General features: G+C 52.8%; 2 protein-coding genes across 5 annotated transcripts; one reads left to right on the forward strand and one right to left on the reverse strand.

The window, feature by feature from the left end:
• Positions 1-4,054: 4,054 nt before the first annotated feature.
• Positions 4,055-73,616, reverse strand: TBC1D16 (TBC1 domain family member 16). 3 transcript variants are annotated; one of them, XM_019735622.3, is made up of 12 exons: positions 73,497-73,616; positions 61,066-61,305; positions 59,149-59,743; positions 18,842-19,003; positions 17,702-17,849; positions 16,597-16,761; positions 15,994-16,142; positions 15,370-15,504; positions 14,516-14,702; positions 12,764-12,943; positions 10,154-10,300; positions 4,055-9,270 (listed from the first exon to the last, which is right to left on the reverse strand). In XM_019735622.3, exons 2-12 carry the CDS (start codon positions 61,241-61,243, stop codon positions 9,022-9,024), a joined length of 2,295 nt encoding a protein of 764 aa, XP_019591181.2. In that variant the 5' UTR covers positions 61,244-61,305; positions 73,497-73,616; the 3' UTR covers positions 4,055-9,021. The 3 variants fall into 3 exon arrangements, with proteins under 3 accessions (XP_019591181.2, XP_019591179.2, XP_019591180.2); XM_019735620.3 differs by having other exon boundaries at positions 16,597-16,764; XM_019735621.3 differs by having other exon boundaries at positions 16,597-16,764; positions 61,066-61,301; positions 73,497-73,607.
• Positions 73,617-73,723: 107 nt separating this feature from the next.
• Positions 73,724-110,951, forward strand: CCDC40 (coiled-coil domain 40 molecular ruler complex subunit). Of its 2 annotated transcripts, XM_019735625.3 has the most exons (21): positions 73,724-73,914; positions 74,293-74,440; positions 75,797-75,860; positions 76,273-76,935; positions 78,900-79,038; positions 79,987-80,150; positions 81,007-81,090; positions 81,167-81,386; positions 87,006-87,163; positions 87,351-87,473; positions 91,871-91,992; positions 94,946-95,189; positions 95,273-95,455; positions 98,776-99,021; positions 99,965-100,178; positions 101,252-101,421; positions 101,535-101,626; positions 102,337-102,457; positions 106,448-106,636; positions 108,768-108,926; positions 109,858-110,951. In XM_019735625.3, exons 2-21 carry the CDS (start codon positions 74,412-74,414, stop codon positions 110,104-110,106), a joined length of 3,633 nt encoding a protein of 1,210 aa, XP_019591184.3. In that variant the 5' UTR covers positions 73,724-73,914; positions 74,293-74,411; the 3' UTR covers positions 110,107-110,951. The 2 variants fall into 2 exon arrangements, with proteins under 2 accessions (XP_019591184.3, XP_074176812.2); XM_074320711.2 differs by having other exon boundaries at positions 73,724-74,440.
• The last annotated feature ends 369 nt before the right edge of the window (positions 110,952-111,320 follow it).

Genomic DNA, 111,320 nt, shown 5'->3' on the forward strand with positions numbered 1-111,320 from the left:
CAGGCAGAATGTAGAAGAGCTGGGTTTTTTGTCTCATCCCCCCAGGAAGCCAGCCCCTCCCTTACGCCCTGTGTGCCTGACACCTCTCACCCCACCTCGCCGCTCTGTTTCAGGCTGGTGCTTCTGAGCCCTAAACATTCACTTCTCTTTATCTGCCAGGCTCAGGTAGTCATGCGGCCGAGCTGAGCAGTGAGACCAAGAACTGGCGGAAACTCCCGTCTAAATTAACCATTCCACAGAACCTGGGGATTTATCAGAAAACCAAGAGGATGCCCGGGTTTTGGAGAAAGAGGGGGCATTCCTAGAAGTGGAACCAAGCCTGCTATTTGTGTAGGTGGTGGGATTCCCCCCATTCCCACCCCAGGGCACTTGCCCAGAGGTCTCAGGGTCACAGGCACTTTTTCACTAGTTTTCCAACTGGGGCAGGAGGTGGGTGGAATAGAGGGTGGGGCTAGACACCTGGAAGTGGCCCTGGAGACCGTCATGGCAGGGGGAGCCCAGCTGCCACCCGCCCACCCACAATCTATGCTCCTGGTTGGTTTCTGTCTCAGCTAGTTGTTTTACACTTGCATTTCCTTTTACAGAAGGACACCGAGACCCCATATCAGAAAGCAGGCTTCCAGTTGAGCTAATATGAAAAGCTGGAACTCCGCATCTCGTTTCCATCTAGGCCTGTGCTTTGGACAGAGTGAGGAGCCCCGAGGGACAGGCTGTCTCCACGAAGGGCAAGTTCCACACCGAGAGTCTCCACAGAGTTCTAGAAGGCAGAGTGGCTGGGATGCGAGGTCAGCGACTGGAGAGTGACTCTCCTGATGCCAGCCCCTTGGCAGTGCCTTTGCCCAGTTCTCCCCACCCGAAAATGGAGCACAGCTAGTTGGCACGCTCTTCGTTAATTCATAAACTCTTGAAAACATTTATTATTCTTCAGTCTTTATTTTGAACAGGGCCCATCCTTTCCCCTTTGGAGGTCTTTTCAGTCATCGTGGGTGTCCCTCTCGGAATCTCCTACCGGTCCTCCGCTAGCTGGTGACCACTCCTCTAGCTGGTCTCACTCACCATTAACTTGTAGCCACTAGGACCCTTGGGGTCTTTTTCTATCTTGCTTATTTGTGATCAAGAATCAATGCACTTGATCAGTAAACCTTATGTCTGGTCCTTGGTGAAGCCTCCCAGTTTGCTGACCTGCACGTGTCTCTCGTTGGTTGATGGGGTTTTGAACGTGCTTCTGCCCCCCCTGAGGGGCTGCTCCACCCAGCCTGTGGCGCTGGATCCCTCTTGCACCCTAATTTCAGTATCCAAACATCGATTTAGAAAATCAAATCATTCTAATGACTCAAAATATAACGTGCCCTCTTTTGTTCAAATTGTTGGTGGAAGAGCGGGTGGTATTTGACCTGTCAGGGCAGATGTATTGTCATATACGGACCTGGAATGCCATATTTGCAAACCACTTTGTCCAAATTACACGGTACACGCCCCAGGAGCCCGGGGATCTGGTTACTCTCCTGAGACGTAGCGAGGAGGGTGTGTGTGTGTGTGTGGGGGGGAGTGGATTAAGGAGGAGAGATGACTTGCCGAGTGTCCCAATGCCCAAACCTGAGTGTGGGCCGGGACGCCACTGGCAGGTGTCCTCTGGTCTGCAGAGGGTGTGGAAGCGGCTGGGCAGGTGTGGACCCTCCCCTCCTCAGGGCCTTGTGGAGGTGGAGGGTGTGAAGACATGGGAGGCCCTCCCTAACCCTTCACCCGTGAGGTCACCTGTGTGGCTGGTGACTGGTGATGAGGGAGCCTGTCCTGCCTGTAGTTCTCTTCCAAGCCTTTCCCAGGCCTGGCAAAGCCTGGTGCTCTTCTCTGTCCAGGAAGCTTATGCAACTGGTGGGCAGGGCCTGCAGCCAGCCTGCTGTGGGCTCTGTTCTGAAAACCAGTGCTCCTCCAAGAGAGGGAGGGGGACAACTGACCAGGGAGAGAGGCCTTCCCGTGAGCGTGTGTGTATGTACGGGGGCGCTGACCTGTGGGTCTCCCCTCACCAGGACAGGATGGTGTAGAGATGCAGGTGTGCCAGGAGCCAGTGTCTCAGTCAGAGAGAAGATCCAGACCTCACGGGCCCCCTTGGGTTTGGACAGAGGGCGTCTCAATGGCAAGGATGGGCCAGAGCAGAATCCCCCTGCACAGTTTGGACCCCTCCCACCCCTGCTCATTGCATGTCCTTAGGTGGGTGGGTGGGGAAGGGGAGACCCCAGTAATGACTGAGACTGAACTGGGCTGATGGGTTCATACTGGGATTCAACTGGATTGAAAATAAATAGGAGGAGGTTTGCGGCTCACTGAGGGCCTGGAGTATGAGTCATACCTGAGGAGAAGTGTGGGTGCCGAAGGCCACTTAGCCACAGCATTCAAGGTTTGTCTCCTGCGCCCCAGAGCCATGGAGGTGAGTGGCCTCTCCTGGGGGCCAACAGGGTGGCTTTACTCATTGGAGGGTTTGCGGGGTGCATGTACACCCACCCCAGAAACCCCAATGACCCGACGTGCTCCAACCTCAGTCCCCTGCCGCGGGCCCACGATACAACGGCACCAGGTCTCCCTGTTGAGGCTCACTACATGCTTGTTGCATGAATGCGTGAACGAATGACGTGGAATCGGGCTGCGCACAAGACGCTCACTCTTAGAAGTGAGTAAGGTGCCAAGAACTTCCTGGGTGGAGTCTGTCTGTGAGTGGCACATGCGGCTGTCTACACTGCAGCAGACAAGCTGTGCCCAGGCCCTTGGGACCCAGCACAGCAGCTGCTGGGCCTCTCCGGGCCCTGCCTGGAGTCTGGCTTTTGGGCAGCCGGCCGGCCTCAGGCCATGGCTGCCCAGTTGTTATTTATGGGGGAAGCAGAGCTGAGCGAAGACAAACACCCCGATGGGCATCCTGCTTGGGCCACACCCAGGGAACCAGCTGCTCAACAGGCTAGAAAGGCCCTTCCGGGCGGGGCCGGGCCCATCTGGGGCCTCGTCCCCCTGCAGGACTGACTTTTGGGGGCTTCCACTGTCACACTGCCTGAAGTGGCCTGCTGTGGAGGGTACTGAGGACTGACGGAGGGGCTGAGTGCCCGTCTCTGCCTACACTCGGCTGGGGCTGGCGTCCAGGCATGCTGGAGAAGCAGTACCTCCCACCCCAAAAGGACAAAGGTTTCTCTTAGCTGATGTGTCACTTGGGCTGGGTGCCAGCCCTGCTATGCAGACAGGGGCGATGAGGCTCTCAGGCATCTCAGCCAAGGTCTGATAGGTGGTGGGTGAGATGGACCCAGCAGACATGAGCCCCCTCCTTCAGTGTAGACGTCCAGGAGAGCAGCACACAGGCCCGCCCCTTGCAGGCAGAGGGAGAGGCAGGCACTGGGAGCCAGCCCCCTCCCCACGGTGCTCCAGGAGCACGAGGATTGACCCAGGCTCCTGCCCCGTAATCCATGTCCCGTAATCCCGGGCAAACATCCTTGCAGCCGGCTCCAGGGCTCGGATGGCAGTGAGCAGAGAGGAGCTGAGGCCTGAATTCTCACTCTAACTTCCACCCCGACATGGCCAGATTCACCTTGTCTGCCTCCGTTAAAATGTACACAAATGCACAACTCTGGCTTTTCCTGAATGGAAGCCCTGGCATCTAAGTCTCAGTAAAACACTGTGTGTTCTGGGTGTGGTGGTCTCTCGGGGGCCCCCAACTGCTGGGGTTCACAGGCTCTGTCCCAGCAGCTGGGGGCCCCCGTCAAACTCTGTCTCGGTGGCATGGATCCACCCTCCCCTCCCCACTGCAGGTCAAGCGTCTGCTCCCTCCAGCGCCCATCGGCACCATGGGCCAGAGGGCAAGGCTTCCCAGGAGGGGCCTGCCTGCCACTGGCCAGCCCTGCTGGCTCCCTGGTCCCCAAGGACCCCAGCCACCCAACAGTTCCACTGTGCTCCTTCCCCTCCCCCGTCACGGAACCGCCCAGAAGCATGGGCAAGCCTTCCCTACACCAGGGCCTGCCACACGTTGACCTAACAAACCCTCCCAGACCTCCTCCGATAGGCGCTGTCGAGCACACACTGTTGTCAGTATGATTTTATTTCCTTTGCAGTGGAATCCACAAGAGACAAAAGCCCTGCTGGGGCCATGGCCAGCAGGGCTCATGGTGACCAGTCCGGGCCTGGGCCTGACCAGCGGGTGATCACATTTACAAAACAAAAGCAAATAGAGAACGAATCGCTTGCTATGAACATCAGCACTCTTTTGGTCATGGTGGAAATTTCATGAAACTTTCCCTTAAACAACAACAAAAACCTGTCCCCTTTAAGCGCAAAATGCTGGAGAGAAGATGGCCCTGTGATTTGAGCTCCCTTTGAACTTGAAATGTTACCTTCTTACTTAGAAATTCAGCTGGGCCAGGTGCCTGCAGACTGCACCCCTGCTCCCTGGAGGCCCAGGGACCCAGGCGCCTCCCTCTCCTGGTCTCTCAAGCAGTGACCCAGGAAACCAGCCCCAGCTGAGGAGGTTATCATGGCTGAGGGGTGAGCCCTCAGGTACACCACACACACAATCTCTCTGCTGAAGAGCCTTACAGCCCACGTACACCCAGACATGTCTCACAGGGTTGCAAGGTTATGGTTCATGGTTGATTTTTCTTTGTGCAGGAGTGTGTGGCATGGGATGAACTTTACAGAAGAGGCACAGAGTTCCCCGCCATGGCCGGTGGATGTATGGAAGAGAGCAGGTTCGCTGACTCCCAAACCAGGGAGAGCTTTCAAGTCCCAAGCAGGACAGAAGTCAAGGTCGCAATAGGCCAAGGTCAGTGGTCTGTTCCCTGAGTGGCAGTGAGGTCCCTGGGACCTGGTAAACCTCCTGGTGACCGCTTTCACATGGACAGTCCCCTCAGCTGTCCTGTGAAGGGGGCTGGGTGGGAGTCACCATTCTCATTTGCAGGTGAGGAAACTGAGGCTCAGGGAGGGAGAAGGCCAGGTACCCCGGAAGGGTCAGAGGCAGGACAGGAACCAGGCTCCTGATCCCTAGGTGTCTTCCGGAAACGCAGCACCGCTCGCTCCTGTCGGGGGAGCACTGTTCTTCAGCTTCACAACTTTGGGGGACAAGAGCTGCTTGGTTTGGGGACAGGCTCTTATGAGCCCAGGACAGAATACGTTCACTCCAGCAAGGGACGGCCTTGCTGTCTGGATAAGAAACGCGGGGCTCACGGGGGAGTGCCCAGCCTCGGGCTGGACTTGTGGGCTCCCTCCCTTCCCTGGGCTGCGGCAGAGCTCAGACCAGTCCTGGCCCACCTCTGGCTCAGGCCGCACACCTGCACGTGTGGGTTCTCCTGGGGGAGCTTCTCCTTCCTGGGTCAGGGGGTTCTGCAAAGGCCTCTGCTGGGCAGACAACCCGGAAGAGGCTTCTTTCCCTTGGCCTGGGGAACCCAGGTGGCCCTGACACTCCAGCCTCCCTGCAAGGCACAGCCTCGAGCAGGCTCCTTCCCATCACCCTGGGGGCTGCCTCCCTTCAACTTATTTCTACCAAACAACCGACAAGAGAGCCGAGGGACCTCACAGAAACCGAGGGGAGAAGTACAGAGGCCCCCTGCCCCCCAACCCCCGCTGTGGTACACAGTCTTCGCCCCATTTCCTAGGTCCACCTGTCAAAGGTTGGAGCTGGGTGACCTCTGCCAGGCACTGCCACTTAGCCCAGGGGAAGCCCACATTTCAGGACGGCATCTTTGTCCTGTCCAGCTGCCTGCCCCCCAACAGCGCTTCAGGCAGGGCTCTTCCGGAAAACTCAAACACTTGGTCCTGGCTTCAAAAACCTCTATCCTGAGACTTGGCCAGTTGGGACGACACGGTTGCCTGCTGACGGCCAGACCGAGGCTGCCAGTGGACCGGCCTCTTCTGGACTGACGGCCGTCCTCCTGCAGAGGTGGCTGGGTCCCGCCATACCCTCCCCCCTCCCACTGGCTCAGGGAGTCAAATTCCCATGACTTGTGAGTTCCAAATCCTCCTGGCTGGGCCTTGAATTAGAACCTTCTGGAATAGCACACTGTTCTCCTCTGCACCTGGGGTGAGGACTTCAGACTCCCTGTTCCCAACACAACCACCTGGTGTGTCCCCCACCCTCCCAGACCCAGCTTCCTCCTGTTGTCATCGCCCCTTCCCTGGGAGCCAACCCTCCCCGGCCAGCGAGTCCCCGCCATGCCACATCCTCCGTGCCAGCACGTGCACAGCAAAGGTGCCCCCTCTTCCCAGAGGCCCAACAACGTTGTGTAATGTCGGTCCACACATGAGCGGCGGGGAAACTTTTAAGTATGCGTGCACACGCACACCAGCCAATAACGTTAAGTGTCATTTTAAAAAATGGGTTAAATAAGCAGCATTGCGGAGGACGGCGGGCGGGCTGATTACCCCGCATGTGCAGGTTCTGGTGGAGGGAAGGCTAGAAGTGTAATGACTGAATTATCACCCTAATGTCTTTTGCTGACTGGGAATAATCCTGGGGCAACAGCTGCCTCGGGGTTTTTGGCTGGTTTCCTCTAATTGCATCCAGATTACGGGAGGGGCCTTCTCCATCTCTTGGAGCTAGAGCTGCGAGCAGCTGTCCTGGGAGCCCACAGGGGTGTGAGGCGGGAGCACTGAGGGCAGGGACTTGGGGGGCGGTGGGAGCCAGGAGAGTCAGAAGAAATGCTTTGCACCAGGACCCTCCAAATGAGAGGCTCCTTGGACAGCCCCCCAGTAGCCCAAAAGCAGAAGGCTTCGCTGAACAATGCACGACACTCTCCTGCTGGAGTGAGGGGAGGGGCACTTTCTCCCCCTTAGGCGTCCCCTGCCTCTCCAGGGGACGTTGTGCAGCTGGATAAGATGTGTTCCCAAATACTCTCACTAGGACGAGGACCTCCTGGTAGTGAGACTGGACCCACCGCCCAGCTCTCCACTCCCCCCATAACTCCCAGCCCTGAGTCCCCCTGGAAAGGCGTTTGTCCATTTCCGCTTCAGTACCTGTGCCTTGGCTCGCCTGCGGGAGGGATGCAAGAGACGCAGAGCAGAGTCCCATCTGACCTCCACACAGGTGAACAGCCTGCTGGGACGTGGCAGCTAGTTGGCCCCAGACAGGAGCAAGCTCAACCCAGGCGGGAAGAACTGCCCAGTCTAAACCACTGACCTTCAGGCTCCTGCACGAGACAAGTGCATGTAGTTTGAGGCCACCAAGTTTTGGGGTTGTTATGCAGCATTACTGTGGCAATGGGTGACTGATACCCCTGTGCATGGGGGTGTGGTTTCTAGAGGGTCCACGTGATACCCGGTTAACTTCAGCAGGTTCCACAATGGACCAGGAGCCAACACAGAAAGGCAGTGCTCTTTTCCCAGAAGCAAAGTAGATGAAAGGTCTATCCCCATCCAGCCGGGACACCTGCTGCTGGACTGCAACAGTCAGCACTCCAAGACCTGGGCACTGATGGGGCTCCAGGATGGTCTCCCCAAAAGGCTCTTGGACAGAGGGACCGGGAACTTGGAAGTGCGGGTCTCAGCTTGCCGGCTGAAGACCTGGGCTGATGGAGCCAAGAGAAGCTGAGAAGGGGCCGGCTGCTGCTGACTCCCTTTCCTGTTGATAAATATCTTTTTAGCTGTTTAAGGTAGATGGCGCCATCCTGTAGCCTTCAGCCTCTGTCCAGTGAGAAAAGCTGAGTAGGAAGAAGGTCTCAGTCGGGGCTGTGTCTCCATGACTCTCAGCCCTTCAAGGATTTTTCTCCCCAGGATGCGCTGGGGGATTCAAACCTCCTAGCTCCTACCAGTCCAGGCAGTGGCATTCTGTGCAAATAGCTGGCTGGGAGCTCCCCACACCATCTGCCCATCTCTAAATCCCAGATGCAACTGGTATAAGATCTTTTGGAGGCAGGAGAGGGTGTTGGGAAGACCTGGTTCCCACTCACAACAGCCATGAATGTTGGCTACTTCACTGTGGTCACCTTTGCGTCCAACCACCTAGACACTGAGTTAGAGAGGCCCCAGATCACAGCAGACTGCGGGGCCCCATGGGAAAGTGGGAGGAGGCTTTCTAGCTACTTTCAGGGGCTTTGTCTTGGTTGGTCAGTTAATACACTATCGCTTCCCTCGGATAGTGTAGATTCTCTTCAGAGGGTTTTGTGGCCACATGTATGCACACACACACACACACACACACACACACACACACACACACACACACCTCGACCCATCCAGCCCCCAACTGGTTGCTGTATTTGGTGGGGTTGACCTTAAACAACGCCAAAAAAACCTCAGGTAGAAATTCCCCGACTAAGGAAGAGGGGTCCGGCTCATGGCTCAGGTTCAGGGGCAGGCAGTCTCCTTCACATACCAGGAGCATAAAGTGTTTAAATGGACAGCATGAAAGTCCCCAGCATCTCAAACCCCACGCTGCTCTTACACCTTTCTATCCTAAAATCAGCGGGGTATTTTTTCCTTGTTTTTAGCAGATGTCTTCATATTAGTGTTGCAGCTGAGGCTAAAGAAGCTGTGGGAAGTCTGTTTGGCTCGCTCAGAGAGTAAGGCCTGATGAAGGGGAGTGTCCAGCTTGCAATGATGTCTCTGGGTCTGGATGGAACCCCCTTCTCTTCTGTATCCCCTGGTGCTGGTGGGTGAGCTAGACTTCTTTTTCCTGACCCTGCTTTCCCCATTGCCTGGGAATACCCTGAGATTGCTAAGGAAGCTGGAGGTATTCCTGGGTCCTATTGACATGCATCACAGGAAGGCAGCACAGAAGCCAACCCACCTGTGTCTCCAGGTGGAGGGGCTATGTATCCTGGTCCCACTGTTTTGGGAGCTGACTTTTCTCTGGGCCGCTGTCAGGACTTACTTCTCTCACTTCCAGACTCTGCTTTTGTTGTTAATATGGAACAGTTCCCTTCATTTCGCCCAAAGGCATTTTCCTTATGACTCTACCATCCCCTGTCCCCTCCGTGCCCATCCCCACCCCCTCCCACATGCCTGGGACCTCTGGTAAGGTCCCCTCAACCCTCGTCCAACACAGGGAGCCCACCCAACCTATCTGCGGAAACCAAAGCCTTCCCGAGGCATCTTTGGGCCCTTCTTGCATTCTCTGGGGGGCTTGGGCGAGCGCGTTTCCACCGTGCCCCCATAGGGACAGCTCTCTGAGCCCGGGTGGTGGCCTGTACACTCCACAGCGGGTATGTAACCGCTATCCCACATGCCCGTCCCACACAGCTTGCACAGGTCATGAAGGCTGCAGGGGATCCGGGGCAAGAGGCGGAACTGGTACAGCAAACTCCTTGCCTGCAGAGAGAGGACAGGCAGTGAGGAGGGGCAGGGGACAGCGGGTGGCCACAGAGCACCTGTGGGCTGACCATGTGCCAGGCTCAGGGCAGGGGCTCTGCCTGCAGAATCCCATTCAATGCCAGCATGGCAGGACCCCTGGTGCAATTGCAGTGACAGGACCCATGGGAACGGTTCTTGGAATGGTTGTCACATGTGGCTCGAGACAAAAGGCTCCTCAAACAGCCCACATGTGCAGGGCAAACAGGGCAGCCAAGAGCGGAGCGGGGCCCCCGCTGTTTCCCATGACCCCTTGCTCAGCCCCACTACGATGCCCTAGTGTTCTGCTCTGCCCCACCGCTCACCATGCAGCCCTGCAGGATGTTTCCACACTCCTGTGTGGGACCGGGTCCGCTTCAAGCCCTCCTCCTTCCCACCTGGCCGCTGACCCCGGGACCCCTCTGCATTGCCCCCAGAAGACCACTAGAGAGCTTTAAGAAGCAGGGGTCTGGGAAGTGGGGGAGCAGCAAAGCTCACGGTTCCCCTTTATTCCATCAACCTTGGATGAGAAGCAGCCACCCTCCCCGCAAAACCTCCTGGGTTTTCCTCGTTCTGGGCTGTGAGTGAGGTGCCCGAAGATGGGGAACCTATCAATCCGGTGGTCATTTGTTCACTCCGCGCAGTGAGGGGGGCTCTCATGTCAGGGCCTGACAGTGATGGGCCCTGAGGAGCAGGGCAGCCAAGCCCTAGCGGTGGCCAGAGGCGCTAACCACTGGACCTTGGGGCAGAGCTCCCTGAGCTCTGCATGTGGGGGCGGGGCCTGAGTGGAGGTGGGGTTCTGTAAGTGAAGGGGTGGGGCCTGCGTGAGGGGCGGGGCTCTGCAAGTGTGGGGGCGGGCGCTCACCTTCCTGAGAACCAGCTCCCCATTCATGTGCATGGCCAAGTTCCCAAAGTGCAGGAGCATCTGGTCGGTGGCCAGCTGCTGCTCAATGACGTCGTCCCCGTAGATGGCCACAATGGCCACACAGATGAAAAGGTGGAAGTAATCCGTCTGGGGGTGTGGAGAGTGGGGTTCAGACAAGGCCTCTCACCCAGCCCCAGGCCCTGCCTCCGGTGGAGGCTGAGTGCAGAGCTGCGGGTGGGGCTGGGCAAGCCACGCTATCTCTTTCATCCTGTTTCTACCTGCAAATGAGCCAATGTCAGGGCCTGTGATAGTCGGTGCCACAGGCTGCCATGACGCCCAAGGGGTGATGCTGGCTCTAGCCTCCCTCAGGCTGCTCCTGCTCTTTGGGGAGCCCTTTGGTACTCTCTGACATGGGGGCAAAGGACACACTTTCCCTGGAGGCTGGCCCGTGCTCATTCTGAAGCCTCCTTGGTAACAGTCCTGAGACAGTGAGTGCAAAAGGCTGGGTCAGAACACACCCCAGTGGCTCGAGGAACACACCAGCGAGAAAACCTGGCAGCCACCCACCAGTCAGCACCCTCCTGCCTCCAGGCTGAACGTCCTAACTCCTGCCCCAGAGAGGACTCAGATTTATCGCTAAGAAAGTGGGGAGGAGATGCTAAGAGAGCGAGCGCGGCAGCCTCCCAACGGTCCCCACGGAGCAGCAACGCCCGGCCTGCAGCAGGAAGCCGGCACTTGGTCTTGACCTTGGAGCATCCTGCTCCCTGTTCTGTCCGGATGCACTGAGGGCACATGGCCTTTGATTCACATGCACTTCCGGGAGCAGAGGAAGGACACGGAGCACCAGGAAGCCCAGGTTTAGTCTCCCGACGTCGACCACCCAGCCAGGCGGAACTGCGTTTCTAAACAGGGCCGGGCGGGGCCCACAACACAGGCGGAGGTTATGGCAGCAACGCCCCACATGCCCTGGAGAGAACACCCCCCAGACTGCGGGCCCCGCACTGCAGCCCTTCCTCCGAACTAATCCGGAATGGTCTTGTTTGGGTTCTGCAGCTATCTGAACTCTGGCTGGGGGGGAAGGCAGCAGAAGGGTCCCAGGAAGGTGGGTGCACTCAGAGGAGCATAGGGAAGAAAAGGGCGCACAGCCTATATCGGGCTGGACAGGGGTACAGGACTAATTTCAGTTCCCGGGCATCGCCCAGGGCCGTCCAGCCACTGTGGGCAAACTGGAAGTAAATGGATAGACTACAGCCTTTCTGACTCAGGGGTCACTTTCAAAGTCAAAGGCAACACCTGGTAGCGATCCTTTCTGCAGAGCTCACTCCTGCTGAATTAGCGTACCCCCACCACCATTATCCTACCCCCCAAAACTCCCCTGCTAATACTTTGATCAAGGGGAGGGGCCAAATGTGGCTAAATATAGTCCGAAGTCTGAAAATGATGCAAACTTGATTTGTGGACTTGGAGAAAAATGGAAGCCAAGAGATGGTCAAACTGGCCTCCACCCCGGGATTCTCACCAGATCACAGTGATGAAATCACCGTGAGAAATGGCCGCATCTGCTGGGTGATGCTCAGGGTTCATGGATAACATTAGCCTAAACATGATGTAATGAGGGTGGCATTTTGCTGCTGGAAAAACATGCAATGGGGCCTTGCAAAGCAGACACGGTTGAAAAACAATGTGAGCCAGAGTTTTGGACCATCCGTGCCAGTACTTGTTCTGATTAGTGCAGACTTTTCACTCTGAACGTACAGTGTCGAGCTGGCTAATCCAGGCAGGCAAGGAAGCCAAACCTGAGGCGGGAAGAGCGTGGGAGGCGCTGAGGATGGAGGTGGCACCGGCACTACCTATCTTCAGACTCACTTCTATCAGATGTCACCCAGCTGTGACATTAGAAAGGTGGGAGAATGCTGATGCAAATTTCTGCAGGCTCCTGTCTACCCGTGAGGTTTGTATCATCCAAGTAGCCACAGTGAGAATGGGTCTTGCAGAAAGGGTCATGGCCACCTCCTGGATGCATCGACCCTATTTTTTGAAAGGCTGATGGATTCAAAGAGACTTGTCTCTTCTTTGACATTGCCAGCTTGTCACTAATTTGGGTGTTGAAGCCATGTGACAGAGCCAGTACTGCACTCTCAGGAGACGCTGATAATGGTGGATGGCAACTGGCAGCCGACATCACTGGGAAGGAACGCAGGCTGGTCCTGGGCTCTCCGGCCCCTTCCCTGAGCTGTCCCGAGGGGAGAAGGTGGGTGGGCACCGGCGTGCTGGGCTGCAATGGGCCTGCCTGGCCTCGGAAATGTCTTTCATGCTGATTGGTTGTGACAAGAGCGAGCTCAGCCCCAGAACGTGGTAATGAGCGCAGTCAGTGGGCAATTTGCATCGATTTCACCTCCTCAGGAGGCGCGTTGCAGGTCTGACGCCAGCCAGCCACGCGGGACTGCAGGCAGTCGCAATGTGAGGGGCTGATGTGGGGCTTGTGGGGCTCGGGGATTTTGGAGGAGGGGGACCCCAGAGGGAGAGCATGGTTACTTTGGCACCCTGCCGTCCTCGAAGGTGACTCTCTCGGGGAACGTGGTCCTCCCCTCGGCGCCCGCCCTGGCTCACCTGGTAGTGGGCCCAGCAGGCCTCCCAGATGCGCAGGGCCTCGGCTTCAGGGAACTCGCGCTTGAAGCACAGGAGCAGCCAGCGGTGGCAGAAAAGCATCTGCAGGCCATCCTCGCCCAGTGAAACCAGGTGCTGGTAGAAGCGCTGGTGTGTCAGCCGCAGAAGCTCACGTAGGTACAGCTGCGGTAAGGCACAGAGAGTCAGCCCCCAGCCCCAGGCCGCTCTGCCCACCTGGCCCCGGACGCCCGCTCACCCTGGGGCCGGTCCCTCTGTGCCCGTGTCAGCACCTGCGTACTTTACTCTGCCCCTGACTCACACCTCTTTGCCACATTCCAGACTGTTCCAGAGGCGTGGTGTGGCCCAGTGCAGTGGAGCATAGGACCCTGCTGTGGACGGAGAGGCTAATGGCGGCTCCCTGCTGGGAAGGCTCCATCGGCCTTGGTGGCTGCGTGGGGGCAGTTGCTGATGCCCCCTATTTCCTGAGAACTCTGGGTTCAACCACCCTCCTCCACTGAGATCACAGAGATCCATCATTTTCTGGAGCTGCTCCAAGTAGAGAGGGGGCAGTTCTGAAACCCAGGACACTCAATTCTTGCACGTAAGGTCACTACCCAGTGACGTGGGACAAGCTCGAGGCTATTTCTGGCTGCTGACTTCACCAGCGCCACTGGAAAATCAATCTCCAGCAGCTAATGAGTCACGGGGCTGTGTGGGGCTGGGGCACGTCAGGGGCACGTGGCGTCAGACCCCGTAATTGCCTCCCCAGGTACCGTGGAAACCTGACGTCACACGGCTGTGGAGAGTGGGCTTGGCTGGGATCACACGCTCTCAAGATCACAGCCCGGTGATCTTGGGGTGGGGGCTCGATGAGTCACAGGCCCCTTCCCACACAAGTGGCCCTTTGTTCCTGCAAGAACGGGGCTCATGGGCCCCTCGTAGGAACTGTTTCTGGGGATTCTTCCCCACCTACCAGTTTCTCCACCCTGTGGCCACAGCAGGGTCAAGTCCACACATGTGGCCGCTCCCCTGTCTCACAGATGCCCCCCAACCCCCCAGGTGTCCCCTACCTTCCAATCCATACCTCCCGGCTCCCTTTCCTCAAATCCTCTGCTGTGTTCTGCTCTCCCATCCACAGAACTCAATGGTCCCCTAACGGTTACTCTAAAGGACGTGCTGCTTGCCCCCACCCCCCAACATTCGGTGCTGCCTGGTCTGTGTAGGTTAGGGAAGGCCATAAAGGGAGGGGTGCTGGCAGGGCACTGCAGAAAAGGCCTGCTGTCCTTGGGGGGGGGGGGGTGACAACTGCCCAGTGAGCCTCAGGGTGGCTTCAGGAGCCCCTCCCAGCCCCTCCCCACTAAGGAGCCCTGGCTGTGTGAAACCCCTGCAGGGAGCAGCCCGGATGCACCTGAGGACCCGTTTTACAAAGCTCAGGGCCAGGTGTGGTAGGGCCCTCTTTCCTTAACCCTCCAGGGAGCCCGGGCTGGGATGCCACGTGCAGGAGCTGAAAGGCCCCCAGGGAGGGCCCCCGTCCTGCACAGCCCAGAGTGTGGGGTGGGCATGGTGGCACGCGTCCTAGGACCTGGGAGAAGCATGTGGCCCTCTTGGGAGAGCTGGCCCTTCCCCAGAGGCCCAGGGATAAGCCCCTATACCTCGCTGGCTTTCCTGCTGCCTCATGACCCACAGCAGCCACATCACGCGTGGCCACCGGCACCTCTCTCACAGCTGTCCACCACACACGTCCCCGAGCCTCACCAGCTGCTTCTCCATGTCTTCGTCGCGAGGAGAGCTAACAAAGATGGTGTTGTGCATCAGACCCACAAAGCACCAGAAGGTGTCTGATTCGTCTAGGACCTCGGCCAGGATGGGGGCAACCAGGTCCGACATGCCCTGTGAGTAGCCGATGGCCGGGTTGTACACAGCGTAGTTCAGCAGGATTCTCCTGGTGACACAGCACAGAGAGCAGGGCGGCCAGTGAGGGTGCCCACGACATAGCCTACCTCTGCTGTCTTCTTGGTGGCATGTCGCCTGGGCCAGCAGAACCCCAGGCTGGAAACCAAGGGCTGCCTGGACCCTCCGTCCTCTGCCTCAGTCTGAGGAAGGAGGGCAGCTCTGGGACTGTCTCTTAAGCCGTGGAAAGGTAATGGCCTGCAATTAGCCACTCACCAGGCCTAGGCCTGAGTGCAGGGGGAAGGAGGAATGTGGGTCTGATTTTCTTAATGGTCGACTGCCTGTGACAAAGGGTGGGCTGGCAGGCACATTTTTATGGGCTGCTAATTTTGTGCAATTATTTGCCAGGCGGCAGCAGAATGTCAAAGATGCCAGCCCTGGCTCTGTGGCTCTGTGTGCCTTCATCACCCGGAGGACCACCCATTGGGAGACACTGGGGAGGCTCAGCTACCATTCAAGTGAACCAAGCAAGGACAGGCTTGGTGGATGCCCAGGGGACAGGGCCTTCCCTGGCTGATCGAAGTTGGCTCAAATAACTAATGGTCCTCTGCTTCTGGGGTGGCTATATGAACCCAGAAGAAAGACCCCCGGCCCCGCAGGCGCTGCTGCTGCTCATCCACTTCCCAGAGGGCATGTGGCCCCAGGGACATGGCGGGTACCTCATGCTCTCCACGTTCGGGTTGCCTTCGCCTCGGAAGAACTGGTTGCTCCTGTCTGTCCGAACCACGTCCTTGTCCACGGTGAACTGCACTGCACGCCAGAATGCCCTGTGCTCCTCAGGGCTCATGGACAGCCTGACACAGAGCAGGGCGCCCGCTGGCACACGCACACGCACGCGCTCCGTCCCTCCCGACCTCTGACCCTGGATGGGAACTGGGGGTGCTGCTGCCCCTGGCAGACCCTCCAGCTCCCCACTGACTTGGGGGTAGGTGTATCCAAGGGGTTCCACAATGTGAACTTGGCCTCATGGGAGGAGACCTGAGTGCCGCCCCCAGGCCGGCCAGGCCCAGACGGACCTCAGCTGTTGGGCTCCCGGTGGGACCCTGGAGACCCGGCCGCCACCCCAGCGCCCACTTAAGTCTGTAGAAAAAGAATTCTAAAACCTTGACATGTGAGCTAAAGAGCACCTGGGGTAATGACTGCACTTATCCAGCCCTATCACTCACAGTCTGCAGAGACCCATTCTCCAAAGAGACAATGAGTCACGGACCGTATTATCAATGCTGAATTGCACCTCAAATTGCCTTTTCGAATGACATTTCCCTCCTGGTCCGGACAGCTACCTTTTCTGCTGGATCTCGGCGTATTCCTTACGCTTCTGCACCCGTAGTGCCTCCCTCTCCTCCGACGTGGACTCGTGGCTGTAATAACGCAGCAGGAAAGGCCAGACCTCCCCCCGGATTGACACATCAATGCCGCCGAAGAAAATGGCCTGGAGGAAGCGGCAGAAGTTGGGGAGGGGCCAACACAGGGCTGCTCAAAGCACCCCCAGATCCCCGGAGATTGGTGTTTTGGTAGCTTGGCTGCCCCTTCTGACAACTGATGCCTCGATTGAGTGGCTGCAATTTGCACATGTTTGGGAGGGGAAAGTGCTGGCCCCCCATTCCCATACAGGACACAGCCGGGCTCATTTCAATGTCAATACCCCCCCGGGGTGGCGCTCAGATGGACGTGTCTTTCTCACGTCACGGCCTAATCCCCGGTTTGGGAAGTGCAGCGTTCCACTGCGAGCTCTTCTATACAGACTGCGTGGGACCCCCAAACCCGAGGCAGCGGCTTTGATTGCTCGGTGGGCCGTGCTCACACAGTTCCTTGCACGAGGGGACCGACACCCCCGGGGGTGGCCCGACCTGGCCTGGCTCCGGCCCCCGGGCACCGGGCCTCACCTTGCGTAGTTTATACTCCTCTTCCACCTGGCCCAGCTCGTTGAGGTGCCCGAGCCAGGCGGAGACGTCCAGCCTCCGGTGCACGCTCTCCTCCGGGTGTGTCTCCGAGGAGGGCAGTTTGGGCCGTCGGATGGAGAACTGCATACATGTCTTTTCGTCAGTGACCTGCTGGACCGGAGGGAGGCGGGAAGATGAGCGTCCAGCACGTCTTTTGACGCGAGCGAGGCTCTTCAGGGATGTGAACGCCCTTCCTTCTCTCTTCTGAAAGGAGGGGGCGCCTCTCCCCTGCCCATAAACCCCTAAATGGCAACTGTAATTAGGCACAATTAAAACAAAAATACCTTCGTCTTCACGGCAGTTCCCCCACTGCGGGGCTCCCTGGCCCACTCCCACCGACCGACCGGTGGCCCCCTCCCCGCCCCCCCCCCCCCCCCCGCCCCCAACCCCCCCTCCGACCCCGGCCACAAAACAGAATTAATGCCTCGTTCGGCCCTACTTCCCTCTGCCTCTGCCGGGAGGGCCTGCAGTAAATTACATGTGATTGGCCACATACAAAGGGATTGCTGTTCTGGGAGCGGGGAGCCAGCCTGTCAGGTTGTCTCCACGGGCAGTCACGAATCCAGGGCAAAACTGCAGCTGACATTTAATTCAAAAATCAAAGGTTGTTCCATGTGGGGGGAGAAAAGCCATGCTACCGTAATAAGGGAAGCCAGCAGGAGGCTCGGCGGGAAGGAAGGGAATTTTAAAGTCGGCCCCATTTCTAATAAGCACATACAGTATCTTAAACCAATAATTAAAGAGCTCTCATTACATTTGTATGTAGATTGAGCAAAATATGGCAGGAAGCCTTGTCAAAACATGATTTTTTCAAGTGCAGAGCACTGACTTTACAAGAAGTCCTGGGCACATGTTTCAAGCCCAAAGTTGCTGCCCTATCAGCCACTAGCGACCACGGTCACACCCCACGAGGCCTGGGCCCAGGGGGAGACAGACGTGCCCAGAAGTCCTGGACCCCCATGGAGGAGGGGGGAGGGGCTCAGCACCAGGTGTCTCCAGGGTGGGACCTCCCCGCACCCTGGGCAGCGCCCACCATCCTCTGGGCTACCTGGTCTTTGAGGTGCGTCTCGGCACAGTATTTCCACTGCTGAAACACATCTGCCAGCTTGTCCAGGCCGCCATGATGGAAGTGGAAAACCTTGTACTGGCTCTCCCGGCTGGCCACGACCAGCTGGCCGCTGGTACAGGCCTCATCGCTGGGCCGCGATTGGAGGGGGAGAGAAAAGGGAGGCGTGCGTAAACACGGGGTTTTATTTCCAAGTATAATCAGAGGCCACTCAGATCGACCTCAGAGGCAGGAAACAGGAAGCCCCTGTGGAGTTTGGCTGCTGGTGGGAGGGGGACCGAATTATGCCCCAACAGAAGCCATCACCCTTTTTGCTGAAGAAGGCAAAACAGCTTTTTCCTGGGGAGGCTGAGAAGCAGGACTGTCCACACTCTGCGCTCCTGGGGCGACCTGCCACAGTGGCCTTCTGTCCCCAGCCCTGCCTGCCAGGCCTTACAGCTTCTTCTCCGAGGGACAGTGGGGCGTGCATGCCGTTAGTGGAATCAGAATTTGAACCTGGGGAGGCGGCCCTCAGAGAACCTCCTCCATCAGGTGTGGGTGGCACTCTGGGAAAATCCTCCAGTGAGGTCGTTGACCATCCATGAGGCCATCAGCCCGACCGTGGCTGCCCTTCCATAAAAGGCTGGAATGTGGCTCTGGGTCTGGGAACCCCCTCTGGTGACACGCCTGCTGCTTCGAAGCACAGGTCTTTGGTTGGTGTCATCTTGAGGCTGGGCCACCCCGCCTTTCAGGAGAAGAGATTTGATGTGGCTACTGGGAAGGCGGCTCGCCCATCACGAAAGAAAGGGGGCCGCCCTCTAGAAAGCCGGCCCAGCCCCACAGCCGCCAGTGGGTGACGGGGAGAGTCCCCAGCTACCCCTCTCTGGAGCCCAGTTTGGCTTGTCCCTGGACCACAGCCAGAGTCCCACGCAACGGCTGGCCACCCCCGCCCTGAAGACGGGTGAAAGCGTTTGGGAGCTACCCCGACCGGCTTCCTGTGGGGCAGCCGTCGTGGGGTCCGTCGTGGGGTCCCACGTGGGGCTGACAACATTTACGACGTTAGGAAGCTGGCTTTAGCGCCACCCACCGGGGAGCCCTGCACACAGGCCAACTTCCAGGAAGCCGCTGAGAGCTGGCTCTCACCTGAAGAAAAGACGCAGGGAGCGCATGTGTCCAAGGTCCACGCGGAATACGCCGCAGGTCTGCTCCAAGGCACGCGCCCTCTGCGGCTCGTCCCAGCGCGGGGTCTGCAGGAGGCCATCGCTGTCCGGGAACCGTAGGTGGGAGTCTGCGCTGGAGGGGGAGCTGGGGAAGCAGGTCATGTGATGGTCACACAGCTCTGTCCCCGCAGCCCCGGGGCAAGGACAGGGAGGGGGTGGAGGAAACCACTTAAACATGCACACCAGGCTTAGTCACCCATTCACAGACACGGCCAAACGCGCCTGCGTGTAGCAGGCTCTCCAGACATCCATGGATGAATGAATGAATCACTACAAGTCACCCCCAATGGCATTTTCTTGTGGATGGGAAAGCATTTTCGCGAACAAATGCCGTTCTAGTTCATGACAGATGAGGTCATATTGACAAGTCCTCACTCGATGTGTGACCTTGGGCAGGTTACCAAGCCTTTCTGAGCCTCAGTTTCCTCATTTGCAAAGTGAGGATAATAACAGGGCTTTGTGTAGAAGAAAGGGCCATGGAGAGCTCAGTGCTGGGTCCCCAGGTCCTCAGGGCTGTTTCCTGACCATTTTAGACAGCGTGGGGTTTGTTTGGGCTCCTGAAAAAATATCGGTTCAGTCTGTGGTTCAGTAATGAAACATTTGAATGATTAATACTATTAATAGTAATAGTGAACATTTATTAATCAGTCAGTATGGGCCTGGCCCTAGGCTAACCAGTTCTCGTGTTCTTATCACATGTAATCCTATGAAACGAGGAGCGTTAGTGCCCCCTGGAGCATTAGTACAGAAGAGGAACTGAGGCCCAGCAAGGCTGAGTCACTTGCGGGAGGTCACACAGCCCGCAGCTGGTAGAGCGGGGACGTGAACCCAAACTTTGGGGCCTGTGTCCTCACCATCATATTTTACTGCCTCTAAGTTTGAAGTTTAACAATACAACTCCATGTATTCTGCTTTAAAAAAAAAAGAATGAATTTGTTTAGAATCCGCGTAGCAAAATGTTTTACTACATGGAGTCAACCACACCACCGGTTAACTGCTGTCCCTTGAGATTTGATAGTAACATGTAGCAAATGCCTGCGAAAGGATAATCAGAGTAAATGCAACCATAGTGCTCGACAGATATGACTGCAATCACTTTATCCTGTTTCGCCCAGAACGTAAGTGTCAGAGGTGATTAATCCCCAGGCACCTCTTCCTCATGTGGGCACCAGGTCTCTAAATGAAGCTACTTTGGATGGTTCCAGCACAGTCCCGCGTGACTCAGAGCTTCCTCAAAGGCACAGTGCCTTCGGAGGACCTTTGCTCCTCCTGGAATAGCACTGAGCCCGGTTTGGCGCTGCCGGGCTTTTTTTCCCTTCCCGTCTAATGAAGTGGGCTAAGCTGTCTTCCCATTTCGATGGGGCACTTGGGCTCTCGGAGGAAACAGACTCAGGTACAAATTGATAGCCAGATGGGAAGGTGCACAGATAAGCTGAATTACTGTGGCCACACAGCAAACTCGGACCAAAAAAGGCTGACGGATTCGCCTGTCTTCCCAAGTGGACTCTAACTGGGCTGCACTATGAAATCATTGTTTGCAAAAGAAGGCAAGTCACAGGTCTGAACACAGCCCCCCACCACGCCACTTTATGCAGAGTCTCATAAGCTGCTTATTGAGCAGTCCGCGACACTGCAGTGGCTAGAGGAGCGTGTGCCCAGCGTGTCCCCTGCCCATCCCAGGCTCGCCTCCAAACCGGCCCGAGAGGGGCCACCCCCAAAAAGGGTGACATTATTTCTAGCCCCGCTCCCCAATCCTCCCCACCGCCTTTCTGCACACACCCAGTAGCACCCTCCAAAACCAGCATGCCCTTCCCAACACATTGTGGGGCAGATCAAGATTTCCAGAAACCGGATCCAGGATGGAGACTCTCTGACAGAGAGGTGGGCCAAGTATCTCTGTTCCAGCTGTGACCAGGAGGGCTGGTCTCTGGAGGGGGAGGAGTCCCAGAGAGAGGGCCCACACATTCTTCCTGCAGCAGCATGCCCCTGAGCAGAAGTCTGCTTTAGCCCTTTTCTATCTCCTTAGGGGAAAATTATTTGTATTAATTAATTGATTGATGAATTAATTCAAGACACTATGCTTGGGACCTACCACTGGGGTTCTATCAACTTATTGTTCAGCTGACTCAAAAGGCTCAGAACAAAGAAAAATAAGAGCAGACATTTAAAAATGTTCAAATCTGGCCCCAATGTCTCGTTGACCTTGAGAACCACAACTCAATAATTCTGGAGGTTTCTTCTTCCCCCTTCAAGCTTTTTCTGAAAGCAGAAACTGCCTGTATGTGTCAGTTATCTATTGCTCTGTAACAAATGGGTTCAAATGTAACCACCTTTTATTTGCTCACACGGTTCTCCTGGTTGGGCTAGGCTGAGTCACGCTGTTCTGCAGGGCCCTCTGGGGCTTGTTTAGGCTACTATAGCCATCTGGGGCTGGATGCGGGTGGAAGGGCTGAGATGGCCTCTATCCATGGGGTTTGGGAGCTCTGGTGCTGTCGGCTGGGTCTCTGTCCTGTGGTCTCTTGTTATCGATACCTGGGCTACGTTATAAAGCAGCAGGAAGGAGCATGCGGAAAGTCCCAGGCTTCTTGAGGCCAGGCCCTGGAACTCACGGAATTCACTTACACCACATCCTAACAGCCAAAGCAACTCACAAGGCCTGCCCAGATTCAGGGGGTGGAGAAACACTCTCCACTCTTGAAAGGACGAATTGCAAAGAATTTGAGGCCATTTTCGATCCCCGACTGCGCCTGGCACAGCATCGGTTACCAGGTGGAGAAAGAAGTCACTTGCTATGTTTTGCTGTGGCAATGCTGGCTTTTTCATTTCTGTTTTTACATTTTGGTGCTCCTCCGCAGAGGACAAAGACTAAGAAATACTATATTTCTTAAGTTTAGCATCTTCTATTTTTATCTATGAAACATTTTTAACTTACAGCATATTGGGAGCTATTACCTAAATAATTAACCATCCTTGAATGCACCACACATAATAATTTTATGGACAAACCAGATGATATGCAACACATGTGAATATTCTTGAAACCAAATTGCTCTGCATGTGTAAAAAGATAAAAAGTTAAAACGACGTATTTCAATTTTCCTGAGATTTTATTTCCTGACAGTTTTGTTGTTGTTGTTGTTTTTTTTCTAACTGTAACTTCAAGATTCCCAGACACTTAACATTTTCACCCCAGGCGTGAGTATTAAATGCCTCCATGTTCTGTACCAGGCCTATTCTAGGAGCTGGGGGTACAAAAGCTACCAAGACATGTGGCATCTGGTCTTGAAGAGGAAACACATGTCACCCTAGATGACCATACTGTCCTGTGCTATGACAGGCCCTAAATGACGGAGAACTGAGGCTCCTACCAACTTTTCTCCAGTTCCAACCAGTGGAACCCCAGCTGTGGGTGCCAAGCATACTGTCTTGCACTAATTCATCAATCAGTTAATGCAAATAATTTTCCCCTAAGGAGTTGGGAAAGGGCTAAAGCAGACTTCTGCCTGGGGGCAAGCTGCTTCAAGAAGTGTATGGTGGGCCCTCTCTCTGGGGCTCGTCCCCCTCCAGGGACCAGCCCTCCTGGCCATACCCGGAACAGGGATCTCCGGCCTATGACTGTCAGAGACTCGCCATCCTAGACCTGGTTTCTGGAAACCTTGGCCTGCCCTGTGGGGTGAACAGGGCGCAGTGTGTTGGGAAGGGCATGCAGGTTTTGGAGGCTGGTGCTGGGTGCGTGCGGAGAGGAACTAGGGAGGATTGGAGAGAGGGGCTGGAAATATGCCACACTTTGGTGTCCCCTTGTAATAGCCAGAACTAGGAAGCAACCACAAGGCCCTCCAGTAGGTGACGGACAAACAAACTCTGGTCCGTCCAGACAAGGGACTGTTGTTACTCAGCTGTAAAAAGAAACGAGCCATCAAGCCATGAAAAGACAAGGAGGAACCTTAGCTGCACGTTACTAAGTGAAAGAAGCCCAGCTGAGAAGGGTACATACTATATCATTTCAACTACGTGACATTCTGGAAAAGGCAAAACTATGGAGACAGGAAAAAGATCAGTGGTTGCCGGGGATGGAGGTGACAAACAGGCAGAGCACAGAGGGTTTTTAGGGCAGTGAAACTACTCAGTGTGATACCATAATGATGGATACATGTCATTATATATTTGTCACAACCCGTAAGAGTAACACCAAGAGTGACCCTAATGTAAACTGTGGACTCAGATACTGATGTATCAATGCGAGTTCATTAACTGTAACAAATGCACCATCTGGTGGGGGTATTGATGGTCGGGGAGGCTGGGGGTAGATGGGGAATCTCTGTTCCTTCGGCTCAATTTTGCTGTGAACCTAACACTGCTCTAAAAAATAAAATCTATTAAAAAAAGAGAAAAGCCAAAGAATGAATACATATATATATATATGTATATATACATATATATATAGGATTAGTATCTTTAACATGAAAAAAGTATGTAAATCAAAAAGAAAAAAATGAATGCCCAACAGAAAAATGGCAAAAGAGTAAGAAAAACAAATCATTAGAGACTAAACACAAATAACCAATAAAATTTTCATGTCCAGAGAAATGAAATAAATGCAAGTGGAAACAAGATACCATGGTGGGAGAGGTCTATGAAATTGGCAGTCATTAAAAAACAAATTTTAAACCTAGTGTCGCTAAGGGTTTGGGGAGACACATGCTTGCACGGCCGAGGGGACTTAAACTGCTCGCATTTCCCTGTACAGAGATTTGGAAATAGGATGTAAAAGGCTTAAAAATGTTTATACATCTTGACCCTTTCATTTCTAAATTTTGTTCCTGAGAAAATAACCAGAGATGCCCATGAAAAGTACATACATGAATCGACGTAGAAAAAGCATCTGACAAAACTCTAACACTCATTCATGATAAAAACTGTCAGCCAAAAAACAAAACAAAACAAAACAAACAAACAACAAAAAAAAAACTGTCAGCCAATGAGGACTAGGAGGGAATCTCCTCGAATTGATAAAGGACACCTACAAACATTCTGCACTTAACATCATAGTCAACAGTAAGCGGCTGAGTAGTTTCCCCTTTAAATCAGGATAAGGTAAGAACGCCTGCTTTCACCACCTCCACTCAGTGCTGTACTGGAGGCCCCAGCCTCTCCATAAAGCAGGAAAAGGAAATAAAATGCATAAAGTTCGGAAAAGAAGAAGTAAAACTGTTCCCTCCATGCAGATGATTGTTTACATGAAAAATCCTGTGGAATTTACAAAGCAACTATTAGAACTAATAAGTGAATTTAGCAAGATTGCAGGATAAAATGTTAATGTGGAAAAATTAATTGTAATCTCAAAGACTAGCAATAGATAATTGAAAATGTAATAAATAAAAAATTCCATTTATAGTAGCAAAAAACCCCTACATAAAATACTGAGAAATAAGTCTAACAAATGACATTCAAGGCTTTGACGCTGAAAAACACAAAACCTTGCTGAGAGAAACAAGGAAACCTGAATAAATGGAGAAATATACTATGTCCATGGATTGAAACAATTGTGACTGTTAAGATGGTAATCTTACCAAATGTATCTATACATTCAACACAATCCCAATCAAAATTCCAGCAGGTTATTTTTGTGTGTAAAAATTGACAAGCTGACTCTAAAATTCATTTGGAAATATAAAAGACCTAGAATAAACAAAGTGATTAAAAGGAGGAAGAAAAGAAGCAGGAGGAAGAGGAGGAGGAGAAGGTTAGAGGACTTATCTGATTTTGAGACTTATAAACATACAATAATCAAGGCAGTTTGGTGTTGGCGAAAAGGTAGGTTTTTAAATCAATGGAACAGTAGAGGGAGTCCAGAAACAGACAAATACGATCAGTTGATTTTGACAAAGTTGCAATGGAGAAAGGATAGGTTTCCACAAATGGTGTTATGTCAACTGGATATCTGTATGAAAAAAAATTCACATCAACCCTTTCCTCATGTCATAAACAAATTAACACAGACCTAGATATAATGCCTAGAACTGTAAAACTTCTAGAAGAATCCATAAGAGAAAAACTTTATGACCTTAGGATAGGCCCATGTTTCTTAGAACACGAAAAGCACAAACCATAAAAGAAATAATAAAGTAGAAAATTAAAATCAATTTTCTTCAAAATACACCATTAAGGAAAACAAAGATACAAGCCATAGCCTGGGAGAAAATATTCACAACACTTCTATCCAATAAAAGACTTTTATCCAGGACACGTCAGAGGAACTCCTAGAACTCGATAGTATTGTTAAACAAAGAGTTCTTAGCTATGACACCAAAAGCAAAATCCATAAAAGAAAAAAACTGATAAATTGGATTTCATTAAAATGAAAAACTTCTGCTGTTTGAAAGACACTGTTAAGAAAATAAAAAGACAAGCCACAGACTGGGAAATTTTTGCAAAACACATATCTGATAAAGGATTTTCATCCAGAATATATTTAAAAAAAACCCTCAAAACTCAGTAGTAAGAAAACAAACAAGACAGTTTAAAAACTGGCAAAAGATCTGAAAAGACACTTCACCAAATGAGGAGGCGAATAGACATATGACATCATTTATCATGAGAAAAGTGTAAATAGAAATCACAATGTACTATAAACAAACACAATGTGAGGTCTGACAATTAAGTTCGCGAACTTGTTGCAACACTGTTGCTAACCTTTTTTGATAGCAGAGGGATTATTCATTATGAATTTGTACCAACCAGACAAACAGTTAACCAAGTTTACTATTTGGAAATGCTAAAAAGGCTAATTTAGACGACCTGAACTTTTCACCAACTATTCACGGCTCCTGCATCACGACAATGCACCAGCTCACACGGCACTGTCTGTGAGGGAGTTTTTAGCCAGTAAACAAATAGCTGTATTGGAACACCCTCCCTACTCACCTGATTGGCCCCCAGTGACTTCTTTCTTTACCCAAAGATAAAGGAAATATTGAAAGGAAGACATTTTGATGACATTCAGGACATCAAGGGTAATACGACGACAGCTCTGATGGCCATTCCAGAAAAAGAGTTCCAAAATTGCTTTGAAGGGTGGACTAGGCGCTAGTGTCAGTACATAGCTTCCCAAGGGGAGTCCTTCAAAGGTGACAGTAGTGATATTCAGCAATGAGGTGTGTAGCACTGTTTCTAGGATGAGTTCGCGAACTTAACTGTCCGACATAACAGTGACTGCATGTACTACACATCTACCGTACAAGAGTGACTGAAATGCAAACAAATGAAAACAGACAGTACAGAGTGTTGCGGGGGGGAGGTGGAGCAACTGGAATCTCATACATTGCTGGTGGGGACCTAAAATGAAAGAACTACTTTTGAGAAACAGTTTGGCAGCGTCTAATAAAGTCAGACATCCCGCTCCTAGGTATTTACCTAAGAGAAAGGAAAAGTGTCCACAAAAGTCTGTGTGTATGAATGTTTGTGGCAGTTGTGTTCATAGCTGCAAAAACAAGACTCAACAGGCATCTTTCAAGTGGTGAATGGATAAACAAACAGGTCCATCCATATACTGGAAAAGACAGCAATACAAAGAAACAAACCACGGACACACAACAGCGTGGATGAATCTCAAATGTCTTCTGTTGGGTGAAGGAAGCCAGACTCTAAAGGCTACATGAAAGGGTACTGCGCATTATTAGCAATCAGGGAAATGCAAATTAAAACCACAGCGAGCTACTCCCACACACCTGTTGGAATAGCTAAAACTGAAAAGATGGGCCGTACCAAGTGCTGATGAGGACAGAGAGGAACTAGACCTCTCTCACACGGCTGGTGGGACGTAAAATGGTAAAACCGCTTTGCAAAACGGTGTGGCAGTTTCTTAAAAGTTAAACACACGCCTACCAGAGGACCCAGCCATTCCACTCCCAGATATTTATTTATCAAGAGAAATAAAAGCATATGTCACATGTAAGGCTTCTCCATGAATGTTTGTGGCAGCTTTATTTGTTAAGAGTTAGGAACTGGAAGCAACCCAAGACTCATCGGCAGGTGAATGGGTAAACAAACTGTGGTATATGCACCCAGTGCAACATGACACAGCAATAAAAATGAACACTAGACACACACAACAGCGTGGACACACTGCAAAAAAAAAAGAGTTCACGCTGTGGGATCCTGTTTACAGAAAATTCTAGGAAATGCAAACAATTCCATAGTGACAGAAAGCAGGTAAGTTATTTTGGGAGCAGGGGCTGGAGGGAGGGATGGATTACAAAGGGACACAAGGACACTTTTGGGGGTGATGGATACGTTCATTGTCTGATTGTGATGATGGTGTCTCCAGTGTATATATGTTGAAACTCAGTGAACTATACCCATGAAATATATGTAGTTTATTGTACCTCAGGATACTTCAATGAAGTTATGGCAAATACCAATATTCAACTCACTATCATGACCAAGTTTCTAACAACAGGGGGATAATTTGGCATATGGTGACACATTCGTGAAACAATGCCATTAGGTTATTATAAAGCATTGTAGGAAAGTATTCAGGGACCGAAGGAAACGCTCATACTATTACACTGAATGAAAATAGTAGGATGCAAAATTTTATGAAATATAATGTCAATATGGTTTTATATATAACATATATTTATAGGTATTGTATATCTACATAAATATATTGTATAAGTAGAAAAGTATGCCAAAATTACAGAAATGATCGTCTTTAGATGGCATGATTACAGTTTATTTTCATCTTGTTCTTTATTTTACAAATTTTCTAAAAGGAATAACATATCATTTTGATCATCAGAAATAATAAACTAACCTTCCAAACCCCTATCTTCTTTTTTTTTTTCAAAGTCTGTATTCGTTTTTATGTTGCAAAACCAATAAGGATAATTTCAAAAAGGAAAAAAAAAGAAAAGGAAAATGTGAGGTAAAAATAACCAATAGTTATCATGGTTACCACCTCCCGGAAGCTTGCTTTGTGCCAGGGGCTCTGTTAATTGCTTTGAAACTTTCTGATACCAGCACTATGAGGGAGATATTACTAATTCCATTGTATAGCTCAGGAGACTGAGGCCAGGGACATCGTCCCCGTTTCACAGATGGTAAATGGCAGACAGGGGTGGACAGCCAGCCGTGACTGATCCACAGCTCAGCTCCTGGCTCTTATGGTGGATGACTTCCAGAGACAACAGCAACAAGTTAAAAGAACCAAAAGGAAGATACAAAGGAAAACAAAACAAATTTGGTTTAAAAGCATCTCTTAAAAGATGCCCCTGGAAAGTGTCTATCCATCCTACCTTTTGCCCCACGCTCCAGGCTCACACAGCGTTAGCAGTCAGGTTTTGTCCACCAGCCCCAGTCCTCAGCCTGGCATGGACACTCTCTGCAAACTGGCCTCATCTTTGCACGTTCCTCCTTGTATCAGTTTCCCATCGCTGCTATAACAAATTACCACACTGCAAGGCTTAAAACAATAGAACTTGATTCTCTCACAGCTCTGGCAACCAGAAGTCTGAAATCAAGGTGTCCGAAAGTCTAGGGGAGGGTCCTACCTGCCGCTTCTTAGCTTCTGGGGGTTGCTGGCAGCCCTTGGTTTTCCTCAGCTTGTAGCTGTGTCACTCTAATCTCTGCCTCTGTCTTCACATGGCCTGCTTCCCTGTGTGTGTGTGGGTGTCTGTGTCTGTTTTCTCTTCTTATAAGGATACTAGTCAGTGGATTAGGTCCCACCCTAATCCAGAATGACCCCATCTTAACGAATAACATCTGCAAAGACCTGGTTTCCAAGCAGGACGTGTCCCATTCTGAGGATGCAGGTGGACGTGAATTCCACCCAGGACATCCTTTTACATGTCCCTACCATCAACTCAGCAAACTGGACAACTCACTTCCTCTCCATCCTCTCGCCGAGCTTTTGCTTACTTGGGTCCCGCCCTCTGGCTGCCTGCCTATTCGTTTGATTCTCCAAGGCCCCGCTTAAATACCACTTTCTCCATGCTGCTTTCGCTTGATCCTTAGGGAAGCTGCTAAGCAGAGTGTCTGACATGTAACAGCAGCCAATGTGTGCTGATTTTCCTCTATTTCTTAGAAATTCCTTAGATATGTATCATTCTCTCGTGTGTGTCTTGCCTTTGACTTTGTATAAAGTCTCTTGCTGATGCCCAAACCTAAGACAGAACAATAACATAAAATTCTAGGCCTTTATGAAAACCCCTTAGAAATATAGACACAAGATGCTCAACAAAATCCTAGCAAACCAAATCCAAGAACACATAAAAAGGATTACGCACCATGACCGAGTGGGCTTTATGCCAGGAATGCAAGGGTGGTTCAACATATCAAGACCAATCAACGTAACACAGCAGATTAATAGAAGAAAGGACAGAAGCCACACAGTCATCTCGGTAGGTGCACAAAAAGCATTTGACAACAATCCAACACCTTTGCATGATGAAAACACTTACCGAACTAAAACTAGAAAGGAACTTCCTCAAACTGACAAAAGGCATCTATGAAAAGCCCACAACTCCCATCACACTCAGTGGGGAAAGACTGAAGTCTTTCTCCCAAAGATCGAGAACAGGACAGGGATGTCCCCTCTCCCCACTGCAAGTCAACGTCATCTAGAGGTTCTATGCAGGGCAATTAGGCAAGAAAAGAAATGAAAGGCACCCCGATTGGAAAGGAAGAAGTAAAACCATCTTTATCCACGGATGACATGCTCTTGTGTATAGAATATCCTTAGAAATGCATACCCACACACTAGAAACCTATTAGAACTAATATGTGAATATTAGTTCTTTCAGAATATAACATCAATATACAAAAATTAATTGCATTTCTATACACTAGCAATGAACAACCCAAAAACGAAATTAAGAAAACAATTCCATTTATAATACACACACACACACACACACAGTATAAGACATGTACACTAAAACCTGAAATCATTGCTGAAACAAAGAAGACCTAAAACAGAAAGTCATCCCATGTTCATGGTTTGGAAGACTTAATATTGTTAAGATGGCAACACCACTCCCCAAATTGATCCATAGATTCAACACAATCCTATCAAAATCCTAGCAGCCTTTTTTGCAGCTATTGACAAGCTGATCCTAAAACACATATGGAAATGCAAGGGGCCCAGAACAGCCAAAACAGCCTTGAAAAAGAAGAACAAAGTTGGATTTCCAAACTCATTACAAGCTACACTATTCAAGACTGTGTGCTACTACCTACCCTAAGGATAGACATGGACCGATGGGATAGAACTGAGAGTCCAGAAAGACACTTATGGTCAATGAGTTTGCACAACCATGTGAGTGTACTTAACGCCACTGAACTGTACACTTAAACATGGTTAAGGTGGCAGATTCTATACTACGTGTATTTTATAACAGCAAAAATAATAATGACGATAACGATAATACGCACTGGATTACCGCTTTAGAATTTCTCAGTTTTCTCCCCCCCAAAGTATGTTTTCTCATCGTGCCTATTTCTCCCAGGTACGATACCATGTTGGGTCGGCTGTAGGGCTGGCCAGCCCAGGGACCCACGCGACAGCCACCGACAGGTGGGACTGTGGGAACTCTGCTGACGTGTGTTGCCCATGGGGGCTGCTTTGGTTACCCTGGGGAGGATGAAGAGTTTGTGGAATCGCTTTGGAAGCATCCAGAGAGAAGCGAGAAGGCTGGCCCCCTTGCGTTCAAAGTCACTGTGTGGCTGTGTCCCTGTCCAGTTCCTTATCCGGCCCTGGTCCTCCATCACTGACCAGGTTTGGGGTGTGCGAGGGGGGTGTCTGCTGACTTCTGTGTGTGTCGGGGGCACAGCCCTGAAGCCACGGCCTTATGTTTGAGGAGCCCGTGGAAGAAGCCGGCTTTTCCACCACTTTTTCATGAATTCTGTCCCCACGGCAGCGGGCACTGACAGGAGTAAGTGACCTGCTGCAGGCAAGGCCCACAAAGACCCAGAAAACCCACCAGCCTGTGCAGTCCACCCTCCCCGCAGCAGGGCTTTCAGGGAAAGCACGTTTTTGTTTTCTATTGTTTTTGTCTTTCCACTTGGTAAGGTCAGTGTCACGACAGCCCAGGCCAGCCTGACGGGTTTGCGCCACCAAACTCCACCCAGATGGAGACTCTTGGGCAACTGGCATTTCTGCTGTGGCCGCTGCCCAAGTGCACACACAGCCCTCGCTGGCTGCAGGCTTTCTCGGACGCTCGCCTCCTACAGCGCCTCCGTAAGAGGCTGCCCTGGGCCAGCCGGATGCTCTTCAAGCCCTTGTGAAGATTCCTCCATCGTCAGACAAAAAGATGGCTGCAAAGAATGAAACCTGGGGCAACTGGAATGCTCTCGGAGCCCCAACCCCAGATGTCAAAGGATCCATGACAAAGGAGGGGCCACTGAGAGAGCACTGCCACACAGGCCCACCCTGTGCCAGCCCTGGCCACAGCTTCAGGCCCCAACAACCCCCACCTGTGCTGGTGGCCCATGAATGAGTCCCTCGGGCCCTTGGCAGAAATGCAATTTCTGCCAATGCTTGTATCAGCCACTTTAGGATGAACCACGGCGAGGCGGGTGGGGAGCTGTTTTGAGGCCACTTTCGAATGGATGGGGTCTCTGCAGAGACCCGGCAGAGCCTCTGGGTTTCAGGGAGACAGCAGCCTCAGTGGGTGGGGGCTCTCTCAGTCTCAGGACCAACACCCTGCACCCTCAGAGTTCTGCCCATGTCCCAGCAAGGCAGCCAGCCAGGGCACAGGGGACACCACGCAGTGACAGAAGGGCCAATTGGCTAGTACTCGCCGCCACCGCGCAGGAGGGACGTTTCTGAGTTCTGTCCTGTCCCTGTGATGCTAACTAGGACACGCACAGGTGAGCCTTTGATCCCGACCTCACTAACTGCACCTGGCCTGACAAAGGCGAGAAGATGGGATAAAATACGAACCGACACGTACAGAGCAGTCGAGTCCTAAAGGTTCATGCAGGGTCCTTACCACACTGTTAGCACGCCCAGTTTCCAGATGTGAAAACTGAGCCCCAGAGAGGCCCAGGCCTGGCTCGAGGCCACGCTGTGCCACGGCCATGACACTAAGCCGTCCCTGTGCAGCAGGAAGCGCGTCTCCCTATCCTCCATCACATTCCACGCACGAGGCATTTTCTCATACAGGGCTTTCAAACGCGCGGACTGACAAGTAGCCAACTCTTCTATGGGAAGAAGAGTTCGAAAAAGAAAAGGACATGGGTCACAGCAGTGGACAGGCCACAGCAGGACACGTGTGTGTGTTTAAATATCCGAAACACGAATGACCGCGTCAGGCGTGTGCTGGGTATGCCCACATCCCTCCAACCAAAGACCAGCCCGACAGGAGACCCTTCCTCTCTGCTGGTGGGGAGCCAGGAAGAGCTGCTACCCATCCTGGCCGGGCCTCATCTCCAGCCCGTGTGGCCTCTGCCCAGTTACCCACCTCTGCTGGGCCTCAGTCTTCATCTGTAAAGTGGGGTGGGGGGAGGGGAGGTGTGCGGGGAGGAGGCTGCAGGACTGACCTGCTCTTCAGGGGCAGCTTGCCACCCTGGCAACTGTCCTTGGCTATTGGACACTCAGTCCAGAGCAGGACGTCCTCAGTCTTCCAACATGCCCCGGCCCTTGGCCTTTGCATGTGTGTCACCTTCCCTGCCGCCCTCTGTTAGTGAGATGTTGGGGTAACATAGGACTTCAGGGAGAGAATGTCCCGTCCCACGTTTCCTGCACCCTGACCTGGGGGCCTCACTGGGGCTACGTGAAGCAGGAGACGAAGGGGTTAGTGTGGAGCCACAGCCCTCCACCTCTGGGTCTGACTGCACTGACAGGAAGCCCACCTTCCCTGACCCCTCCCCCCCCAGCATCCATGCTACCCCCTGACACGTCACGCCTCCCAGGAGGGATGGTGTCTGCGCCGTCTTTGTACCCTTGGCCTGTACGGGATGGAGATTGATGACAACAGGAAGTCACTCTCTGTACCTAAATCTCTCCGTCTGTGAAATGGAGGTGACAGTGACTGGACCCTGGTCCCTGAGACCCCATTAGGCCCTCAGATTGCGGCAGTTTCTAGAATGCATGCTAAGCCGACCGTTCCAAACAAAACCAAAGGCAGGCCACCGCGATTAACCTCAGGCTCGCACACAGACAGCTCTGGATCAATCCACCTGCCGGCCGGACTCTGCTGCTTCCAGCTACCACGGAGGCAGTGGTGCTGGGCGGGTGGGCCGAGTCAGCTGGTAGAGCAGTCAGTCGATACCGCTTCCCGAACGGCCGGACAGAGTGCTAAACCTGGGTGATGGTGGCTGCTTCTGCCGCCAGGGTGGGGCTTCATCAGCTTTCCGAGACCTCGAATGGCAGTGATCAGAGCAGAGGCCTGGCAGATTCCGCTGTCCCAGCCCCCCAAGCGCTGGGTGGCCGAGCTGGGGAGTGTTATCAGTCCACACTTGAGACCACCCCAGCTTTCCCGTCAGCTGCGGGTGGGGACAGGCCGAGCAGGGCATAAATCACAGTGCTTGGCTGCGGGAGCCCCGCGCTGCTCGAGGCTGGAGGACAGCGCCTCACCCGGCGGATCGGCTCTGCTGTGCCCCTGACACCACGTGAGCATGCACAGGGCTAATTATGAAAGGTGTAAATCACGGGGAGGAAGGGAGCAGGCCCGTTATTCAGGTTTATTATCCACGCAATTTAGGAAAAGATAACCAGGCCAGGCCTTGCTTCTCACCCCCCACCTCTTACCCCCCCCACCCCCGGGAGTGGTGCTGGGCTGGCTAGAAGGCACCACCCACGGGAAGAGAGGATGCATCGTCCTCTGGGTGCTGTTTTTATTTTAAATTTTTCTGAGTTAAAGAGAACGACATCGTCAGATTTCTAAGTAACATTAACAACAATTTTACTTAAACAACCCAGCTGCTTTCACAAGTCTCCGAGCTTCCATGCGGCAGACGCGTTTATAACTGTTCTGCAGGTAAGCTCAGGCTGCACACGGTTTTCTCTACTGAACGTGATTATACGGTACCATCCATTACGGCTGGAGACTCTGATGGCAGGAATCATTTGTTTTTCTTTTTCCCTGAAGGCATTTGCAAATATGCTTGGAGGCTAAGGGACGCTGGGTACATCTAATAAATAATGCAAAATAATTAATAGCCCCAGCAGCCTGGAGACCACGCCTAGCTGCTACCGAACCAGGCTTTTGAGAACCAACTGCTCTATTCCCCGCCGATTTCATCCTGGAAATCCCTGACTGCAAAGACAGCCGCACAGAGATCTTTCTGAACTCAAAAAAGAACGAAAGGCAGAGTTTCACATGTTTCCCCCCAGACTTGACAGGAATTTCATATGGGTAAACAATAGGATACGTCTAAACCGAAGTGCTCTCCTTAGCCACACGTGCCTACCCCACTCAGGGTCCAACTTGGGAGGCTTCGTAGGATCCACTGAAAACAAGGAGCGACCCAAGTCCCAGCAAGCTCGGGTCCCTGGCAGAGGCAAAGCCCCCAAGTCAGCGGCCATACACTCGAGGCGCTGCACCCCCCCTCCCAATGCTCAGCTGAGGTGAAGAACTTGGGTGTCCCCAGGGTCAGGCCTAGTCTGGGTCACCAGCCAGTCACGTGACCCTTTCTAAGTAAAGTGAGGACCCCAACCCAAACCAACAACATGATGCTTCAGGAAGACGGGGGCAGGCGGGAATGGCAGGGGAGGGAGCGCTTGGGCATGAAAATGTTCCTGGGTCGGTTCTGGGGACCAAACAGCCCCATCACCTAGGTACTGTTTGGGGAGAGAAAGAGGTTCGGCTCTCTCACAGGTCCCGTTATTTACTGCACCATGTGGGCCTTGCCTGGTTTTTCTGCCAAAACACCTGGAGTGGACCATCAGCCCTGTTGGGCCCCGAATCACACAGGGTTACCGGGAATAGGAAGGGACCCTGTTCTCCTCCACATGTCTGTTCAGGACTTTTCACACCCATGGAAAAGCCAGCCCCAGACTACAGGACCCGTAGAGGCAACTCAGGAACTAAGAAACAAGGTAACTAAGTTACTAGGCGCAGACTTGGTGGGGGGTTGTCCTTGCGGGGCCCTGGCTGCGGGTGGTGGGCTCCTGGGCCACAGCCTGGACCTACGTCGACGTGTGGTTCCCCAGGGGACCTGTGGGACCATTACAGTCAAATACAGGAAACCTTCAGGTGTGCCTGACCCACTGTGGGCACCCACTCCTCCTCAGACGCTCTGGCTCCTGGCGTGGGTGCCCCCATGCAGGCGTGTGGTTGTCAAGACCCGTGCCATCCCTGGCACGTCCCACGGCTCTGCAGAAACAGAATGATCACCACCCAGGCTGGTGGTTTCCCAACGTTTCAGGTGATGTTCCCCGAGGCAATTTAAAAATGGAATGAATACTAATAATAATTTGACTAAATTTAGGTGTTCCCCTTAGGCATCTGATTAAATTTCATGAACTCTTTTTCAGTCTTGCAGCCCAAACCTGCCTTCTCTCTCAGTTTCACGGCAAGGACTTCTTGACCATCACACGGGTCCGTGAACTCCGCCGGACAGGCTGGGACTTCCCAGAGTGACAAGAAAATGGACAGAGGCTGACGGGGTGGCAGGGGAGTGTGCAGCACTGCAGCGTGGGTCAGGCCACTGAATGTGGTCACAGAAGCACCTTGAGGTCACGTGGCCAATCGATGCCTTTTCCTACCAAGGACACCAAGGCACAGGGAGTGAGGGGACCACCTGGGAAACACGGCGGTGGAGGAAGGGCGGGGCTGGAGGCCAGGACCTCTGGATTCTGAGATCTGGGCTTCACGCCACTTCATGCAGCTCCTCCACTCGCAGCCAGTGTGTCCCTGTGAACCATCCTGGGAGCCCCTGTAGCAGGGATGGCCAGTGCTAACCAGCTCTTCCCAACATACCATCCAGGATGCTCGGAATGACGTCCCCAGACTGAACTGGTGTTCATCCAGGCGTCCCCTTCAGTCCCCACAGGGTGAGTGAGTGACGAGGGAGTGGTGAGTGCCACGGGACCCCCTCCCAGAGCTGACCTGGAGCTGCTGGTGTGGAGGGGAGGGGTCGGCGACTGGGGCCTGGCTGCTCTCTGCCACTCCCAACCAAACACTGCAAATAATAACGATAATGAATAGTCACCTGCTTTCTTTGGTAGGGCGCTGGCTGTTCATCTGCACTCATTTAAATTCCCTCCACATGGTGACACCAAAACCTGGATTTTTTTACATACCGCTGCATCCCGTGAGCTTGGGTTCTTCCCCCCTTCCTACAAGGCCCCTCCACGCCACTCGTGTCTCTTTGTCCCCTGGGCCTGGTTCCAGATTGACGAACAGCATCCTTTGGCAGAGTCACTGCCTCGCGTGGCTCAGGGCACTTGCGGCAAACCAGGACTGGGATGCTGGCCCACAGAATGTTCTCAGAGCAAGATGGCTATTCACCAACCCGGGGGAAGGGCTTAGAAACGCTGTGCTTCGGGCTGCTTCTCAGGGTGGCCCGGCCATCCTCTGTCAGCCCGACTCAGCGCATTGCTCCAAAGCTCACTGACAGCCCAGACTACCAAGCAACTGTCCGTCCTCTCAGCCGGTTGAAGAGATGGAGACGCCCATGCGTCATGGGTGGCAGGTCCCAAGGAGATGATGCATCTCCACGGACATGACTCCAGCAGAGTGGAACTGGAGGGGCCTGTGGGGGACCCTTGGGGGGGGGCTAACACCTTTCTGTCTTTGACAGCCTCTTCTAAAAAAAGTCACAAAGACTCCAGGAGGAATATGGGCCAATGACAACACACTTCACAGAAGAGACAAAGTGAATAAACACACAGAAATACACAAAATCTTCAGTCACAAAGAAATGCAAATAAACATGGTTTTCAGCCCGTGTCTCTGCAGTGGTTTATTTCTGAGCAGGTGGAAGTCAATGTTGGGAGAACTACCGGTAGCAGACACCCCTCCTGCCCCGGAAACGTGACCAGTCAAGTCCCTCCCCCACTCCCTCCGCTGGTCTTCCATCGGACAAAGCCAGACACCGGGAAATCTGTCAATTTACCAAACTGTACGGGCTCGTGTTCTTTCAGCAGCGTCAGCCCAGACTCAGTCCAGCTCCTTCCCAGTAACTGCAGACCAGTGGGCCACACAGCCTTCTGGGGGTGGCCTACGTGTGCACGCGCACTCATGGTAAAGCAAAAACAGGACTGCGCTGCCGATGCCACTCGACAGCTGGGTTTTCCCGTGACCATATTCAGGGCCCCGTCCTGTCTGGATGCCAGGTCAGCCACACCCCTTTGGAAAGGCTGTGTCAGGTTCCAGGTATTTATTTAAACATTCTCTATAGACACAGACTTGGGAGAGTTCCTGTGTAAATTTTTCTAGAAAACAAGTAACATCACATTGCACTTCAGTGTGTGTACACGGGTATGCATTAAACCTCTGTGTACACACAGTCAGGCATCGAACCTTGGCTTGCATATATGTACATGTGGAGCCTCTGTGTGTCTGTGTGTACCTTTCTGCACATATGTGAATTTATCCACGACCAAGGCTCAAACCTTTAAAGCAGGAATGGGCACCATGTCCCCCAAATTAAAGTGTTTCTGGGAACCCGTGGAGGAATAACCGCATTGCGCATGGAACCAAGCACAGACGTGTTTCTCACAGGACGCGTGCAAAATCGGAAACAGCTAAATGTCCTCAAGATGAGTGAACATGGTTAAGGGAAATGTCCGCTATCTACCCAATAGGATATCATGGGGGCCTTAAAAATGAGGGCCACAAAATTAGACAATAGCATGCGAAGAATTTGTGATTGGACATGACACGAGAATAGTGGGCGGAACTCATGCAAGCCTGCTGGCGGGGAGTGTAAGCTGGCCCACCGCCCGTGCAAGACAGCAGACGCCCCTCAGGGAGCTGAGCTCACTCACACCCAGGTGGCCCCCACAGGACAGTCCCCGTGCCACTGCTCACAGAGAACGACCTCTGGCACAAGCCAGAAGGTGAGGACAAGAACACAGGCGGACTGGGAGTGCGGCACAGGGTCAAAAGAAGGGAACCACAGCGTCGTCGACACACAGCTGCGCCACAGAAGACTGCAAAGCACGATGACGTTTCTATAATGCTCACAATCACACAAAACTAACTGATGTATTGTTGGGAAATGTACACATGTGTGGACAACCTGCTTTAAAAGAGTGAGGAAATGATGCACGCAGCATTCCAGAAAGTGATTCCTTCCGGCGACCGGATTACAGGGGGCGAGACTAGGGAGAGCCTGTGGGGGCCCAGGCCCCGGGGCGGTGCCGTGGGCAATGGGGTTCTTGTTATTATCACGCTGCGTGGCTTATACGTGTTACCTATACTGAGGATGCCCCCAAAATGCACACACGTGACTTGTAGCCATCTTTTGTTATTGGTATATATTATTACGAATTTAAAACACTTTTTTCCTTTCTTAAAATATGTATACCCTCTGTATTTTTACATGTATCAAATATTTAACAAAATTTAAAAAAAATTTTAAAAAACCCCAGAAACCACTTTTCACAAATAGCATGTCTACAACTCTGTAAAATCACGTAGGCATCAGAAACAAAAGAATAAATATAAAAAAACATAGGGCCGGAGGAAATACACCAAAATGTGAACAATGTCTGTGTTGGATATAGAACCTAGGTAGGATGTCACCCCCTTCTCTTTTGTCTTTTCCCTATTCTCCAAAATTTCTTTAGTAAGCAGGTGTGACTTCTATAATTAAAAAACACCCCGTCTTCAGATCATTAAAAACATCAAAGGAGAAACAAACCAAAAAAACAAGACAAAGCGAAAACCCACCTTCTATCAACAAAAAATTATCCTGAGCAAACCAGTTTCAATAGAGAAATAAAACGAATAGGTGAGAAGGCCACACCAAAGCTAGTACTCAGATGGGAACAGAAAACAGAGGCAGTTTAATGCCTGCCTCCCTCCTCCCTCCCTCCCTCCCAGGCTGCTCTGGGCCCTCTGGCTTCCGCCTACCCACCAGCCATTCTCTGGCTTCAGATATCAGCACCCACGCTGGACCTCTCGTTCCCATGGACCAAGGTAGGGGTTCTACTACGGCTAGCGACACTTTCCAGGGCTGCCGTAACAAATTACTAGAAACTGGGGGCCTTAAAACAACAGAAATTTATTCTGTCATAGTTCTGGAGGCCACAGGCTGCGCTCCCTCGAAGGTCTAGAGGAGACTCCTCCCTGACTCCTCCCGCGGCTGGGGGCTGCTGGGACCCTTGCTGGTCCTTGGCTTATAGAAGCATCACTCTGATTTCTGCCTCTGTCTTCATGTGGCCCTCTCCCTGTGTCATGTGTCCTCTCTGTCTCTTATGAGGACTCTCGCTGATTCAGGAATCACCCGACACCGGTATGACCTCATCTGGACTCTTAATTACATCCACAAACACCCTCCCCAATAAAGTCCCCTCTGAAGTTCTGGGGGGACATGAGTTTGGGGGGGGCACTATTCAACCCAGTGTAGACACTTATCTAACTAATTTTTGTGATGGGAAGCTGGGCAGTGTGTGCGAGCAGCACAGCCACTCCAAGGCCAGGAGGATAGTGCTCAGGGGGCATCTCCCTGTCAGTCCTGGAGTGGTTGGCTCTCACTCTCAGCGGGGACAGCTCCTGGGGACCTGATCTCATGGCCATGCTGGGATCCTTCCCTTTACCCGGCTAGGGAACACCCGTCTCATGCCTTGAGACCCTGGCGCTGAGTCAGACACGAGGGGTGAAACACCAGCCGGCCAGGGTGGCCCTCGTCCTGTGGCCGCCATTTTTCATTGATCTCCATTTGCTTTCAGACATGCATTTCCCATCATAAACTGTGCTAAATGCTATTTAGTAGCTAATTAACTTTCTGTGCGAAGACCTCTCTAATTGCACACTCTCCTGCTCTGCCTGGGCCCTTGGGGACACGGAGCTGTCCGAGGGCATTTGTTCTGCTCCCTCGTACTCATAGGCACAACTTCCAGCCCAACAACAAACTGCCAATCAAGACTGCAGAGGTCAAGGGGGAGCAAATTACGAGCCCTGCGCCATTGCCAAACTTCCTTGGTGAGGCTTAATTTAAATAGAAAGCAAAAAGGTTATGGAAAATAATTTTTCCCAGTGAAACTCTGCCAGGCGTCAGAAGGAGCACCGTCCTCTGCCCTCTGGAACATCTGGTTTCTTCTTTGAAATGTTCTGACTGGAATTTGTTTATATTTTGACTGCGCTGGCATCTGCCATCCATCAAACAGAGATAATGAGAAAATAAAAGCGTTTGATTTGCACTTTCGTGAATCAGTGCACGGGAGGCGGGAGGGGGTGAAGGTGTGTGTTTGGTCCACATGCACCCACTGCGGCCAAAGCCCTCACTTGATGTGCGCACTCGTCTTGGACCTTCGCACTGGGCACGAGCTCCATGCTGCAAGTCTACGTTCCCTTCCCACATGCAAGATCGTTGGTCATTCTCCAAGACAAAAGGCCATCACCAGCTGATGCTTTTGCTCGACACAAATGCTAAGCACTTCAAATCAGAGCTTAAGAGCTGAGCTCTTCATCCTGTATGGTCAGCACCACATGGCCATGGCAGTTTCACAGCCCCGGGTTGTTTTTGGAGAATCACTGCCTGTAGGGCGTCCGCTTGAAATCTCCTTCACCAGAAAAGACAAAAGAGACAGGACAAAGGCTGCGTCCTGCCAAAGGTGATTTTGACCTTGGAAAGCAGGGGCCCAGGGCAGCAACTCTGGGCTTTGAAGGATGGACAGTGAGGGGTGTGTCGGCTGGGGTGCCCACGACGCCCAATTCCTTGCCTCTTACTAGAGAGGAGTCACCATGGTGAGTGAATGGGTTTAATCTTGGAAACCAATGTCCCTGCTGGGTCTTGCACTCACCAGGAAAGGCTTGACAAACCAGACCCTGTAGGAGGCCATGGCTGAGACCAGTATCCGGGGTCTTCAGTGGGAGGTGTCACCCCTGTTAGGTCAATGGAAGGTTTGGTTGAGTTGAGAAGAAGCCTGCAGCCAGAGTGGTGTCTCAAGCCCTTCGCCGGGCCGGCTGGGCCGGCTGGAGCAGAGGTGGGGGCTGGGGGCTGTCAGGCATGGCCTGGGCTGCATTAGTCATGACCGATGGGTGGAGCTGGACTTGAGGCCAGCTGTCCCCTCTAACCCTACGGTCCCTGCTGCTGTGTTTCCTTGGCTCCCTTCCTGTAGCGGCCTTGGAGCAAAGCCATCTGGGATATATTTTGTTTCCACAGAATGCCCCCCGAACAGGAGGTGGGGCGCAGGTACCTCTACCTTGGCCAACAGAGGGTCAGGACCAGTATCAGCGGTGGGGCTGAGGCCAGCGTCATTGCCCAAGGCAGACTGGGGGGCTCCAGCCAGGAGCAGGCAGGCGCGAGCATCTTTGCAAAGGCCCAACCCTGCCCAACGGACGGAAGTGTCGCAGAACCGCTCCATCTAGGGGTAGGGGTGGGGGACAGCACTTCTTTGCGGACAGTTATTTTAAAAACAGAATAAACAGGTGCAGGAATGTGCCTCGTGACTAGGAACCATCACTCTTTCGCAGAGTGAGGCTGGGGTGGAGGTAGGGGGGCCCCTCCCCCAGGATGCACCATGGCTCCCAGTGATTGAGAACCCCAGGCGTTTCTTGCGGGGCGGGGAGCAGCGGGGTAAGGACGACAGGCAAGAGCAAGGAGGTTTCAGTTCAGGGCGTTTAGGGGCTCCTTCAACAGCAGCTGGTTGCAAGCGGGCAGGACCTTACTTTCTGGAGCTTTAATCGGGGCAAACACAAGTGTGCGTCCAGGGACACGTCGGGGACACATGGGTTCAGGGTCTCTGAGGGTCTCGGACGGTACGTCGTGTGTGGTCCCAAGGGGAATATCGTAAACTTGGAAAAACTACTTAGTCCAGTAATTCTGAAAATGATTTAAAACAAACCAGACAAAAACACAATGGAAAAGCTAAACTTGCAGTGGAGAGTGAGAGGCTGCTGGACATTCACTTGCGACGCAGACAAAATGCTTTTCAGTTCTTCTCCCTGAAACTGTGTGTGTATGTGCACATGTGTACACGTGAGTGTGCGTGTGTGTGCATGTGTACTGTGTTTATGTGTGTGTTGTGATGTGTGTACATATGTGTATGTGTGTGTGTGTGTGTGTTTTAAGCCAGGATCCTCCGTTCCCATCCAGGCCCAGGCCAACCTTCGGTTATGAAAGGACATGGGCATTCCCTGGGGTTCCAGCTTGGATTAGGCGAGGGGGGAAAGGTCTCATGTATGCCCAGAAATCACTGTCGTTATTTACTCTGAATGTTTTCCCAACGCCTACCAGGGAGATGCCGGCCTGGCCACCAGCCAGGGGCCTCTGCAAGTGGGCATCTGCCCAGTCTTTTATGTCCTTTCCAAAGTCACAAAACAAAAACATCACCTCGAGGAGTCACCCTGGCTGCAGAGACAGTTGTGGCCAGTTTGTCTACACTGGGCATAGTTCTTCCATGTTGGCAGGAGAGAGTGGCGCGTGTGCTGAGTCCGAAACCCACAAGTCAGCTCCATCGGGCAGGCTCCCCCGGGCGGCAGTGGGCACAGACAGATGGGTCTCCCAGCCACAGAGCTGCCCAGGAGGCTGGGAGTCAGACCAGACAGCCCACCTGCACCCCTTGACCAGCGGAGCTTCTCCTGGTGAATTTCAATTCCCACGTCCCAAAGCATTCTGTCAGCACACACAAACCAATTCCAACACAAAGAGGAAAACACCCCAAATCATTAACTTCAGGGGTGTAGGGAGGTGGTATATGTGGGATGTTGGATATTCGTCCTTTAATTAGTAATCAGCCCCAAGCAAAATTCAGTGGCCCCTGCTAATTAAAGCCATGCAAAATCAAAGCCTAATTCTGACAAGTCTGGAGAAATCTGTCCTGACCTGTCCTTGGCATGGCCGTGTCTCCCGGGCTCTGGCCAGGCTGGACAGTGTCACCCACATTCCAATCCATACCCCAGGCCTTTTCTGGGGACCTAGTGCCCTCAGTCCTGCTAAGGAAAAACCCTTTGATCAATAAGAGAAAAAAAAGTTTCTCCAGGGGGTGTCTCTTAAATTGGAAAAAAAAATAGCGGAGGGGGTAAGTGGGGACATTTTCCCAGTGTCCATTGTACAAACTCCAACTCTGGGTCAGTGCACAGTGTGAATGGCCAGGGAGCAGCAACCCAGGAACCCCACTCACAGACGGGATTCCGGGTAGCCCCATGGGCACCTCAAATGTGAGAACCACAGAGACCCTCACCAGCAGCACCACTTTGCCCAATGAAAAACCGCTTCAAGCCCGGGAATGAAATTTGCCCATTTAATAACTGGAGTGGCGTCCTCACAGCCGAGTCTCCCAGGGCCTGCTCCTGGGTTCTCACTGCTTATTGGGGTCAAAGGCCTACAGCATCCTTAACTGGTTACCTCCAGGCTTATGGAGCAGGTGGGGCTGAACTCTGCCGGCGGCCGGCCTGGAGCAGGTCACCTTTCTGCTCCGAGCATTGTCTGTGTGACAGAGAGGTCCCAAAATAAACACAGCACTGGGTTATTACAAGGCTGAAAAGACCTAGATTTCTGCCTGCCATGGAGAAAGCCCTCACAAGCACTAGCTGTCTTTGCCTCTGCCCCATACTCACATGGTTAAGGGCTTTTGCGGAGCTCAGAATTGTTCTAAAGGCTTCTCTCTGCGTGGGTGGGGCCGCTTGCATCACGGTAGCCAGGCAAGTCTCCACAGGCACCCTGGCCCTGTCACAGCAGAGGTGACAGGTGCTGAGTCATTAGAGCTGGGGGGAAGGGCTCCAGCTGGGCCATCCCGTGAACATGACCCCAGACAGCGGCCCCAGGGACAGCCTGAGGCCCTCACTGGATCTGCAGGTTCTGGTGGCTCTTTGCCTGAGCCCCGCCCCTTTTCTCCCACCCATCCTCCCCCTGCCAAACTCAAAGGTCAGGTGTGTTTTAGCTTTTTCTGGGCCCCTGGACTGTGCATCTGGGAGCCTGTGAAAAGGCAGGCATGCCCTCCAGGGCAGTGGGGCTTTGGCCTGGGGACGACCACCCCGGTATGGACCCCCACTCCCTTGCTGCTTTGTGCAGAGGCAAGGGCCCCTGGCCACGGCCCTGCAGTGTGGCTGAGTGGTGATGTCCAGCACGCTGACAGGAGGCGGGAACTGGGAAGCAGGCCACTTTTCCCAGCCCAGGTCCTACGAGCTGGGTGCCCTTTGCTTGCCATGCCACATGCCAGGAAGACTCTAGAAACTTCATTAAAATAGAAAAACCAGTGCTAAGGCTACAAGAAGACCCTGGCCATAGCCAATCTCATCACAGTTCATTGAAAAGGATTCCTGGGGGTGGGGAGGGGTCCCTGGTGCACCTAGCCAGCCCCTCCCTAATGCCCCCTCCTGGATCCCAGTATTGGCGGCAAACGGCTGTTAAGCTGCCCTGGCCCATCCCCACCCTCCTGTGGGAGCCGGGGCCTTGGGGGTCATGCTCTGGAACCAGGCCAGGCCCGTGGGTGCCCTGCCTTCAGCAACAGGCCCACCAGCCACACCCAGCACGGCGCACCCACGTTTCCTAGTTCCCAGAAGACAATGGGAGAATCTATTTTTCTAAGTTGTGGAAAATGCCAGGAGAATGATGTCTCTAGATCTAATCCTGACAAGGCTCTGAGAGCTCCCTCTGGGTTCTCTCACCTGTCAGCGTCTCTGGGAAGCATGAGTTTTCAGGGCCTCACTCTAGAGTTCACTTTCAGCTGCTTTGGATTCGAATGTGAGAGCAGGCGTCAGTACTACAAGGAGGCATGTGTGACAACCAGTCTCGGGCGCCCGGCCAGCGGGAGGAGACTGGGTGGTGGGAGCCCAGGCCACGGTCAGCCCCCCGCCGTGGTGCCACAGCTGCCGTGCAAGCCTTTCCTTCCAGCTTGGGCAGAGGTGAGAGGCTTAGGGCTGTCACAGCCAGCAGCCTGGATGGCATCAGCACCTGACTGTTGGAGCGGGGACAAGGTACACAGGCTTACTGGACCTAATCCGAAAAAGCAGGTTCTCAAAAGCTGGAAGGACATCCACCCAAGGCGGTTTCTCACAGCCCCACTTACCCTGGTGACCTCAATTTCTTTCCCCCCCCCCTCTCTTTTTTCTATTGTGGTAAAATATACATAACATGAAATTTGCCATTTTAACCACGTTTAAGTGTTTTAATTCAGTGGCATGAGGCACATTCACACTGTCACGCAGCCGTCACCACCATCCTTCAGAACCCTCCATCTTCCCAAACGGAAACTGTCCCCATTAAACACTCACTCCCCCTCCCGTCCCCCAGCCCCTGGCAACCTCCCTTCTACTTCCTGTCTCTATGAATCTGACTATTCCAGGTGCTTCACATAAGTGGAATCACACAGTATGTGTCTTTTTGTGACTGGCTTATTTCACTAAGCATAATGTCCTCATGTTGCAGCAGGTGTCAGAATTTCCATCCTTTTTAAGGCTGAGTAATATTCCATCCATCCATCCATCCATCCACCCACCCACCCATCCACCCACTCGGGTTGCTGCCACCTCTTGGCTATTGTGAATACTGCTGCCTGGAATGCGGGTGCACACACATCTGTTTGAATCCCTGCTCTCAATTCTTTGAGGTACCTTCTCTTTACTTCAAACACTTCTGTAGTGACCAGGTATTACCTACCTATATAATAACAAGAACAATTTTGTTTTAAAGTCGGGGTCCAGCAAAGTACACTCCGGACAAGGCTACCCCTGAGACTCAGCTGGGCTGTGCTAGGAGTCAGCGCATCCACACAGGGGGCGCGAGAAGGACAGGAAGCGGGCTGTGTCTGTGTGTCTGGCCGACCACCCCTCCATTCCTGGGTCTAACATCAGCTAGGTGCACTGGGGCCAGAGGCCAAGCCTGTCTAGGACCCGTCTGATCTCTGGGGAGGCTGTGGTTGGCACAAGCTGGGGGGAGGGGCAGTCATTCTGGCAACTCTCCCCCCACCAGACACCTGGATCGGAGACCGAAAGTCACACACCAGGGAGCCTGCCTGGGATAAAAGCGTGTGTCACCCTCCCCAACAGCGCATACCCAGCCAGCCTTTATAACTGGCCGTGCTTTAGGCCCTGGCCAGTTCACGTCCTGGCTCAGAAAAGAAACCCAGCTTGGGAGGAGACAGGAGAGGTGAGGGAGGACAGGTGGGCAACCAGGGGCAGGCGGAACCTCCTTCTCGGGGTTCCTTTGGCCCTTCGCAGCCGGGGTGGGGGGAGGCACAGTGGGCGGCGCTGTGGGCAGTGGACACCCCTGGCTGAGCTGGGGGAAGCCTGCCATCTGCTGGGCACGGGGAGATCCCTCCTTGGGAAAGTGCCACCTCCAGGAAAATGGAGATCAAAGGGGTGTAGATTGCAGGGGAAGTGGCAGGGTTGTGACGCCCACAGACCTGACTCTGGGGCCGCAGGAAATGGGCCATCACCCCGCAGAGAGTGCCCGGTGGACCTCGGCGCCCTTCGTCCACGCCCAGGCGGCTGAGGGCCACACCTGCCCGGGAAGCAGGCGCCTCCGCACATCTGCCTGGTGGACCCAACAAAGACTCCTCTCTGCATGCCCCACTGCACTGCGGGGCACACAATGCGCCCTTTCACCCCAGGTAGGGCTGGTGGAGCGGGAGACCTCCCCAGGGTGCCCCGCCAGCATCTGGCCCTACCCTTCACTGCCTGCGGTTTGGAAGCTCAAGGAACTGTCACTTTCAACTACCGTCAGGGAAACTTCTGAGACGTGAGACCCACATTTGTCATGTTGGTCTTACCCTGAAGGTGACAGCCTTGGAGCCTGTCTGTCCATGCTCTTCCAAAAGGGGGGACCGTGACCCCACTGGGATCGTGGCTGTTGGAGCTTCAAACACGCAGGTACAGTGGGAGCGTGCAGTGAGCCTGCTGTCACTCGACACCTTGCCCGGCAGCCGGCCAGGCCCGGAGAGAGACTGTAGCTACCAAAAATAATCCTCCCTGTGTTTAAATATTTACCGAAGCAGACAGATCCCGATGCCCCACCATCCACAGGGCCCCTGTGACCGCCAGCCCTGGGGCTCCTGCGAGAGGCCACATCTACCCTCGCCCTCCATGGGGTCCCCGGTCCCCTTCCCCTCCCCATCCCAAGGTGTGCAGGTCTCCTCCTCCCAGGACCCACAACAGCCACTCTCGCTCCTTCCAGAACATTTCCTCTCCAACTTCTTACTCCCTCATTACCCCGGCTTTGGCAGGCACCTCCCTCCTACAGCCCTTTCTGGCCCCACAGGCCCCCCTTCTCTAGAGGGTTTGCACCCCACTTTGGAAAACATCAAACAAAATGTAACAGAGGTGAGGTTTGCCCATCGAAGCCCTCGGCCCGTCTCAATGTCCCCTCTCCTGGCGACTCAAGGATGAGAAGGGGAGGAGGCGCGGCCTGGGCATGGCTCTCAGGACCTCACGGGTGCTTGGGGCCATGCCTCGTGACGGTCTCGTGGGCATACACAGTCAGTGTCTCATCACGCAGAGGAGGAAGTGGGGCGATGAAGGTCGTGACTGGTCAGGGTACATGGCTGGGCAGAGCTGGGAGGCGACCAGGGTTTTGGCTTCAAGGTCACCATACTTGGGGACATCTGTGCCACCACCTGCAGCTAAGGAAGGTCAGGGGCTTTCTCTAGGCCACTTGCTGACATAAGGTCCTCGGTCCTTGGCTTGTAAACAGTTGGCGGTTAGGGGCGACTGGTGTGGCTGGGGTCTTCAGCGGCCTTAGATCCCCAGGGAAACCGTATTTCCAGGTGCCCCAAACAGATTCCCTAAAGCAAGGAGGCAGTTCTGAATGCAGGTGGAGGGGCTCCCAAGAGCCCCTGGTCCCCTGTACATCACAGGTGTTTAGGGAACATGGGTTGAACTGAATGAAAAAACTAAGTGAAAACGCCCGTTGTGTTTACTCTGCTGGGAATGAATATCCAGACAAACAGAAGCAGATACTGAACGGTTAGATCAAAAGATAAAAGTCACTTGCCAGCCACCCCCAACTTTAGGACGGATTTCATCAGGTATTGGGTTACATTGCAACAGCCAGGCATCGGCCCCCAGACGCAGAGTGCTCGTCTCACCTGGGAGGTGCTGCCACGTCACTGCCTCTGTGACCTCACGCTCAGATCTCTTGGAAGGTCACGTGGACCTGAGGCCCTGCAGAGCGTCTGCCAGGGCTGCCTGATGCAAAGGTGGGGTGGGGGTGGGGTGGGGTGCCTCTGGCTTCCTGCTCCCCAGGACTCTGTGCCATCAGAGCAGCACAGCCCCCTGGAGAACACACCCGTAGCCCCAGTGCAACAGTCATCGAGGGTTGCATCAAGGGCCCCCAGAGGGGCCGTCGTGGTTTGTGAGCTGAGTGGGAAAGGCCACAACAGTTTCATCTCCCAGTGTTCCGACATCCCCTACAGCCAGGTACCAATGCCCAGGGAACACCACCCCTGAGCTGCCTACTTTCCCACGCAGGTGGGTTGGTGCACTGATTTCCTCCCTGTCACGACAGAGCTAATAGAAAGAAGCAGCTTTAAAGAGCTGCCAAGTCTTTGGAGGGCAGTCAACAATAGTATGATGTCAAGGAGACCCACCAGGCATCTCTTTAGAATCTGCTTCCTTGTCACACTTGGCCAGTGACTTCAGGAGTCCCCGCTCAGAGCCAGGCAGGGATCAGGGCAACAGAACACTCTCCTGACCTCCTCCTAGAAGCCCCCAACCAATCAAAGACAAAGGAAGAGGGGAGACCAGGAGAAAGGGCTGATGGGAGGAAAAAAAGAAAAAAGGAAACAGACACCAACCTGCACAGACCTGAGCTAGTCTCGAGCCATACGTGGCATCAAACACTTGACAGAAGAGGAGTTCTAGGGATGAAGTACACACTGGATCCCGAGATTTTGTTCACAGACAGAATGGAAGATCTCTCCCATCAACAACTTTTTATATCAATCGCATGTTGAAATGGCATTTTAGGTATATAGGTAATTATTACAATTAAATTCACATGTCTCTTCTTTTCCTTTTAAAAATGTGCCTATTAGCCCCACACAAATATGCCCAGCAACTGAGTTTTGGCCAAGTGCAAAAGCAATTCAATGCAGGGACAGCCTGCCCAACAACGGGTGTGGGGCAAAGGGACACCCCGAGACACGAAGAAAAACCTTGACCTCAGCCTCACTCCTTATGCCAACAGGAACTCCAAATGGATTATGGACGTAAATGTAACACTGGAAAACTTTGAGGAAAATCACAGAGGAGATCATCTCTGGGATCCAGGACCAGGTGAGGAGTTCTTAGACGTAACACCAAACGCAAGAGGAAAAACGGATAAACGACATCACCAAAATTAAACCCTTTTGCTTTGTGAAAGATCCTGTTAGGAGGAAGAAAAGATAACTACAGACTGGGAGAAATACTTGTAAATCATTTATCTGACAAAAGATGAGTATCTAGAATATATAAAGAACCCTCAAAAAATGTGACAGTTCAAAAGAAAAGCCCAGTTCGAATATGGGCAAAAAGCCGCGAAGAGACATTTCACCAAAGAGGAAGTACGGATGGCAAATCCATGAAAAGATGCTCTACATCACTAGGGAAATTAGGAAAATGCCAATTAAAACCACAAGGAGGTGGCACCACACACATACCGGGATGGCCAAAAGAACCCAAAAACGAAACAGTGACCACACCAAATGCTGGTGAAGATTCAGAGAAAGCGGATCACTTGTATGTCGCTGGTGGCAACGTAAGATGGCACAGCTACTCTGGAAAACAGTTTGGCAATTTCTTTCAAAACTAAACATGCAATTCATACACATGTACCAGCGATTGCACTCCTGGGAATTTATCCCAGAGACATGAAAACTATGTTCAGACAAATACCTGTACAAGAAAGTTCACAGCAGCTTTATTCAGAAATGTCCCAAACTGGAAGCAACCTATTAACGTGCTCGCATGGGAAGACAGTTAAATACACTGGTCCATGCTAGGGTTTCCAGGCGGGAGTTCCTGCCCGTTCTCAGGAATTTCTTTCGCTTTCCCGTTCCTGAATCCTGAGAAAAGTTGGTTGGGAAATTGGGAAAATCGGTTCCTTGAACCCAGTAATACCCGCAATGGGAAATAAACATAGTACTCACAGTGCATCTCTTAGACATTTTACCTATTTATCGCCAGGGTTTCTGGGCGGGAATTCCTGCCTGTTCTCGGGAATTCTTTTCGCTTTTCCATTCGCGAATCCCAAGAAAAGTTGGTCAGTAAATCGGGAAAATCGGCTCCTTGAACCCAGGTGGTTGGTAGTATCGGCCGTCACTTTGTGGAAAGGATTCATCGTGGAGAACAGAAAAGTTTATATCTCGGGATTCAGGAAAAGGAAAGTGAAAAAAGTTCCTGAGAACGGGCAGAATTCCCGCCTGGAAACCCTAGTCCACACACACCAGAAGACCACGCGGCAACGAGCGGGCATACACTGCTGGAATGCACAACCACTTGGATGGGGAATGAGGCTGAACAAAAAGGCCAGTCTCAAAGGTTACCTACCGAGTGATTCCATTTGTATAAAATTCTTGCAGAGATGGAGAATACGAGGTCAGACAATTAAGTCCATAAACTCATCCTAGAAAAAGTGCTCCATGCCTCATTGCTGACTATCACTACGGTCACCTTTGAAGTACTCCCCTTGGGAAGCTATGCACTGACTCCAGCGCCTAGTCCACTCTTCAAAGCAATTTTGGAACTCTTTTTCTGGAACGGCCATCAGAGCTGTCGTCGTATTACCCCTGATGTCCTGAATGTCATCAAAATCTCTCCTTTTCAATATTTCCTTTATCTTCAGGTAAAGAAAGAAGTCATTGGGGGCCATGGATTGTTGGAGAAAAGTTCAGGCCGTCTAACTTTTTCGTGCAGCCTTTTCAGCACTTCCAAATAGTAAACTTGGTTAACTGTTTGTCCAGTTGGTACAAATTCATAATGAATAATCCCTCTGATATCAAAAAAAAGTTAGCAACATTGTTGCAACAACTTTGCGAACTTAATTGTCAGATCTCATAGAGTAGTGGGTGCCAGGGGCTAAGTCGGGGCAAAGAGTTAGAAATGACTGGAATGGGTAGCGGTAGCAAATGAGAGCCGTGTGGCAATGGAACAGTCTGTATATTGATTTTGGTGGTGGTAACACAAAGCTACACATGTGACACAACTGCACGGGATTCCATATACACGTACAGTTGTCCCTTGGCATCCACGAGGGGTTGGTTCCAGGACCCCCGCGGATACCAACATCTTTGGACGCTCAAGTCCATCATAGAAAATGGTAGTATTTGCATATGACCTACACATATTCTTCTGTATACTTTAAATCAGCTCTAGGTTACTATTAATGCCTAATACAACGTAAGTGCTATGCAAACAGTTGTTGTACTGTATTGTTTGCGCAACAATGACAGGAAAAAGTCTGTACATGTTCCCTGCAGACGCAGCCATCGGTGGCCTAACTACATACCACCCATCAGCAACAATGTAACCTTTTTCCCCCCATAAAATACTTCTGATCCACGCTTGGTTAAATCTACAGATTCAGAACCTGCGAATACGGAGGTGCCATTGTACACACAGACGGAAGCTTGTAAAACCAGCGAGACCTGTGGGCGGCACCCACCTGGACTTCCTGGGTTGGGATGTATCCTGGTTTTATGCAGACTGTTGCCAATGGGGAGGCTGGCTGAAGGCTCATGGGACCTCCTTGTACATCTTTTGCAGTGTGTGACTATAGTTATTTAGAAATAAAGTTTTTAAAGACGTGACTGCTAGAAAATTTGAAAACCTGTATGTGGCCCACGTTACATTTCTATGGGATGGTGCCGGCTTAGAACAGGAGTCAGCACAATCCAGGCGACTTCTGTCTTTGTACAGCTCATGAGCTAAGAATATATATTTTTAAGGCTTCATTTTTTAGAGGAGGTTTAGGTTTACAGAAAAATTGAGCAGAAGGTACAGAGAGTTCCTGGATAACCCCCTCCATACACACATGGTTTCTCCTAAACATCTTGTATTAGCATACTGCGTTTGTTATAATTGATGAACTAATATGAATACATTATTATCAATAACTGAAGTCCATAGTTTCCATTAGGGCTCACTCTATGTTGTGCATTCTATGGGTTTGGACAAATGTGAAATGACATGGAGCCACCATGACAGTCTCATATAGAGTATTGTCACTTAATCCTCACAACAGTCCCATTGCACAGATGAGGAAACTGAGGCACAGAGAGGTTAAACACTTTGCTAAGATCATGCCCTAGGGATCACGGTGGGGCTCAGGTTCCCATGTGGGCATCTGACCACAGAGCTTGTCAGGTTCCTAGCCCTGTTGGATCCATGGGGTCTGTCCCCTCCCTCCCCAGACAGCATGAGTGGGAGCCAACAGCACCAGAGTCGTACATCAAGGACTGGGCACTGTCGAGACACAGCCTGAGTTCTCTGGCAGCCCCTCCAAGCTCTTGGAGCCAGTGGCTGCCACCTGCTGATGAGCTCTAAGGGCTGAAGGCAGGAGCGGAGGGCTGACCTTGGCCCTGGGCGTTGCCTGGCTTCCTGGCTGGGCAGTGAGGCTTCCAGGCTGATGCCTGGAGGCTGCAGACCAGTCTGCAGGGCTCAGACCTGCCACTGCCCTTCCTGGAGCAGCTGCCTTTAGACCCCTGGACCACCCCTCAGGCACGGGGGTGGGGTAGTGGATAGCAGCTGGTGACAGCCACCTTGACTGGGGGGACGTGGAGGGGAGGGAGAGATTCCGGCACGGAGCCTGCTGAGTGCTATAGAAACATACGGCAAAATGAGTCTTAACGAAGCTCAGAGCAGATTGCAGGGTGTTGGAGATGGGGTGTTTTAAAGAAATAAATGTCAGCTCCCGGTTACGGAAGCACAAACAAACCCAAACAACAGACCTTTGGAAGCTGCCAGCTTCCTGGCTGCCAGGCTGCTGCGGGGGGCCCAGGAGGGGCTGGTCCTCCACTGAGCTGAGCTGTCTTCCTGAAATTTGGAGGGGAGGGGGATGCACTCCTAGCTCGGGCCATACGACCCCTCGCCAATTTCTGATACTCCACGTCCTGTCTCTCCAGGACTCACTCACGCCTCAGTGTCCTGTTCCCGACTGGTCACACAGACTGTTACCCTCCTTTCCTGGGTGGCAGCTGCTGCCCCTGGACACCCCCCCCCCCCCATACCCGGTCCCCCGTCCCACTGCTGCATATTTCAGGTCTCCCGTTCTGGGAGAATTTCTCCACACTCCCCAGTCCTGCTGCCCTGATGCCTCAGATGGTTGGACAGAAAAGGACAGCAAGACTATTAAGAATTTGGTGGTATCACACCACCGTTGCCCTCAACAGGCTTTCGGTGACCCTACTGACCCTCCAGGGTCCCTTGTGACAGCTGCCTGGCAACGACACTTCGGGGCGCTCGGACCTGGCGCACTGAGCTAGCTCACTAGTCTGGATCCTTCTCAGAGCTGGGATTGTCCCCAGCGCACCTCATGCCTGTCCCCCTGCGGGGGAGGAGCAGGGCTGGCACACCAGCGAGGACGATCAGGTATTAACCACTCTGCCTTTCAGGCTGATGCCCTGGTGTCACTGAGCCTTTTCCTCCTCCAGGCAACAGGCACTTCAGATTCCATTTATTTCAGCCTCGTGTGCCCTGCGGGTAGGGCCCCTGGGCAGTGACTCTCCCTCCCCACTGGCTTCTGCGGTGGCTTCACAGTAACCTGAGCCCTCCTGCCACCCTGTGAAACCAGCCACCCTGGGGGTGGGGGTGGGCGGGAGGCACCTGTTCCCTTGTTCTCCTGCTTTCCCTTTTTTGAGGGCCTGCTCTGTGCCAGGAAGCTCCTCACAGGACTGTCCCATCTGGGCCTGTGCTGTCCACAGGAAGCCCCTCCCACAGGGGACTATTGAAATTTACATTCGTTCAAAATGAATAACATAAAAAATCCAGTTGCTCAGTTGCAGTAGCGACATTTCTGAGGTTCAATGGCCACATGTGGCTGGTGGCGACTGCACTGGACGGCGTCCATCACCACAGAAAGTTCTACTGGGCGGCACTGGTCCAGACGGACTGGTAAGTCTCATGAACAAGCAGCAGCGCAGGGCAGCGCATTTTAAAAGCCACCCGAGCAAGACACAGAGGGGGCCGCGGGAACAAGCAGGGGTCATGGAGAAGAACCCTGAAGGTCGGCTGGGGCTTCAGCAGTACAAGGAGAGCATTCCAGCTGGAGGAGCAGCTCTGGGAAATGCAGGGGACATGGGACAAGGGTGAGAGGAAAGGTTCCAGAGGCAGGTGGGCATCTGAGCAGGACCCCGATGGCAGGTGGGCCGTGTGCCCCTGGGGCTGCGCCGGGCTCTCTTGGACCCGTGTGTGAGCTGGCTGGACCACAGCGCCAATGAAGCCAGGGAGAGACCCTGCGTGGCACGCCCACCCAGTCGGCTCTGTAACCCCGCACGCCACCCTCCACTTGGAACGCAGAGCAGCAAAGACAAGAGGCTCCTATGAGAGGAAATGAAGCACACGTTTACCCTGGGGCCGAGGGGCACCAAGACAAGCTCTGGGGACTCAGGGTGGCAGGTCATTAGCATCGGTTTCCTTGGAAGGCCCTCCCGTAGCCGAAGGGGGCTTTTTCATTAACAAGAATGTCAGACAGCAGGCAAGGCTAAGCTGGTGGGCTCTGTGCAGGGGATTAGCTGGCTGGCTATTTAAAAACTTGTTTTCATCGTAAGATTACTATAACTACAGTATAACATTTTTGAAAATTGAGAAAAGAAAAGAAACTTACTCCTCATCACACCACCCTAACATATGGGCAAATCTTCCTCCCCACCTATGCTGTGAATTAGAGGCCACGTGTGCTATTTTCATTCGTATTAATCAGTATTATGGAAAATGAAAAATTCAGTGTCCCAGTCACCACATTTCAGGTGTCCCTGAGCTGTATGAAGCCGGTGCTGCCACCAGGGAAGGTGCAGACCTAGCAGACCTCCCCCTGGGTGGGCAGTGCCCGTGTGGCCTGCCCGCTGCCTTCACGCCACTGGCCTCTGCATAGATTTCAATCAAACCGTGCACAGTCTGCCACCTGCTCTGGTTTTGACACACTATCAATTTCCTGTCGCTGACAGCCTTGATACACACTGCGCGTTCTTCCCCCTGGCATACGGGAGTCACAGGCCCTTTGGGAAGTGGCATGGTGCCCCCTCCGCAGGAAAATGCACTCCCCTGAGCACACATACAAAAGGTGGCCTAGGGTTTCCGGGGGCTCCCGGGTCCCAGTGAAAACCTTGGTCTTGTAGATGAACCATAACTGATTTACCTCCCCTACTCTTGGCTATTTAGGTCTTTTCCTTTTTTCCCTCCTTTATAAAGAACACCACGACGAACATCTTTGTGCAAATGTTTGATTTCTGTAATTAGGTGATTTCTTAGGACGAGTTCCAGAAGAGACACGTTGATTTAGGGGTAGGAGCTACGTGTCAGTTCCCATGGCCAGTGCACTTCCCATGGGCAGGGCCGACTGATGCCACACGAGGGTCCCCACGGCAGGGGGTGGGGGTCCCCTTATATTACACCCTCATGGCCCTTGAGACTCTACTGGGTGCCTTTCAGGACAACAACAAATGACAGGTTGGGCACTGCTCTTGCCCGGCCATGCTCACCTTCACCCCAATCCAAAGCCTTGATTTCTAACCATGGAAGGGGCTAGACCAGGAGGCTCAGAAGCAAACCCTGGTTGAGAACTCAGACCTCAGTGGGAGGAGTGTCCGTGAGGGTGAGTCGGCGGCAGCAGCTCCCCTTGTCCACCCATCCCCAACAGGCCTTGAACAATCATTTAGAGATTTCTGTCCGTCAAAGAACTGGGGGCTGGGCAGGGTATGTCAGGTGGCCTTACCACCTAGGGACCAGGCCCTGCCCAACTATACCCCACATGAACGGACACTGCCATTTCTGACCACTCAGCCCATCTGGAGACCACCTGCCACATAACAAAATGTTTGGGGGCTCTCAGGTGGGGGGCTGCTCTGCCTCCTAGCCTATCTCTAGGCACACTCAACCTCCATGTGTAGTTCTTAGGTTCTGCCACTAGAGGGATCCCGTGAGCCAGCCTGTCTCCTCCCCTCCTGGGAACCCAATTCCCAGTTCAATTAGGAGCCTTTGCTTTCAGGGTAGCTAAGGGCGCATGCACATCCTCAAAGCCAAGCCCCCTGAGGGGTGTCTACCCAGCCGGCTGCCTGAACTCCAGGACTTTGGCCCAGATGCCCTCTCTGCTTGAGGAGCAAGGACCACGCCCCTCTCCCTTGGGGGGGGGGGCCCTCACAGCAGGGGTTCTCCACCCCATCTGCACGCTAGAACCTCCGCGGAACTCAAACACTGTCCATGCCCGGGCCCCACTCCCAGCGATACTGGTTCCCTTGGTCTGGGTGTGGCCAGGGCATTTTCATAAACGGCGGGGTTGGGAGTTCCTGTTCTATGGCGCCCAGGACGACAAGCGGCCTTTTAGTCCGGGATTTCCAGTCCCATCACCGTGCGGGCGCTGTGGGGGGTGGGAGGGAGCAGAGGAGCTCCATCTTGGCTTCTAGCATCTCCAATGTGGTGAGGGACACAAGAACCCCACAGTCGGCAAGAAGAAGCAAGTAAACGTGGGCTGTGGTGACTACCCAGTGCCTAAATCCGGTTAACAGCAAAATCACCCATGGAAAAAAATGCAAATTCTAGGTCCTGCCTCAGGCTCTTTCCGAATCCATTATCTGCATTTTCTTTAAGCTCCCAGCAATCTGCCATGCAGGCTGGGTCTGGATCTGGTGTGCCAGGATCCAGTGTGCCGAAATGCCCAGAAGAGCAGCCACGTGGAGTGGCTGGGGCCCCACAGCGAGGGAGGGATCACCCAGGAGTCAGAGCACCCAGGTCTGTGAAGCAGCTCTGAATAGACAGATGACCCCTAAACTAAATTGGGTGGGTCAGGGATCTGGAAGGTTAAGATATGCTCCCCAAAGCAGTACCACAGGAAGTCGGATAACAGGGCACCAACTCCCACCCCCCACCTGAGAGACGCCACCCAGCGTTAGCTCAGGGGTCTGCATGTAGTGCAGAGTGGGCTCTCAAGTTCAACTGACCGTAGAATCACCTGGACTAGAAGCCAGCTGTGAAAAGGAAGACTGACACATGCTACGACATGGATGGGCCTGAGGACAATACGCTGAGTGACAGAAGCTGACACAGGGCCACATACGTGTGATCCCCATTTATAATGAAGTGTCCAGGACAGGCAAATCCACTGAGACAGATAGCAGACAGGTGGTTGTCAGGGGCTGGGGAGGGGGAGTGGGGAGCGGCTGCAAATGAATATGGGTTTCCTTTTGGGGAGATGGAAACATTTTGGAACTAGATAGAGGTGATGGTTGCACAACACTGTGAATGCACCAAATTCCACTGAATTAGACCATTTAAAATGGTTACTGTGTCAGCAAATTTTTGTTATGTGTATTTCACCACAATTAAAACAAAACAAACAAAATGATTTCCCTCCTCCAGGGTCCCCTGTCTGTCTGAGGCCATTAGAAGCTCTAGCAAGTGTTCTCAGCCTTCATTGGGGGGCGTGTAGCAGCATCTCTGGCCTCTATCCCCTGGATGCCAGTAGTTCCCCCACCCTCAGTTGTGACAAAATTATCTGCTGACATTGCCACACATGCCCTGGGGGCAGAATTGGCTGGGTGCGCACCACTGCTCTAGAATTGTTGGAATTTCCTGGCCATCAGGATTGTGTAAAAGGTCCCCTGGAGGATGGGGGATTTTACTGGGCTGCCAGAGTGGAGAACCACCAAGGAACAGAGAGAAAGAGGAGGGGCCAGGAGTGAACTTTCTGGGTAACCCCATAAAACGAATATCACTGTCCAATCTTACAAACAAGGAAACAGAGGCTCCTAGAAGGTCAGGGGCTTGCCCAGGCTCACACCAACCAGGTCCCCCAACCCCCAAATCCAAACTCCTTATGCGATCAGCCTGCTAACTAAAGCTGAGCAGGCCAGGCCGATTCTGGTTCTACCACTAAGACCTCAGCCACAAGCACTATGCCAGGCCTGCCACCTCTCTAGGGAAGAGTGAAGACAAGAGCTCGGACACCCTTCCCTCCACCTGGGCCCTGGGGGTGCTGGACAGCTGTCCCTCTAGCTGTACTCTGGGGGTGCAGGACACACACAGGTATCACTGAGCTGGCAATGTGGCACCACCAGGGGGAGCTCTAAGCCCCACCCGCAGGACCCCAGCAGGGGCTTGAATTTCATTCCCAGCCTGGTTCTGGTTCCCTGGCTGGAAACGCCACACAGCTCAGCGAGCCTCATTGGGCACCTGGAGTCCTAGGTCACAGCTGACTGCCCCCTTTATGTGCGCTCTCTGGTACTCGAAACAGATGCTATCATTTCACCCTCGAGCTTTAATAGACCACGTCTTATTAAGGGGACATATCAGAAAGAATCCATCTCAAATTCCTTCCTGCTGAGGCCAGCACAGCGCCCCTTGTCCCTATACCCTGTCCCCTTGCTTCCGGGCTTACATGGGTCCTGAGTGACTTTATATGTTCCAGGCCGAGTGTAGAACTAGCTGGGTTCAAATCCGGCTCAGCTAGTTACTAGCTGGGTAACTTCTGGCAAGTTCCTTAACCTCTCTGAGCCTTAATCGCCCCTTCTATACACAGCGAGTGATATTAGGACCTCCCTCACAGGGTTTGGGGTGGCTGTGAGCATAAAAATAACCCATGGCTCACACCTGGTGCCCACGCAGTGCTCGAACCATCCATGCTTGGCACGTGCCAGGCTCACTAACATCAATGTTTACGTCATTGTCACTGCTGTTTGCCTAGAAATCTAATGAGAGTGAGGACCACAGCCAGAGCATAGGGAGGAGTGCAGAGGCCAGAGGTGGCCCATCCTCCACTGGCTCTGGCTGCTCTGTCCACGAGCCTTGTGCTCGACCACCTCTGTGAGGCCCTGGGGACCCCAAGGATGCTGTGTGGTGGCCATGCCAACCATCCCCCATCAGGCCCACTGCAGGCACGATCCTCTCGGGTCGTCCTCGGCACTCAGCGAGCAGAGCTGGGGACACACGCGGCTGCTCCCCAACATGCCCGGCAGACAGCCCGGGATCTGAATCAGGGACTCACCCACTCTCGCTCTCCAGGAACACGGAGCCGCTGTCCACCAGGGCGGCACTGACGGGCGACAGGCAGAAAGGTGAGGAGAAGGCGTCCGAGTCTGAGTCAAAGGAGCTGTCCCTGCTCACGCCACCGGCCGACAGCGCCAGGGAGCCCTCCTCCTCACCAGCCTCGGGACGTGGCTCCCGCCCCTCCTCCGTCCCATCCTGCGAACTGACGGTGGACAAGATCCCAGAGTCGCTGTGGGCTGGCTGTGAGGCTGGGAGGGGGCCGTCCAGCCCCAGGCCCTGAGGCAGTTTCTCCCTGTCCTCGGGCGAGGGGCTGACATGCACAGCGTCCTGGAGGCTCTGGGCCACCACCAGGATGTCCTCATCTCTGGGGATCAGGGTGGGCCTTGGCTCCGTGGGGGAGGGCTGGAGGGGGCCCCCCGAGCTCTGGGCTCGCCGGCCCCGCGGGCGGGGTGCCTTGCGCACGGGGGAGCTCTCGGGGGTGATGTAACGCAGTGCCTCCTCGTCCTGCCTCTGGATCCGAGAGTTGGGGACCCACGCGAGGATGAGCGTGGCCCCCAGCAGCTCGTCCTTCTCCATGTACAAGCACAGGTACCCTGTGAGGGGCAGAGCACGGCGCTTAGGGAGGGCCTCACGTGCAGAGCCGTGGGCCGGCTTTACACCCGGGTGAGTAAAGTCGTGGGGCTCTGCAGGCTAGCGGGGCTTCGCACACAGCCTGGCCCTAAGCAAAACACACCCACGGACACAGTCAAGCTTGGGATGAATGAAAGCTTGGGCATTCGCTAAGCCACACACTTAGCAGATCCAGGGGGTCCCGGGCCCCCCAGCTATGGCCTGTCATGGGCTTTTCCTAGCACGGGAGCCCTCTTCTCTTTCACAGCCCCACTCTGTCTGTCCACTGTCTGGTGGCCCCAGAGTTTTCCTGTCTGCGGTCAGCCTCTCCGTCTGGGCAAGCCCAGGAGCTGGGCTCACAACACTGGTGCAGGAATGCAGGCTGCAGACTTTATACTATTTCACGAGAAGAACAGATCCCAAACGAGTGGCTGGTGTTGGGCCTTTTCCAGTTGGCCTCAGCCTCGTAGCATTTCTTCTCTAATGCAGCTTTTTAGAAGAAACGGTCACCTTTCAATGTCACACACTGAACTGCTGAAAAGGACAAAGGGTGGTTTCTCCAAGGCGGAGGAGTGGGTGGGCTCTCTGGGCTCCTGAAGGCTCAGTTTGGGGGATGGTGACATTTCCTTCTAAAGCACCTGTCATTCCAGATGTCCTGATTCCTGGGTCTATCGCACAAGGTCCCCAGGCCTACTGGTCTCTGTCCTGAAAAGCCCCCTTGGGCAGCAGCTGGACACCTGACATCCCTCAGGGCTCTGGTCCCACTCCAAATCTCTTAGCACAGCTCCTATTTCCAAAAGAGGGGGAAACTCAGGGGCTATCAGCCAGTTGTGCCTAAGGGTGACAGGTAACAGCTGGTGAGGTCACATGGCTTTGGGACCAGGAAGAGAGCAGAGATCTCTGGCCCCTCTCTCCCTTGCTTTCCATCACAACAGGACTGCACCACAGAGCTCTCCACAGGCCACCACGGCTCTTTTTGTTTTATACCCAGAACACGTAACACCCTTAGACCCTGGCCCAGAACACTTCGCCCCCCAGATCCACAGAATTGGCCGCTTGGTCAGGTGTGCACTGGGTCCAAGAGAGGGCAAATGGGGAAGTGACGCAGAAGCCTCCCATAGCTGGGGCTTTGTAATTAGAGAGACCAGTGAGGTCACCTCAGGCTCGGGACCCCAGTCTTTCCTCTCCCAGGCCTGGAACCCCAGTTCCCCCTCAGGCCCCTGACCCCAGTCCTGCCCCCTCCAGGTCCCTGACCCAGGTCCGCCCCTCTCCAGGCCTGACCCCAGGCCCCCACCTCCAGGCTCACCTGGGTGGTGCTCCCCCAGCCCTTGCAGCCCCTCTGGAGGGTGCACGCAGACATTGTTCTTGGAGTAGATGATCTCTCCATCCAGGACAGAGGGGGGCCCACTGCCCCCACCCGGGTTGAGGGTCAGGAGGTCTGAGGCTTTGGAGGAGGCCCGGCGAAGGAGGCGGCCCAGAGACATCGTGGGGGGAGTGTTCCCATCCTCTGCGCACTGTGGCCCAGGCGGGGCTCGTCCACACCTGCCTGGGGGAGGAGCAGAAAGGACATGCCTGAGGCCCAAGGTCATGGACTTGGCCGGGTGGCCGTGTCTTGCCTTCCACCCATGTGCTCGAAACGGATGCTGGTTACGACCAAACAGGTCCTGTGAGCACAAGGCCACACATCGGGCAAGCTGGGTTCTTAGCTGAGGTGACATTTGGGCCCAATCTCACTGGTAGGGGACCGTCCTGTGCACTGCAGAATATTATCCAGCATCCCAGGTTTCCACCCACTAGATGCCACTAGCATCACCTCCCCCTCAGGATGCATGACATCCAAGTTATAAAACTTAAATAAAAAGAAAATCACACACATCAAAAATACACTACATTGTTTCCAATTAATCATCTGCAAAAGCTCTATCCCTATTCTAACGATGATTCCAGTATCTGGAATATTTTTAAAATTCAAGAATTCTTCAAGAATTACAAGGTCAGTTAACGAGCTAGAAAACAACACGAACCCCTTTCCTAGACCAGCATGGCCCTGAAGACACGCAAGGCCACCTACGCAATTTCCAATATCCGACTAGCCACGTTTTTAAAAAGTAAAAAGAAGTGAGGGGAATGAATTATATTTTTACTTAGCCCATTTGCTCCCAAAGAGTGCCATTTCAGCACGTAATCAGTATGACAAAAAAATCATTGATGAGTGGGCTGTTTTACATTCTTTAAGTCTCCCAAATCTGGTGTATATTTGGCACTTAAGCACATACCAGTTCCGAGCAGCCAGTCCCAGGTGCTCAGTGGTCCGCCATGGCTGGTGGCCTGGGGTGAGTGGGGCGGGGCCAGGTAGCGGGGGCCCCACCTCTTCTGGAGTCTCAGATGGTATTACTCTCTTTAACTGCCATGACCGCCAGGCTGGGCTGCAAACAACTCAGCTGATTCCCCAAACCAAAGCATCTTTATGTGAAGACAGTTTGCCACCATTGAGGATAATCCAAAGAACGTGCTGGAAGGTTTGAAGGGGCCTCCAAAATACAAGTTTTCGCAATATGGCATTTCCCCAGGTGTCATCGGCTGGGAAGCTCCGTGCAACTCTGTAAGTTACATCCCAGAAAAGAAGTGCAGTTTTGCAAATGAGGAAACAGGCTCAGGGCACCCGGCATCACTGATTGAGCAGAAGAGCCTGGAACAGGAGACCTTTGTCCTCCTTGCAGAGTCCTGGCCCCACCCCCACCCAGATGGTTCGGGGGAGACAGAACCTTTGGGTAAGTCAGGGCATGTCTGTTAAACATTAACCAAGTGCAGACTCTCTTCAGACAATTCTCATCTATTTTCTACATGTATTTGTTCATTTGTGGGCCTATTTCATCCAATTTAAACCTGGTTCCCAACTTCTGGTCTCTGTCAAACTAAAAGTGGACAATCCTTGACCTAGTTTTTAAAGCTTTTTTAAAAAAAAAATTACGAAATGTGTTCCGAAGTGTTACAAAAGACCATGTCCCTGAAATCACACAGTCCGAAAATATTTTAGCATTTTCCACTATCTTCTGTGCTTTTCTTTAAAAACAAAAAACAAACAAAAAAACAAAACAAGAAAACCCAGTCACTGGGGTTGTATCATACCTGCGTTCAGTCATCTCACAGATACATTTTCCCACGTGGTAAGAGTTGAAGTGTCTTTCTTCGCCCCCCCCCCCCCCCCCCCCCCCGCTTTATATCATCCTTCCCAACCCAAAGGTCCGGTCGTCGTTAGCTTCTATTTTCTTCCACTTATGATTTCAATTTCCAATGTACTACTTGCGATATTTCAAAAATCCTAATTCAAAGCGTACATTTACCTGAAAAGGCCGTTCCTGTTAACTAAAGTATCAGCCAGCTCACTGAATGACTGTTTTATGTTATTTTTATTGTGTACCCAGTTCTTTGGTATAGAAACGGAGACATCAATTATAGCTTAATAAAGCCAGAGGCTTGTTATAAAAAACTTTAGGGAAATTTAAAAAGAGGGGGGCAGGGGGCCCTTAGTTGTGACCCAGAGACCTATATGGCCTGGACCAAACTCTGGGCTGCACCCTTTCAGCTTCTCCCACATTGCACACGTGACGGACACACATGTTGACCCAAGGTCTCACACTATCGACATGCTCTGATGAGAACAACTCTTGTTACAGGCGTGTCTCAGTGAGAACTAGGAGGTGAGGTCGTTTTAACCTCTTCCCCAGGCAACCCCCTCACGCCCCTCCCCGCACCGACACACACACCGAAAGCACCACCGATAAGTCTGATGCTCACAGACCACCTTTGGTTACATCTGGGCAGGAGCCTCCAGGTATGCTCTGCTCACTGATGGATGACAAGGTGACCGTCCCCAGCCAGCCGCTGCCCTCCTTAGGACCCAGCAGTTCGAGGGGACCCACCAGCCACAGCCTCCTCATCAGGACCAAAGCTGAGAGCAACCTTCCTGCCCGCGGCCCTGACCCTGCAGACATTTCCCCCTTGAATCTCCCTTCCTGCCTTATTTTGCTGCTGTTTAAACAGATATCTCATTGCTATTTACAACGCAAGGCCCACCGTCCAGAGGGCTCACACCCTGGGTCCTAGCAGGGCTTCCTCACCTCTGTCCAGGCCAGAGTGACAACTGCCTCTCGCCCGCTTTACGCCGGGGGCCACTGCCACCAAGTTCCCAGCTCAGACTGTGGGATCCTCTCGGCCCCGCTCCCCTTGGTGGTCACTCGGGTTACACTGTGAGCACCCCTCCCACCGCCCCCACAATCACAGCTTCGTGTCCTGTGACTGCCGCCCACCACGGTGGAGACGGCTGGGGGACACAGGGGTCGGCACAAAGCTGGGTTCATCACCCAGTGTGAATGTCCTCTCCACTCCTACAGCCCCAGTGGCACCATCCTAACGAGGAAGGTCTATCCTCCAGCTGGTCAATATTAACCTGAGTTTACTCCCCACCCTGTCAGAAGAGAGGGAAGGAAGAGAGTTTTAAAGGGCACAGCTGTGGCCAGGCCACCTGGTGAGTATGGAGCCCTCACTCCCACAGCTCAGGGCAATGCCCCAAGGAGGGTGGGGTGTGGGGTGGGGTGGCTATGAGAGGCTGGTCAGAGGCCTGTGACATCCCACACCCAGTTAGCCGGAGGCAGGAACTCAGAAGCCAAATCCCCGGACTTGTGACCAGCAGGTCTGGGAGGAGGTCGCCCAGGTGACTATCCACAGGTAAGATGAGGAACCATTCACCCACTGCTCCCCCCACCCCACCCCAGAGGAAGGCAGGTTGGGGCAGGGGCTCTGACTGGAGGCACACCACCCCTCTGCCTGTCAGGCTGGGCTGTTATCAGTGCAAACTCATGACACACCAGTGGCTGCCCAGGTGCGCCCACATTCCCCCCGCTTTGTCACCAGTCGGATGTTAAACAGGATTGAAGGGCAGCTATTGGGTGGATGCAGGACAACAGAAAGCCTATCCCCGCCCAGCAGCCCAGGGCTCATCAGTCACCGGGTTAACAGACGCGGCTCGGGCACACCTGTCACCCAGAGCAGCGGCAAGCGTGTGGTCAGGTGTGTCCCGGGACGTGGACTTGAAGGAATGGCCTGGAAACGCTGGCAGAGATGCCTGGGGGACACCCCGGCCTCTGGTTCCTGGGCTTCAGCGCCCCGCTGGTCTGGTGCTGGCTGTCTAATCAAGGGCTGGTGCAGGCAGCTCTCTGCACCCCCTCCTGTCCCTTGGATGTCCCTATGAACCAGGGACTGGCAGTAGGTGAACTGTGTCACGCGGTTCCTTCCTTACACATAAGGAGCATAGTGTCCAGCTCTCCTCAAGGTCCCAAATCCATCCAACCAGAACCCTGTCTTGGGCAGTGGCGGTCCCCTCGGTGCCACCATTTAAGTCACCCTCCTGGATTTCTAAGGCCCAGGCCTTTCTGGCCCCTGACCACCAGCTTCCGGAATCGTTGCCAGCATGTTGGCCGCTGCCTGCTGGAGGGGAAGTTGTGGCTGGAGCAGAGCACAGGCCTGGGCCTCTGACTGGCCTCAGCTTTGGGAGGAGAGGAAGGAGGCCCAGAGGCTGGGGGAGGGGAGTGGGGAGACGGGGAGGGCCTGCTCCCGGCACCCGCACTGCCCTTTCCAACTGCAGGGTGCCTTTCCCAGCCCCTCCACTGGCACGCCGCTTCGACAGTTTGCTGAGAGGAGAAGGGTCCTGGCCTCCATCCCCTGACCTGCCATCTGGCTGGCCTGCAGCCTCTGCACACAGGCCCCCTTCCCTGGACCCTGAGGTGGAGAACGCACACAGCCGGCTAAGTCACCCCTGGGAACCTCTGTGGGATCACCAGACGGTCAGCAGGGTGGGGGCGGGCAGACACAGGGGGTGTCCTGGGGCCAGGGGGCACTTCGTAGCCTTCAGTAGAGTCATGGGGTCCACACGGGGCACTGGACTCCCCCACGGCTGGTCTGCACCTCCACATGCAGAAGGGGGAGCTGGAAGGTTCCTGGGAGCCCAGTGTCTGGGCCCAGGGCTCTGCAGGGGAGCGTGCCAGGCCACCCTCCAGGGTGGGTGTCAAGGTGGGGTGCACGCGGGTCCAGGAGAAGGGCGATGTCATGACACCGGGCGGATGCTTCTGGGGGCCACGGAACACAGATGGGAGCCTGTGGGGGGAAGCAGCGCTAATAACCGAGGGCTGCCAGGAGCTGCGAGGGAGGGGCCGTGCACAGGGAAACTCGAGCCCAAGTGAGGAGCAGGCGTGGGTGACAGGTGACGAGGATGAAAGGCTTCTGGGGTGGACAGGGATGGACGGGGGGGGGGGGGGAGGCGGCACAAGGAAGGGGACGCACGCAGGCACGTCACGGTCAGACCGGTTAACGTGTCGTGCATCCTTCACCACAAGAAGTACCAATTACAATGGCAGTGGAACCTGGAGGGGGTGGGTGGACACTGTACTTTCTGCTATTTTTTTGGTAAACCGAAAACTGCTCTAAAAAAATAAAATCTATTAAAGAAAAAAGAGTGTTGAGACCAGGAAGCTTGCACCCAAAGAGGCCAGGCCAAGGGAGGAATTGTGAGGATGGATGGGAGGAAGCAAGCAGGGGGCGGCAGGCTGGGCGAGGGCGACAGGGCTACAAGAGGGCTTGGGCTCCCCGCCGAGGGCCGGCTGCCAGGGGCTACGCCGGGGCCTGGCAAAGACTGCAACCCGATGGGAGCTCTCCCTAGTGTGCTGGAATCCACACGATGCACGACCATGAGTGGTTCTTGCTCACCATGTGCAGAGCAGTTGACGACTTTAAGAGCCTGGAGTTGGCGAGAGCAAAGACAACCACCCTTTGGGTAGACCGGAAAGCTGTCCTCCAGGTACAGAACTTGGGGGCACCCTGGCCCCTTCTCACGGGTCTGGGGTCTTTCTGTGGGCAAGGCCACTCATTCTACTTATAACACAAATAGAGTTGGGGGCAGGGCACATCTTGCACAATCTTTAAATGTCACCGACAGAGATCCTAAGACACACAAGACCTGCTAACACTCAAAAAGGAGCTGAGGGAAGCCTGTAGCCAGGAAGCGCTGTCTCACTTTTTCCATCTCCAGTAAGGACTTAATTGAAATCAAAATAACAGCCTGAGATGCTCAAAGCACTTTGTACCAATATAACAAATCCTCTCCCAAAGCCTGAGAGACGAAGGTGGAGAGAGAAGCAGCTCACAGTAGATCCCTGACAACGATAAAAAAAAACAACCACCTCATTCTCCTCGAATGCATTCACTTAATATTTTTATTTTAAAATGGTTATGTCTGTGTTGACTTTAGATTATAAGCTCTGGAACCCAAGATATCTCTGAAAGTTTCCTTTACGATGTGCCTACCAGAAGGCCATCTTCAATCAAGTTCCAAGCGCCTTGTTTTTGTTGATGGAAAGGGTAACAACGCCCACCTGGCAGCTGGCATGAGGAACACAGATGGAGCGAGGCCAGGCTCTAGCGTGTGCATCAGCTGTGTGCACAAAAACAAACAAATGAACAAACACACAGGTATGGTTTAAAAAGGTGTCATGTAAAGCTGCCGCTGCTGGTTTGTAACCGTCTGACAACAGTGGGGTTGCAAGTTGAATTTTGTGCTGCTCTGAGGCGACTGTGACAACTCAGTATGGCCAGGTTTTTGCAAAATAGGCTATTGTGTCATTTGAAAGGAAGGAGCAACTTGGCCTCCTCTCAGAAAAAACACACAGGCTCATAAAACAAAAAAGTCTGCAGAAACTCCCCAATTAGGGAGTCATTCTTTCCCATTAACCTGCCACTCTAGGAATTAGAACAGCTTTGAGAGCATGGATTCTTGGCCTTTGCGGGTAAGTTAAGCTGGTTGTGGAGGTAGCTGGAGTCTGCTTCCAAGACAGGGGTTTTGAGGTAGTTGGAGTATGGGGAACTGCCTGGAGAGGAAAGATGTCAGGAACCGCAGAAGCCCCGAGGGGCAAAGGGAGGGCAGGGAGGCTGGGAAGGGGCAGCAGATTCCTCGCTTCACAGCCCTGCTCAGAACAGGCCCTGCTGTTGGGTGGAAGCCAGTGGACAGCGGTGGGCCTGCTGTTAGCCACACATGTCCCCTCCACCCTCTCGCCGCCCCATGGCCACTGCCACTTGGCCCAGAGTCGTCTTTTGTAACTCAGCATGGCAGCGGTGGCTGCGGGCTCTCCTCTAGCTAATACCTACAGGGCTAAAGTTCAGACATCTATCACCCAAAATCTGTTCCCCAAGGTTTGGTGATTTGTACCCGAGGAAAGAGAGTCCTAGATAGAGAGAGACAAAGTCACTAAAACGCCAGAAATGAACAAAACACGGAGTATGAAAAGGCACCCTAAAGAAAAGACTGTCTCACTGCCTTCAGAAAGCACTGCCGTTCCATGTACAATGGTTTCCTATGGCCGCTGTAACAAATGGCCAAGAACTTTGCGACTTGAAACAACACAAACGTATCATCTCCCAATTCTGGAGGTCAAAAGTCGGACCAGGTCTCCTAGCTAAAGTCAAGATGGCGTCAGGCTGGTTCCTTCTGGGGGCTCCAAGGGAAAAACTGCTTTCCTGCCCTTTCCGGTTTCTAGAATCACCCGAATTCCTCCTCCTTCAAAGCTGGCAATGGCGCTTGAGTCTTTGTCTCATCGTGTCACTCTGATGCCGACTCTCTGCCCCCCTCCCAGAACCCTGTGAGGACACGGGCCCCTGGAGAATCCAGGACACCCTCCATCACTAGGCGGCTGATTAACAACCTGAGTTCCATCTGCAGCTTTAATCCCCCTTTGCCATGTAACTGAACAGTCACAGGTTCCCAGGGTTAGGACGTGGACAACTTTGGGGACCCTTTTTCTACTGACCACACCAAGGACACTGTAAAGAGCTGACTTTGAACTCGGGGAGGCTTTCTGTCCAGTCACCCGCTGACCAACAACTGCACGGAGCTACTGCCCTCTCCGCGATGCGATAGGGACCCAGGCCCAGAACCAGGAGAGCAGGAGGGGGCCCCTGACCCGTGGGAGCAGCTGGACGGGACAGGAAAGCTGTACACTCACAGCCCTGGGCCTGTCCTTGGGCAGCTTCCACGGCCCAAAGCCTTGGTTTCCTGTCCTGGAATAAAGGGATCGTCAATTCCCAAACAGGAAAACAAGTAGGAACAGAGGTGCAAATGTCTCTTCCGGAACCTTCCTAAGAAGACCAAAGAAACGGCAGCCTGGAGTCACTGGAGAGAGAAAACAGCACCCGACTTCTCCCGTTCACTGTTTTGAGCCTTGAGCCTGCCTTGGGGCCACCCTGGGTCAGCTGCTGGGACACAGTGGTCAGTAGGACACACATGGTCCTGGCACCCCCATGGAGCCAGCAGTTCCCACACACCTGAGGGACGCAGCCCATACTGACCGTGACAGCTGCTTGCTGCAGCGAGGGCAGGCATGGAGGGAGTGGGGGAGCCACTGGACACTTAGGGGGATATGACATGGGACAAAGCCCACAGGTGGTTATCCCCCTGGCCTTGTCACTGCTCAGGAGCAAAGTGCCCTGAGCCCCAGGCCTGTGGCCGGCAAAACCCAGTTCATCTTCTTTGCTCTCAAAGCCCAACCAACAAAGAGCAGGGATAAGACGATGCCATATTAAACACGAGCCAGATACACACAAACAGGATCTTTTTCCTCCCACAAAACACCTGCTGCGAACACACGTTGGTAAGGCCCCAGCTCCCCTTCCCTTCCCAGAACCAGGCAAACCAGGCACAGGCACCAGAGCCTTTTGGGAACTCCCAGCTTTCACGTTCAAAGGGTGGTGTAAACCCTGCGGGTAGCCCCGACCAGGAATCCCATTCCCTGGGGCGCATGGTTGGGGAGGCTGAGTCTCCTTCACACCTGTGAGCTCAGATGACCCCCCTCATGTATATTTAACTTCAAGTTATGGGATTATTGCAGCAGACAAATATATTTGCTGCATACATATATCACATTCAGGATTCACACGGGAAAGACGGGGCTGCTGTGGGCAGGGCCTCCATGTAGAAGTGAGGAAAAGACAACTTGCATTTAAAGTGAAGGAACAAAGTTTAGGGCATAAACTCTAATGCTACAGACTTGGACCAACTTCCCTAAAGAAAGGACCTTTGAGAGGGTGTAACTGGACAAGACAGTTAAAGAAATGAGGGCAAGGGGAGATCTGGTGGCCTGACTTAGCTGTCACTTCGACTAAAATACTATTTTCCCCCAAAGAGCCAAGGAAGTAGGTTCTGTGAGATGAAACCAACTTTAAAGATGAGCCAGGACCAGGGACAAAAGAAGGACTAATCTCAAAAGGCAAGGAAACATGCAAATCCAGCCAGGAAACTAACAACCGACCCCAAAGTGGGCTAGGCGCAGCTGACTTCTATATTGCACCTGTAAACTTGAATACAGAGAGAGGTTTTCACTGGAGTGGCAAAGGAGTAGCCACGCTAGCAAACAAAAATCTCATGGGGAGGGGGGACTGCACTGACAACACCCCTGAAAAGCAGCACAACTGACCTTGCCTAAGGAAAGCATTTTAGTTACAGAAATGGAAAAGCCAAAGTGTGTCAAATGACATCTGTATGACCTTTGTCTTGGTTCCAGGACACCTGGATTCCAGATCACCTGACTGTAATGACCAGTTTATCAGACCATTGAATTCAGGGTCACGCATATGGAAAATCAGCACATACACCAAAGTGTGAAAGCTAACATGGACTGGGCTCCGGGCGCACCCATGGTATTCGGGTGATTTCCCTAGTGGCCAACAGAAAGCATGGAACAGACATGCTGCATCTCTGCGTCTGCAGTTAGGTAGGTCCAAGCCGATCGCTCACATCAACTTGAAACACCTGGACAGACTTGCCCCCAGAGACGGGCAGCCGCTCAAGTGGGATAACACGTTTGGGTTCTTGCTGGTCTTTTTCTTGTCCTGTCCACACGACCGAACACCAAACATCTGTGGGCAGATACTAAACTCAGTCTTCCAGTGTCCAGGCTTCTCTCCTCCTTTGAGGATGGTGACAAAAGTTCAGAAGATAGAAGACATGCTTCCGATCAGATATTAGATGAGACAGCTCATCAAAGTAGATTTATCAGAGGACGCACAGGTGGCCAACAGCATAAAAAACACCACCACTGAAGTGAATGGGGAAAGATTTCCTACGCAATTTCCCAGAATTTTGAGGGGGTGGGGAAGAGTGCAGACTTGTGCTTTCTTTTCTTTGCACGGGGCTCATCAATGTCCATCAGCAGAATACATATACAGTAAGTCCTCACAAAACATCCTAGGTAGGACCTGTGACTTTAAGCGACGATCTAGCAGAAACTCATTTTACTAAAGGCTAATTGATGGAAACAAGAGTTACCTCGTCATCTCATCAATGTTACAACGAAACCACACTGAATGAAACATTATTACTCGAGGACCTGTAACTTGATGGAAGACCTGCTGTACAATAGAAGAATGTACAATGTACACCAATAAAATCACTTCGCTGCTACAATTGCTTCACCCTCAAGCCCTTCTTCCCGAGTGTGAAACTAAGTAGCAGGCCTTATAAGAGAGGATTCAGGCCTTTGAAAAAACTGAGGCCCCTCAGCTAGGTGAGGGGAGACAAGATAAAATCTTTATTCAAGATTTGTGTTGCCAGGCAACCTGGTTGCCCTGTCCCTGGGATAGCTGGCAGGGACCCAGCCCTCCCCTCCGCCCCTCCTAAAGTTATAAAGATAAGGCATGTAAATAGACCTAACTGGCGAATTACACTCCTGCTCAGGATCAGCTTTCCGCCTGATGGACTCCACACACAAAGTATAAAAAACCAGAACAAAACAATGTTTTTACCCACCTAGTTACATGTGAAATATCCAAATGATGGTCCTTAATAATAACAAGAATAAATAGTAACAAGCCCTTAGCAGGTACGAGATCCCTTAGATAATCATTGCAATAGGCCTTTGAAGTAAGTGGTATTTTCTCCATTTTACTAAGGCAGAGAAGCTGAAACAATTGGAGGAAGGTTCTGCAAACCCCAAGGCTGTCTTCTCAAGTGCCTTTATACTGAGGCCCGGGAAGCCCTTTACAGACTAAAGTGAACCGATATTAGCCACTAGTGGTGACATGGGGTTAGTCTCCACTCCACTGCAGTAAGTCCTCACAAAACCCTTGAATCACTTGGCAGAGTGAACGACGTGTCTTGTCTGCACAAAGGGGGGCAGGGAGAGTGTGGAGGTGAGTACTGGGGGCCAGTTACAAGAGGGGAGGTAGTAGGGCACAGCTTTTTTTTTGGAGCTGGAGCATCCTGGGCCCCAAGCTCCTAGTTCTGTCACTCCTAGCTACATGAACTTGGGGAAGTTACTTCTGTAAGCCTCAGTGTCCCCATCTGTGAAATGGGGATAATCTCAGTCCTGATTTTATGGGTTTATTTTGTGGGTTAAGTGAATTTATGCATGATAATCAGAAGCTATTTATAGAACAACCATCACTGCTGGAGGATTTAAAAATTCCACTGGTAAGAACTTTGTTTAGCTGTATTCTGAGACTGGCTGGGCTCACCATAAATATCCACAAGCCAATAAGTGCTGCAGAAAACACAGTAACTGTGTGCTCAACATAAACAATGTGCCTGTTAATGAACTTCATAGTTACTGCATTTCTCACCTTAATAATCCCTTTGCAAAAGCTTCTTCACTGGTTCTTAAAAGTGTTTACTACTCACTAATCAATTACACGTTAAGGTTTCTAATGAAGAATTTCTAAAACGAACACACAGATTTTTAAAAGTTCTCCACTCAATCTATGACGGACTTGGAATGGAATTCTGGAATCTGGGGCCTTGGGTGCAGCCCTTCCATCCATCACATGGCCTTTTCTGAGAGCCATTCCCCTTTTCTTTCCACATAAAAAAATCTCTGCCTTTGGGTGGTAGAGACTATTCACCGGACCAGTCACAGGGGCTGGCCAACCAGCCCAGCTTCTCTGGTCAACTGGAGGAGGCAGTAAAACAAACTTCTCCCCAGGAAAGAGAGTGGATCCTGTCCTTTTCTGTTTCTGAAGGAGACTGTGGCCAACATATGACACCAACTTCCCAGCGTGGGAATAACAGGATTTCAAGAGTCAAGGGCTTCTGGCAGGGTTCCGTAGGTTATATTTAGCAATCTTCAATTGCCTAGTTTTCTGTCTCCTATTCTTTTTCTTTCAAAGTAAAGAACAAGGGGGCAGAGCCTGGGCCTAAAGGAAGTGAGTTTCCTGACACGCGGCTCTCCACCAGACCACCGGCCCGAAGGCCCGGGAATGCTAAGAGCGCGCAAGCCGTGGGATGCACAGCGCACTTTGGGGGTCAGTGTCAGCACACAGCAACCCCCCACAACTTCTCATTCGCGTGCTCCGACTATCCAGCCAAACAAAGACCACAAGTTCTCCGGTAGACGGCTCCAGACGGGGGGGATCGAGTATGCCGGAATTAGGCCCACTCCCGGTCCGGGGCACCCCATTGTCGCAGAGGGGTTCCCCAGCATGCCCCACGCTTGATCCCGGTGCCTGCGCGCCGCTCGGCCCCTACTCAGGCCCCGCACCTCTCCGAGCTGCAGCGACACCCTGGCCCCTCCCGGGCCCTGCGGCTGCAGGCCTACACACCCTGTACACCCAGCCCGTCTCCCCGCCGACCGAGCACTGTCCGGTCCCCCTCGGGCCCCTCGACCCCGCCCCCGCGGCCCCCGGCAGAGCCCCAATACCCACCCGGGTCCCACAGCGGGGGCCGGATTCCCGCCGGCCCCGGGAGCCGCCGCCGCCGTCACTACTGCCGCTGCCAGTGAGGCGCGGCGGGGCGGGGACGCGAGGCGAGGCCCGGCCTCCTACCCGCCCCCCTGCCCAACCGGGTCCAACCCCGCCCAACCCGGCCCCCGGCCCGCCCCCGGCACGCCCCGGCCCCGCGTTCCGCACTGGCCCAGTCGCCCAAAGGCGACTTCTGGCCTCTGGGGCCCGGCCCCCGGCCGCCCCAGTTCCGGGCCTCGCCGCCCGCTGGGGTTCCCGGCCCACGACTCTTCCCACAACGTGAGCCCCGCGCCCCCCAGAGTGAAGGCGGGCCCCTGGGCCGTTCCACGTGCGCGCTCGCCCTCACCATCCCGCCCTCTGCATTTGTTTTTCCTATTTTGAGGTAGGAAGGGAACGACACCCGGCAGAAGGCCACTGGGCATCCCTCCTCCGCCGAGGTTTCTTCTCAGGAACCCCGTGGAGGGGGTGCCGGGTCCCCCAGGTCTGGAGATGGATGGGCGAGCACCAGGCTGGGGTCCCCGGCCTCCGAAAGTGCAGCCGACTCTGAGGCCCCTGGTGACCTCACCTCCGCCTGCGTCCCCCGGGGCAGTTAGCAGTCCCGGGTGCCCGGGGGCCCCGTAAGGTCCCCTGGGTCATCGCAGTTGTCCGGCCGGACGTATGTTGACAAGGTTGTCGCTTTCCAGAAACTGAGCCAGTGGGGTAGAGCTCAGACTGAGAGATAAAGTATTCTCATTTATGCTTTAATATATTTACATATTAGTCTGTGTTTCTAACGCACATAAATGGCACAATGGCCGCCTGCCCAGGCTGTCCGCTCCCCCCCACCCCGCGCGTGGTCTTCGCCCGCCGGATGTTGACTGCGTCGCTTAGCAACGGGAGATGGCGGATCCGGCTGACGAGGCCGGCGGGTAAGCGGGGTCGAGGGACCACTGGTCTCAGTGCAGTCCCCACGCCTCCCCCTTTCCACAGCCGCCGAGGCGCCCCTTCCCCTCCTGCCCCTTTCCTTCCGCTCCTGCCCCTTCCATCCCCACGCTCTGGGCCCTTCCCGCCCCCCCGGCCACCCCACCACCCTGCGCGCCTCTTCTCCCTTCTCGCCGCCCGTCCCTTTGTCCTCTCCCACACCCTCCCTCTTTCCGCTCGCTCCAGGCGCTCCACTCGCTAAAACCCCGGACCCAGCCGCCCCGCAGTAACCATGGCAACCACTATGCTTGGCAGCCTCTGCTGCGGAGCCGCAGCACAAATGTCTCTGCTGGGCCAGGGTCCTCCGTGCTGTGGTGCTGCCCCGGCGTTGGCGGGGAAGGGGAGACCAGGCCAGCCCCACCTCCCTCTTGGAAAAGGGGATCCTTCCCCCTCACCAGGCTTGGGGGTCCCTGAGGTCACAGACGGTCGTCTGCTAAAATCCTGCCACCAGGCCCCTGCTCTCTTATGCTTCGTTTAAAAGCACAGAAATGATTTTAAAGAATTTGCCCTTTACCTTAGACATGTCTGTATTGTTTTTCTTTCTTTTTTTAGAAAGTAGGTCTTCGTGTACTGACATGGAAAGAAGTCCAGGTTACATTAAGTGAAAAGACTGAATGCCAAATAGTGTGTAGAGTGCGATCTCTACTTTAGGTGTGTGTGTGTGTGTGTGTGTGTGTGTGTGTGTGTGTAAATGCATAGAAAAACCTTTGCGAGAATATACCCTTAAATCTCGTACTATTACCATGGGTAATCTTGAGAAGGAGAGGAAAAGTCACAGGGGTTTTTTTATTGTCTGTCACACATTTCTGTTTTAGTTTGACGTTTTGTAAGAAATAATAATAATGAGCTTGTCATTTTAATTAGAGAAAAACCAAAATAATTTTAAGAATGTAAATCAGGACATTCTTATACTATCCAACCAAGAGTTTACAGAGTATTTGTCCTTTCTGTGCAATTTCCTCTTACTTTCTATTTCTTTTCCCCAGTTTTGTCATAGACACAAGTATATTTAAGGTGACTTTTCTGGCATCTATTTGTGCTGTTCCTTTAATGTTTCGATAATTGTATTTTTCATTCATTCATTCCTGGAGCAACTCTTTTGTGGTACTCCCTAATGTGTGACTGGCGTGTTTAGTTCTGGGGTTAGTGACAAATATGACAAAGTCACGGCCAATAGCCTAGAGGAGAGGCAGTATTAACAAGTAAATAAGCAGATGTATACTCATAGACATCCAGGAGGTAATAAATGCCAGGGGAAAAGATGCTATTGTGTGAAACTATCAACACTGTTTCTCTGCAACCAGGTCTCACCTGGAAGGAGACTGGACTTCTGAAGGAGAGGAGGGCCAGAATAAGGAAAGCGACCAGGTAAAGTTCCCTGTGGGATGAAGTGTTCTGGCCTTGTGTTTACTAGGAATTAAAGCAAGTTAGGACTTTCTTAAGAAAAGTGTCCCTTGCACGAGAGCAGTCCCAGTTCAGTTGCCAAGAACCGCAGTGTTCTTCCACCCAAAGTGTTGGTGGCCAATTGGGACTGTCACACACATCCTTCTCTCAGATTGCCCCACGTTGTTCAGGATTCATTTCCTGAAATGAAGGATGCGAAATAATTACAAAAAACAGAGAGAGTGCAGTTAAGCTGAAGCACGAAACATAATCTCTGAGCAATGCTTCAAAGGGTGTGGATGCAGTTTTCCCGTCAGTGTAGTTACGCTGTGGAGAATAAAATCTCATAATCTTTTATATAGTGTTTCCTGATTTTTTTTCTGCCATTGGGCAACAGGTGTCAACAACAGAGAAGAGCAGTGACCAGCAAAATGGAGAAGCTGTGGATGCTCCAGAGCATTCTGAAGGGGAGGTCGCAACCGGTGGGGAAGTTGGAAACGAGGGGGAAGTTGGGAATGATGAAGAAATTGGAAATGACCAGGAAGCCGGAAATGATGGGGAAGTTGGAAATGAGGAAGCAGGACACGAGGAGGAAGCCGGAAGTGATGGGGAAGTTGGAAATGGTGAGGAAGTTGGAAATGAGGAAGCAGGACACGAGGAGGAAGCCGGAAGTGATGTGGAAGTTGGAAATGATGAGGAAGTTGGAAATGAGGAAGCAGGAAATGAGGAGGAAGCCAGAAATGATGGGGAAGCTGGGAACGAGGAGGAAGTGGAAACGGAAGAGCAATTGGACTTTGAAGGGCAGTTGGAATCTGATATGGAAATCGTGTCCTCTGAAGGGAAAGTCAGTTCTACAGATGTGCCTTACTCAAACATCAGTCCTAGGGAGGTGCCTGGAGGGGAAGATGGCCCCCCATACCCGTATGAAGGAGCCAGTCTTGAGGACACAGAGTCCCTCCGTCCATCAGAACCCAGAGGTGTAGAGGCCATCCCCACAGAGCCATCCCGGCAGCTATTAGGCTCCTCCAAGCAAATGGGCCAGGACGCTTCCAGACGCAGGGTAAGCAAATCGGGGGGTAGCCCGAGGTCTGCTAATGCAAGTGTTTTACTACCCAGGTGGTTTGTCACCCTATGCGAGGAACTCAGAATATACTGTAAATACCAGTTGCAATTCCTGTTAGAAATAACTTAGCAAATTGAGGTCCTAGAATGCCAAGAGTTTCTGGAGCCTCCTTCAGTGTCTGCAAGCCCACGGCTGGGAATACTCTATGTATGGGCATCCAGGTTTCTGGTCTCCAGAGCAGCGCCATCCATGAGGATGGACATGCTCTTTATCTGCACTGTCCAATATGACTGCTGTTCTTCACGCAGCTACAGAGCACTGGAAATGTGGCCAGGGGGACAGAGGCACTGCTGTGATGACCCCCCACCAGGACAGCCTCTGGAACTCGCCCTCCTCACCCTGTTCTGACCCCTCCCCCACATGAGGCTAGCCTCACCTGTTGGCTTGAGGTGTGAATTGTTCTGGAAGGGAAGGAGGGGCAGTGTGGGGTGGGAAGAGAACATACTGCATTTCTCTGTCATCGACTTGGGGAGGGATGCTGATGCGTGTATTGTCTCAGCGAACCCTGACAATAACCCTGTGAGGTGAGGACTAGTATCCCCACTGTACAGATAAGGAAGCAGGTGGAGGGACTTCCGTGCCAGGGTCACGCGCTGTCATGGCAGACGGTCGCTCCTGCAAGGAAGTCACGTTTCGAACCACAAAGCGATGACATCTCCCTGCCCCATGAAACCGAAAAGAGTTCATCACTTTGGGAAACAAATATCGAAAATATGAGCCCTCGCTAAGCTTGATGATTACAAATGACACATACATGACTGAGACCACTTTTAAAAAGTTAACAACAAAATGAACAGCGTCTTCACCTTCTAAGATAACCAGGAGATTTGAAGGGTTGGTCACCTGTGCAGCTGTGACCTACAGAAATTGGGTTTACAATTTCCATCCTTGGGTCTGGTTTCTAGAAAATTCACTGGGAAACAGCTTCAGCTTCCAAATTTGGTCAACCAGAAGGGCAGAGACAAACCCTAAGACAGCACCCTATTTCCTTCCCCCTGGCTGGTGCCCAGTCTTCAGAAGAAGTAGGAATTGTCGAGTGGGAGCCGCTGTGTCCAGCAGTCTGTATGGATGCCTCACCTGCTTTCTGGACACCCCAGAGGTGGGCATTTGACTCTGGGTACCCACTGATGTTATTAAGCTCTGGCTGCCTTGGATAGCATTTCTAGAGTAGATGTCATCTGAGGAAGTGCAGTTAGAAAGAGCATTAGCTGGGGGTTGAGATAGCCCGACTTTGAACCTGCCCTTGGCTAGCTGTTCGAACTTCATGCAAGGTCTTTGGCTTCTGGGAGGCCACTTCCCCTACAGCGAAGAGAAGTGACTAATGTCTCCCTCCCAGGGTTGTTGTGCAGGGCCACTTGTTATCACTAATATTCACCAGTTCATCACCAGCAATAATTATTGTCACCAATAATAAGTGCAAGAGTCTCTTTTTAAAACTGAAATGGATCCAAGTGTTTTTATGGAGGGAAAAGATGTTCTGATCCAAGTGTCCCTGACATGGAATGGTTTGAAAGAAGAGAAGAAACAGCCCTCGTGGGAGACCACTGCCCGGGGCTGAGCCTTTCCCGTCTGCTTTTGTAAAGAGGATGCTCCAAGCCATAACCATCCTCTCAGAGATCAGCATTTGCAGGAAAGAAAGCCACGCCCAACACACGCCTGCACCCCGTTCCTCAGCGTTTACACTTCGCTGTAGATCCAGACAGGCAGAGGCCATTCCTGGATTCCTTGTCCGGGTGGGGGGTAGACAATCTCCATCTTGACCATTTGCGAAAGCCAAATGATATCCAAACGATTGTCTATTCCTTTAACAATCATGTTGCATTTTGAGCGCCGTAATGAATCAAATCTAACTTCTCTGGTCTGATGATGCCCTCACTGATTCAGGCTTGGTCCCTCTCTAGGAAACATCCCCTGAAGCGCTCCAGCAGGAGACCTCTCCTCTGAGAGCACACCACCGCCTCGGACTGAGTCAAGGGGACAGCAGGACGTCCTTTGTTGAGCTGCTCCCGAGCATGGAGGAGCCCTTCGCACAGGAACAAGGTACCATGGCGCCCAGCCACGGGATAAGCCACTTCACAGCCCCTTCCTGCCAAGGATGCCCCACCTGTCACCTCATTTCCTGCTTGGCTAAGAGCTGAAGGGTAAAAATATTAACAGTTATGGATAACATTTATGGAGCATTGACTCTGTCTTATCTCACTTAATCCCTACACCAACCCGCGCGGCAGAAACTGTTCTCCACTGTACAAAGACCCTAAGAGTCATCACGTAACGTATCCGAGTAAGTGGCAGACCCAGGCCCTGACTGAGATCCGATGACACCCCAGCCCACAGCCCTGACCGCCATTTCTCACGGGGTCCTGGCCTCGGAGAGGAGCTCAGTGACAGCACCCCTGAAGGTGTGCCTATTTGCTGAGTTTCAAAGGCTTTCCCACCATGGCCTCATCTTTTTACTCTGCCTCTGTGTCCCGGTGTCGTGTGCATGGGAAAGCAGATCAGGGTACTTCTTATTGCACAAGACACAAGTGCCTGATGCCATCAGCATTCTTAGCGGCATGAAGACAGCACACGAATAAACGTGTTCAACACAGAGCAGGACCTCTCCAGCTTAGACAGACAGAAAAGCTGCAACTAGACTCTCACTGATATTTCATTTCCTTCCAATCTTACCAGCTGTTTCCCATTTAAACAAAGAAATCAATCTAGCCTATCAGGAAGAAGCCACCTTTCTAGTCGCTATTTACGTATTAAAAAAAGTATCTACAAAATATATTTCCTTTTTGTCTGCCTTTAAAATGTGACCTTTTCATGGAACATGTGGAATCGATGACTAGGAGAGTCAGACAGAAGACACTGTAACTAGCACTTCTGAACCCCAACACATTTGGGAGCTGTCTTTTCCTCTTTCCCATCATGTGGTATGAGGTTGGAAGTCGGCTTTGCCTGACGACTCTGTTAACTCCTCAATGATGTTTGCTGCCCCCCCAGAGGAGTCCGCCGCCCATCCCAGGGAAGGCTCCCTGTCCTCATTCCTGGACAGGATCCAACAGCTCAGCACACCCGAGGAAGGGGTCACAGAGAGAGCGGAGTCTGAGGGGAGTGACGAGGAGGAAGAAGACGGGTCCCAGCTGGTGGTCTTAGACCCAGGCCATGTAAGGAAATATTCCCCCACCCGGCTTTTGCCCCACACAGATGAAGAATGACTCAGAGACATTCTTTCACCTGCCATTTAGGCCCTTCTCTGCCCTCCGCCTCCACGGCCCATTCCCCACCCCCAAATGCCAGTGCTCACATCCCGCTGGTCACTGACAGTTATTCTGCTTGGGTTTGGCCTGCCGCTCTGTAAAGCAAAGTCTCTTTTGAGGCTCATGTGCCCAAAGTCAGTGTTTCCCAGCCAGGCCGTTCTCTGTGGTGGGGGCGTCGTAGGCGCTATAGGATGGCCAGCAGCAGCCTTGGCCTCCACCACTAGGTGCCAGAGCACCTCTCCCTCCCATAGTGTGACAGCCAGATGTCACCAGACGTTGCTGGGTGTTGGGTGGGGGCAAAACTACCCCTGCTAAGAGCCTCTGCCTCAGTCAACCAACCAGCTCATGAGTTCCTTTGTCCCAGCCCTCTGGCACGCGGGCAAGGCAAGCCTTAATGGACTGAACCCACTTGGAAAGCCCTGTGCTCCCCGTCCTTTGGGAAGATTGGGGTGGCGCTGGGAAAGGGGCCGGGTGATCGTTCGGTGGTGACACCCACTCTGGCTCCTGGAGTAAAACTGGGACCAGCGCCCCAGCTTGCCCTGTCATTTTGCCAAAGTATGCTGTCAGGTCTTCAATGCCTAGGACCAGATCTCTAGTGCCTGTAGTTTGTGGCTTCCAGAGTAAGAATCCCGGGCGGAAGAGGGGAGCACCCAGCGTGGAAGTCATTTCTGTCTGTCCCACCCCCAACGCCCAGGGCTGTGGTGACTTAGGCTAAGTGCGGGATGGGACAGCAGACTAACCGCTGTGCTTTGCGTTGTTTCAGCCCCTGATGCTAAGGTTCCAGGCCGCCCTGAAGAACTATCTCAACAGACAGATAGACAAGCTGAAACTGGAGCTTCGGGAGCTGGTGCGTACGGGACCTTCCAGCCTTCCGGCCGGCGTGTACCCTCATGCCCCTGACCCAGCTTCTCTGTCTGCTGCAGGAGGTGTCCACCAAGCAAATCCGAGTCCAGCGGCAGGAGCTGGGGGTGGATCTCTATGGGGTCCAACAGCAGCTGGTGCGCCTGCAGATGCAGCTCGAGAAGAACCAGGACTGCCACTCGATCACCGCGTGCGCGCGGCGGCAGAAGGAGCAGGAGCTGCAGGGCGCGCGCTGGCTCTACACCAGGACCAGCGAGGCCGCCGACGAGGAGCGCAAAAAACGTAAGCGTCTCAGTGTCCCGCCGGTCCCCGCGTGCGACGGCACGAGCGCAGCGCAATGGGAAAAGCAAGGTGTGTGCGTCCCGTAGCGGTTCCCAGTCTTTACAGTGAGGGAAGGCGTGAATGTCCAAAAAGGCCCCTCCTTAGGGAAGCTACGAACACCGAAGGGCCCACAGTCGGGGTACACGGAGTCAAAAACGGAAGAGGCTGGTGGGTGGCAGAGGTTCCGGGGTGGACCTGTCCCAAGGGGCTCGCAGAACGGGAATGAGCAGGGTGTAAACATGTGGCAACATTTAGGTGACGCCAGGCCGAGGTGAAAGGGCTCGAACAAGCCGGGGACCCATAGCTGGGAGTCGGTGGCTGATTTAGGAGGAACCCACGGCATTTGGACCAGATGAGACAGTAAGGCTGTGACTCGTACATGCACTGTCACTACTAACGTGGGGGGTAGGGGACATAGGTCACAGTGGACAGTGGCTTCCTTAAGCCTCTGTGGATTATTTTAGTCTTGGTGCTTTTTTTATGTTTCCAACTCTATCAACTCTGTATTACTATTAGAATGGGGGAAATAACCTAAAAGAATACAGAGAAAAACTGAATGCCACATATGTCACAGCTGTGGCCGGAAAAAATAGTTCAGACCCTGAGAACTGCAGGAGAGGTTTCTGGATTGAAAGAACCGGGGCAAATGCTCACTTATCAAGCACCCCTTCCTGGTTGCCACCAAATCACCAGAAAGTACCAAAAAGAGAACACAACATTCATGCTGATTGTAACATGCTGCGTCCTCCAGATGAACTAGAATTTAGATTAACTGAAAGAGAGCACAGGACCTCCCCCGCCCCAGCCCCCACCCCTCCACACACAAGCAATGCGTGGCCACCGTGCCCCTCAGCCGAGGCTCAGAGTGAGGATGGGCTTCTGGAAAGTTCTTCGTGGAGGTTGGCAGAGGGCAGGAACAGAAGCTGTTGGACCAAGCAAGAATTCCACCCAGCAGCACCCTTTCTCACTTCCCAGCACTAACGCATTCGGGTGAGGGTCCCCGCCCCGCCCATTTATTGGGGGCTACCACTACACTGTCCCTTTGGTGCATGCAACATGGGGCTTTGCCACTAGAGAATGTCCATAGTTGCCCGCCTCACCTGCGAGGGAGGTGAAGCCCACCAGTCATTGAACCTTCACATCAACCTGTGGGTCATCAGCGGCAGTCCCCAGACACGAGAGAGGATAGGGCTGGTCAGACGCAGCAGACCCCTCCACAAACAGACCGCACTTGGAAAACAGAACAGCAGTGTGCCAGTTGGTATTCTGCATGGGATCTTAGAGGACAGCTCACCAGTCAAATGAGGGCAAAGTGCTGGGGAAAAGGATACTTGGGATTTAAAAATAATCATCGGTGAAAAAGGCACTACATATTCAAATCACAATCGCTGAAAACTGAACTTGTAAATTAAAAGAACAGTTTGAGGAATTCTCCCCAGAATTCAGAGCAATCACCCCAAGTGATGAACCTTTTCAGAAAGAGCTAAAAGACATGGTTGGCAGGTCTCGGAAGATCAATATCCGTAAGATAGAAATTCCAGGGGATTAGAGGTATTAACCAATGACATCAGAGGAAAACATTTGCATGAGTTCAACAAAGGCAGCTTCAGATGTAAAGATCATGGCGGGGCCACACAGGTGGGAGAAAAAAACAAACATGTCTAGACATAGCTGGTGACATTTTTAAATTCCAAAGGTAAAGGGGGGGAAATGCCATGGGCTTATAGGCAGGAGAAAACCAGACACTTCCTATGTTATTCCACCCTCCAGGGGTGGAAAATTTGGGAAATGTTTCCCAGGCTTCTTTCACCGAGCTTAATGTAATCTTTACTGCAAAAGCTGGCAACGTACAAAAACAAAAAACTATAAAGCTGTCCAACTTACGAGGTACAAACATCCTAAATAAAATATTAGCAAATATTAAATATTTGTTCAGCAACAAAAGATTAAGCTTGGCAACATAGTACAAGAAAAATACCCCTTAGTCACGAAGGGCTTCTTCCTTCTGGGATAATTTGAAATTAGGAAACCTACTAATTCAATGCATTATATCCATCATTTGAAGGAGAGAGAAAAAATATTTTCTGGATGGATGCCACATGGTGTTTGCTAGATCTCATTGCCCATCCTAAACTGGGATAGAAGGAAAGTTCTGTATAAGTATTTACCAGGAACTAACAAGGAGGCTTAACTCAGTGGAAAGCATTGGAGAAATTACAGTTAAAACCAGGAGAGGTGAGGGTACCCGCCAGCACCACCGTTGGTGTCGTTTTGGAGGCTCCAGCAATGCAAGAAAAACAGGGAATTTTTGCAATGTGAGAAATGTAATGATGAAATTCTCATTTTCTACCAATAACACGGTTGTTCACCTAGAAGATTCAAGATTACTGATGAAAAAGAGTGAATGGAAACAGTAAGAAATCAGTAAAGTAGCCGAATACCGGGTTTGCATGAGTTCAAAAAAGACACATCTTCAGATGTAGTGACTCATGGGGGACCACACAGGTGGAGAAAAAAACCGTTTTCTTCCATATTGGTGATATTCAGTTAGGAATGACAATTTTGTAAAAACCTCATCCAGAATAGCTATGACAAGCACAAAAGACTCAGGAACAAACCTAACAGGAAGCGCGTGAGCCTATCTGAAGAAAAACTATACAATTTTACTAAAGAACATAAAACAGCAAATGAATCAACCACGTTACTGGACAGTAGAATCACATAAAAATGTCATTTCTCTCTGACTTAATAAGTTCAGTGCAGCTCCAGTTAAAATCCACAATGGGATGTTTTGGGTGAACTTAAATTTATTTAACATAGTTACTTACTTATTTTCAAGAAGTAATCATTCAAAATGGAAGCACTCTGGAGTGAAAAGCCTCCTGACCTCTCCTCCCCCAGAGGCACCCGTATTATTGATTCTTGTGTATTTTTTTAAAGATACTTTTGCACATATAAGCAAAGTCACAAGGGTACGCGTATACTGTCCCTCTATTTTTGTACACAAGTAGCTGCTTATTATACCTGCTGCTCTGTTCCTCGCCTTTTTTTCACTTGTCAATGTGTACTGGAGGTTATTCCATAACCACACATAAAACGCTCTTCATTCTTGACACATTGACTTTAAAGTTCACTTGGGAGACTAAATGCACCAGAATTTGGGGAAAGCCAAGAAAATTTGGGGAAAGGCTACTGAAGGAAAATTGTCATATCAGGCGTCAAAACACAGTACCGTGTTTCCCCGAAAATAAGACCTAACTGGAAAATAAGCCCTAGCAGATTTTTCAGGATGACATCCCCTGAACATAAGCCCTAATTCGTCTTTTGGAGCAAAACTTAATATACGACCTGGTCTTATTTTGGGGGAAACACGGTATCAGTCTATAGCAATAAAATCAGAATGCTACCAGAAGAAAAACAAATAGACACATCGATGGTGCAGAGTTGAGTCCTGGGAAAGTTACCCAGGAATTTAGCTGTTGTAAATGACATAAACAGAAACCAGTCGCATTTTTAAATCACTAAATATTTTTTGATCATTTGGCCCCCTGAAAATAAACTTAGACCCTGATTTCACACCATAAAAAAAATAAGTTCCAGGTAAAGACTTAAGAAAATCATAGAGGCATTAGAAAAATATGTAAGAGCATACTTTCTATAATCTCGAGGTGAGGAAGGTCTTTGTAAGCATGATGAGAAAAGTACGGAGGTCAGACAGGAGGAGTTTGACAGGTTTTTTTTAAAAGATTTTATTGGGGAAGGGGAACAGGACTTTATTGGGGAACAGTGTGTACTTCCAGGACTTTTTTCCAAGTCAAGTTGTTCTTTCAGTCTTAGTTGTGGAGGGCGCAGCTCAGCTCCAGGTCCAGTTGCCGTTGCTAGTTGCAGGGGGCACAGCCCACCATCCCTTGCGAGAGTCAAACCGGCAACCTTGTGGTTGAGAGGACGCGCTCCAACCAACTGAGCCATCCAGGAGCTCAGCGGCAGCTCAGCTCAAGGTGCTGTGTTCAATTTTAGTTGCAGGGGGCACTGCCCACCATGCCTTGCGGGAGTCAAGGAATTGAACTGGCAACCTTGTGGTTGAGAGCCCGCGCTCCAACCAACTGAGCCATTCGGGGTGCAGCTCAGCTCAAGGTGCCATGTTCAATCTTAGTTGCAGGGGGCAGAGCCCACCATCCCTTGTGGGACTCAAGGAATTGAACTGGCAACCTTGTGGTTGAGAGCCCACTGGCCCATGTGGGAATCGAACCGGCAGCCTTCGGAGTTGGGAGCACGGAGCTCTAACCGCCTGAGCCACCGGGCCGGCCCCGACAGGTTTGATTATATACAAACAAACCTTATCTGTCAGGAAGCATGCAAAGTTAAAAGACAAACACAAATTGCGAAAAAAAAACCAAACATTTGAAACACCAGTGACAACATCTATATCTTCTGTTGCGGTTTTCAATGGCTGCATAACAAATTGCCTCAAATGCAGGAGCTTAAAACAACCCTCATACATATATTGCCCACTGCTTGAGGCACCAGAGAGTCAAACGCATGTGTTGGTTGAGTGAGTTCTCACGGGGAGACCTCAGGGAAATCCGCCTGCAGACTCGTGTCTTTGGCAGAATTCATTTTCTTGTGGCTGTAGGATTGAGGACCCATTTCCTTGCTGGCTGTCAGCAGGAGCCACTTTCAGCTTCTGGGGGCCATCTACATCTCCTGCCAAATGCCCCCCCCATCTTCAAGTCAGCAGTGGAGAATTTGCCCCTCATCTCGTGGCATCTCATTTGCCCGGTGAATCTTTCTCACTTCCTCTTTTGCCTCCAGCCGGAGGAAAAACGCTCTGCTTTTAAAGGGCTCACCTGCTTATGTCGGGCCCACCTGCTTAGATGGGGGGGGGGGCCCTGATGAGTTCCTGCTGCTATACATGGAATCTAATCACAGGAGGAACACCAGGGGGCAAAGGTCATGGGAGCCATTAAAAAAGTCTGCCCACCTTGCCTTTATCACATAAAGAGCTCTTAGGTCAAAACAAAATTAAAAAAAAAAAAAAAACTCTTAGGAGCCAATTAGTAAAAGACCAGTGTCCCAGGAGAAAAAAGGCCGTTGATATGGGAAGGCAATTCGGAGAAGGAAGAGGGCAACTGGTTTTAACACTGCTGGCCCACCCGGTGGACACCTTTGTCCTTCGGGCCTGCGCCCCCCACCTGGCCGTTTCTGTGCGGAGGGGCTTCCGTGGGGCTCAGCCCGCCCTGAGGCTAGTTTCCTCCTAGGGGATTTAGGACCCCACCTCAGACGGCAACCTCCGCGTGGTAAGACATTAACAGAAGGAACGCAGGCCTGGTAAGCTGAGACTCCCCGAGTCCCCGGCGCCGCCAGGACCTCCAGCGCAGAGCCGAGCGGCTTACCCTGCGGGGTGGGCGCAGCTTACATATGTTTTTGTCCCTCAGATTAGATTGTAAGGTCTTTGAGGGCAAAGCCTGGGTCTCCGTCGGTTCACAGCAGCTTCCCGGTGTCGCCTGCGATGGTGAGGGCAGCAGTGGTGCTGCCTGCTCGGGGGTGCGGTGCTGGAACGGCCCCCCACTTCCTCCCCAGTGGCCGCCCTGCAAGCAGAGATGGAGAAGCTGGCCCTGCATCTCTTCTACATGCAGAACATAGAGGAGGACGTGCGGGGCGACATCCGTGTGATGAAGCAGGTCGTGAAGAAGTCAGAAGCGGAGCGGTCGCGGGCGGAGGTGGAGAAGAAGAAGCAGGTACCCGGCCAAGTCCACGCGTGCGTGACTTTTCGCCGCGCCTCGGATTCTGGGGAAGGCGCGTAGCTTGGCCTCCTGCATAAACACCGCCGCGGGGAGAGGCCCTGGCCAGCCCCCCCCCCCCCCCCCGTGGCCGACGTGGGTCGGAGCTGCTCTTTGAGGTGCCCACACGTGTTCTCGTCCCCAGGACCTGCACGTGGACCAGCTCACCACCCGAGCGAACCAGCTGGAAGAGCAAATCGCTCTGTTTGAGGCTCAGTCGGGCGCCCAGGCGGAGGACACCCGGATTCTCAGGAAAGCCGTGAGCGAGGTAAGAGCGACAGCGCTGGCTCAGCTTCACAAGCGCCCGCTGAGCAGCGTCCGGCAGCACCTGTGTGCCTGTGGCATGAACCACTGAGCCCCCAGTCGGCCGGCAAGCTCCCTGCACAGCTGGGCGTCTTTGCAAGCACCTCAGAGCACCTGGCTGACCCGTGTGTGACGAGGTCCGTACGGCTGGCTGATGGCCGGTGTATTTGTTCCTCCCGCAGCCGGGGATAGACAGAAAGGCCCCCCAGGAGTTCGGACATTCTGTTCAGCTTCCTGGGCAGACCCTCGGTAAGTTCCTTAGCCTCAGTGGGCCTCTTCGGGCGGAAGTCACTCTAACGACACTCAGTGGGGCTCCCGCACTGCTCGCAGCCCTGCTCCGTGTGAGGAGTGGGGGGAGTCGCAGGGCAGCACCAAGTTCGTGGTCAACGCTAGAGACCACACTTGCTGAGACTTTATATTTTAATCTGTGAATTACCGTCAGCATTCCCATGTGCAGGGAAGGAAACAACCCACTTCTATGGAAGGAAAAGAAAAAGGACTGCAACGAACGTACACACACCTGGGTCCAACCTGGAAATACACTTGATTAGAACATGTTCCGATCAGGACCTCAGAAAAAATAAGCAGCCACTGTTTAGTTAGCCAAGCGATTCTTCAGTTTAGCTGAAAAAGAAATTCAGAGGACCAGTCACAACCTGTGTTGGAAGGGAAGGTTCGTGAAGGGTGACCAATGGTCCCAGTTTGCCCCAAATTGAGGAGTTTCCTGAGATGTGGGACTTTCTGTGCTAAAACCAGAGAATCTTGGATGAACCAGGATGGTGGGTCACCCTAGTATTGCCCTGCCAGATATATCGCCCTACCAATATTTAATATAATGTTTACTGGTGGTCAGGGAGAGATGGTTGGCCATGGGAGCCCGTGAGAGAGCCCAGACGCAAGCAAACGTTTATATAAAAATGCAGTAGGTTATAAATTATGGAGAACAAGTGATTTATGCACCCACTGGTGTGGGGACATTTGGTTAATCATTGGGGGGGAAATTAAATCTTTTCCTCATACCAGACATAAAACAAATGCTAGAAGGGGTCAAGGATTTAAATGGGGAAAATATACCAGAAGAAAATATTTATAAAACCCTGGGTGGGAGAGGCCTCACTAAGCATAACACAGAAAGCAAACACTTTAGAGGAAAAGATAAGGAGGGTAGACATAAGTTCTGTGGGTCTGGGACGCTACCCGCAAAGCAAAACGACAGGACACTCTCAGAAGAGACAGGCTTCCAGCTCTGAGTAAGTTTGTGGAGGGAAGAGATTTTGAAAAATCAGTGAGAAACACCTGCGCACGTTTCTACTACACCATCCTGTACAGATTTCTTTCATTACTTCTTTCTGTGCATGGCTTCTCTGTTGGGCATGTCCCCACCAGGGCAGGGCCCCCCCATGTGGTGTTCGTTTTGCCCTGAGTAGGGCATGGCCTGTGGCAGGCACATCACAGACATTCATGAATGAACGAATGAGGGTCGCTGGTAGAAAAGGTCGGGGCAGGGAGCTCCCCCCCCCCCGAGGCTGGAAAAAACGAAAGCAGGGGGGATGGGCCTCCCACGTGACAGTGAAAAAGCACATCAGTCCTTATGGGTTCTTCATTCAAGGACGATGTGGCCATACGTATTGGGAAAGAAATTCCCCACCCGCTCCCAAAATATCACTACTTGGATTTCATGCCAAGGAAACTAGCAGAGATGCATGCAAGTAAAAATTCTGTATGTTAAAAACCCCCACAAATAAAATGAATAGATTGACTGGGCCACACTGTTGTGTGGATAGCAGAGAGGGCACTGGTTAGACATGTTATCACCTGTCCGTGCCATGGGAGACCATCCCACCAACAACGTACTGCTGACCCTGGAACAACACGGGTCTGAACTGCGCGGGGCCACTTATACGTGGGGTTTTTTCAGTAAATACGGTACATGTGTTTCCCTATGATGTTCTTAATAACATTTTCTTTAGCTTCCTTTGTGGTGAGAATACAGTATATAAAACATATAACATACAAAGTCTATGTTAATGGACTGGTTATGTTATAAGTAAGGCATCTGTGGGGACAGAGCCAGGAGTGCAGTTTCCAGGCTCTCGGGCTCACGTGGAAAGGTGCTGTCTCAGGTAGTAAATGGCCATCAACTGTGATTGGATGGCCATCAGCTGTGGCTAGTTGGCCGTCAGCTGTAACCAGTGAGCCATTGGCCACTAATATAACTGCTGTGGCTACGCTAACAGCAAATGGGGGGCTAGCAAGAAGATGGTGGCTGAGCTAGCAAGAGCGGATTGCAGTTAGCACGGTGGATTGCAGCTAGCAAGTGAGGTTGGTTGGCAGAGAGAAGTGGACGGCAGGTTGCGGATCGTGGGGCTCCTGCTTCCTGTGTCTCCAACCCAGCCACCAGCGAGAATATAGCAGTATGATTCCCCTACCTATGGCTCCGTGGGTGTTCCTTTTTGGCCTCACCATATCCTGCCTTCTTATGTGGGGAGTGGGACCAGAGACCCTGCAGGCCTCCCTGCATGACAGCGTCCTTCCAGGTGACAGAAGTTATCCGTAGTGAAGTTTGGGGGGAGTCACAAGTTATATGCAGATATTCTGACTGTACTGGGGCTCAGCCCCGTGTTGTTCAAGGGTCAGCTGTAAGTATTTGCTGACATGGAAAAACCTCATCACAATTTGCTAATTTTGAATATTATGTTACAAAAGAATATATAAGATTGCACACACACACACACACACACACACGAAGACAGCACCGGGGTATTAGAAATAGTAAACTCTAGTGGGATTATTGGTAATTCTATTTTCTTTTTGCTTAGTTGCATGTACTAATTTGCATAGATAAGCACTTATTTAAAACAAAATAGGGGGTTGAAAACATTTAAAGACTGAATTCAGCCAAGGCGTCTGCCTCTCCGCCTGCACCTTGGTCAGCTGCTTGCCCGGCAGCCATGGGGAGCCACAGGGGAAGGCGCCCACCTCTGGGTGACAGCCTGGAGAGGGGCCCAGCGGGGTTCGGTGCCTGCTGCCTGGTCCAGGCACCTTTGGGCAGTGCACACCTGCTCCATGGCACACAGCAGCATCCTCGGTCGATAGCTCACCCAAATATGGAAATGTCTCACTAACCATAGTTAATTAATTCGTACCATTTTGTGCTATAATAACGGATAGATTATTTTCTAAAATCCCTCACAAATGAAAGTGGTATCCCTAGGAGTGACGCCCCCTTTCACACCCAGCACTGCCCTTTTCTTGTCCCCGTGGGTGTCTGAGCCCACTCTGACTTCCTCCAGCATTGACCAGGCCTGTCTGGAGTGTCACAGAGCAGGTGCTGCTGGGACTACATGGAGATGCTCGTGACCTAAGGAGGGGCTCACTCGAGCCCGTGCTTGGTTCCCCCTCCCCCGCCTCCCAGAATTCACCACAACGCCAGTTGCAAAGGGTGCAATGATTCCATCAGGGTGCTCGGAGTTCCACTCAAAACAGCAACTGTGATTGAGCTAAGAATGTACTGGGCATGCAGGCATTGGCTCTTTTGATTGGATAGTCCCAGGAAGTGGGTACTGTTACTGTACCCATGTCACAGTTGGGATGTGTCCCAGGCGAGGTGACTTGCCTGCATGCTGAGCTCTGAGCCCAGGCAGCTGTACTCCAAGAACCAGCTCTTAACCCTTGCACCCCAAGCATAAGTGAACCCCCCTTCTTACCCTTGGAGTAAATTCCTGAGCTCTCTGGCTGATCTCAAGCCCCTCCCCCACATGGGTCCAGGCCCTCATCTTGGCCTGTCCCCACTGTCCGCATGCTGTTCTGTGACATCCAGCCTCAGTTTATCCCATCCCCACCTCTGGTACATGGTGTCCGCCCACCCCCCTGCCCATCCAGTTCTGCTTCCTCCCTAGTCTAGGGAGGCTCCACTTGTCCTGACCAGGTGCTCACATCCAGCCACCTGTCATTCTCAAGACAAACACCCCCCCTGGCCAGCGTGGACTCCTTACAGGAGGGGTGTCAGGCTGCACGGCGGTGCCCACCCCGTGTGACCTGAAACTCCAGTCTGTGGGTGGGGGTCATTGTGATCCACCCTGAGTTGGGCGTCTCGCGTGGACAGGTGTCCATCAATGTCAGCCCACCACCTCGTCCTCCTGGCACCGAACCCATGGGGCCCTAAGTAAAGACTCAAACGGGGGTGCAGCGAGTCTTTAGAGCTGTGTTTAATTTCATGTTTGTCCTTTTGCTGGTGTATGAGAAAGAAAAGCAAGGGTGACACAGGGAAGCCAGAGGGTTCAGGAAGCTCAGGGCTCAGGCCTTCTTTTTGGGGCTTTGAGCAAAAGGCCAGCGCCAGGTAACCGCGCCTCCCAACTGCAGGCTTACATGGAAATAGACACCATTAACGTGGAGAAGACACATATCCTGCAGCAGTGGGCCGTCAGCCTGGTGGGCATGAAGCGTCGTGACGAGGCTTACAGGACCATCCAGGAGGCACTCAGGTATGGCCTCGCCAGGGGCCCTGTCACTGCCCCGCTGAGGTGCCACGGTGGTGGGGGCCAGGAGCTTAGGGCGCCAGGTGGCATGAGCTCACCGAGCAGCATGCACTGCAAGGTGCGTGGGAACATGGGGGGAGACGGGGAATGGACTGCTACGCTCCCACCTCCTCCCAGGTGAACAGGCCTCCTGGGACAAAGGGGCACCTGCAGCCCTGTAGCCCCGCTTCCGCCCTGAAAGCTCCCTTATTGTTTGGCAAGATCTCAGTGTGTCTTAAGTCCTTTCAAATTTTCTGTGGTACTGTGGTACCCGGGGGCAGCCAGCTTTCATGCTCAGATTTCCTGGGCGGATTAAGGAGAAACAGAGTGGGAAACAGAAGAGGTGTTTATCTTTGGGAGATAAGGCGTCCCTTTGATTCAGTCTCCCACCTGTGTGCGAAACTCCATACCTTCATGATTGTTCTTCCGAGAGCTGCGTTCCAACCGAAAGCCTGTTTAATCTCACCAAGAAGAAAAAGGAAGATGCCCCCTTTTCGTGTCCCCCTCTGTCACTTCTAGCAAGGGGGGTCGTGTGGCTTGGGCTGGGTGTTGGAGACAGTGCACCTCCAGGCATGGTGCTGCCTAATTCCCCAACCACTTAGGGTAATGGGCACCCAGATGTGATAACCCATGTCACGTCCCTCACTTGCTTAGCTTTAACTTGGTGCCACTTCTGGCGCCAGCACAGAGCCTGGCAGAGAGCAGGTCCCTTGCTAACAAGGGAATGAATTGATATTATCAGTTCCTGAGCTTAGTTTCCAGTAGTCAGTCCTACAACCAGGAAATGCTTTTTCTGCTTGGTCCTGTGACCACACACACACACACACACACACACACACACACACACCAGCACATGCATATATGATTGTTTTTGAAACGACATCTTTGCATGAATAATGCTGGATTAGAAATACTTATTTTCTTCACTTCCCGGAGTCAGCAGTCCAAGAGCACAGGCAGAGCTGTGGAATTATCCAGGCAAATCTGCTGGCCCTTTGAATATGCAGGTAGGGGAACCAGGGCGGGCTGCAGGCTGGGCCCTGGGCTTCTCCCTGCCCTGTGTTGCCGTTGCCGTTCCAGGGCGGCTGGCTGAGGCCTCCTCCCCCACAGAGACCCCAGGGTTCAGGTGCCACCTGCCCTCCCCATTGTCCTATGCTCCCATGCCTCCAGGACTTGACCCGGAGTGTCCCCTCCTCAGCCTCCCTCCTCGCCCTGTCCCTCTGGCTAGTCCTACAGAGAGCACCCCATTATTACGTGTCCCAGACAGAGACCCTTGGGGACTGCTCTAATGACACGCTGTGTCCCACTCGGAGATGCGAATGACCAGCACTCCACTGGGCTCCCTGGGGCTGGCGGGCACTTCCTTTAATCTGGACCCGGCTACCCATGGAGTCTTCACAATGTCAGTGACAAAGTCGCATCAGAAGTGGGTCCCAGCCACAGGTGAATAATCCTGATGGAGGCTGCAGTCATCACGGAAAGTCATACATTCGAAGGAAACGGGTCATTTCCACGCGGCGAAACTTCTTGAAACAAGTCCGAAAACAGAAAGATTGTTCTGTGCTTAACTTGGGGCAGGGGGCGTGTACCTTACTTGGAATTTACACTCCCTCAGGGATAGGCCCCCAAGGGTCCTCCTGCGCCCTGTTACCTGCCTGTGTCTTCCGACGGGAAATTAAAGGGGCAGACGGGAAATTCAAGGGGCAGACGGCTCAGGGTTGTTAGTCGAGGAGCTGTGAGATCCCACAGCAGGTTCCCCTCTGCATCCTCAAATGAGACATAATCCTGATTCCATTTCTTTTTGTTTCCTTTATTTTCTATCGGTATCTACTAATCAAGGAAGTTTTTAAAATGTGGTTTGTTTTTTGTTTTGGGGTGTTTTTTAAAAATAATTTTTGTCAAGGATAAGTGAACCCATTACAGGAAATTTGAAAAACTGAGAAAAGGATTTTAAAATACCACTGTCCTCCTTTGGTGACAATGACAATTTATTAGCATTTGGGGCACTTGTCTTACGGAGAGTTCAGACTTCTGTCCCACAGCTTGTAACTGTATCTTTTTAAATTGGACGTCTTATTTTTATTGTTAAATTTTAGACATTCATAAGACTGTTAATTCCTAAAAAAGAAAGCAAGTAACTTTTTTCAGTCGGGTTTAAGGAGGATAATTTATGTACAAATTGGTTATGTACATAAGTGATCCGTTTTCAGAGCCCAGTTAGAATGGACATGGGCAGGTAACCCCCACACACTCAAGATATCAGATATCCCCTTCTCCCCAAGCCAGTACCTCGCCTCATCCCCCACTCCCAGCAAAACTGATGGGTTTTCTGCCCCTATAGTTTGCCATTTCCAGAATGCCATAGAACTGGAATCATACAGATTTTCTTGTCTGGATTCTTTCACTTAGCATCATGTTTTTGAGATTCATGCCCAGAAAAGAAACATTTATTTGTTTCTTCTTATTGCTGTGTGGTATCTATCATATGGATACATCAAAACCCATTCATTTATCTCTTCACCAAGTGACGGACATTTCGCATGTTTCCAGTTTGGGTCCCCTTCCTCCTCCCATAGTCATAATCTTAAAAGAGTCTTAGGCTTGGACTTGAAATGGGTAATACCGGGTTTCCCCGAAAATAAGACGGGGTCTTCTATTAAGTTTTGCTCCAAAAGACGCATTAGGGCTTATTTTCAGGGAATGTCTTATTAAAAATCACGGTAGGGCTTACATTCTGGTTAGGTCTTATTTTTAGGGAAACACAGTAGTTCTGTTACTCTATTAGGAAATAGTAGTCAAGACTATGAAAAGAGTAGGTTTCCTAGCTTATTTCTCTCCATTTGGCGAGCTTCCGCCGAGGGGCTTCCGCCGTATGCCCTGGGGTCCTGATGTCTTGGCTTTCCTCTCTCGATTTCGGCAGCGAATGCCAGCATCAGCTCAAGTCCATCGATGGGGAAATCGAAGCCTATAAAAAATCCATCATGAAGGAGGAAGAAAAGAACGAGAAGCTGGCGAGCATCCTGAACCGGGCGGAGACGGAAGCCAGCCTGATGCAGAAGCTGACCGCGCAGTGCCTGAGCAAGGAGGAGGCCCTGCAGAGCGAGTTCAACACGTACAGCCTCACCCTGCAGGACACAGAGGACGCGCTGGGCAAGACCAACGTGGTACGGCCGTGTCCCCCGCCCCCAGCAGGGCGTGCGTCCGCGGCCCCCATAATGGCACCCACCCCGTGACTCTTCCTTGCCAGGAATACACGATGACCATGGGCGGACTGCAGACCGTGCACCAGACCATCCGGGAAGAGCTGGATGTGAAGAGGAACCTGGACATCTCCATCATGGAGAAGCTGCAGGAGCACATGACCTCCAACAAGATGACCAAGTACTTTCATCAGCTCATCCTGAAGCGCCAGAAGGAAAAGACCAACCTGGTACGTGCGCCACCTCCCCCCACTGCAGCTGAGAGGGAGGGCGCTCTTGGGGACCCAACAGACCACACGCAGCGGAGTCAGTGTGCGCAGAGGCCGTACACGTCCCTTTTCGTTGTGTCCAGTAGTAAAAGCAATGCATTTTGTTCTAGAAACCCTGGGAATGCAGAAACGCACAACGAGGGAAATAAGGCAGCCGTACTCCCACCACTCAGACATAATCGCTTCTTAAATGTTGGTGTGTTTCCTTCCGGAAATATCGCTAAGCACACACGCTCATACTCACACATACAGCAGAATAAATGCAGACATGCCAAGACACATAGAAACACGCAGCATATACATGCCCCATGCCCACATGAGCAAACACACATGCACTCTCATACATGCAAACATGCACACAGGCACATATTTGTGCAAACACACACATACATAAGCACACACACAAACACCCACTTTAGATAACCTGGGACTCATTTTATATCAGTTTTTAGGTCTATTCTGATCCACTTTTCACTAATTTTACTGAAATATGACACAGCAAGTACACAAACGATAAGTACAGGAGTCGAATTTCTCACTAAGTGTGTGGTGGTTATTTTACTTTATTGACCGTATTCTATTCAACATAACATTTTCCTTACATATTCTTTAAAAACCTACGTTTTTCTTTCTGCACTGCACTTCATCATGCGAATGTATGTGTTTTGCTAACAATTCTCTGGTTAGACACCTCAGGTTGTTTCTAAAACATTGGAAACCACTCAGCACTGCACGTGCTCGCCCCTAAGTCCTTGTTCACCCGTCTGAGGGGGGTCCCTGGAGAGAAACCCTGGGTCCAATGCCAGGAGCCTTTTAAACGGATTATAGAGCTGCTCGAGCCTGCGCCTCGCCAAGGCTTGCGCTGGAGGTCCTGGGGTGGCATGTGCCCTTCCTGGCCTGGGAACCACCCCCCCCCAGGAGCTCTCTTTTGCTCTCCCAGGGGTCTTTCTTCACTCTGTGCTGTGGTCCGGAGTCCCTGTGTCCTTGGAAAAGCAATTCATTACGTGAATTGTTTCTCCTTTCCCTCTTCCCCCAGTACTGTGACCCCGCTGGAGTCCCCTACCTCGGCGGTCTCCTTCGAGGACCCCACAGAGGCCACGACAGCCTGCACCAGGCAGGGACCATCCCAGCGGAGGGCCTCCCCCAGGCCCCTCTAGGTCTCAGGAGCAGAGGCGGGGCCCATCCAACCTTCTGGATTCATGTAGCAGCCACATGAATGTATTTCCTCGCTTTTCAGCCCCACCAGGGGGTTCCACCTGTGACTCCAACCCAGGCCCTTCTGAGGAGTGTGGGGGGGGGAGCCTTAGGTAGAGATGCCTGGTGGTTAAGGGCCCTGCGCCTGTGTGACCCAGGGCCTCTGCCTTCACTCTCTCCCCTGGTACGAGACACCTCATAGGTGTCGGAGGATTAGATTTAAGCATTTGTTAAAATTTGAACAAAATGTCTGGGGAGGGCCAGAGGCAGTGCTCCCTAAATGTCAACCATCACCATTGTTGTCATGGTGGGTACTGGTCAGAAGGAGGCACAGCTGGTGGGGCTCACCTGTCTGCCCAGGAGGGCAGGGCCTCTGTCTACCTGGTGGCCGCCTGTGGCCGCCTCACCCCTCCCACACCGGGGAGGAGAGCAGCTGGCTCTTGGCCTGGTTGTGCCAAGGAAGTGGGGGACATGGGGCTGGAACCAAGGCTGCACAGAAGTGGATCTCCTTGGGACGCCTGACTGACACTCGGGGAGCCCCGCTGGTGTGTTCTCTGGGAAGTGGGAGTAAGACCACCATCTGGGAGCAAAAAGAGGGGCCCTGGGGTGTACTGGAGAAGCCAAGGAGTGTGGTGAGTGTGAAGTAACCTGCTGGGCCCTACTTCCACACCTGCGAGGATGAGTCCCCAGGTGGCGGCCAAGACCTCTCTGCCCTACCCACGGAGGTCGTGCATGTACTACCACCAATGTCCAACAGAGGGCAGTAAAGAGCCCTGGACCAACGTTGGTCTATTTCAATTGCACGAGTGGAGCTCTGGACGGCGGATGCTTTTCCCCACCTGCTCAGAACCCTATGGGCTGGTGGCAGGCAGGTGGGGTATATCTGGAACGAGGAACAGAGATTGTGGACAGACAGAACCATCTGGAGCTGAGGGCCAGAGGGAACGTGGGCATGTGTCAATGGTAGGGTCGAGACAGTTAATTCAAGAACAGCACTGAGTCCTGGGAGGAGGCCAGAGTGGTTTCAGCAAGGACAGCCCAGGAGCAGAGCAGGGGGGAGGCGGGGTGTTCTGGCTGGTGACCGAAAGAGGACTTGGGAACTGAAGCCCCCACAGGGTGTCGAGCACTGACGTAATAGAAGAAGGCAGGGCCCCTATGAAGGTCCCAGAGTGGCCTGGAGATCTCAGACGATCTTGGTGAAGAAAGGGGTAGGTGGTGCAGCCAGAGCTCAGACGGCCGGAGGGCCCGGGCATGCTCTGCTCCGGTGGGCAGGGTCTGGCTTTATAACCTAGGAACGTTGGGTGTCCTAGAAAGACCCACGGCAGCCACTCAGACAATCAGAGCCAGCCTGGGTCGTGGGAGAGGAGCCAAGATGACCCTGGGGGGCTGGGAGTCAGTGGGAGTCACTGGTGAGAGAGCCCATGTGGGCAGCAATGGGTGAGGGGCTAGATGGTAGGGTCAGGGCAGAGCCGTGGCCCCAGGAAAGTCCTGTCCCCAACGTGCCTGAGAGGCTGTGACTGCTGCCACCACTCTTTCTGACAAATACCCTCATGATAAACCCTGTGTTGCAGGAAGGGGCCCGAGTGTATTACACAGACAAAAATGCTACGACACAGGAATATTAGACGAGACTTAGCAAATGTAAAAGTGGCTTACAAACCCACATGTAGAGTGTGATCCTGTTTTCGTTTTTTGGGGCAAGTTGGGGTTATCTATAAAAACTAGAAGAAAGCACAGGTTCTGGATAGCTAGCTGTGTGACAGTTACGGGCCATTAAAATGTTCTCCTCTTTCCTCATCTGTATTTTCACATTTCCCCACAATGTATGTTACTGTTTCTTTAATCAGAAGAAACCGTAATGTTATCTTTCTTTTTTTGCCAGAAATTACCATTAGGATTCCAACAAGTGGGTTCTTTGACAGGTCCTTGAGGCGGAAAGAAAACCAACTTCCGTCTCTCCCGATTATGTTGTGGAATTTCTCCAGACGAATGTCCCAATGATCCAGGACACGGTAGGCCGGCCGGCTCAAATGGAGCCTCCCAGAAAAAAATAAAACGTTCAGACACACTTCCTTTTGCTAATCCAGGTGACGCATCTCTCCAAAATCAACGGGGACATCGCGCAGGCCACCCTGGACATCACAAACACCACCTGCAGGCTGGGCATGCATCAGAAGATGCTGGCCGAGCTCGACAAGGACGTGCAGAAGGTCAACGACCTCATCACCAACAGCGAAAACGAAATCTCCAGGCGCATGGTCCTGATTGAGAGAAAGCAAGGCCTCATCAACTTTTTCAATAAGCAGCTGGAGCAGATGGTTTCTGAGCTGGGGGTAAGACCCCGGGGCCAGGGGACACCACCTCTGCCTGACATTTGCACCTGGCCGTTTGGGGAACTTCTTACATTTAGAGATGAACCCATGTGGGACTGAGTCCCTCCTTCCCCACCCAGGTGAAAAAGCGGGATGCTCTACATCAGGGGCTGGAAAGTTGAAGGCTGGAGAGTCAATATTTCAGGCATTTTGGACCAGATGGTCCCTGGCACGACCACTTGCCCCTGCATTGTGGGGACAAAGGAGCCACTGGAGGCGGATGGGTATGGCCATGCCCAATGACTCCTTACTTACGGCCACTGAAATCTGAGTTCTATATCACTTGCACCTGGCACGAAATAGTCGTCTTCTTTTGATGTTTTTTTTTGGCTGGCTCATGGGCCATACAAAGACAGACAGCGGGCGGGATTGGACCCGCTGACCGCTGCTGCCCACAGCTCTAAGTGAAGTGTCTGGTGAGTGTGAGGCTTGAAGTCCTATCAGTTATCCAGGTGACCCCTCCCCTGAGGACCCCATGGGCTGCAGGCCCCAGAGTAGGATGCAGCAAGCTCTTAGTAGGTCAGCGCCGAGCACCCAAGGGCCCCTAAGCTGCACCCAAGTGGCTTCCAAGGAAGTAAAGTCCCTGACTCGTGATAGTCTGCTGTTAAAAGACAACTCGCAAAGCCCCTTTGGGGGAGGGAGGTCCTGTAGACCCTGCCCCTGTCCCCACAGGCTGTGGCACGGTGGGGTCACTCCAGCAGTGGAGGCAGGGGCACTGCAGACGCCCTGAGACCCGGATATCCCATGCGGGTCAGGGCGTGTGGTCTGGGCCCGAGTAAATGCTGCTCAATCTCGGTGCAGATACACAGGACCTCAGGGACCCACGCCCTCGCAGCCCACCCAGAAAGCAGTCCTTTGATGACAACCAGGCCCAAATTTGCTTCTTGGCAAATTTCCCTCCCAGGGGGAAGAGCTCGGGCCCTTGGAGCTTGAAATCAAGAGGCTGAGCAAGCTGATAGATGAACACAGCGGCAGCCTGATGCTGGCCCAGGTGAGCTGGCTCCGCCTGCAGCAGGAGATGGTCCAGGCCACGCGGGAGCGCGAGGAGCAGCTGGCCTCCACCCACAAGTTCAAGAAGGAGGTGCACATCATGGAGCAGAAGAAGCTGCGGATAGAGAGTAAGTGCCTGGTGGAGGGACCCGCCTACCGGGGCGGGGTCTGCCCGGAGGCACCGCGGGCTTTCACCAAGCCTTGAACGCGGACCCCGGCAACGCTCATGGCAGAGTTTGTGAATATCAGCCGTTGCCCTGACCGGCCACCCAGGTTGCAGTCCCGGCGGAAGTGTTGACAAAATGTAGTGAATTTGTGAAGCTCATGGACTTCAGGGTGCTGCCAGTGAGGGGGGCATGGAAAGGTCCCCCCAGCCCAAGGCAGGGAGGCTCCAATACGTAGTGAGCTGTGGGTCCTCGGGCCAGTTCCCTGGGGCTCAGGGACATAGGTGACGCCTTGGGCCCCAAACTCAGGGCTTTGGGAAGAGACTCTCCCTCTTCAGCTGAACTTAGAAAACTGTCCCTCTGGGGTCCCCCCAACCTATGTGTCACCTCAGATTGTATTTCAACCCTATGGGTCCCCAACCTGCCAGGGTGTCCACGCCATCCACGGCCACCTGCTGAGGCGTCCTGGTCCCTTTGGTCCCACCTGGTCTCTGACCCAAGGTCCACACAGGTCAGCCTGGCCACGTGGCCCCTCAGGAAATGCTGCCTGCAGGTCCAGGCCCACTCTGCCTGGACACATCACACCCCTTTCTTTCCGGCGGTCCTGCCATCTGTTTTTCCTGCCCCTGGGGTGCCCAGACCCACCTGTTAGAGACGACGGTCGTTGTTTTCCACCCCTGCCTGAGTTGGCAAGGGCCGCACAGGGAGGACACTCGGTGCCTGAGCAAACCCTGTGCCTGCCGTGCAAGGCACCTGCGTGTCCTGGGGGAGGGGGCTTGCCCCCCATCAGCCGGCTTCTCCCACCTGCTCGTCCTCCCTGCCCCGGTCCTTTCCGTTCCTCTAAGGGCCAGGCTTTGGAAACCACGTGCCGAGAGGGACCCCTTCCCTCTGCTCTGGTGCCGGAGGGACGTGATTTGGGTGGGGGTGCCCCGAGGACAGCGGGCCGGGAGGGGAGCTGTGGGGCGAGCCGGAGCCTGCTCCCCGCTCTGGGACCTGACCGTCCGGGGCCGCTGCCTTGTCCCCGCTGTGTGCCGCAGAGAAGATCGATCAGGAGAGGAAGGAGCAGAAGGACATCGAGCGCCACATGAGGGACCTGGACTCTGACCTGAGGAAGCTCAGTGTGCTGCTCAGCCAGAACCGCAGCTGCTCCGAGGACCTGCAGCAGGGCAACCTGGTGACCGAGAACGAGCTCGTGCGCGCGCTCAAGGTCCGTGCCCTCCGGCCCCACGGGCACGGGCGGTCAGAGGGAGGGCACAGGCGTGGGCACCCGTGCCCCCCAGCGCCTCCCACACAGCCGTCCGCGCCCGTCGCCCTACACAGGCCTCTGAGAGGGAGACCATCGAGATGCAGGAGAAGCTGGACCAGCTGACTCAGGAGAAGGCATCCGTCCTCAACAGCCTGGTGGAGGCGGAGTGAGTGTGCCCGTCGGGCGCTGACTGTCTGTCCTGCCGCTGCCCTGCACAGCCCCTGGGCGCTCCCACCGGCCATTTCACCCTCCCGGGCCAATGGACCCAGACACAGCCGAATGGCGCTCCCGTCCTCGGGGCAGCCCCCTCGCCAGACTAGTTATCGCAGGAAATAGAGCAGCTTTCTTTGGGATAGACTTTTAAAAACTTACACTGTTTTTATGATGCCTGATTATAAAGGCAAGCCATACGCAACTGCAAGCATCTTAAACTATAACAACATGAGCAAAGTAGAAAGGGAAAATCACAGATAGTCCCAACTCTCTTCCTTTGCCAGAAAACCACTGTGGATGTATATGTCTTTCTTGTTTGTTTGTTTTTAAACAAAAATGGGGTTGCAGGCGTCCCCTTTGGAGCTACCTTACGCGTCTCTGTGGCTCCCTTTCCCGTCACGATGCGTGGACGTACATTTCCAGTTGGGGCGGCTGCCGAGTGGGCGCCCCTTCAGGAGCAGGCTGCCTGTTGTCCCTGCGCACTGTTTTGGAGGACCATGCCCTCTGGGACACACGGGAGACAGAGGAGGAAGGGACGGAATCGCTAGACGTAAATTCAGCCTCCACCTCCATGAAAACCTCTACAGCCCCGTCCTTAGGGCATGAGCTCGGGGAAGCTTCAGGAAGAAATCTGCTCTTACACAGCCTCCCCTACTTTTAAAGATACCAGATCATGCTTTGGGAGAAAAAAATCCAATTGGCCAAAGAGATGCGCGCCTCAGTGGATTCCGACACTGGCCAGACGGAGATCCGAGCCATGAAGGCCGAGATACGCAGGATGAAGGTGAAGGGGGGGGGCGGGAGGGGCCAGGGGGAGGGGGCTGGGAGGGAGCCGGGCGGCACAGTGACCGGCACTCCACGCTGAAGCTCAAGCGAAGCACACTGCCCCCCTTGCCAGCCGTAGCTCAGGGTGTGTCCTCTTTCCTTCTTCCTGCACTGAGACTATCACACAGCAGCACGGGATGCACAGCCGCATGATATTTTAAAATGCTGGTTGTGGCCCCCAAATGTCATGACCCGCTAGTGAAATGTGTCCCACTGTCGGACCAAAGAGAGTCCCCCTCAATGAAAGGGTTCAAAGAACACACCCACCTCTTCCCTGGGTGACTCTTCACATGACTTCTCCCCACTCTCGTCTTTAGCTGCATTTCATGACCTTAAAGCGGCTGGTGGTTTCATCATGAGCTGTCACCAAGCCAAAGGTTCAAGGCTTTAAGGATACAAATAAAAGCAGGCAATAAAAATAAATGTGACATCACTTTCACAGTGCTGCTTTTGATAATAACCCCTCTGGCTGCTGAGTTCAGAGGAATTCTGATCAAATGCATATGTGTTTGAGGCTTTAAAAAAATCCCCTCGCTTGATTGACTTTTCAAACCACAGAAGCCACGGATGTCGCTGCAGCAGGTGAGTCTCCAGCACAGAGATCACACGCATGGACAGAGGCTGCCACCTCCCTGCTACTTGTTGTTCTGTTTTTTCTTAACAAAAATAGGACCTGTACCTGTCACTCAGCAACTTATTTTGAAAAAACAATGTGGATACTAACCCATTCTTTAACAGTTACAGACTATACTATGGACATATAATTTATTGAAACATTCCCAGGTTGATGAAAACTCAGACTGTTTCCAGGTTGTTGTTGTCTCATCACTATAAACAATGTTAAAGTAATATCCTTACAGCAGCCCCCCCTTATCTGCAGGGATATGTTCTGAGAACCCCAGTGGGTGCGCAAAACAGAAGATAGTAACAAGCCCTGTACATACTATGTTTTTCCTATACATACATGCCTTTTCACGTAAAGGAATCACTTTACGGTGTCTCTTTGGTATATTTGAGTTGCCAGCATCACTACTCCTGCACTTTGGGCTGTTAAATAAACTAAGGGTGACTTGAACACAAGCTCTGAGACCCCTCGACAGTGGACCCCATCACTGGGTGGGGAGTGTCTGCAGCATGGACTCGGGACAGAGGCATATGAGTCACGAACCCAGCAGGACAGAGCAAGACGATGCACAATTTAAAACCTGTGAATTATTTATTTCTGGAGTTTTTCATTTAATATTTTCAGACCGTTGACTGTGGGTAACTGAAACCTCAGAAAGCGACACCTACTACTGTACTTACTGGTTTTAATTTGTTTTCTGTAGGCCAGATTCCCAAAAGTAGGATTATTGGGTCAAAGAGTTTTGACCATACGGGAGCCCGGCAGATTGTTTTTCTAAAAAGTACTTGAGAATGGCCGTGTCGCTACAGCCTCGGCAGCTGTGGGTGTGTTCAGTCTGCCAGTATTTTTCATCGAGGCATTGCGTTGAGCAGAAGCTCACCCTTTGTGGCGTACAGCGCTGAGTTTTGACAAAGACATACAACAAGCATGCAGCCTATTTCCATCGTCCTCGGATTCCCTCGTGCCTTTTTGTACTTGACCCGCCTGCTGCCCTGTCCCAGACAACCACAGGTCCGTTTCCGTTCCCGCAGTTTGGACTTTTCCAGAATGTCCCATAAATCGATCATACAGCAAGAAGCATTTGCGCCTGGCTTTTCTCACTTACCGGAGCGCATCTGAGATGCACCACACTGGTGAAGTCCAGTTCCTTGGTCTGTTCTTCAATGGATCGTTCTGCTCATGAAGCTAAGAAATCGTTGCTTAGGCCGGTCACAGATTTTCTCTGATGTTTTCTTCTAGAAGCTTCCTACGTTTAGGTTTTCCATTAGGGTCTAGGATCTATTTGAAGTTGATTTTTGTATATGGAGTGCGCTGTGGATCGAGGTTGATTTTTTTGCACTTACATGCCCATTGTCTCAGACCCCTTGTGGAAAAGTTTGTCTCTTCTCCAAACAGGCGTGGGCGGCTGTGTGGGTGACTTCGCACTGTCGTTGGAGCACCCTCGTCGAAATACGCGTATATTTTCTGGGTTCTCTGATGTTTTCCACTGATCGCCAAGCCTGTCCTTTTACAGATTCCACACAGTCTCGGTTTCTGTAGCTCTATACTTACGTGATTCCCCCAACTTTGTTCGGCCTTTTCCAAACTGTTTAGTCTATATTTTTGGCCTTTCCATACAAATTTGAGAATCAGCTCGTCGATTTCTCCCAGAATTCCTGCTGGGACGGTGACTGGGATGGCGTGGACCCCACAGGTCAGCTCAGAGAGAACAGACAGCGTGACAGCCGTGTTCCCAGGGCAGGAGCAGGTGGCTCTTCCTTTTATGTAGGTCTCGTTTGAGTTCCCTTGTCAGTGTTTTCAGTTTTTGGCATCTGGTCTTGTGCATGTTTTATTAGATTTATACCTAAGAGTTTCACGTTTTCTGATGCTATTGTAAAGGATATTTTTTAAAAAAATTTTCAGTTTTCAAGTGCTCATTGTTACTATTCAGAAATACAATTGACTTTTGTACACTGACTGTTTCTATGATTTTGCCTAACTCTCTCATTTGCTTATCAGTCTTTATAACAATTGGTAACCCACTGTGCGAAAAGAGGTTTCTTGATGTCATGTGGATTTGTGCTGCTGGCTCACTGGGGGGCATTGGGCACAGGCCTTTCCCTGTGTGTGTGTGTTGTGCTGCCTTTTGCATTTCGTCGCTTTCTTATCGGGCTAGTTCCTTATTTCTTAGCAATTTTCAGGAGCTCCTTGGATATTGGGGTACTAAGCCCTGTCTTTAATACTTGTTCCAAATATTATCCCTTTTATTGGCCTTTCTGCTTTGTGTAGAGTCTTTTCCCACTCAGAATGTTCTTAAGGTTTCTGTTTGATAGTGTTATCAGTATTTTTCCGTGTGGCTTCTGGGTTTCCTATATGGCTTAAAAAGATCCCCCCGGCCTAAAGTGAAACAAATATATTCCTAAGTTGTTTTCAATGGTTTGCACATATTTAGACCTTGAGTCCACCTGGAATGTATTTTTGGTGATAGTGTGAAGTGAGGGTCCATCCCATTTCCTCTCAGCTGGGGAGTGAGTATGGCCAGCAGCCTGTATTAGGTCATCTGTGCTTTTGTCACTGAATTGGGGGCCACGTGCACCAGAGCAGCTCCCCGGGGGAGTCGGCCCCACCCTCTCTGCTCTGTTGTGACACCCACTTTGACAGGCTTCGCCAGTGTAGTGTGTGGTTAGTGTCACTATGGTCCATTTTAAATCGGGGGGGCTGGGTCTTCGTCCACCACCTTTCTTAACTTGGGGATTCTTGCCCGTTTATCCTTTTTTGGTTCTAAATCAGCTTACGGAGGCAGAACTCACGTACAATAACGTACTTATTTTAAACGCTTGGTTCAATGTGCAGCCATCACTGCAATCAGGACACGGAATGCTCTTGCCACCCCGGAAAGTTCCCTCGTGCCCCTTACAGTCGACCTGTCACTACAGCCAGTCCCCAGCTCAGGTGCCACAGTCCGTTCATGTTACCATCCCACCGAACCACGGTGTGTTTGTCCCACTGAGAAATGAACCTCGGGCCAATACGATTAAGCAAACTACAAGCTCCAGCCAGAGTCCACCATTTGGGGGCTGATGTCCCTTTCCTGCTCCAGGTGCCACTCCTGGGCGACACGTGGTCCTCAGGGCTCCCACCTCCCCAGCCTCTGCCCATTTCTCAGGGTTGCCTGCCCTGGTTGCCTGTCCCTCTCTATGGACCTTTAACTCATTCTGACCCATTGACGATGCTGCAGATTCTGTGTCCTCCGGCTGTGTCCCCCTCGTTGGTTCCCTGCTGGTTCCGTGGGGGGGGAGTGGGGGGTGGGCTGGCCTCCCACCGGGCCCTGCCCTGTGCACGCAGGTCAAGCACGGGCAGCTGCTGAAGCAGCAGGAGAAGATGATCCGGGACATGGAGATGGCCGTCGCCCGCAGGGAGACCATCTCGACCCGGGCCGAGGGCCAGAGCAAGATGGACAAGAAGTCGCTCACCCGGACGGACTTCCACCACAAGCAGACAGAGCTTCGGCGAAAGATCAGGGACCTTCACAAGGTAGGGGAGCCATGTGACAAAGAAGGGTACATGCCGAGGATGGCCTGTCTACAGGCCGACATCCACCTGTGCCCCTTGCACGTGGTCAGCTCGCTGGCAGGCGTCACTGGCCAAGGCTGTCCTGATGTCCCCGCCCCCACCTGGGCTGTGATTTCACTCTGTCCTTCCAGCTGCTCAATGGGCCCCTCCCCATCCCATTCACATCACCACCTCCTCTTCTGCACATTGTTCCCGGAGCTGTCGTCAGAGCTGCTGTGTCAGGCTGTTTATGAGACAGAAGTGACAGTGAGGGGCTGAGGAGGGGATGCAAAGAGCCCGGCTTTGGAACCAGCATTCTCCTGCACTGGGGACAAAAGCCACTGCATCCTCTGAGCCTGAGCCCACGACCCCGAGTGCCCTCAAGGTCAATGGGTGCTTCCCCGGGAGCCCCACGTTCTGCTACGATGGGGCCTTTCTTGGGTTTAACAGACTGGAGGGTGCAGCTTTGAGCTAGAGGCTGCTGTCTGTCAGCCCCTTTCTGCTCATGGGCAATGCCACCAGGGAGGCATGGAGAGTTGGTGAAGGGTGTGAGCCTCCGTGTCACTGATGCCAAGTGGTGGAGGGAACGGGCTGATGGGAACGTGGAGGACACCCACGTGAGCCCATGTCCCCTCCGCCAGGTCACATCCACCAAGCATGTGGTGTGTGCCCTTCCTGGGAGGGGACCAGCCCGTAGCATCCCGGTGCCCACTCCCTGAGCAGTCGCCAAGCCAGGCTCCGGGCTCAGACTTCCCTTGGCCCCCGTGGACCAACTATGTGGCCTTGGGTGTGTGTGGAACCTTTCCGAGCCTGCACTCCCTCGTCTGCCAGACAGAAATATTAGCAATACCTGTGCCCCCCCCCCCCACCGTCCAGCTAGGTCAAGGGTTACGTGAAACAGAAGCTGGCCTCGGGGCCCCGCGTGGGGTTCCAGCCAGCTCTCCTACTTATGACTGAGGCATGTAGTCTGGCCTCTCTGTGCCTTGGCTTACTGACCTGTGCAATGGGTCCTCGCCTCGTGGAGGCCTCCAGGGGATTAGATGGAGGGTACTGGACTAGCCCCAGCAGGGTAAATCCTGTGTAAGGAAAGGTCAGCCGCAAGTGACAGCCTGGATCCCGCTGCTACTTTGGAAGTTACCGGAGGTGGCAGGACAGCCTCTTCTGGGTCCCTGTCAGCTGATCTCTGCCATACTGGCCACTCCTGGTGCTCATTCCTCTCCACCCCTCCTGGCTCCCCGAGCCCCTCTCAGCCCCTCACCACAGGGTCTCACCAGGACCCCTCCCTGCCTCGCCTGCCCCCACACCCTCCTGCACCTCCGTCCTCCCAGCAACAGCATGGCTGTACCCAAGCCCTCCTGCCACATACACTGCCACGCACCGCACCCAGTGTGGCCTCCACCTTTGTGCACAAACTGGCCTTTTCTGTCACCCCTGCCAGCCCCACCACACACTGTCCCGCGTCCCCAGCCACACACTGAGAGTCACTTTTGTCTCTTCTACTTCATTCGTCCACCACAGCCACCAGCTGCCAAAGCTACCAGACTTTTCTTCCCTTCTCTGTCTGCTTCCCCTGAGATTTTCTGGTCCCCCAACCGCACGGTGATGGATCCCAGCCTCGTCCCTCCCGCTCTGGGCTGCAGATGCCACTGGAAGCTCTGGTTCCGCTGTGACTCTGCAGAGGCCCCCCCACTGCCGTCCACCCCACTCCCACCCCTCTAGCTCACGCTCCCCAGGCCACATCTGTACCCCATGCGGCCCGGCCCCCCGAGCCTGCCCCAGGTGTCTTCCCCGCCCTTGGCACAGTTACCAAGCTGCCCCGGTCCATGTGCCTGTGCAGGCAGCCACTGCAGGAGGCCCCAGGCCGCTCAGCCCCTCCTTTGTCCCAGCCTCGCCTGCCTCACAGAGCAGTCTGCGGAGGGCTTAACTGGGCCCTGGTGCCCTGCTGGGACTCACGCCCCCCACCCTGCGTCACAGTTCCCAGGGACAGGGACTGGCTTCGCCCCTCTGGGAATCCCCTCGGATCGTGTGCACAGGTGGGGCCTTCCGGCCTGAGTCCTCTCTGTCCGCTGGATAGGCAGGAGACGGTCCCAGAATGACCCTGTCCATCCCCTAGGCCAGCGAGGACTGCAGTGACACCATCTTGGAACTGGAAGAGACTCAAAAACGCATGAGCGAGTCCCTCCTGGAGAAGCAGGCACAGCTGTCAGCCATGCAGTCCCACACCGAGACGCTCGAGGCCGACCTGGAGCAGCTGGTGGCCCTCAAGCGACAGGTAGACAAGGCCGGGGCCACGAGGGCTACTAGGACCCCTGCCCTCCTGGAGCTCACATTCCTGGGGTGAAGGGACAGATACTCAAAAGAAAAGACATCGTGTGTCAGATGGTGACACGTGCCCTGGAGAAAAATAAGCAGAGAAGCGGGTGGGGTGGTGGGGTGGGCAGAAAAGGCCACACGGGGAAAACGACCTGAGTCAGACTTGAAGGGAGCCAGGGAGCGAGCCACCCAGCAGAGGGCACAGCGGGTAAAGCTGGAGCTTGAGACTGCCCGGGGCCACCAGAGGCCTGCAGGTGCAGTGTGGGGCAGAGACAGCCCTCGGGGCTAGGCACCGCCTTTGGGGGCCGTGACCCTGACTTTGGGCTTTTTCTCTCAGGGAGGCGGGAGACAGTGGGAGGCTTTGGGGCTGAGGGTGACGTGTTAGCAGGATCACTCTGGCTCTGAGGTTGAGTGAGGAATGCAAGGTGAAGGGGGGACATGGGAGGCCTGTTTGAGGCTGTGACAGTCTTTAAGGAGGACGGTGAGGCATGACAGGCCTGAAGCCTTGGGGCGAGTGAGCAGCTGCACATAGTGTCGTCACTGTCCCAGGAGTTTCCTGGTAGACTGGATGTGGTGTGAGCAGGAGACAGGGGTCAGGCGGGACTGCAGGGTGTGGGCCTGAGGATCGGCTGAGATGGGGAGATGATAAAGGGAAGTGTCTGGCAGCAGGCCTGACACATGGCCGGGGTCAGCTGCCTCTTAGAGGGTGGACGGAGGATAAAGCCCCACGCTGGCCTTGTCTCCTGGCTGCGGAGACTCAGTACTTCAGGTGGTCCTTCCCTGCGCCCTTCTCCTCTTTGTCATTCATCGTCTGAGTTTGTGTGGGGGCCCAGTAGGTGTCCTCTTTTGAATCTATACAGCCTGACACAGGGTCTCTTATCTCACCCAAGAAACTTGCCGAGCTGGTGGCCCTGCAGACGCGCCTCAAGCACCTGCAGGCGGTGAAGGACGGCAGGTACGTGTTTCTGTTCCGCTCCAAGCAGTCGCTGCTGGTGGAGCGCAGGCGCCTGGACGACCGGCTGGCCGACATCAGCACCATCCTGGACCACGTGAAGGATGAGTACCCCCAGTTCCAGGAGGCCCTGCTCAAGGTCAGACAGACGATCGCCAACAAGCTGGAGTCGCCAGGGCCCTCCTAGAGAGCGGCCTGGACCGCGGCTTCCCAGGCTGGCCCCCGTGGAAGACACCAGGATTCTGTGTATTACCAGGGACTTAGGATCTTGTGTCACTGAAAGCCATGTCCACCCTTAGAGAATGGCACTGTTTAGAAGAAATAGATAGGTCAGCACTGTAGGAATTTGTTTTAGCCACACAGCTGTTTAAACCAAGTCAAATCCCAGTGTTTCCAGTTGCATCTAAGCAAGTCTTGCACTTGCAAATCCATGCTCTCACGGTAGCTGGGTTGGTGCTCCGGTTTCTGCATGTGAGAATGCTCGGGAGTGAGCTGGGCTTCCTTTTGACCGTGTCTGGTACCAACCCAGTCTTGTGGGTGAGTAAAGAAGGGACCTTGTCTGGTACCAACTCAGTCTTGTGGGTGAGTAAAGAAGGGACCCAGGAGTATGATGGCCCTCAGGCTTCGGCACCTCAGTGCGTCTGAAAACCCACAACCCGCCTTCTCATCCACAGCTTTCCCTGATCCCACCCCGGGGAAACTCGGGTCCCTTCTCCTGCCCCCACTCCCAGCCGCTAAATCCAGAGTCCCAGCTCACAGGACCAAGTGCAGGGGAACAACCCACGGGCTGTGCTAACAGAGACCTAACAACAGAAGTAAGACTGTGCCCGTGGGTAAATACTGAGACACGTCCCGTGTCTGCCCACTTGTCCTACCTTCACTGTCACCAGAGCATCCTTCCCCCACCCCCCACCCCCCGATTCTTGTGGCACTTGTTACCGTGTGGCTTCTCTGCAGTGTAAAGGGACAATGTTCAACAAAATAATTTCACTTTCAACTTTTCAGCAGAAAAATAAAAGTTTTTTTTCTGAATATGGGAGAAAGGCGGTTATTCTAAAACATTTCAGAAATACAAAAACTATAAAGCAGAGGAAACCCTCGCAGTTCCCCACCCAGAGGCGCCACTGTCCGTCCTCCCAGGGTTTTCCAGGCCTGCATTCCACGTGACAACGTCACGCTGTGTGTCCAGCTGTTGTGTTTCACGTCGGAAAGCTTGCTCATCTAAACACAAGCATTTTCCCGTGGTATGAAAAATTCTTTGCAAATGTCATCTAACATTTTCACAATAGTCGATTTTATGGGTTATGACAATGTTTTCCTTTAAGGAATAAGTTAATAAGTTTACTTAACTAAAGTTGCTTCCAAACGTTTGCTATCTTGACCATTTCGTTGCTGAACACC

This window comes from Rhinolophus sinicus, chromosome 12, assembly GCF_057876585.1.
Source record: "Rhinolophus sinicus isolate RSI-liver-muscle chromosome 12, RSI-T2T, whole genome shotgun sequence".
NCBI lineage: Eukaryota > Metazoa > Chordata > Mammalia > Chiroptera > Rhinolophidae > Rhinolophus > Rhinolophus sinicus.

Coding starts and splice junctions, on each gene's coding strand:
- TBC1D16 (XM_019735620.3), bottom strand. CDS start 61,243: ATGTCTCTGGGCCGCCTCCTTCGCCGGGCCTCCTCCAAAGCCTCAGAC. Junction 59,744..61,065: donor GCTGGGGGAGCACCACCCAG/GTGAGCCTGGAG, acceptor TGCCCCTCACAG/GGTACCTGTGCTTGTACATG. Junction 10,301..12,763: donor CCTGCTGGGCCCACTACCAG/GTGAGCCAGGGC, acceptor CCACACCCCCAG/ACGGATTACTTCCACCTTTT.
- CCDC40 (XM_074320711.2), top strand. CDS start 74,412: ATGGCGGATCCGGCTGACGAGGCCGGCGG. Junction 95,190..95,272: donor CGCTGGGCAAGACCAACGTG/GTACGGCCGTGT, acceptor CTTCCTTGCCAG/GAATACACGATGACCATGGG. Junction 102,458..106,447: donor CCGAGATACGCAGGATGAAG/GTGAAGGGGGGG, acceptor CTGTGCACGCAG/GTCAAGCACGGGCAGCTGCT.